The 144,179-nt window shown below is 44.9% G+C and overlaps 2 protein-coding genes across 2 annotated transcripts; one reads left to right on the top strand and one right to left on the bottom strand.

Annotated features, from left to right (window-relative positions):
• The first annotated feature begins 2,708 nt into the window (after positions 1–2,708).
• Positions 2,709–5,091, top strand: TMEM252 (transmembrane protein 252). Its single transcript, XM_083158327.1, has 2 exons — positions 2,709–3,221; positions 4,170–5,091. The coding sequence occupies exons 1-2, from the start codon at positions 2,941–2,943 to the stop codon at positions 4,444–4,446; spliced, it is 558 nt and encodes a 185-aa protein (XP_083014453.1). The 5' UTR covers positions 2,709–2,940; the 3' UTR covers positions 4,447–5,091.
• A 17,827-nt stretch (positions 5,092–22,918) lies between these two features.
• Positions 22,919–140,997, bottom strand: PGM5 (phosphoglucomutase 5). The gene is made up of 11 exons (XM_083186061.1): positions 140,274–140,997; positions 122,906–123,068; positions 118,733–118,879; positions 115,619–115,744; positions 112,660–112,850; positions 110,091–110,245; positions 76,597–76,712; positions 72,085–72,220; positions 69,714–69,897; positions 26,576–26,710; positions 22,919–23,870 (listed from the first exon to the last, which is right to left on the bottom strand). Exons 1-11 carry the CDS (start codon positions 140,529–140,531, stop codon positions 23,781–23,783), a joined length of 1,701 nt encoding a protein of 566 aa, XP_083042187.1. The 5' UTR covers positions 140,532–140,997; the 3' UTR covers positions 22,919–23,780.
• Positions 140,998–144,179: the final 3,182 nt, after the last annotated feature.

The following is a 144,179-nucleotide window of genomic DNA, read 5'->3' as shown; positions in this document are numbered from 1 at the left end:
TATAAGTGAATGATGTAAGTGCAGAAATAGCAGAAATTAAAACAATTAAGCGTACTAATACAAATAATATACAATAAGGAAATAATAAAGAAATTACATACATTATACAGAGGCAGATTTCCACAAGGCATCCTATCAGAATCATCTTTATTGGCCAGGTATACGAGGAATTTGCTTTGAATTGCTGTGCAACAGCCAGTTATGTACAGTTAAACAGTAACAGTACAGATATACATAACCCATACAGGTAAAGGTTAGATGTATCCTGGGGTTTTAGACGCAGGGAACATATATTCGCTGAGCTGCACAGTGTCTAGGCAGCCATCAGCTGCACCACTGGTCATTGCAACAGCCAGGAAGGTAACATTATAGGCAGATACAGTACAGTTATTGCACAGGGAACACACACCCACCAAGCTGCACAGCGCCTAGGCAGCCATCAGCGGCACCACTGGTCCCCGCAACAGCCAGGTAGGTGACAATACAAGCAGGTACAGTACAGTTATACATTGCTGTGCAGGGCACAAGACAGGGGAGACACGGGTGTACATGTGGCTGAGTGTACAGTTCCTATGCAGCTATTTGTAGCACTATCTTGCTCATGCTGCTCACAGCAGCAGAAGGGCTCAACAGGCCATCTTCCCTGGAGGCAGAGGGAGAGCCAGCGTGGGTGGTGATGGTGGTGGTGGTAGCAGAGGGGGTGGGGGAGAGTGAGTCCCTGAGGCCGGGGGAGAGTCAGGGGGGGGGGTCCGTGAGGCGGGGTCGAGGTGGTGTAGCCATACCACCTCCCTTTGGAGCTTACAGCTGGAGCTGGTACAGTCCCTGCTTCCTTTGCCTGCCTGCCTGCCTCTGGTCATCCTGTGCTAGGGGCTCTCAGCGCTTGCTGTCTGTCTCTGCATCACTGTCCATCTCCAGCCTGGTTGCCCTGCTCCTTCCCTCTTCCAGGAGGGGGCTCACAGACAGGCCGATGGTGCTACCTCTGCCCTCTCCCTCACCTCCTCCACCACGCTGCATGCTGCTCCAGAGGCCGGAGATGTTGGAGCTCCATGGATGGGGGATCAGAGCTCCACGTGCATGCGACCATCCCCAGCCTCCACCAGAAGTAAGCCGGAACTTTGGGGGTTATTTTGGTTCACTCTGTTTGACAAATTCCTTCTTAGAAGGACAAAACCATGTGCACTGCAGGTGGGGCAGATGCTACTTGTGCAGAGAGAATTAGATTTGGGTGGGGTTTTACTAATAACTAGTAAATAAAGCAGCCAGTTTTTTTCCAGCACAGAAACAAGTTAACTCACCCAAATCTAACTCTCTCTGCACATGTTACATCTGCCCCCCTGCAGTGTACATGGTTTTGTCCATCTAAGAAGCAATTTGTCAGAAAGAGTGAACCAGAATAATCCCCTATTTGCCTACCTAGGGCCCTATGAGCCCCATAAAGATACCCTGGTCTTCTAAAATGTCCCCAGAGGAGTATTGTGCAACTACCACGTGATATTATGAGATCACATGGACCTGCCCACACTCCCAAAGATCCTTTGATGATCTTTGATAGGATAAAAAAATGTTTGGACACACAAAATGGTCTCATCCACTGTATGTGGGCAGTCAGTTTACAAAGTTTAAATGTGATACAGGTATTAAGCCTACTTCCAAAAGACTGAGACCCTGATACAGATTTATATGCAATGCTGATGTTCACGTAGCTGAGCATTTATTGATAGACTGTGCACATGTTAAGGTGCGTACACACGGTTTGATTCCGTTTTCGATTCGATTTCTATTAGATATGGACCATTCGACCTGCTCTGAAGTTTGTTCTACTCCTTTTCAATTCCCACTACTTTCTATTCCATTTTCCATTCATTCAATTTGCTGTTAGATTTATTATTAGATCAACACTGGCATCAGGCAGGAGATGGACATTGAATCAAATGCTGCAGTGAACACATTAGATTTCCATTATATAGTCCTGGCTGCCAAGACAATTTTTCTATTCGATTTACACATTTGGAACGAATCTGCATCAAATGTAGAAAAAACTTTTGATGCCCATTTGATTTTCTATTCGATTTTGCTTCTATAAGAAAAATCGAATAGAAAAATAGTGCATATCTCAGCATGTGTATGCTCTTTTACAGTACTCTATGTATGCCGGCTGCAATCAGCAGAAAAAATCTAGTGCTATGGATTCTCGGAGACAGAGGGCCCCAAACCAATATCTTGCCAGGGCCCCATGAGGTCTAAATCCGCCTCTGACATACTGTACAGGACTGATGTTGTAAGACTTGGATAATATCCCATACAGTATGTGACCTTGTAAGATTGGCACCTCTGCATCTGACCGGCCTCACATAAATGCAAGCTTTATATTTTTTACATACATACATTATAAAACATTATAATTGTGGTGACTATTCATAATTTCAGCCTTGTTGTTGTTTCTATTGGGTTTCCAGCTGTGCAATGATTAAATACTGCATTTTCACTATACGTCATTAATAAAGGATAATGTAAAGCTATAGACATATAGATTTATACCTTAATACATGACACTAGTAATGAGTACACGAGAACCACTTGAATAAAAATGTATTTGCATTACATATATAATTGCATTTCTATGAAACTCACTTTGAAATTCCCTACTTAGAATGCATGCACACATACAACACATATAACACAGTGTATCGCACTACATAACAGAAGTTGTGTAACATTTATATAGAACTTGGGAATTTGTATCTGTTAGCCATTAAATCGCTTTTTAAAAGCTAACTGAAGTTGATATCACATCTAATACTACCCGTAGATGGTTAATGAGTGTTATTTGTGTGACTCCTATCAATTATTGTCCAAAGTGCACTTTTCATCACAACATATAAAGCTGCTGGTTGTCAGTGATCTGTAGTTTGTCTGGACAGGCACTCCCAGCTTTCAATCATGCAGATGAAGAAGGGCATTTATACATTGTTCCGCTTCTCCTTTCTAGTCATTGGCTTCTTCCTGGTGTGCCTAGGAGCTTTCTACGTATCTTCAAGCTACTCTAATAAATCTCAGAATGAGACCATAGTGGCGTACACTCTTATGCCCTTAGGATTTGTCCTTCTCCTGGTTGGAATTTTTTGGAGCACATATCATGAGGCCAATCACAAAAGTTTGTTCCAAAATGTAATCAGGCGAATTCACAATCAACAACAAGTGCACATTGAGACAATAGACAGGTATGTTACTCAGACTCTGATTAGACTGTGATTGATTTAATCTGTCATTGCAGCCTCGAATAGTGTTTCCCAACTCCAGTGCGCAGGATACACTAGCAGTGCGTGTTTTCCAGGTCTTTGAACAGAACTACGAGTGAAATTATAATAACTGTACCTGTAGATATTTTACTATATGTTATATTAATGTATGGGGGTACATTTACTAAGATGGGAATTCTATTTAAGATGGGATGTTGTCCATAGCTATTTATCAGATGCTTCCTAGTATGTTCTAGAAGGTGCTAAATAAATAAGAAGTAGAATCTCATTGGTTGCTATCGGCAACATCTCATCTTCTATAGAAGTCCCATCTTAGTAAATTTACCCCATAGAGTATGGAAAATGTGATGTTAGAAGTCTTGAGGACTGGGGTTGACGAACGCTGGCCTAGAATACGTATAGTGTTTTAATCTTACAATATTGTGCAGTGATACATTCCTAGAATAGAAAACAAGGTCTTTCCCACAGAAATGAACAAAATGCAAGGGACTGTGGGTAGAAAAATAACATATTATTGTCCTTCTTTCTTTGGAGTGCTTCTAAATGACATTTCCAAAGTGCAGTTTAGAAATAAATTATGGATTGGCTGTTTTTAAGCATCCCCAACATGCAATGCTTTCACAATTTACTCATTTGAATGTCTGTGTGATCATTATTTCACCTGCATGTAGTCAAGAATATCCCGAAAACAAGTCATTCAGGAGTACTTGAAGTTTAACAAAAATGATTGTATGTAATAAAAATTAAAAGAAAATCAGCAAACAATAGCTAACATACGTCAGCATTCTATAGAATTCAGAAACAGAAAGTTGAAAATCTTTGAAATATGGAAACTGTTTATTGTTGTTTATTCATTTGTTTACATTTATTTGATCGTCCATGACTATATTACCTTTTTTGTGTTTTCAGGCCAGATTACTACCCTCCATCGTATGACAGTGTAATTCGTGATATCTCTCTGCATTTAAACACAAGCTGCCAAATCACGGTGTGTGAGGAGAGCTTCAACATCCCCCCTCCACTGTACTCTGAGAATGTCATGGATGTTGTGGATGAAACCTATATGTGTGAGGATCCTCCGCCTTCCTACGAAGTTTCAGTAGGTGCAACCACCGCTGTCTCAGGATCCAGCTCGGAAGGGCAGCAAGAGACTGAAAATATATCTCCTTTGGAGACAAATGCCTGATATTCAAATATCAAACTGTGTACAGCATGACAGATAAGGATACAGGTCAACAGCTGAGCAAAATCATTTTCTGGTGTTAGTGAATCTCACAACCCACACTGTGAGCTGTAGCAAGTCTGCAGAATGACAGCAAACAGAACTCTGCCTGTATGAGAGACGTGTGACCTGTAAAGCAGATTGTTTACACATTATATTGATCTGCAATATTTACAGATGTGCAACATTGGCTTTCCAGATGTATATAGGACCTTCTGAGGGCAGCTTGTTAATAGCAGCCAGTGTACACATAAGGACATGGATGGTTTGTAAGCTTTGTAGCGCTGCTGGTAGCATTACAAAGCTGTATATATAGTTAGAAGTGGATACTTACATGTCAAAAGTATTAGGACAACAGATTGGGGTTTGAAGTCTTGGCCCATTATTAAATCATGACAAAACCTCAATGACATGTTAACGTGTGAGATGTACAATGTATTGTGTTTTCTGCCTTACATTACAGAAAAGTGTTATTGATAGTCTGCCCCTTATGTTCATCTAATTTGTATACTATGTATGCTTTGTTTTGAGGGTATGTCTTTTGTCTTTGCAATAGCGGATATGTACAGTATGTGGTATTTGTGTTTTTATTATTGTTTGAATATGTTTGTTAAAATAAATATTTAATAAAAATTTTGGTTATTTTTCATTTCTATGTTAAATTTAATCTCTCTTCATTTGATTTTTTATCAGTGAATAAGGTGATGGTTTAAGGAGAATGTAAAGGTGCCCATACACGTGCGATGGGCACCGTGCATTTGTGCTAGATCGGATCGCATGAACATGATGCAATGAGATGCAACCTAGTACAAAAAGTATGTGTAGCACATACTACTTTTGCTGTGCGAGGTGATGGGCGCGGGAGCGTGCATCACACTTGTTAAATTGTACCGTGTATGGGCACCTTAACAGTAGCATGAAAGTATAGAACACATATTTCTGGCCATTAAGTACTGCGGTAATAATGATATAATATTCGGATCAAATACCGGACATATTTTACATATGGCAGGCATAGGCGAATCTAGAATTATGGTAATGGGTGGTCCCAAATCTAGACATAACAGTAGGGGGACCTTAGCGCGGCGCAGCCGCGCGTCAAAAAGGGGCGTGGCCTCATGGGAAGGAGGCGTGTCATCACAAAAAGGGGTGTGGTGTTACACTTTAGACCATACACAGTAATGCCCATAACACATTTTAGCAAACTCTGTAATACCCATTACACATAAAGCCACACGCCGTAATGCCACTTACACATAATGCCACACACCATAATGCCCATTACACATTGTGCCACACATCATGATGCCCATTACATTCTATATAACAAACAGTTATGCCCATTACATATTTGCCACATAATTGCTGCTTACCTACGTGCTCATTGCTAGGGGGTTCTTGCTTGATGGCACCATAGTACCCATTACACATGATTCCGCACACCATAGTACCCATTACACATGATGCCGCACACCATAGTACCCATTACACATGATGCCGCGCACCATAGTACCCATTACACATGATGCTGCACACATAATGTCCCTTACACATGATGCAGTACACATAATGCCGCTTACACATGATGCTGCACACCATAATGCCCCTTACACATTAAGCCACACATTATGCATAATGCCCCCACATACCGCTACTTAAGCAATGCCCCCAAAAGTGCCACTTACTGTAAATTTTTATATGAGCCTTCGCTGCTGCTGCAGGGAGAGAGGGAGAGCGGTGCAGCTGCTTCTATGGGGAGAGGAGCAGAGCGCAGCGCAGAGCACGCTCACACTCCCCTCCTGGTGTCCCCTCTATCCGAATGGACATTTGAAATATTGTGCGCGCTGTTGTTGTGCATGATGTCGGGGGAGCACGCCGGGCGCCGGCACCACATGATTAAAGGGGGGGAGGCTGAGGTGAAAGCGGGAAGAAGAATTGGAGTGGAAGCTTCAGGGGTGACAGTCATTGACAGCTGGGCAGAGAGCAGGGGGCTGCCCGGCTGTATTCAGAGCACTGCAGATCACGGCTGTTTAAAATAATACCCCTTTCACAACAGAAAATGCAGGGATTTACCCGGGAATATGATCCCAGGATCATGCAGGGACATTCCCAGGCTGACACCTTATACACCAGCCTAGTCCCTGCATTTTCTGGTGTGAGGGGGAGAGACAACCACTTCCCTCTCCCTACCCCCCTTTAACCAACCAGCTATATCTTCAGAACCAACTGACCCATTTACATGAGACCAGTATCATATTGAAGAACTTTTGAGTTGGCTTCGAAAGATTTTGGTCCCATGAAACTGGGCTGTTTGGTTACAGAGAAATCTGCCCTCAAAGAACATAAACAGTCATGAAATTACATTTAAGAAATTAAAAAAAAAAAAACGGTTTAACCTCAATATCCCTGGAACCAATTAACCCATATGGATTCAGCCTGGTATCAGATTGAAGGCCCAGCAATTTGGGTTTGACTGAGATCAACCTCGAGCTTCAGTGATGCCGAAGGGGGAACTGGCAGCCGTTGAACTGGGTGGGGGTTGGAATTAGCGGGTCCCATGTTATCCTATAGGGAAAATGTTCCAACTTTGCCTGGTCGTATCTCGGGTTCCAAGGGGGCTAGAGACACGGGGCTGGGCTCGTTGGAAAGACCCATCCCTCAGCTACAAAATGGGCTAATGGGTGGTCCTGTGCCCCCCCGGACCACCCCCTAGATTCGCCTATGATGGCAGGTTAGTAAATTTGGAATCACCATTTGAGTAAATGGTGATTCATATTCATATTCTTTCAATGGCATATGCATTCATATTCCCAAATACGAATATGTGGCACCCCAGGGGGTACCCCTTTTATTCCTGTACCCCCAGATTGTTAACATTGCAGCCAATGCTGCCAGAACAGGTCCTTTCCCCTGTCAGCAGGGCTGCGAGGGGTTAACAGAGTCAGCTAGTCCCAGCTCCCCTGCACATGTGACAGGAAGCTGGGAGGTCAGAGGGGATCCCAGCAGCAGTGTGTGAGAGAGGACATGTGGAGAGAGGGAAAAGCTTTGTGAAGAAGCTCTGCAACAACCCCAGTGTCAGAGAGAAGAGGACAGTGCTGCCTAAAGACAGAGGGAACAAGTGCACTGAGGCATGTGAAAGGAAGATAAAGGAGGTTGCTGTCCCAAGTATGAGCAGAAGGAAGAGATAGAGAGAGCACACTGCAGCACCCAGAAGAGGGGCCAGACAGCATGCAGCAGTATAGCCAGAGATTCATGTGGCAGAAGCCAGCAACACCCAAGGTACTGATTCAGTCCCCCTGAGACAGCATCTGCACCCTTGTAAGGGGATATCAGGAAATAGAGCCACCTCATAGACTCCCACTACAAAGGCTAGTACCCTATTGAGCTCTACAGACAGGACAATGTCTGCCTAACCCCAGTAAAAGGATATAGAAGCAGGGCAGAGAAGTGCCTGCTAGATTCACCCTGTCCAGGACAGCTCTATATTGAGGCTACCCCTGCAGCCTGTTTTATAGTTACAAACAGGAGGTTACCCCTGAGCCGGGAATCTGCCTGCCCCTCAGTGAGGATTGTTTTTGTCATTCACCCTTCCCTGTGAATCATAAATAAGTGTGCACACTATCATAGGGACATACCCTTATATGCTTGAGGACCTGTCGACGAGGGACCATTGGTTTGAGCCAGAGACTGGTATTCTGTGGCAGTGTATGTTAATTGATTTGTTAGAGTATATTTAGATTTTTGAATCATTTAAATTGATGGCTGAAGTAGAGAGTGATTATTGTTTGATTTTATGCTTTACTATAAATGCCTGTTTATTGAGTATTTGTTACATCGTTTGCAACTTATTGAAATATTGCAGCGGCCAGTCAGTGTAGTGGTAAATAAAATTTACTGTCGCTGCTAATTGTGGTACTGTTGCTTTTGTGGGTCCTCCTTGGGTTATGCCATTCCCTGCCACAGGTTCATCCAAGAAGAGGCCGTGAAGATCTGAAGCCGGCAAGTCCAGAGTCCAGGTGCTCATCACACCACCCCGCGGCAGTGAGGCTGTCACACTTGGCGTCATACCGAACAGGATCGGACATGGAAGTGCATAAAGGCAACCCCACCACATATGACCAGTCCATCAGTGAAATGTCTGTCGCACTGGATGGAATCATCAAGATGATGACGGAGATGAGGAAAACCCTAGCTGACCAGAGAATAGAACAGGAGGAATATGAGCATAGAAGATGGCGACGCGAATGCGACAGAAGGCGCAGACAGCAGTGGAATCCCCCATTGAGGTCAGAACGACTACCCTCTGACCGAGTCATTGTATGCCCACAGACTGCGAGAAGACACGTGAGAGGAGGTCCACCGGCAGTGTTTCAGAACGGTGTGATACAGTCAAGGGATAGACCGCGAACCGGCCCAAGAAGAATGTCAGGTCGTGTCCTGTGGTTCAACGTACCACGCGGGTATGGCTTCATTCAACGCACAGATACCGGGCGAAGCGTGTATGTGCATTACACCGCCATTCAGCATGCCGACCCTGAACACAACTTCCGGAGCCTGAGAAATGGCGAAGCCGTAGAGTTTGAACTGGTGAACGGGAGGAGAGGCACCAAGGCCGCCAACGTGACCGGTCCAAATGGAATCCAGGTGCACAGCAACAGACACGTTCCAGAGCAACATTGGCGCAGCCCGCACCATAAAGAGCCTCCACAGTACCATCAGCAAGGCTACCAGCACAACAGGACAACAAATGGCAAGAGTGACAGATTTACCGCCAACCCTCCTGCACCGGAACAGATGCCCCGCCCACCGGAACCTGACGTCACGAGGCAACGTGAACCGCTGAGAGAAAGCGAGAAACCGTTTGTGCTGAGTGAGGCAGTCCACCAGAACTGCCAAGAAGTGACCAGGCCTCACCTTCCCCCTGAGCCTACGCGGGAGTGCATACCCAGGATGAACAATGCCGACTACCGGGTGGCAAACCTAAGGCAGACAAATGCCAGGGTGATCGACCTGCAGAGAAGCCCTGAGATGGTGGTCCACATGGCTGCGACACAGACAGTGGAGCCATCAGAAGAAGAACGAGCAGAACCAGCTATGCCACCACCCGAACCCAAGGCTGAGATAGAAACGCTGAAGAGAGATAAGAAGGCCGAGACCTGTTCCATCAATGGGAAGCCTATAACGAACAGAGAATATACAACCATATCAGGAGAAGAATTTGCCTTCAGGGTCCAGCAGGCGATACTGAGATCTAAGAAGCAAGACCGAGAGGCGAGATGTGCTTAGAGCCGATCGCACACCATGAGAGTGGGCACCATCCATGGACGACAGTGACGCACCTGGACCGCAGAGGGATGGGAGTCCTGTGGCGGAGGGATGGTTGACCCAGGGAGCCCACATTGGATAATCAGGTGACAGAGAGGTAGCGATGTATATTTGTTGAATGTGTGTATGTTCACCGTTTTCTGTTGTCATTCAAATAGTTTGTCATGGACATTGAAAGACTTTACTCAGGATTTAATGCCCCTGGTTGGTTGCCTGGGGACAGGCAAGTTTCTAGCATGGAGGTATGTGGCACCCCAGGGGGTACCCCTTTTATTCCTGTACCCCCAGATTGTTAACATTGCAGCCAATGCTGCCAGAACAGGTCCTTTCCCCTGTCAGCAGGGCTGCGAGGGGTTAACAGAGTCAGCTAGTCCCAGCTCCCCTGCACATGTGACAGGAAGCTGGGAGGTCAGAGGGGATCCCAGCAGCAGTGTGTGAGAGAGGACATGTGGAGAGAGGGAAAAGCTTTGTGAAGAAGCTCTGCAACAACCCCAGTGTCAGAGAGAAGAGGACAGTGCTGCCTAAAGACAGAGGGAACAAGTGCACTGAGGCATGTGAAAGGAAGATAAAGGAGGTTGCTGTCCCAAGTATGAGCAGAAGGAAGAGATAGAGAGAGCACACTGCAGCACCCAGAAGAGGGGCCAGACAGCATGCAGCAGTATAGCCAGAGATTCATGTGGCAGAAGCCAGCAACACCCAAGGTACTGATTCAGTCCCCCTGAGACAGCATCTGCACCCTTGTAAGGGGATATCAGGAAATAGAGCCACCTCATAGACTCCCACTACAAAGGCTAGTACCCTATTGAGCTCTACAGACAGGACAATGTCTGCCTAACCCCAGTAAAAGGATATAGAAGCAGGGCAGAGAAGTGCCTGCTAGATTCACCCTGTCCAGGACAGCTCTATATTGAGGCTACCCCTGCAGCCTGTTTTATAGTTACAAACAGGAGGTTACCCCTGAGCCGGGAATCTGCCTGCCCCTCAGTGAGGATTGTTTTTGTCATTCACCCTTCCCTGTGAATCATAAATAAGTGTGCACACTATCATAGGGACATACCCTTATATGCTTGAGGACCTGTCGACGAGGGACCATTGGTTTGAGCCAGAGACTGGTATTCTGTGGCAGTGTATGTTAATTGATTTGTTAGAGTATATTTAGATTTTTGAATCATTTAAATTGATGGCTGAAGTAGAGAGTGATTATTGTTTGATTTTATGCTTTACTATAAATGCCTGTTTATTGAGTATTTGTTACATCGTTTGCAACTTATTGAAATATTGCAGCGGCCAGTCAGTGTAGTGGTAAATAAAATTTACTGTCGCTGCTAATTGTGGTACTGTTGCTTTTGTGGGTCCTCCTTGGGTTATGCCATTCCCTGCCACAGGTTCATCCAAGAAGAGGCCGTGAAGATCTGAAGCCGGCAAGTCCAGAGTCCAGGTGCTCATCACACCACCCCGCGGCAGTGAGGCTGTCACAAATACACCTGTGTAAAGAATACAAATCCCTGTATACTGGCCTTAGGAAATTCTGAAATACGAATTTATGGCCATATACGGGTAGGAAAGGCTATGAATATAGCCATTCTTAGCCATTCATATTTTATTAAATTTCCCCCAATGTATGAATTATAAGGTAATCCTTTCCTGCAAGACTACACCCCTTAAAGCAAGGCCACGCCCTTTTTTTTTTTTTTTGCACATTTCATTTTTTCAGACTAAAATTTAGAACTGGGGTTACCCATTATTAACTTTCTAGTTTCAGCCATGGCTGGCATTTGGGGTAGAAATCTGTCATTTTGTGGGTGTGCCTGAAAAAATGCAGGCGTACCCAGGTGTTCTTGATTAGGGTCTGTGACATCAGGGCTGACCACTCCCAGCCTGTCTCAGTCGCAGATTAGTGAAAGCCGTAAGGTGCTGATTCGGGACGTGCGTTTTAAGCTTAAATAGCATCGATAAAAAGCAAGTACAAAAAGTATGGGCAGCACATACTTTTTGTACTGTGCGATGAGATGCCGCGGGAGCGCGCATCTCATAGCACACATCGCGGCGCCAGAATCGGTACCTCTACGGGCACCTTAAGACCTACTCACATTTGCACAGACAGCAAAGTCTCTTCGATGTTTCGGGAATTATAAAGTGGAGAGTGATAAACTACCAGCCAATCAGCTCCTGACTGCATTGCTTCAGGCACTTTTTGAAACTTAGTACATCTGGCCTTCTGTCTGGGTGGCGGATTCCCCATCACAGTCCACTGCGAATTCACTGATTAGCAATCCATGCTGAATTAGGCCCTATCTCTGGTTTGATAAAGCAGCCTCAGAATAGATATTGCACACAACTCTGTGAGGGAAATTTACTAAGATGGGAATTAGACTTCACGGGTGACATTCTATGGAATGTGCTAAATGCGCGGTTTTTTTATCGCACCACTTAGCCCTTTTTAAAATCGCAAGATTGGCCCGTTTTTTGCATATTTAATGAGATGCAAAAAAGGGGCCAAATAGTGCGAATAGGTGCGAGGTGGTGCGATGTCTTTAGTCCTGAAAATGTGCGATTTTCATGTCTGAAAATCACACGTTTGCAGGAAAGCGCAAATAAAAAAAAAAAAAACGAGCGCGGGGTCCCCCGCCAGAGCATAACCAGCCCCGGGCTCATTGAGCTGGTGCTGGTGACATAAAATCAGGGTCCCCGACAAATAGGGGTCCCCTTGATTTAATGAAACCAGCACCAGGCTCAAGGTCCGGCGCTGGTTCCCAAAATACGGGGGACAAAATGACTAGGGGTCCCCCGTATTTTAAGAACCAGCACCGGACCCAACCAGCCAGCAGGGTAATGCCACAGCCGGGGGACACTTATTATATAAGGTCCCGCGGCCAAAGCATTATCCCCGTGGCTGGTCAGCATGGGCAGGGGTCCTGGGGAAGTGGGGACCCCCCCAATGAAGGGGTCCCCCCCCCTCCAGGACTTACCAGCCCATGCTGAAAGTCCGGGGCTGTCCCCGATGCCCCTGGGCGGTGGGCATCGGGCTGATGGAAAGTGTAAAAAAAAGAAGATAAACTATTGTTTTGTACTGGCGAACTATGAGTCCCAGCAAGCCTACCCCGCATGCTGGGACTTGGAGAACCACAAGTCCCAGCATGCGGGGCTTTAAAGGGCCCGCTGGCACTTGTCGTTCTACAGTACAAAAAATAGTGAAATAAAACACACTGACACCCTGAAAAATAAAAGTTTAATACACACATAACACACACACTCATACTTACCTACCTTGAGCCCGTAGGTCGGTCCCTGGATCCTGGGTCCGGGCTCCGGGGCTCCAGGGCTGAAGAGTCTGGTTCTGGGGCCTTGGTCCTGGTTCGGGGCTGGTCCTGGGGTTCCGGGGCTCCAGGGCTGAAGAGTCCGGTTCCGGAAAAAAATCGCAAAAGTCTATTTATCACAACCCATAGAATGTCAACCATCATGTGATGTTGCTATGGGCAACCAATCAGAATCTACTTCCTATTTATTTAGCACCTTCTAGAAGATAGTAGACAGAATCTGATTGGTTGCCCCTGTGTTTTCAAAGTCTGCCCTGAGTGTAGTGTGTACGTTTTTCCTAATAAAGTCTACTTGTGCGTTAATTAACCTATCTATACATATAGCGTTTGACAGCTTTTCTGACACATTAACATCCAATATTTCTGCTATATATACAGTAGCAATAAGATGCATTTTGTACATATCTTTTAATATTCAGTTGAAAGACGAACAGTCTGATATCCTCCTGTAATACTTTTTAACACAATTAGAAATAATTGCTCCCTCAAACAACAGCCTGTTGAACCACTTATTTGAGGTTGAAACGGGTGGCCATTACCCTTGTAGAGAATGGTGTGTTCCCTGGAAATCTACAAAGCAATCAGTACAGTTTAGTATTTGGTTTGATTGTAGAACCAGGACACAGTGGCAGAGCTACCACCTCGAACTGCCAAGCAAAGCTGTATTATTCGGAGGCCCCTGTACTGCTCTCAGCAGATTTATCCTAGATGCACAGGGAAGCCACTCACTGGACAATTACTTACGAGACTGAGGCCCTTATTCTGATTGATGCGTACTTTTCCGCATACTTTCGGATAGCGTCTTTACGGCGTCTGCGCATGCGTGGAGAACGCCACGCGCATGTGCCACGCATTGACTCCGTACCTGTTCGTGCAAATCCCGTACAAAACTGTGCCCCGCAATCAGTCTTGAAATATGGGCGTATTATGGGCGTCATGCGGAATGAGACATGGGCGTAGTTTCAAAGTGGAAAAACTGGGAGGAAACATGGGCGGACACGGGGGAGTACACTTATGTTGGGGGGCGTACATTCGGATAGCACTCCGAATGCACGCGACCAAAACCGATAGAAATGTGCGGTGTCCATAAGTCAAGTATTGCTTTGCGGAAACCACTCGGTCTTGCGGTAGCCGAACGGAACGCCTAATGACTACAAGCATTAACACCTGAACCCAATACAATCGACTCCTTTACTCATTACTCACTAATAGGACGCTTGTCAGTGCTTTAATTGAAACCATTGCACTTCAATTGCTGTAAGGGTTAATGTGTGCAATGCATGTGTTAGGCATGCTTGTAAGGATATATTGGCATCTAATTGATTCCAATTCCAAACAGGCATTTTTGTATGAGGATAGGTAATTGAATAAGTGGGTCATGTGATGTATTGCAGAATAGACATAATAGTTTGTAGTTTGGCGTAAATACACCGCTTCCGTGCGGAAGCACCGCTTGCCATCCGTTTGGATGCGGGATTCCCGTGCATACTCTGTAATACCGTGCAGAATCGGAGTGTTTCACCCGCACACGTATGGTTTGTATTTCGTCCGTAAACACGCCCTGTTCTTAAAGAGTGAGTCCGTCCGAATGCGGAGGACACGTGGGCGTTTCTACGGACGATGGCCGCACGCGGCAGCACACCGTGGCGTGCGGACCGCACCGTAAGAATTCGGGAATATCCGCACCGATCAGAATAAGGGCCCGAGTTAGCATTGGCAGGCCTTCCCTCACGTTTTGTCATGGGCCAGGTGATGCTGTGCTTCACCCCTGCCAGAAGCAGATGCTAAGCAGTACAAGAGATCCTTACATGTTGTTTCTGACATAAAGCAGTCATTTATCTCACATCAAGCTGCACATTTTAAAACTGAAAGAGTAGAAACCAGTTCTATCACCTGGTCAAGGTGCAAACTCTACAGTATATAAAGCTAGCATGTCCAAACTATGATCCTCCAGCTGTTGTTAAACTACAAGTCCCATCATGCCTTGCCACTGTTTTGCTATTTGGGAATACTAAAACTATGGCAAGGCATGCTGGGATGTGTAGTTTTACAACAGCAGGAGCGCCACAATGTTGGACATGCCTGATATAAAGCATCTAGGCTGTCAGTGCAGAATCACTATAGGGATACGGTTGCTAGGTCAATCACTAATGGTCGACAGGGCTTAGGTCGGCACATGAAATAAGTTAACATGGCTAAGGTCAACATGGTTGGAAGGTAGACGTGGCTAAGGTTGACAGGGTTGGAAGGTTGACACAAGCATTAGGTCGATAATGGGAAGGTCAACAGTCAAAAGGATCACAGGGGCCCCATCAATATGCTATTGTGGAGTCCGCAAAGTTCTAGCTACAACCAGCGACAGGGACCATGCACAAAGAGTTTATGGAGCCCTTGGCTGATGTCATTATATGGGGTGTGGCCTAGCAGGACAGCAACCATAGTAACATCACTCCACTGCATCCTCGGAGATACTGGGCAGCCCCTGGGGCTAGTGTCTTCAATGCCGACTCCTTCTCTGTGACAGGAGTCAGTTGCTGAATAAAAATGTCCCACTGCAGCACCTGGGTCTGGTCACCAGAAGAGAGTCAGCATCTTGGTGTGAGCCCCTCTGAGTGTGACATCTGGGGGTGACCTGTACCCCCTTTGTGATGTCTGTGGCTATGTCTCTCTGTGGGGGAGGAGCGCTTTTCTCTTGGCACTTTATGATCAAGTCTTGTGGTCATCTTATGTTAGGGGTTTAACATGTCCATATGAGTGACTGGTTTAGATGTTCCTGCCCAGGTAGTTATTGTGAAATCCTATTTATATATGCAAATGTACTTTTCTTTTAATTACATAACATCTCAATGTTTTTCTTTGATTGTGTTCTAGCTAGCTATCTATGAATAATAAAGATGCTATTAAATAGTTTCAAGAGCACTTCCAATACAGTGAATGACCCTTTAATGACTTTATAAAGATAACATAGAACAAAATACTTGTATTTATTGACACAATATCACAGTTGAATGTCTCTTACCACCTGTTACAGTACTAATCTAAATGACTGCAGGCACAGTGGTTATAAAGTGTATCCTTGAAGCATAAACTCCCCCTAGTGAAGCAAACATAATGCATGGAGTTTAATGGAGAGTGAACAATAAGAAAAACCTGTGAAAATTATAGGACAGTCTAGAACAGGGGTGGCCAAACCGGTCCTCAAGATCTACCAACGGTCCACGGTTTCCAAATCACCTAGCTGGTGCACAGCTGTAGTCATTACTAACTGTCACATTTTCAAACATGCTGCATTCATTCCTACTATAGATCCACAGGCTACTTGAAAAACATGAACTGTTGGTAGATCTTAAGGACCGGTTTGGCCACCCCTGGTCTAGAACTTACCCTGTGCTGTAACAATAGCACTCCCACTTACCATCATGGGCGGATTCAGGGGGGGGGGGGGTGTGCACCCAGGCACATGGCCCATCTGTTATTTCTGACATAGCTCATTTTGTAGCTGAGGACCGGGGCTTTCCAATGAGCCTGGACCCTCGTTGCTAGCCCCCGGAAACTGGAGATACCGCAGAGCAAAGCTGGAACGGTTTCCCCATAGGATAACATAGGACCCGCTAATTTCGACCCCCACCGCTTGTGATTGATCTCATTCAAACCCAAATCCAGGGCCTTCAATCTGATACCAAGCCATATGGATCAATTGGTTCTGGAGATATTGTAATTTCATGGCTGTTCATGTTCTTTGAAGGCAAATTTCTCTGGAACCAAACAACACAGTTTCACGGGATCAAAATCATTGGAAGCCCACTCAAAATGTATTCAATATGATATTGGACTCATGTAAATGGGTCAGTTGGTTCCGAAATTATAGCCAATGAAATAATATAGCGGGTTAAGGGGGGGGGGTCTCTCTCCCCTCACACCAGAAAATGCAGGGACTGGGCTGGTGTAAAAGGGGCCAACCCAAGAATGTCAATGGCTGTCACTTCTGCCCAGCGTCAGCTGTCCCCCAGTTACCAGGAGCATGTATTCATGTAATCCCACATGGCAAAAAGGCTGGAAACCCTGGCAATGAGCGTGGAACCCTCCACAATGAGCATGTAGGTAAGCACTATTTATGTAGATCATTTTTAGGGATACAGTCATTAGGTCGACAAGCATTGGGTCGACACCACTAGGTCGACATGCAGCAAGGTCAACATGGGTTAAAGTCGACATGGGTCTAGGTCGACGTGACATTAGGTCAACACAAGCATTAGTTCAACACGGGCTAGGTGGACAGTCAAAAAGGTCGACATGGGTTTTTTCACTGTTTTTTGAGCCGACATGTGGTATTTCATGCCCTACCATCCACTAGGGCGTGGTGGAAGAATAAAATAGCGTGTCAAGCGTAGAGAGGCACCGTGCCCAAAGCATTTTTAATAGGCATTATGGTGTTTGGCATAATACGTAATGAACATTATGATGTGTGGCTTAACATGTCATGGGCATTATGGTGTACATTTTTAATGTGCACCTTTGGCGAGCAATGTCCCTGTTTATAAGGCATATTGTGAATTTTGGCTCTATCCGTGTAGCATTATGTGAATTTTGGCTCAATCCGTGTTGCATTATGTGAATTTTGGCTCAATCCATGTGGCATTATTTGGATTTTGGCACAATCCATGTGGCATTATGTGAATTTTGGCTCATACCATTTGGCATCATGTGTAAGGGGCAAGTATAATGGGGTCTAGTATTTTGTTGCATAATGTGTAGAAGATGTATATGGTGTGGTACACTACACTCAAGGACACGCCCCCTTTTGAGTGGCCACAACCCCTTTTCCGGAGCACGCCTTAGGCACACGCATAACTGCATCCTTCAATTTTGTTGCCAAAGTGGGCCTGTGTACTTTAAAGCCAGAGCCTATCTTTAATCCCATTCCTGCTCTCTCTTTCTCTTCTCCACTCTCTTGCCACTCTCTTATCATGTACACTGGCACCACTAACACCCCCCCCCTCCCCCTCCCAAACCCTCGCCTATCATGGTGCGCCCCCCCCCCCCCCTGTCATTTTCTCCTGGATCTGCCCCTGCTTATAGTGGGTACATCATTATTTTCAAGAGGACTCAGTAACAAACAAAATTAATATTCTTCATACACCGCAATTTCCGACGGGAGTAATAGCAGCGGGCGCTAGGTCAATGCGACTTTAAAAGCAGTTGGGCTCGTTTTGCAGAGAACGGCCGTGGATTATCTCGATGATCTATGGGCGTTTCTCACAGCCACGCCGCCTTTTCTGCACTTAGCAGGTAGGACATTGAATCCTGCCAGCCGAGATGCTGTCGAGCAGGTCCAGAACAGGACCAGGTCATGACTGTTGGACCAGCCTGACAGTCGTGACCCAGGATTGAATACCGCCCTTAATGTCGTATTCCCAGATTGCATTGTGAGAACAATTTGCATTTGCTTCAGAAATTCAACATATTCTATAAAAATAAGTTGTGTCTCTTATTTGCAAATCAAAATGATAGGTGTAGTAAGCCAATTGGAGAAACAGTGAAAAAACTTTGGAAATCTAACTATGAACCAAGGTAAATATGGAGTAGAGTGGTATTGTTACTCCTCTGCTATGTAGGAGTAACAATAAAGTAGTCAGGGTGCAGTCATGGTGCTGCTGCATTGTACTCCGATGAATCACTACTATATGTGTGCACTTCTCCCGCCACTCCAGAAAAGGTGGAGCTCAGCTCTGCTCCTCCCCAGAGAAGAACTGTGTTATGGAGGTCATTCTGGTCACATCTACAGCCAACCAAATGCCGCCCGCCACCAGCACGAAGGTCTGCCCGCTGCACGCATGCATGCAAATTAATGTTTTGCATAAACATCCATTTGCATCTTGCATGCAGGGCAGAGATCATTCGATGGTCGCTGACCATCTAATGATTTCTACAGAGCTCGCAAATCTAATTCACTCTCTAGTGACTAAGATTTGCTGCACACGGGAATAGGGCGGGCAGCTGATATCTTGTGACATCAGCTGCCCGCCCCCGGCACCCCGTGTCACGGACAAATTACCATGGGAGCACCCAGGTTTTTCATGGGGACACTCATGAAATGCCTGACATTACCATGGGCGCGACTCATGTCCGCCACACCCCGCCCACACTGCTCAGTGAGAACAGGCTGGCGTCTGTTCACAAAAGGACCCTCCACATGCGCATAAATGATGGTGCAGCCAGGGCATTGTATCAAGGCCCATGGCAGTGATGGGGCCCAAAGCTGGCAGCATTATCATCCGCAGAATCACAGACTGAACAGCCACTGTGCTGCACTGTGAGCACATGTGGGCCCATTCACTAATGAGGAAGGGGAAAAGAGGAGGGAGACCACATCCCCTTCCTGCCCCTCCGGTCATCACTCCTCTTCTTCTCTGCATCTCTGGCTGCGAGTGGAATGGAATTGCAGCCACAGTGCTTCCTGGCAAAGCAGCTACTTCTGAAAGCACCCTCTGAGGTGCACCGCCGCTACACAAAGAGTGTCGGCTAGCTTCTAGAGTAGCCAAGTGTAGCTTCCCCTGCAGCTTCCGCTCCAGTTCTTCTCCACACTTCCTTCCTCCTCTCTTGCAGGAGTAGCAGCCCGCCCCCAGTTTAACTATGTGGTACCGGCATCCATGGCAAAACAAGCGCGCAAAATATTTGAAATGTCCACTAGACAGGACACCAGGAGGGCAGCAGGAGCATGCTCTGTACTGCGCTCTCCTCCTCTCCCTATTGAAGCAGCTGCACTGCTCTCCGTCTCTCCCTGCAGCAGCAGCGAAAGCTGGGCAGGCCCTCATATAAAAATTTACAGTAAGTGGCACTTTTGGGGGCATTGCTTAAGGGACACTACTAGTGGCAGTATGCATATACGGTGTGCAGCATCATGTGTAATGGGTACCGCACACCATAGTACACATTACACATGAAGCAGCACACCATAGTACACATTACTCATGTGTACTATGGTGTGCGGAATCATGTGTAATGTGTACTATGGTGTGCGGTATCATGTGTAATGTGTACTATGGTGTGCGGTATCATGTGTAATGTGTACTATGGTGTGCAGAATTATGTGTAATGTGTACTATGGTGTGCGGAATCCTGTGTAATGTGTACTATGGTGTGCGGTATCATGTGTAATGTGCACTATGGTGTGCAGAATCATGTGTAATGTGTACTATGGTGTGCAGAATTATGTGTAATGTGTACTATGGTGTGCGGAATCCTGTGTAATGTGTACTATGGTGTGCGGTATCATGTGTAATGTGTACTATGGTGTGCAGAATCATGTGTAATGTGCACTATGGTGTGCAGAATTATGTGTAATGTGTACTATGGTGTGCGGAATCCTGTGTAATGTGTACTATGGTGTGCGGTATCATGTGTAATGTGTACTATGGTGTGCAGAATCATGTGTAATGTGTACTATGGTGTGCGGTATCATGTGTAATGTGTACTATGGTGTGCAGAATCATGTGTAATGTGTACTATGGTGTGCGGAATCCTGTGTAATGTGTACTATGGTGTGCAGAATCATGTGTAATGTGCACTATGGTGTGCAGTATCATGTGTAATGGGTACAATGGTCTGTGGCATCATGTGTATTGAGTACTATGGTGTGCGGCATCATGTGTAATGGGTACTATGGTGTGCGGCATCATGTGTAAGGGGTCTACTATTATGTTTCATAATGTATATAAGGGGTATATGGTGTGATACATTACACTCAAGGACACCCCCTTTTGAGTGGTCAAGACCCCTATGAGTAGCCATGCCCCCTTTTCTGGAGTGTGGCCCTCAAATATTTATTGGAAGTGTTAAGCGGCCCCCCAGTTGAAATTGCCCACCCCTGTGGTAACTTGACGTGAATGTGACGGCAACAAATACAACAGGATTCAGTACCATAGCAGAAGCATGAATAACATTAGTAGGTGCAGCATAGGAACGCTGATGCAGTCTATGAAAGCACAGAACTTAGTAGCAAATGGAGCAGTGTAGCACACTGATGGAGTATTGATTAGATGAACAACAGATGAAAGACTGGCAATTAGTACAGTGTGAGAACACTGATGGAGTCGTGACAGTTATAACAGCAAAAACGATGTAGGTGCAGTGTAAGAACACAAATGGAGTCCAGATAACAATAACTGGAAAGGTATTGGGGGTATGGTGCAGTGCAAGAACACTGATGGAGTCCAGATTATAATACAGACACTGGAGATGCAACGTGGAGAAACACCAAGGTGTTCTGACCATTGGAGACTTGACGAAATGCCGAAGGAGTTTGGTCAAAGATAATATGCAGGAATAACTGAAGAATTTGGGATGAGAACTAACGATGGTGGTACTGATAGAGCTGACGATCACCGATGGAGTTGGAGAGTCGCCAACGATGCAGGAGAATCACTGACGGTGGAAACCGATGATGAATGCAGAAGAAGCTGAAGTATCACCAATGATGCTGAAGAACAATCGATGGTGAATACAAATGGTATAGCGTCGATGGAGTTAAAGAATTACCGATGGTGCTTGTAAGTCACCGATATTGTAACATCGATGGAGCCAGGGGAGCTGCACACTTAGAGTAATCAGGTTCTGGAGCAGGAAGAAAAGCTCTGGAGAACGGCACCTGGAAGCAGCTAAGGAGACACAGAGATAGAGCACCATACAGGTAGCACGATCTGATCAGTAGCACTGGCAACTGGCTTTACTTACCCAGCACCTATATAGCAACAGAGGAGTGGAGATTGGCTGGGCAATTAGCACTGCTGAGAGCCTCACAGGATAGGCTGGGAAATACCATGTGACCAGGAAGAACATGGCTGCGCTAATGGCAGCATGTTCTGGAATGCAGTGACAGTCTTGCTAAACACTTGGAAGGTAAATATACCTGTCTTAAATCTCTGGCCGTGACAGTCAAAGAGCAAGCAGAGTGGACTATACATCATTTATAGAAAGACGCCTATGGCTGGTTTGTAGTCTACTGCACTGGGCACATTTATTTAAGGGAAACAAATATATATTTGAAAAGCTCAGGTTACATAATGTTGATGCATTCAATGAATTTGTAAACACAATACAGTGTGAAAATTAAAAATAAAACACATAGCACTGTAGAGGCAATAGGGTAGGGAAGGAAGAACGCAATGTGATTAGGAGTATATAACAAGCACTGTATGGGCGGATGGATGGATGCAGAGGCAGAACTACCATTGTTGCAGCAGGTGCATTGCAGTATTAAAGGGCCCACTACTCCCATCAACTGTCGTGTGGCATTTTGTGAATTTGGGTTGAAGTGGAGGAGGTGGGCCCAAATTATAGTTTTGCACCTGGGCCAAACACTCACAAGTGCCGCCATGGTATGTATGTATGAATGCTTGCATAGCATTTACTGCTTGTAAACTTTCTTATTAGTAATGCAAAACTTCTCAGACCTAAATGTGTAGTTGTGATTTAGCTTTCCCATGAATGTATGTATACTCTCTCCCCAACTAGCAGGATCATAGTCCCTTTAACAGCCTTGCTCAATCAGTTTTCACTTTTGTGTCTGGAAAATATAGCTCATGAAGGTATATGCACTAACTACGCTAGTAGCAGATTTATCTACTTATTATGGTTTAAACATCACAGGAACAAGCTTTTCATTGGTGTAGGGCGATTTATTTGTCTTTTCACATTGAATAGGGTTGCTCGCTTTTGGAGAGCAAAATGCTCCGTCCAAGGCGAACAAAGCACAAGTTCTCCACAAAACACGGAGAACTTTTCTCATTGAATACTGCCCTTAAGTATAAAACTTCACACCTCATAGAATGACTTACTAATAAACAGTATGCAATGTGAAGATGCCATTTACCTATAACAAGCTGTAGTCAGGTAAATGTTGACTTCTATTGGCATCTTCACATTCAGAATAATAGCTGTAAATCCATGCAATGATTATAGTAAGCATTGAATCTCAATGACGATATTGATTTTGGGAAAAAAATGATGTTGGAGTAGTTAGAACACGTTGCACAGTGTACTTGTTTTAGTTGTCTACACAACACAGTGCAATGCTCCATGACTACCCCTTTCTAGGAACCCCAGTTACTAACACCTGAAATAGCATTTCGTATGTTCCGCGTGTGAAGAAATGCCTCTTCCATGAAGTTTTAAAAAAGCCTTTTCCCTTTTTGGTTTAGATGCACTGTGTGTCAAACAATTTAACTGAAAATAGCGTAACTGTGATTTATCTGGTATAATAATTAGATACATTAATATGTATATACTGTGTTCTTATTTTCATCCACTAACAAGAGACATAACTTTTTAGTTTATTTAAATCCACAATGCTACAAGTTGTATGACAGTGAATAAATGTGTCTTAAAAAATCACAAAAAGACAGGACACATGCTCTTGCCCCATCCAAGGTAATCTTATCTTTGTGTCTATGTTACATATTGCCATACATTGGACAAGTGATAATGTAATAGCTACTGTCTTGATTTGCTTTGTTTTTCAATACACTGTGTCATTTCTTCTGAGAAAAAAGCATATCCGGGAAAAATAAAGGCATTGATTATTTGAAGATAGAATACGCTCTCACTCTCTCTCTCTCTCTCTCTCTCATACACTCTTTGGCCCAATGTGATGTCAGCTCAGGTGATAACAGTGGGTCCTTTACGTCCAGTCCTCTCATGAATCTGTGAAAGCTTCAAAGCGATGGCTACGAGAGGGCCCAGTACTGCCTATAGAAAGAGGAGACTGGAATTAGCTAGACATGTAACACTCTACAGCACTTCTAGATCCAATTCAAATAAAAGCCAGATAATTTTAAGACCACTTACAACAGTTTTAGGATGCAAGTTGTATTCAAAGCACAATTCTTTTTATCATATTTTTCTGCACCAGAAAACTATACAACACATGCTTAACAAATAACCGATTGTCAATTGTCTACTGTATGACTTAAATGAGGAGTGAAATGAGATAGGAAGTGCCGCATGAGAGGGGGGGGGGGGGGGGGGGGAAGAATGTTGGTTGTTCAAAAGTGAATTCTACTAAATTTAAAATCCAAGTTGCTATATGTAATAGTAATGTAAAAGTGTCTATACCACTGATAAACCTGAAGCATGTGGAACTGGCATAGCCTGATAACCATCCCTTTAAGTGCCTGTAATACTGATTACACTGATTCAATTACTGCAATCTTTTTCAAATAATAAAAACGGCCTGGTTGTTTGATTCTGGACAGTTTTCATTATCACGCTATTCAATTACAGTTCTTTTTTATCAGCTAAAAAAGGACCCAAAATCGTGCAATAATACATGGGATCTGATCATCTTGTCATCCATCCATGCTAAATCAGGTCGTTGGTCATTTACACCCTTTTTACACTGAGCCAAGAATGCAGGTTATTGCGTTATTGTGCAGGTATATGTAACCAATATCTCTAAATTCTATTATCATGTAGTGTTCAAGATTGGTTAGTAATACCATTCAGTGAGCTGGGGAATGTCTTTTTTACTTACTCAGTATTAATCCCCCCTCTCATGCACCTGAGTGGTATTGCTGAACTAATTGAGCATCTACCACTATCCATATGTATGCTATTGCTGGGGTAAGCTGGTGCTACCTGTGTACTAGCTCTGTGTGAAAGGCAGATCCATATCATTCCTAAAAGGCTGCTAATTGGCTGTTTCAGGAGCACGTGGATATGATTTCTCTAAGCATCCTGTGTGAATTGTGACATTCCAGGACTCGGTGGCAGTGTGAAAAGGCAATAGATGAAGCCCTATCTCTGACCAGTGTTCAGTATCCTAGGGTGGACAAGAGCCAGAGCCTGGGCTTCAGTGTGAGAGGGATTTTGCCCAGCTGTTGGTAGCACACACATACAGGAAAAAATAACTCTTAAGGGTCCAAGGTGTCCATTTATAAAGCTGTTATATTGGGCAGCATTATTTTCAAAACTAAGGTCATGGGTTGGATTCCCACAATACCTAACAGTATGGAGTCAGTAAATTCTCCCCAAATTTGTGTGGGTTTCCTTCCACACTCTAATTGTGAGTATGTAGTTGGCCAAGTGGTTCTTATCTTCAGTCAAATATGTTTATAACCACTTTCTCTGAAATTATGGGCAGAGTAATATGTTACCACTGCTGTCTCCTATTCAACAACAGGAATAACACAGATACATCACTGTTTATCTTGTGGTCCTTGTATTTTCACATACAAAAAAAGAAAGAACAAGACTCTATAGACATTCTATTTACATTATATTTTAAAGTATATTGATAAAAGTTATATTTTAACTGCTTCATTTTGAATAAGAAGTGCCCTAGAACAAGTCTTTCTCTTCTCCTTTTTTGTATGCAGAATAATGTCTTCCTGACTCTTGGGTGCACCACCACCACGTGATCTCTGCCTGATACAAGAGGAATATTTAATTATGTTGGTCCCTACAATTATATTAACCTACAGTGGTGGCTCGTACCTTTTGGCAGGAGAGGGGCTGCCTCTGGCTGCGATGCAGGCACCACTCCCTGCCGCAGCCGCTGCTCCTCCCGGTCCCCACCTCAGATGCTGCTTTCCCGGCGCCTGTCATCAAACCTCTCTACTGCGCATGCGGCCAGCTTCAATGGGATGTTTCGGCAACAGCCCATAGAAGAGTAATCACGATCTTGGTGCCTGTATAATACAGAAGACAGGCACCAGGACCGGCGCATGTGCAGTACCGACGTAGGTACTACGTATGTGCAATCCCCAGGTTTTAGAGGCTTATGCTTGGCAGCCCAGGGAACACCTCCCAATGGGACTGCCTTGGTGACTGGCAGGTTGGACTTCCAATAGGAAGTGGCAGATTTTATGTTAACCTATATAGACTCTTTCCCTGAACTTTACCAGTTTATTACACCTCATAGCATTTCACAGAGGCCATTTGCTGAGTGTGTTATACTGTCAGAGAAGTAAAGAAAATCTTGCAGAGTTTTTGCTGGGGTCCTAAACCAGCCATGTATTGGTAAATTGCATTGCTGCTAATGTCTGTACTGCCACAATAAGCATGTGATTTAGATAAACTGACCCCCTAATATTATATGGGCGTGGATTAAAAGGCTTATAGTCAACAGTTAATAGGTCAACCACTATTGGTCGACAGGAAATAAGTTGAAACAACAAAAGGTCGACACCAGCAAAAGGTTGTCATGTAAATGGTTGACACAGGAAAAGGCAGACAGGTTTTTGATGGGTTTTCATTGTCTATGTTGACATTTGTCGACATGAGCACCGTATTAGTATCTGTACTTTGTAGACATGTGCATAAGGCCCATAGACAAGGGCAATAATGTAATCTATCTGTCTGTCATACATTACCTTTAATGGTATGGCTTGTAGATGATGCCGCTTTATACCATATTTTGCCAGTTTTCAAACAGAAAAAGGAGATCCAATTACCTGAGGCTCTTTATTGTATTTGCTTGGATCCTTTTCATAACTTTCTGCATAAATTCGTAGCGTGGTCCCTGCAGTACCTGAGGCACTTAGTCGGAAAATGATTCTTGATGCATCTGCAAATATAATCCGGAGTCCCTGCGGAAATACAAGGCAGAAATGTAACATTATTTACTCCAGATAATGGTGTGTCTAATAAAGACAGGCTAACAATAATGCATATACTGAGCATATCAACAGGCAATGCTGGTCGTCAATGCATTACATCTAAAGAACAGTCATCCATCGTATATTACTTGGTCTTATTCACAATAGACAGATACAACTGAATATTACTCCATTAAAACTAGTGAGAAACAAATGGAGCTATGTCCCCACCCGTCAGTGCCAGTAGCTGACATGTGTAGATGATGTAGAGAGAAAAATGCAGAGGGGGACAGAGATGAGAGAATGACAGACAAGGGGGGTAGGAAGGAGAGAGATGTGGGGTGAGGTAGATACCGAGATAGAAAAGTGGGGCTGCAACTTTGATACATTGAGTGCGCATCTGCCAAACCACTGAGATGTGTGTAAACATTTGCTTTACGCACATCTCCAAATCTGACCCTTAATAGAGATCATAGCCACTCCCCTATAGTTTTATCTTGAGCACCCACCAGCAAAAACATAAATCGGCACCTATGAGCGGCATTAATAGCAATGATTTGTATTATTGTTAATGTTGTGTATGTATATTAAGCTATTTGTTTTGTAAAACAACAAAAGTCAATAACTATAAAACAGCAACAAATCTTTCAATTTCATTTAGGATCCCCAAAACTTTTTAAAATTTGTTGTGTAATTGTATAAGTGTCCTGTCCCCTGCTGCAACTGTCTTTATTTACTATGTACTTTTCCTAAATTGCCTTGTGCTGTAATTCGATAATAAACGATAATAATAATATAGTTGAGGTAGTGTAATGACTCACAGTCTGAGTTCCGCAGAAGCAGCCACTAAGTTTTCTCAGAGTGGTGATAAGTAAATGCCTGTCCATCTTATTTTTATAATAGTTAAACTTACATAGCTATTGAGTTCCTTGGAAACAATACTGAATGACTTATCAACACAGTAGGAGGAAAGGCAGTTAAAAGTGAGCGTAATACACATTTTCTGGCTCTAAAAAGTAAATGTGGCTACATTTACATCTCTCTAAAGAGAAAGCCATGGCAAAGACTGGCATTAGCTCAATTTCATTAGGGACTTTTCTATTAAAGTGCCTAGGAGAAGAGATGTTATTAATTAGAAAAAAAACGGAATAAATGCAAGTAATATCTATTATTCTGTAAAACAATACAGTGGTATTATTTCAGTTATGTTGATTTAAAAAAAGTGAATTTGCACTTTAGGATAGAGATGTAGCTAAAGGTGTGTACACACGGGGGCGATAATTGCAAATATCGCTGGAAATATGGTCGCTGAGTGACCATATTGCCTGCGATGGGAGTGTGGACCGGCGATATATCGCCGGGTGAGCACTCCTATTTTTACCCCCGAAGTGATCGCTGGTTGCAGGAACATGCTCCTGCGACCAGCTGATTTCCACTGCCAGGCTCCCCCGGCAGTTTCTTTTTCAGCAGCGACCATCTCTGGTCGCTGATGAACAGGAGACACAGAGCAATATATTGCTCAGCAATATATTGCTGAGCAACATATCTCCCCTGTGTGTACGCAGCTTTACAGTACATTCATACACAACCATATGTTAGCTGAACCAGTATTCATAAGAATTCAGCATTACAATTCTAATTTCAGAAACAGACCCACTGCCTTAGCTATATTTCTTATGTACAGTACAGCCTCGATTGCCTTGAACTCTAGTTCAGCACTAAAACATTAAGGGGTCAGTTTGGCTTTCAAAAAAAAGCAACCACTGTTTTGCTACTGTATATAAAAACATTTCTGATGTTGACTTATTCCACTTCATAATACAACTTTATTAACTTCTGACACAACTCCCTAAAACAATGTAATGTAATAGAAAATGAATGTCAATAGTTATAATTGACACTAGGTGGCACTTTGTCATTTCTATTGAATTTTGTAAGGAGAATTATATATATAATTTCATGTAGGCGGCACTCAGAAAATGCATATCACATATAGAAGTAATACTTCAACATTTCAAGCTTTTTATTCACCTTGATATCTGGATAAAAACAGTTACATCCACATACATTATAAAGTATTCCCCACGCTGTTTATTTGAATATTGGAGACAACTGTGCTGCGTAATATTAATTGGTATTATTTTGTGACCACGCCCCTTCCCCTTGAAGCCACTCCCCTATAGTTTTGGCTTGAGCACCCACCAGCAAAAACATAAATCGGCACCTATGAGCTGCATTAATAGCAATGATTTGTATTATTGTTAATGTTGTGTATGTATATTAAGCTATTTGTTTTGGAAAACAACAAAAGTCAATAACTATAAAACAGCAACAAATCTTTCAATTTAATTTATACCCCTTTCACACTGCACTTGTAAAACGGTATATTGCTGTTTTTTTCACATGTCAACACGTTTAAGGCTGCAGTGCGAAAGTGCCAGAGTTGATTTACCGGTTAAAGATAACCGGTATTTCAAAACGTTTAAAAAGCAGAGTCCTACACGTTTCAGAGCCGGTTTTTTATGCAGTGAGAATGGCTCTGAAACGGTATTTAGAAAAAAACAACATATTACAGACCTGTGATAGGCTGTTCCCTGCATTCTGCCTTGAAACGTGTTGAGGGAATTAAAACGGGTTGATTGATGTGAATGGTATTTAAATGGTATTTAAAACGGTAATCTACTGCAATGTCAAGGCTCAGACCCGTTTTAAATACCTTTTAAAATACCATTTTTAAAACATTTAGGCAGTGTGAAAATGGTATTAGGATCCCAAAACTTTTTAAAATTTGTTGTCCAGTGTAATTGTATAAGTGTCCTGTCCCCTGCTACATCTGTCTTTATTTACTATTTACTTTTCCTAAATTGCCTTGTGCTGTAATTCGATATTAAACGATAATAATAATATAGTTGAGGTAGTGTAATGACTCACAGTCTGAGTTCCGCAGAAGCAGCCACTGTAGTTTTGATAGTGGTGATAAGTAAATGCCTGGCCATCTTATTTTTATAATAGTTAAACTTACATAGCTACTGAGTTCCTTGGAAACAATACTGAATGACTTATCAACACAGTAGGAGGAAAGGCAGTTAAAAGTGAGTGTAATACACATTTTCTGGCTCTAAAAAGTAAATGTTGCTACATCTAAAGAGAAAGCCATGGCAAAGACTGGCATTAGCTCAATTTCATTAGGGACTTTTCTATTAAAGTGCCTAGGAGAAGAGATGTTATTAATTAGCAAAGAAAACGGAATAAATGCAAGTAATATCTATTATTCTGTAAAACAATGCAGTGGTATTATTTCAGTCATGTTGATTTAAAAAAGTGAATTTGCACTTTAGGATAGAGATGTAGAAACATAGAAACATAGAATTTGACGGCAGATAAGAACCACTTGGCCCATCTAGTCTGCCCCTTTTTTTAAACATGTTACCTCAAACCATATTTGATCCTTATTTTTTTGTAAGAATATCAATATGCTTATCCCAAGCATGTTTAAATTGTACTACTGTATTTGCGTCTACCACCTCTGTTGGGAGGCTATTCCACTTATCTACTACTCTTTCTGTGAAAAAATTCTTCCTCGCATTTCCCCTGAATCTTCCTCCCTCTAGTTTCAGTGCATGTCCTCGTGTTCTGTTGCTCCTCTTCCTGTGAAGAATGTCTCCCACCTGTACCTTGTTAAAGCCCTTGATATATTTGAAAGTTTCTATCATGTCCCCCCTTTCCCTTCTCTGCTCTAAAGTATACATATTAAGATCTTTTAGTCTTTCCTGGTAAGTTTTGTGATGTAGGCCATGCACCATTTTAGTTGCTCTTCTTTGTACAGTCTCTAATGTATTTATATCCTTCTGGAGATATGGCCTCCAGAACTGAACACAATACTCTAGGTGAGGTCGTACCAATGACCTATACAGTGGCATTATTACTTCTTTCTTTCTACTGCTGATACCTCTCCCTATGCAACCAAGCATCTGACTTGCCTTCTTCATTGCTTTGTTACATTGCCTACCTGCTTTTAAGTCCCCTGAAATAGTGACACCTAGATCCCTCTCTTCCTCAGTAGTTTCCATTATAGTGCCATTTATACTATATTGAGTCTTTGGATTTCTGAGACCCAAGTGCATGATTTTGCATTTTTTGGCATTAAACTGTAGTTGCCATTCTCTTGACCATTTCTCTAATCTGCCTAGATCCTCAATCATTTGTTTTACCCCTCCTGGTGTGTCTACCCTGTTGCATACCTTTGTGTCATCTGCAAAAAGGCACATTTTACCCTCAATTCCATTTGCAATATCACCAATAAAGATATTAAAAAGCACCGGTCCAAGTACTGATCCCTGGGGTACTCCACTTGTAACCTTTCCCTCCTTTGACTGTACTCCGTTTACTACAACTCTCTGTTTTCTGTCCTGCAACCACGCTCTTATCCATTCAACTATCTTAGAATCCAATCCCAAGCTTTCAAGTTTATTTAACAGTCTGCGATGTGGGACAGTGTCAAAAGCTTTACTAAAGTCTAGATAAGCTACATCTACAGCCCCACCTTGATCAATTACTTTAGTCACCCAGTCAAAAAAGTCAATAAGATTTGTTTGACATGATCTTCCCCCAGTAAACCCATGCTGTTTTGGATCCTGTAAATTGCTGGTTTTGAGATATTCTACAACTCTTTGTTTTAAGAGTGTTTCCATCAATTTCCCTACTACTGATGTAAGGCTCACTGGTCGATAGTTGCTTACCTCTTCCTTGCTTCCACTTTTTTTGCTTCCACTTTTGTAGCTAAAGGTGCGTACACACGGGGGCGATTATTGCAAATATCGCTGGAAATTCCTCGCGATGGTAGTGTGCACCGGCGATGGTAGTGTGCACCGGTGATATATCGCCTGGTTCGAGCTCCCGTTTTTTCCCCTGTAGTGATCGCTGGTCACAGGAACATGCTCCTGCGACCAGCTGTTTTCCACTGCCAGGCTCCCCCGGCAGTTTCTTTTTCATCAGCGACCATCTCTGGTCGCTGATGAACAGGAGACACAGAGCAATATATTGCTCAGCAATATATTGCTAGCAAGGCGGGTGAGCAGGACAGCGACAGGGGTCAGGAGCGGTGGGCGGAACCAGGGTCTGCGGCGCCGTCACAACAACCAGGCTCGGTGAGCAGGACGGGGGCAGAGGGCGGGAGTGGTGGGCAGAAGCAGGGACTGCAGCACCATCACAACAACCAGGCCGGCTGAGCATGACGGGGGAAAGGGGGCGGGAGTGGGGGGCGGGAGTGGGGTGCTGGAGCAGCGGCCATGGCGCTGTTGGGAGGGACCCCCAATGCACAGCCCCACCGCACACACTTCCAGTAAGGGTTCCTGCTGCATTGCTGTTTCTGTTTGGAGTTACCCAAAGGCCCATGGGAGTGGCTGTCACAGCTAGGCATGCATGGCAGCTCCTCCTTCACCATTTCACAAACACTGTATAATGAGCTGCTGCACATGTACAGGGCAGGTGAGCATGATGGGTACAGGGGGAGGCAGCATGGGGAGGGAGCAGGGGGAGAGAGGCCGGGTCAGCAGCTGTTCATCTTTTAGCCATCATTGCTCAGCGCATACACACTGAGCGATGTTCGTTAGGCATGCTGGTTTTAAAAGCAGATTAACCACTTTCCTAATGATGATAAGGGAGCGCGCATCATCGCTAGTCGGGGATCGCTGGCCCATACACACTAAAAGATGGGCCTTTAGCTACATTTGAACACAAATCTAAAACAAAGACTCATTAATTGGATTATAATAAGACCATTTATACAAGTATTTTGCCGGTACTTTGGACTAATCATGGGGGCAGATTGGGCCACTGGGAGCAAATGAAAGCTCCTATTGGGCCAGCTCAGGGTCGTACCCTGCACTCCACTCAGTGGATAATACAGACCCCTTTCTCTCTGGAAAGTCAGTTCAGAAGTGCCATGATTAGAGATCAGTTCTGATCGTGCTGTGTTCGGAGCCCCTGCACATGTGCAGCAGCTCACTATACAGTGTTTGTGAAATGGTGAAGGAGGAGCTGCCATGCATGCCTAGCTGTGACAGCCGCTCCCATGGGCCTTTGGGTAACTCCAAACAGAAACAGCAATGCAGCAGGAACCCGTACGGGAAGTGTGTGCGGTGGAGCCGTGCATTGGGGGTCCCTCCGGGAGATGTTGAAAATGTTGGGATGTATGCTGCCCAGAGGCAATAGAGTCGCATGCCTCCTGGCTCCAAGCCCTGCATGGGCACCTGCAGGTACAGCAGCACCTGTGCGTTACACAGTGGGATCCAAATGTGACCAGCTGCTATGGGGCTCAGAGCTGAGAGGAGCCCACCTTTCCTATGGAAGTAACATGTGCTATATACGTTTTTACCATTGGATGTTACAGAGGAGCCCTTACAAACTCTTGCTGTGGGGCCTACAACCATCTAGTTAAACCACTGGCTGCATAGTTAATTGGCTCTATCCCTGGAGCTGTGCTAACAGCTGCAATAGGGAACAGCACCTACAGCTGCTACTGGACTGTGAGATGGGACCCGCCGGTGAAGCTGAGTCTGCTTGCTACAGAAGGCTGAATGTCATGAGTCTGACGTTAACCCACACAGTGGACTTGGATCCATGCCAATTAACTGTGGGTTTCAGACATTTTTTTTGCCTTCGTGCCACTGGCATTAACTTGCTTCTCTGTACAGAATCGCAGTTGCAAATGTATTAGTAATCAAAAATAAATCAGAGCCAAAATCCACATGCAATGCCAACATTCTGGCAGATTTCTGACTAGTCGTTAGTGAAAAGTTCCAAAAGTTCCCTATGGCACAAGTGTTACACAGAGTGTATACAATCAAGACAGAAAGCATCAGAAATGTGGAACAGTGATAAATATTCCTTGTGACTGGGAGGTGGCTTGAAATGATCACAAACATGGTCTATTTAGTGAGCATGTTATGTTAGCGTCACAGGAAGGGCTGGTGTAAGGATTCTAGGCAACCCAGGAAAAACTTCAATCCAGAGTAGAAGTTCTACAGCGGCCACCTGTATATTAAGTACAACAAGGATGTCTTCAGCCTCCCAGATCTCAGCGCCCTGGGATGCTGTTTAAAGCTGGCTAATGGTACAGCATGTCAATGCAAGACTGCAAGTAGCTGTACTCACATAGACAAGCACAGGAAACCATGATCGGATGGAGAAAATGAAAAGGGACTATCTGATACATAAGAACCCTTCAGCCTTTTTTGTATTGCATTCTCAACATGTGCTGGTTTGATACTACAGTATACAGCTGATAACAGAAAAGTATCAATTTACAAAATGAATCTGTCTCCGAATATAGTGTTATCTGAACAAAAGGGCGAGGTCAGCACAAGTGCGTGAAGTGTAGATTTTTAGCATAGTGTTGGGTAAATCCTTTGCAAGAGATGAGCAAGCCAGGAATGTGTTAGGAGACAACTGTCCTTGTCACTGACAGGGGGAGGATCAACCAAAGTGTGTTACTGTGTGGGCTAGAACACAGGGCATACAATTAACAATTCCGTTACTGAAAATTTAATGATGCTGAAGTATATATTCCTTAATGCAACAGCATGACATTATTTTTAAACAAATCATGAAAGAGCTACATAATTCCCCATATCTAATACACATACTGTAGATCTATTTGATCACACCCTGCATGTGATAGGGGCAGTATGTTTTGCAGAGTATATGCAATCTTATATACTGTACATCTTACCATGGGAGTCTTGTAAGCATATTTACTAAAGTGTAGGTTTACAAAGCGGAGATGTTGCCCATAGCAACCAAACAGATTCTAGCTATCATTTTTTTAGAAAGTGCTAGATAAATTATAAGTTTCTATGGGCAACATCTCCATTTTTATAAGCCCTCAGTTTACTAAATATACCCCTTAGTATAGTCCTCAAGGCACGCTTAGAGGTAAATATACTAAAGCGTCTAAAACTAAAAGAGGCGATGTTGCCAATAGCAACAAATCCGATTTCTCGATTGTATCTTAAAAAATAATAGACAGAATCTGACTGGTTGTTATGGGCAACATCACCTCTTTTCATTTTTAGTAGCTTTAGTAAATTTACCTCTGACAGTCCAGGTTTTAAAGATAATCTACTAGAGCACCAATGACTTAAGCTCCACACGTTGTTAACAACGATTTATGTCTACAGAACTCACAGGGCTCTGCTCCAAGGAGCTTGCAGTCTAGAGGGAAAGATTCAATTCAAGTAGAGAACTGAAATTGAGAAGCTTTGATTTCTATATACATCACTGTGTCTTTTTTTCCTCACTCCCACAGCAAGTCCTTTATTTCCTAACTTTTTTTTTTTAGGAATAAGTACCTGGACTTTTCTAAAGCCCTGGCAGTACCCCCCCCCCCCCTTTCAGTGTCTTCCTCCAGTGGCGCACGCAGGGGGGGGGGGGGGGTTTTGAGTACCCATAAACACCTCCACCAGGAGTCTAAGGCCCCTAGGCTGAAAGCTGAGGGTCCCCTCTTTCCATGGGAACAAGAATTAAAAAAATCGGCCCTTGGGAACCGGAGATATCTGACTTCAAAGCAGTGGTCCCCATCCAAGCCTCTTAATTGCTCTTCCCAGTCATATATTTCCGGTTCTGTCTGACTTAGAGTTTTTCCTAAATATATTCCAAAAGCTAGGACTCTCTCCCTTTGATGGACACTAGTAGCTTGTCTCTACTGTTCCCAGAACCAGAGATATTAGCCTTCCAGCAGCTGGTTACTGCTCCAGCTCCACACACCTGGTAATTCCATTAAAATCTAAGAAATCTATTTCCAGGAACTGGAGATATCTGCAATCAAGCAAGCTGTCCTCTACCACCCTGGAAGTTATGTATCAGGGCCACTTTATTCAGTGGTTGATATAATACCCCCTACCACCCGCAGGACATCAAAGCTTCCCCCACCCCTACCGCTGGAGGATCGGTAGGGGCCCCAATACATTGCTACACCCAGGGGTCTACACTGCTGTTGTATGTATATATATATATTTTTATTATTATTATTATTATTATTATTTATGTACATTTGGTCTATCTATAATACTTTAACTGACCCGGCATATACTGGGTCACCTAAGTGTCCATCTCCGTGCTTTGCTCCGCCCCTCTGGAAACCCCCTTCTGAAAATCCTGCATTTGCCCCTGTTCCTCAGCACCAGGAGCCGGCTCAATATGTATACATGTGTGTGTGTGCATGCATGTGTATTTGTGGAAATGTGTTTGACCCCCAGTGTGTGTGACCCTCCCGTGCAGTGTCATCCCCCTCTCCCGCAGCATTAGGCAACGCTGCCTTAGGGTCTGTGTCTGTCTGCGTGGTAAACTAAGGGGTCAATTTACTAAGATGGGAGTTCTATTGAAGATGGGATGTTTCCCATAGCAACCATTTTCAAAATTCCATCTTCAATAGAACTCCCATCTTAGTAAATTTACCCCGAACTGTGTTTGTCAACCATAATTGCTTTAGCTCAACAGAGATTTCTAAAAAGAAACAATGAATTGTAACTAGCAGCAAAACTAAGAAAACATGTACTGTATGCTGAAAAGGTACTTAATTTGCTAAATAAATAAATGAAATAAAATGTAACATATGCAATGTCCTCCCACCGGCCATGACAGGGCATACACTGCCTGATGCAGCCAGTGTGTAAGAGGGACATGATCAACAATCCAGCATGCCCGACTAATTGCTGTTTTCGGATTGGTCACTTGCATGCACGCTGAGATTATCTGCTTGATCCACTGACAATCATAGCATGTATGCCCAGCATTGGACTTGAATATGGGTGACTTGCTTACAAATATCAGTACTTGTGTAGTTTCACGGCGGCACTTCCCAGCAGATGGTATGCAAATCGTATGCAAATCACATGCAATATTTGCATCCAATTTGCATACTATTCGATCCGCGATGCAATTTAGCACATCCCCACTATCCACATCAGCCCGAAGCGTGGCAAGCGCGTCCTCCAGACCTGTTTATACCCCCACTACCCATGTTGGCGTGGAGTTGATTTTACAAAGTGTGGCGAGTGCAGCGAGCCACCGAGCGCAGCGAAAAATGATCCCGAAGCATGGCGAGCCCCACGAGGGGCTGCAGAATACATGTCATCTAATCCGTGTCCCCTCACGGGGCTCGTTTTACGCTGCACTTGCCACGCTTCAGGCTCGGTAGCTCGCAGCGCTCGCCACACTTTATAAAATCAACTCCACGCCGTCATGGATAGTGGGGATATGAACAGGTCTCAAGGCCGCGTACCGCGTCCCCTCGCGGGGCTAGCAGCACTCGCCACACTTTGGGCTGAAGTGAATAGTGGGGGTGTGCAAAATCGCATCGTGGATCGAATCATATGCAAATCGTATGTGATATTTGCATATGATTTGCATGCTATTTGCATATGATGCGATTCGTAGGGAAGTGCCGCCATGAAACTACACAAATACCATAATACCATAGTGTGTTGCCCTTTAATCAGGGCCAGATTAAAAATGGGGCTGATGGAGCTGCAGCTCCTGGCATCCACATAATAATAGGCCCATCATGATGATCACTAGTTGGCCACATGGATGGTTATAAATCATAAGTATTAGAATTGTATCTCTATTTTCTGTACAAAATGATTAAATGTTTGCACTATTTTATATATAGGGAGACATTGGAGATTATAGTGTATAATAGAGTTCTACATGCCTACATGGCATTGGCCCTGCCCTGTCAACATTGTTGGCCCTGCTCCTTTCATGAGACAATCTTATCGGTGCACTTTGGATGGCTATTGATTAGAATTCTATAGCTGCCACCCAAAGGTGATTCATTTTTTTTAAAATATCGATGGTAAACAGATGGTTTCCCATCGATGGTAAACAGATGGTTTCCCATCGATGGATCCTCATCATTAATAGACATGAGTGTTTATTCATTCTTGCCGAGTGCTGCAGCTGCTGTGCAGGACTACTATGCTGTCAGCTAGCAGCCCTGTGCTGGATGGACTGGCCCGCCTTGCTGACTTGACAGGCTAGTTTCAGTATCAGCCACCTAATAGAGTGTGCAGTAAGGGATGTGCAACTGTTCTGTACATGTGAAATCTTTGATAGATAATATAAGTGTACTGGAAGTGTATGCCAACATAGTGTACTACGATTGATGGCTAAAAGCACTATCACTTTCAATGGCAACCACTGATGGAGACCAAACCAATGGGCATCCCTACTTTGCAATCAAACCTGAACTGCAGCATCCATGCATCCTGCTCTCTCCCCTTTGTCAGCTCAGAGAGGCAACTCTTGCCATTCCAACCGTTTACCAAGGCACACCATATTATTAGTGAGGCCAGACTCCCCTGTCTTAAATGTTCCCAGCCCATTAATCCAATGCTAATCAACATTATTCTCCACCATCCATGACGTTGAATAGCTAAGAAGGGGCTGTAGCTTCAAGATTTTGGAGTATAGTTTGAACAGATCTGGTTGCATCATATTGTGTAGCCTTAAATGTTCAGTAATGTTGGGAAATATACTAGTAGTAATAATTACTTTTTCTAAATTAATTTACATATAAACATTGTATTTGAATAAATAATTAAGTAGGTGAGACACCAGAGAAAAATAATTAACCTTAAAACCAGCTAAATAACTATACAAGCATGTAAATTATATATAGACTATAATCTCTCACAGGCAGGCCCATCCTCCCTCTTGTTCACCCGCTTGTTGTCACCTTGTACTATCATTGCCTCCAAAGTGCTCACACTGAGTATGTGAATCTGATCCTTTCAGTCTGCCATTCCCATACTGAGTCAATTTAAACTGATAATTACTTTCACCTAGTTGTCTATATAACTCAATATTTGATTTATTTTCCCCATAGTAATGTTTGTTTACTTATACTGAACTAGTATTTTAGACCTGCTGCCTGCCAGGGTGCTAGGTAGTTCTAAAAACATTTTCCCTAAACAAGTGCTGTGACTCATTCTCTAACTCAGTGGTTCCCAAACTGTGTGCCGTGGCTCCCTGGGGTGCCTTGGAACACTTGCAGGGGTGCCCTGGGCTGGTGGTCCAGGACCTATTCAAATTAATTATGGTTAATTATTTATGTGAAACCAGTGTTGATGGCTGCTAATAATAAAATATGTACACACAGAAGCAAATCCTGTCTTTAACACATAACTAACCCTGGGAATCGCATATAAACCCAATCTAATACATTTTTGTGCGGTCTAGGGGTGCCGTGAAAAAAATTTTGATACCCTTAGGGTGCCGTGATTCAAAAAAGATTGAGAACAACTGCTCTAACTGTTGACTCCCAGATACTAATTTCTCACTGCCAGCCTGGAAATGGCTTTGATGTGTTAGATACAGGTCTGATTTACGATCTTAAAGTAGCAAAGGGAACAACTTTGTATTGTAATATGTAAAAAAGTAGACCAAAAATTTAACAGCAAAATCCATATCATGTTCTGGATCAAAAATGTCATTGGGACCAATCCCAACATTTAACTGCAGCAATAAATCAAAAGAAAATGGCTTTTAGGTAAGCTTTCATCACCTCTTTATCCATACATTTCCTTCAACCAATCCCACAGACACACCTTCAGGAAAAACAGGGAGACAGTTAGTCAGAGAGGGGTTCACATCTTCGAAAAACAACCTCATGTAATGATCAGACAAAAAAAACATCAGATAACCCTGGAAATTGCTATGGCACTAAACTATGCTTTGACATTCCAAACCCATGGTGAATATTAAATATACCAGTTCCCAGAACAGCTTCAATTGAAATTGACAAGAAGTATCAGCTATATTAATTTCATTTAAAATAATTAATTAGGTTTCAAACAATGGATACATACCTTAGAAGTGAAAGAATGGGTGAATAGAAAGCTGAAACATTATTTAACAACCACAATAATTTGATTGCAACAATATAAAATCATCCAATAAGCAGGAAAGTCTTCTCACCAAAAGCTCAGCTGCAACTATGTTTTACAGTAATAGCTTAAGAAATAACATACATGTTGTAAGCCACAATGAACCCATAGTTGAGGTCAACATCCAACAACCACTTGTCATAGAAATAGATGCCAAATCTGCCAGCCCTGTCTGTATCTATTTACAGTCAAATCTAAATTTAATCCCCTAGAGCCATCCCAATAGATGAAGTGTTAATTTGTCTCAAAAATACATTCCATAAACCCAAAGCTTCTCAGTCAGTCAGATTAAGCGTTTAGGGCCTGTATGCTCTGTTGTTATACTATATATACCCCAGAAAAGACGATAACTCAGGATTCTACAAACAATATATGATTTGCCTGTTGGGGACTACATTTGTCAAAACTTTATAAGCAGAGACTTATGTAGGGTTTTTGATCCAAAAGGCAAATTGTAAATTGCCCATTATACTACACAGTAGTGGTACCCATTATACACATTATGCCACAACATGGTGGTACCCATTACACACAATATGCACTAAGTGGCTATTACATGTATTGTGTCCAGTCCCTCTATTGCAAACACACTGCCACACAATCCAAACTGTACCCTTACATACTGCTGCCAATACCATGGATGTCAGCTCCCATATCTGCACTATGACTAACCATGCCAACCACTTAGCAGTCGGAAGAGGGGGAGAAAGTGTGAGCCGACACATCTACTAATATCTGTGAGAGACTGCCCTCCATGTACACCCACACTTATACAGTAGCATGTTCCTGATCCCATTAATACAACTACTAGCACATATACTGTATTGCTGCTGATACTTGTGCTGTGCACCCCCAACAAGAAGCAGCTCTCATGTACAGTCTGGGAAAGGGTACCACTTGCAGTCCAGGTCGGTTGCCAGTGAGCAGCGCAGCAGAAAGACCCTTGTACTTCCGGGTGAGCAGAGGGCTTTGACAGGATAGTCTGGATATGCTGGGGACTGAGATGCTCTGCGCACTGAGGATACTAAGGGAACAAGGTGTCTATGTCGACCTATGTCGACCTATGTCAACATAGTGGTGGAAAAAAGCGAAAACGCCAGACATTTTCCATGTCGACATTTTAACCATGTCGACCTAATGCATATCAACCTTTCCAATGTGCCTACATGTTCACTGTTGACCAATAGTGGTCAACCTATAGTCTGTCAACCTTAATTGTGTTGACCCTATGACCCATACCACCTTTATAAAACCAATCTGAAATATGACAAGGGGTGCGTTCATTTCACAGGGGCAGCAAAACAGGAAATCCCAGAGTAGCGTGCTGGGAGATGTAGTTCCACTAGGTAGTGATGCTAAAGAAATCAGAACTCACAAAGGGGCCTGCTTGGAGATGTACAGTAGTGAAACTAGACAGTAGCTGCTGGGGAGACAGAAAGTCACAAGAAATTCACCATCTTTACCAACAGAGGAAACCACAAGACAATTGTGCACCATTACATAACAGTCAGGTTAGTAAACTAAATATACACCTTCACAATAGTCTAAACCAGTGGTAGCCAACTCCAGTCCACGAGAGCTACCAACAGTTCACATTTTCCAGAGAACCTAGCTGCTGCACTGGTGCACTCATTACTCACTGACACATTTTAAAAGATCCACAGGTGGAGCTAATTACTTCACTTGTGATTCTTTAAGGAGATCTGGAAAACATTAATTGTGGGTAGCTCTCGAGGACTGGAGTAGGCTACCCCAGGTCTAAACTCTTACAATTAGGGAGGAGTACACAGGAACAGAATTTGCAAGACACCAAGAGAAAAAAAAGAAAAGAAACAGTTCCTATAATGGGCATTTATGGACTGATACAAAATAATGATAATTTAATGCATGTTTATTCAAGAGATAATTTAATGCCTACCCTTTAAAAAAAATTGTCCAAAGTTTCAAACAGTGGTAAAGTGGGTGTGGTGTAGCTCATGTATTAGTTAGACACTGACAAAAGTAAGACATACATTAGTTTGACATTGACAAAAGTTAGACATGCATTAGTTAGACATTGACAAAAGTTAGACATGTATTAGACAGACACTGACAAAAGTAAGACATGCATTAGTTAGATGTTAACAAAAGTTAGGCATGCATTAGTTAGACACTGACAAAAGTTAGACATGCTAAATTAGTTTGACGTTAACAAAAGTTAAACATACATTAGTTAGACATTGACAAAAGTTAGACATGCAATAAACTTTAGCCATAAGATTTAGACCTTCAAGTTCTAAACAGATATTTTAAAACTTATAATGACTTTATAATGACTTTCTGCAATCTCCTTTTTTAATCTCATAATTCACAGATGCACCATTGGAATATTAAAAAATGATGGCCTACGGCTATACTGTATGTCCCTCCTTTGTTTAAAGGCAACAAACAAATTTGCAGAGTAGACTCGCTGAAATGTTATTCCATGCTGCTAGCCATCATTTTCTTCTTGTTTTCATGGAAGGTATATTACAGAAATGTAGGCTTAATGAGGAAGGATGAATAATCTCTGTAAAATACACCTCTCTTTTTATAAACCAACAAAACCAATCCACACTATAGTTAGTTGGCTTACTGCGGCAGATAAAACAGCTCCTGAATTCTGTGCAGAAAAGCCATTCTCAGTGGAGAAACCCACTAAGACAGTGGTTCCCAAACTGTGCGCCTTGGCTCCTTGGGGTGCCTCGGGACACTTGCAGGGGTGCCCCGGGTTGGTGGTCCAGGACCAATTCAAATGAATTATGATCAATTATTTATGGACAAAACCAGTGATTGGTTTTGACAATCATAAAATATGTGTACAAACAGATGCAAATCCTACCCTTTACCACATAACGGAATCTAAGAATTACATATAAACACAATCTACTTCCTTTTATATATATTTTTCTGAATTTTTGGGGGACCTAGGGATGCCCTGGAAAAATTCTGATACTCTAGGGTGCCGTGATTCAAAAAAGATTGGGAACCCCTGCACTAAGAGATAATTTTCACATAATTACATATATTTATCCCTAAGGCTATTCCAAAAATGACTAACTTTAAAGTTTGCATTGGTAAAGTGATGTATAGTGATATATGGAGTTGTAGGGCCTGTGGTAACTTCTGTTATGGTTAACAGGAGGTGGTAATTACTAATTATAAGGAAGTAAAATATTTTAGAATTTCATTCAATTATGTTTTAGCATACTTTTTTGCTTCATTATATATTGAGAAAAACAGTAAGCTTCTCAAATAGCTATATATTATTCTACCTGTGACAGTATACTGCCAATGTGGCGAGGAAGGTGCAGGGCTGATGCTGGGTGTATTTGTGAGCCGGGGAATGTTCGACAGAGGTATTTGCCAAAGTCATTGTATGAATAGATGCAACGATTATGTTTGTAAGTCACTAGAAGGGATGATCAATCTTTAACAATTTTTATCATAGAGAATGATATAATTGTATTAAAATATATCAAATAAATATATATTCTTAAATGACTAGTCATGTTAAAGGTTATCAAATGTATTATTTGTCTTCTCATTTTATACAAGTTCACATTAATCATGTATTATATCCTATCCTACAAATATATGATCAACTAAACATTTAACAATTGTAAGCATTAGTTCAAATGATGAAAACAGTTAAAAAGTATTATTTTTTATAAAACAAAAGATTATTTAAAAAGTGTTAAAACATTAAAGCTGATGACACGCTAGAGTGATGAGTCCCTGGCTAATATGACGGCCGCCGGGCCGACCTATCGTTACCTTGGTACAGATCAGAAAGATTTAATGAAGGACAGAACAATCCCTCATTCCGGGCCTTATTTTGGTTCATTCTTTCTGACAAAATCCTTCTTAGATGGGCAAAACCATGTGCACTGCAGGTGGGGCAGGTGTTACTTGTGCAGAGAGAATTAGATTTGGGTGGGGTTTTACTTCAAAGTGAGATCTATATTGCAGTGTAAAAATAAAGCAGTCAGTATTTTCCCTGCACAGAAACAAAATTACTCACCCAAATCTAATTCTCTCTGCACATGTTACATCTACCCCCCCTGCAGTGCACATGGTTTTGTCCATCTAAGAAGGATTTTGTCAGAAAGAATGAACCAAAATAAGGCCCTCCATAAAGTCCAGTTGGCTGTACAAAATGTCCAACTGGACGATATACCATGCAACCATGGAAGCGCACAGATTAAGCATAAACACTGCCAAATCTGGCCGATACTGTTTGTCATTCTGATTTGGCCTGAAACTATAGGCAAAAATCACATTGACTGTAACATGAACTGTGAATATGGAATGCCCGTAGTAACCCTGGAATGCATGTTGATTGGATAAGGAGTGATGGCTGATGGGAGAACAGCAAATCATTGCTTGCTAATATAGGTAGGCATTTGAAAGCAATGTAAAGGGTAGAGGCAAATTTAGGGGTCAGGTCGCCCCTAGGCACAACATTTTTGGCTGCCCCCACCCCTATTTTTACATAATCATTAAGTTAAAAGTCCTAATGCTCCATACACACAGAGCGATTTGTTCAATGAGCATCCTGATTTCATCAGCAACCAGCAATGGTCGCTGATGAAAATGGAGGCACTCACTCCGAAAAAATGAGACTCCCAGGAGCATCCAGTGGAGCTTAGGGTTAGGCTGAGATAGAGGAGGTTGGGGTTTAGGCTGCAGCAGGAAAGGGTTCGGCTACCGAAGGGAAATGTTAGGCTGCAGCAGGACAGGCTTAGGGGTAGGCAGGGGGGGAGGGGGTTGTATAGGAGGAATAGGGGTAGGCTTCCACAGCTGGCTGTTAGAGTTAGGCTGCAGCAAGGAAGGATTAAGGTAAGGCTCTTGGAGGGGAAGGGATAGACTGTGGGAGAAGAAAGTAAGGACTAGGGAGCAGCAGGGGAGGGTTGGGGTCAGGCTGTGGTTGGGGGATGGCTGGGGTTTAGGGTGCCGCAGGGGAGTGTTGGGGTCAGGTTGTGGGTGGGTGATGGTTGAGGTTTAGGGTGCCACAGGGGAGGGTTGGGTTCATGCTGTGGGTCGGAGATGGTTGGGTATTAGCCTCCTCTTCATCTACCCCCAGCAGTACAGCATGCCTCATATACTCTTTTTCTCTCCCTCCCCCCCCCCCCCCCCCCCCCTTTGTAGTCACAGGGGAAGCCTCTCTGTACATCCAGCAGCCTCCTAATCACCCTCTCCTTCTCTTGCCATCGCGGCGCCCAGTGCAGTAATGCATCACAGCACTGCAGCATAGCCAGACCACCCCCCACTCACTTGGGCTATTGCTTGTGGCCTGCATTCGGGGGAGCATGTTGTCGGAGCCTGTTATGTCCATGCAGTGATAATCGGTAATAGAGACTGTGGCCAGTGCTGTCAGTGAAGTGCCATGGGCGCCGTAGACAGCGCCGGTCTCTGTGAAGAAAATGCAGACAGGAGAGGGCGAGCCTCGCATTTACAAGCCGCAAGGTTAGCTTGTCCGTCGCAGAGCGGAAGGAGTCGGGTGTCATCAAACTCCTGTCATGCTGCTGCAGCTGCTCTGTATCTAGCAGCTGCAGCAAGAGAAGGCTAATCTGTATAAAACTCCACAGGTGCTACAGCAGTAGAAATAAAATAAAAAAAAATGCCTGAAAATAATGGGCGGGGGGCTTGGGGCAGGCTGCCTATCCAGATCGCTTAGAAATGAAGCACAAATCAATCCCTGTGTACAGGCCATAGCGATGGCCTGTGTGTGTGGGGGCAATCTAGACAGCTGGAAGTTCAAGGGAAATTGCCTAGCTTCATCGCTTAGCACAGATCGCCAAGCACACATGTGTATGCCCCATTAGGAAAATACCCGTTGAGTGGCGATAAGACCCTGCCCTGTGAGATCTTCACCTTTAACAAGCTGTATTTCTCTTAAAGCTAGTTGTACTTACTGTTCCCCGGATTCCCCCAGGTCTGACACTCCAGATAATAGAATCTTTAGAAAGTAAAAGATAAAAAAATGGCATGTCCAAATACTATGTATTAAAACTGGACAAGGTTGAGACAGTAGCAAACAGAATAGGGGTGGGCAATAAGTGGCCATCCAGCTACTGTTGAACTACACATTCCTGCATGTACTGCCACCATTTTAGCAGGTGTGGTACAGCTCACATACAATGTCTAGTTAGTCAGATAGTCAATAGGTCAACACCAAAAGTTAGACATGCATTAGTAAGAAGTTGATAACAGAAGTTGGTATTAGTCCAACAGTGACAAAAGTAATGATTCAAAAAATATCAGCATGGAAAATCAATATGTGCACATGGACACTGTATAAGTGTACTTTGTCCCCTAACATGGCTCACACTTCGGCGCAGTGCCTAACTGCGCTTGGCACACTATTCGATTCTTCCTCTATGCCAACTGGGATGTTAAAGTATGAGCAAGTCAGTTGGAAAAAAAAAAACGGTAATTTGACGGGATATTGAGTGCATTGGTATTTCTAACTAATGCATGTCTACCTTTTGTCAATGTCTAACTATTGCATGTCTAACTTCTGTCAATGTCTAACTAATGCATGTCTAACTTCTGTCAATGTCTAACTAATGCATGTCTAACTTCTGACAGTGTCTAATGCATGTCTAACTTTTGACAATGTCTAACTAATGCATGTCTAACGTCTGTCAGTATCTAACAAATGCATGTCTAACTTCTGTCAATGTCTAACTAATGCATGCCTAACTTCTTTCAATATCTAACTAATGCATGTCTAACTTCTGACAGTGTCTAATGCATGCCTAACTTTTGACAATGTCTAACTAATGCATGTCTAACTTCGGTACTCTTTACCTAGCACGGCGCCCATCGCGGGCATCGCGGCCATCGCATGCACTAAAAAACGGGTGCGACGCGATGCCCGCGATTTCCCATAGGGAACAATGTTAAAAGTGTTATTGGACGCGATTTGAGTGTTCAGTGCCTCAATGCCCGCGATTTTTCCATAGGAAACAATGTTAAATGGGCCACAGAGCCCAAATAGTCCCCCTGAAGTCTGAAATGGCCCCCCCACAATTGTTAACGCCACCCCACGATCAACGTGAACCCGAAGCGTGGCGAGCGCAGCGAGCCCGCGAGGGGCGGCGGTACGCGTCCTCCGACCTTTTCATACCCCCACTATCCACGTCGGCGTGGAGTTGAGAATAGAATAGTGTGGCGAGCGCAGCAAGCCACCGAGCCACGAAGCAGGTAAACGCGTCCCTTCGCGGGCTTCACAGGTATCCGCGTCCCCTCGCGGGGCTCGCTGCGCTCGCCACGCTTCGGGCTCGGTGGCTCGCTGCGCTCGCCACACTATTCTATTCTCAACTCCACGCCGACTTGGATAGTGGGGGTATGAAAAGGTCGGAGGACGCGTACCGCCGCCCCTCGCGGGCTCGCCACGCTTCGGGTTCACGTTGATCGTGGGGTGGCGTTAACAATTGTGGGGGCCATTTCAGACTATTAGGGCTCTGTGGCCCATTTAACATTGTTTCCTATGGAAAAATCGCGGGCATTGAGGCATTGAACACTAAAATCGCGTCCAATCACACTTTTAACATTGTTCCCTATGGGAAATCGCGGGCATCGCGTTGCACCCGTTTTTTTAGTGCATGCGATGGCCGCGATGCCCGCGATTTTTTACCCCCGATGACCGCGATGGACATCGTGGGCGCCGTTCTAGGTAAAGAGTACCCTAACTTCTGTCAGTCTCTAACAAATGCATGTCTAACTTTTGGTGTCGACCTATTGTTTGGTGTCTGACTAGTCATTGTCTATCAGCTTTATGTAACCCATTTTAGCATCCCCTCATAGCAAAGGCAGATATACTGCCATTCTTTCAGTATTAGCAGAAAAATAAGCAATGGTTTCATTTGGGAGAGTGGCCAGTGAACAGTACTGTAGTTTATTTTTGTTCATGGTATTGTAATTAAGACCATATAAAATGGTACATAAGTGCAAGTGTGTAGGATACCTGTATTATAAGAGAGGAAAGTTATTATCAGCTAACTGTCTAATTCTGCCCATACACGGCGATGCGTTCTAGTTCAAAAAGTACCTGCAGTACATACTTTTTGGACTGTACGATGTGATGTTTGCAGGAGTGCGCATTGCACCGGCAGCCAGGGCAGATCCAGGAGAAAATGACAGGGGGGGCACCATGATAAAAGAGGGTTTAGGTGGGGGAGGGGCGGTGTTAGTGGTGCCAGTGTACATGCAAGAGAGTGTGGCAGAGAGAGGGTGGGAATGGGATTAAAAATAGGCCCTGGCATTTAAAATACGCAGGCCCACCATGGAGACAATAGTGAAGGATGTAGTTGTACGCTCTGGAAAAGGGGGTGTGGCCACTCAACAGGGGGCGTGTCCTTGAGTGTAGTGTACAACACCATTTACAACTTCTACACATTATGCAACAAAATACTAGACCCCATTATACTTGCCCCTTACACATGATGCCAAATGGAATGAGCCAAAATTCACATAATGCCACATGGATTGAGCCAAATTTTAATAATGCCACATGGATTGTGTCAAAAATCACATAATGCCACACGGATTGAGCCAAAATTCACATAATGCCAAATGTATTGAGCCAAAATTCACATAATGCCACATGGATTGAGACAAAATTCACATAATGCCACATGGATTGCACCAAAATTCACATAATGCCACATGGATTGAGCCAGAATTCACATAATGCCACACAGATTATGCCAAAATTCACAATACGCTTCATAAACAGGGACATTGTCCACCAAAGGCGCGCATTAAACATTTACACCATAATATCCATTACACGTTAAGTTACACGCAATTATGTCCATTATGTATTATGCCAAACACCATAAGTGCTGCTTATCTACATGCTCATTGCCAAGGGTTTCATGCTCATTGCCAGAGGTTCCATGCTCGTTGCCATGTGGGATTACATGTTTATTGCCAAGGGGGAATACATGCTCGCGGTAAATGGGGACAGCCGCCGCCAGGACTGCAGGTCCCGGCTATTTGAAATAATACCCCTTTCACACCAGAAAATGCATTCCCAGGTTGGCCCCTTTTACACCAGCCTAGTCCCTGCATTTTCTGGCGTGAGGGGGAGAGAAAACCACCCCTCCCCCCCTTTAACCAGTTATCTCATTTAACCGGCTATATCTTCGGAACCAACTGACCCATTTACATGAGACAAGTATCATATTGAAGAACTTTTGAGTGGACTTTGAATGATTTTGGTCCAGTGAAACTGGAACGTTTGGTTCCAGAGTAATCTGCCCTCAAAAACATGAATAGCCATGAAATTACATTTCAAAAATAATAAAATCGGTTTACACGCAATATCTCTGGAATCGATTGACCGATATGGACCAGTCTGATCTTATTGAAGGCCCAGCGATTTGGAATTGAATGAACCACAAGCTTCTGTGATGCCAGGGGGGGAACTGGCAGCCGTTGGAACCAGGTGGGGGTTGGAATTAATGGGTCCCATATTATCCTATGGGGAAAAACGTTACAGCTTTGCCAGGCGATATCTCCGGTTCCCACGGGGATGGGCTCTTTGGAAAGCCCTGGTCCTCAGCTACAAAATGAATGACAGGGGGGGCACGTGCCCGGGTGCCCCCCCTGAATCTGCCAATGCCGGCAGCCCAAAACGCGAGAGCTACCAACAGTTCACATTTTACAGAGAACCTAGCTGCTGCACTGGTGCACTCATTACTCACTGACACATTTAAAAGATCCACAGGTGGAGCTAATTACTTCACTTGTGATTCTTTAAGGAGATCTGGAAAACATTAATTGTGGGTAGCTCTCGAGGACTGGAGTAGGCTACCCCAGGTCTAACTCTTACAATTAGGGAGGAGTACACAGGAACAGAATTTGCAAGACACCAAGAGAAAAAAAAAGAAAAGAAACAGTTCCTATAATGGGCATTTATGGACTGATACAAAATAATGATAATTTAATGCATGTTTATTCAAGAGATAATTTAATGCCTACCCTTTAAAAAAAAATTGTCCAAAGTTTCAAACAGTGGTAAAGTGGGTGTGGTGTAGCTCATGTATTAGTTAGACACTGACAAAAGTAAGACATACATTAGTTTGACATTGACAAAAGTTAGACATGCATTAGTTAGACATTGACAAAAGTTAGACATGTATTAGACAGACACTGACAAAAGTAAGACATGCATTAGTTAGATGTTAACAAAAGTTAGGCATGCATTAGTTAGACACTGACAAAAGTTAGACATGCTAAATTAGTTTGACGTTAACAAAAGTTAAACATACATTAGTTAGACATTGACAAAAGTTAGACATGCAATAAACTTTAGCCATAAGATTTAGACCTTCAAGTTCTAAACAGATATTTTAAAACTTATAATGACTTTATAATGACTTTCTGCAATCTCCTTTTTTAATCTCATAATTCACAGATGCACCATTGGAATATTAAAAAATGATGGCCTACGGCTATACTGTATGTCCCTCCTTTGTTTAAAGGCAACAAACAAATTTTGCAGAGTAGACTCGCTGAAATGTTATTCCATGCTGCTAGCCATCATTTTCTTCTTGTTTTCATGGAAGGTATATTACAGAAATGTAGGCTTAATGAGGAAGGATGAATAATCTCTGTAAAATACACCTCTCTTTTTATAAACCAACAAAACCAATCCACACTATAGTTAGTTGGCTTACTGCGGCAGATAAAACAGCTCCTGAATTCTGTGCAGAAAAGCCATTCTCAGTGGAGAAACCCACTAAGACAGTGGTTCCCAAACTGTGCGCCTTGGCTCCTTGGGGTGCCTCGGGACACTTGCAGGGGTGCCCCGGGTTGGTGGTCCAGGACCAATTCTAATGAATTATGATCAATTATTTATGGACAAAACCAGTGATTGGTTTTGACAATCATAAAATATGTGTACAAACAGATGCAAATCCTACCCTTTACCACATAACGGAATCTAAGAATTACATATAAACACAATCTACTTCCTTTTATATATATTTTTCTGAATTTTTGGGGGACCTAGGGATGCCCTGGAAAAATTCTGATACTCTAGGGTGCCGTGATTCAAAAAAGATTGGGAACCCCTGCACTAAGAGATAATTTTCACATAATTACATATATTTATCCCTAAGGCTATTCCAAAAATGACTAACTTTAAAGTTTGCATTGGTAAAGTGATATATGGAGTTGTAGGGCCTGTGGTAACTTCTGTTATGGTTAACAGGAGGTGGTAATTACTAATTATAAGGAAGTAAAATATTTTAGAATTTCATTCAATTATGTTTTAGCATACTTTTTTGCTTCATTATATATTGAGAAAAACAGTAAGCTTCTCAAATAGCTATATATTATTCTACCTGTGACAGTATACTGCCAATGTGGCGAGGAAGGTGCAGGGCTGATGCTGGGTGTATTTGTGAGCCGGGGAATGTTCGACAGAGGTATTTGCCAAAGTCATTGTATGAATAGATGCAACGATTATGTTTGTAAGTCACTAGAAGGGATGATCAATCTTTAACAATTTTTTATCATAGAGAATGATATAATTGTATTAAAATATATCAAATAAATATATATTCTTAAATGACTAGTCATGTTAAAGGTTATCAAATGTATTATTTGTCTTCTCATTTTATACAAGTTCACATTAATCATGTATTATATCCTATCCTACAAATATATGATCAACTAAACATTTAACAATTGTAAGCATTAGTTCAAATGATGAAAACAGTTAAAAAGTATTATTTTTTATAAAACAAAAGATTATTTAAAAAGTGTTAAAACATTAAAGCTGATGACACGCTAGAGTGATGAGTCCCTGGCTAATATGACGGCCGCCGGGCCGACCTATCGTTACCTTGGTACAGATCAGAAAGATTTAATGAAGGACAGAACAATCCCTCATTCCGGGCCTTATTTTGGTTCATTCTTTCTGACAAAATCCTTCTTAGATGGGCAAAACCATGTGCACTGCAGGTGGGGCAGGTGTTACTTGTGCAGAGAGAATTAGATTTGGGTGGGGTTTTACTTCAAAGTGAGATCTATATTGCAGTGTAAAAATAAAGCAGTCAGTATTTTCCCTGCACAGAAACAAAATTACTCACCCAAATCTAATTCTCTCTGCACATGTTACATCTACCCCCCCTGCAGTGCACATGGTTTTGTCCATCTAAGAAGGATTTTGTCAGAAAGAATGAACCAAAATAAGGCCCTCCATAAAGTCCAGTTGGCTGTACAAAATGTCCAACTGGACGATATACCATGCAACCATGGAAGCGCACAGATTAAGCATAAACACTGCCAAATCTGGCCGATACTGTTTGTCATTCTGATTTGGCCTGAAACTATAGGCAAAAATCACATTGACTGTAACATGAACTGTGAATATGGAATGCCCGTAGTAACCCTGGAATGCATGTTGATTGGATAAGGAGTGATGGCTGATGGGAGAACAGCAAATCATTGCTTGCTAATATAGGTAGGCATTTGAAAGCAATGTAAAGGGTAGAGGCAAATTTAGGGGTCAGGTCGCCCCTAGGCACAACATTTTTGGCTGCCCCCACCCCTATTTTTACATAATCATTAAGTTAAAAGTCCTAATGCTCCATACACACAGAGCGATTTGTTCAATGAGCATCCTGATTTCATCAGCAACCAGCAATGGTCGCTGATGAAAATGGAGGCACTCACTCCGAAAAAATGAGACTCCCAGGAGCATCCAGTGGAGCTTAGGGTTAGGCTGAGATAGAGGAGGTTGGGGTTTAGGCTGCAGCAGGAAAGGGTTCGGCTACCGAAGGGAAATGTTAGGCTGCAGCAGGACAGGCTTAGGGGTAGGCAGGGGGGGAGGGGGTTGTATAGGAGGAATAGGGGTAGGCTTCCACAGCTGGCTGTTAGAGTTAGGCTGCAGCAAGGAAGGATTAAGGTAAGGCTCTTGGAGGGGAAGGGATAGACTGTGGGAGAAGAAAGTAAGGACTAGGGAGCAGCAGGGGAGGGTTGGGGTCAGGCTGTGGTTGGGGGATGGCTGGGGTTTAGGGTGCCGCAGGGGAGTGTTGGGGTCAGGTTGTGGGTGGGTGATGGTTGAGGTTTAGGGTGCCACAGGGGAGGGTTGGGTTCATGCTGTGGGTCGGAGATGGTTGGGTATTAGCCTCCTCTTCATCTACCCCCAGCAGTACAGCATGCCTCATATACTCTTTTTCTCTCCCTCCCCCCCCCCCCCCCCCTTTGTAGTCACAGGGGAAGCCTCTCTGTACATCCAGCAGCCTCCTAATCACCCTCTCCTTCTCTTGCCATCGCGGCGCCCAGTGCAGTAATGCATCACAGCACTGCAGCATAGCCAGACCACCCCCCACTCACTTGGGCTATTGCTTGTGGCCTGCATTCGGGGGAGCATGTTGTCGGAGCCTGTTATGTCCATGCAGTGATAATCGGTAATAGAGACTGTGGCCAGTGCTGTCAGTGAAGTGCCATGGGCGCCGTAGACAGCGCCGGTCTCTGTGAAGAAAATGCAGACAGGAGAGGGCGAGCCTCGCATTTACAAGCCGCAAGGTTAGCTTGTCCGTCGCAGAGCGGAAGGAGTCGGGTGTCATCAGACTCCTGTCATGCTGCTGCAGCTGCTCTGTATCTAGCAGCTGCAGCAAGAGAAGGCTAATCTGTATAAAACTCCACAGGTGCTACAGCAGTAGAAATAAAATAAAAAAAAATGCCTGAAAATAATGGGCGGGGGGCTTGGGGCAGGCTGCCTATCCAGATCGCTTAGAAATGAAGCACAAATCAATCCCTGTGTACAGGCCATAGCGATGGCCTGTGTGTGTGGGGGCAATCTAGACAGCTGGAAGTTCAAGGGAAATTGCCTAGCTTCATCGCTTAGCACAGATCGCCAAGCACACATGTGTATGCCCCATTAGGAAAATACCCGTTAAGTGGCGATAAGACCCTGCCCTGTGAGATCTTCACCTTTAACAAGCTGTATTTCTCTTAAAGCTAGTTGTACTTACTGTTCCCCGGATTCCCCCAGGTCTGACACTCCAGATAATAGAATCTTTAGAAAGTAAAAGATAAAAAAATGGCATGTCCAAATACTATGTATTAAAACTGGACAAGGTTGAGACAGTAGCAAACAGAATAGGGGTGGGCAATAAGTGGCCATCCAGCTACTGTTGAACTACACATTCCTGCATGTACTGCCACCATTTTAGCAGGTGTGGTACAGCTCACATACAATGTCTAGTTAGTCAGATAGTCAATAGGTCAACACCAAAAGTTAGACATGCATTAGTAAGAAGTTGATAACAGAAGTTGGTATTAGTCCAACAGTGACAAAAGTAATGATTCAAAAAATATCAGCATGGAAAATCAATATGTGCACATGGACACTGTATAAGTGTACTTTGTCCCCTAACATGGCTCACACTTCGGCGCAGTGCCTAACTGCGCTTGGCACACTATTCGATTCTTCCTCTATGCCAACTGGGATGTTAAAGTATGAGCAAGTCAGTTGGAAAAAAAAAAACGGTAATTTGACGGGATATTGAGTGCATTGGTATTTCTAACTAATGCATGTCTACCTTTTGTCAATGTCTAACTATTGCATGTCTAACTTCTGTCAATGTCTAACTAATGCATGTCTAACTTCTGTCAATGTCTAACTAATGCATGTCTAACTTCTGACAGTGTCTAATGCATGTCTAACTTTTGACAATGTCTAACTAATGCATGTCTAACGTCTGTCAGTATCTAACAAATGCATGTCTAACTTCTGTCAATGTCTAACTAATGCATGCCTAACTTCTTTCAATATCTAACTAATGCATGTCTAACTTCTGACAGTGTCTAATGCATGCCTAACTTTTGACAATGTCTAACTAATGCATGTCTAACTTCGGTACTCTTTACCTAGCACGGCGCCCATCGCGGGCATCGCGGCCATCGCATGCACTAAAAAACGGGTGCGACGCGATGCCCGCGATTTCCCATAGGGAACAATGTTAAAAGTGTTATTGGACGCGATTTGAGTGTTCAGTGCCTCAATGCCCGCGATTTTTCCATAGGAAACAATGTTAAATGGGCCACAGAGCCCAAATAGTCCCCCTGAAGTCTGAAATGGCCCCCCCACAATTGTTAACGCCACCCCACGATCAACGTGAACCCGAAGCGTGGCGAGCGCAGCGAGCCCGCGAGGGGCGGCGGTACGCGTCCTCCGACCTTTTCATACCCCCACTATCCACGTCGGCGTGGAGTTGAGAATAGAATAGTGTGGCGAGCGCAGCAAGCCACCGAGCCACGAAGCAGGTAAACGCGTCCCTTCGCGGGCTTCACAGGTATCCGCGTCCCCTCGCGGGGCTCGCTGCGCTCGCCACGCTTCGGGCTCGGTGGCTCGCTGCGCTCGCCACACTATTCTATTCTCAACTCCACGCCGACTTGGATAGTGGGGGTATGAAAAGGTCGGAGGACGCGTACCGCCGCCCCTCGCGGGCTCGCCACGCTTCGGGTTCACGTTGATCGTGGGGTGGCGTTAACAATTGTGGGGGCCATTTCAGACTATTAGGGCTCTGTGGCCCATTTAACATTGTTTCCTATGGAAAAATCGCGGGCATTGAGGCATTGAACACTAAAATCGCGTCCAATCACACTTTTAACATTGATCCCTATGGGAAATCGCGGGCATCGCGTTGCACCCGTTTTTTTAGTGCATGCGATGGCCGCGATGCCCGCGATTTTTTACCCCCGATGACCGCGATGGACATCGTGGGCGCCGTTCTAGGTAAAGAGTACCCTAACTTCTGTCAGTCTCTAACAAATGCATGTCTAACTTTTGGTGTCGACCTATTGTTTGGTGTCTGACTAGTCATTGTCTATCAGCTTTATGTAACCCATTTTAGCATCCCCTCATAGCAAAGGCAGATATACTGCCATTCTTTCAGTATTAGCAGAAAAATAAGCAATGGTTTCATTTGGGAGAGTGGCCAGTGAACAGTACTGTAGTTTATTTTTGTTCATGGTATTGTAATTAAGACCATATAAAATGGTACATAAGTGCAAGTGTGTAGGATACCTGTATTATAAGAGAGGAAAGTTATTATCAGCTAACTGTCTAATTCTGCCCATACACGGCGATGCGTTCTAGTTCAAAAAGTACCTGCAGTACATACTTTTTGGACTGTACGATGTGATGTTTGCAGGAGTGCGCATTGCACCGGCAGCCAGGGGCAGATCCAGGAGAAAATGACAGGGGGGGCACCATGATAAAAGAGGGTTTAGGTGGGGGAGGGGCGGTGTTAGTGGTGCCAGTGTACATGCAAGAGAGTGTGGCAGAGAGAGGGTGGGAATGGGATTAAAAATAGGCCCTGGCATTTAAAATACGCAGGCCCACCATGGAGACAATAGTGAAGGATGTAGTTGTACGCTCTGGAAAAGGGGGTGTGGCCACTCAACAGGGGGCGTGTCCTTGAGTGTAGTGTACAACACCATTTACAACTTCTACACATTATGCAACAAAATACTAGACCCCATTATACTTGCCCCTTACACATGATGCCAAATGGAATGAGCCAAAATTCACATAATGCCACATGGATTGAGCCAAATTTTAATAATGCCACATGGATTGTGTCAAAAATCACATAATGCCACACGGATTGAGCCAAAATTCACATAATGCCAAATGTATTGAGCCAAAATTCACATAATGCCACATGGATTGAGCCAAAATTCACATAATGCCACACAGACTGAGACAAAATTCACATAATGCCACACGGATTGAGACAAAATTCACATAATGCCACATGGATTGCACCAAAATTCACATAATGCCACATGGATTGAGCCAGAATTCACATAATGCCACACAGATTATGCCAAAATTCACAATACGCTTCATAAACAGGGACATTGTCCACCAAAGGCGCGCATTAAACATTTACAACATAATATCCATTACACGTTAAGTTACACGCAATTATGTCCATTATGTATTATGCCAAACACCATAAGTGCTGCTTATCTACATGCTCATTGCCAAGGGTTTCATGCTCATTGCCAGAGGTTCCATGCTCGTTGCCATGTGGGATTACATGTTTATTGCCAAGGGGGAATACATGCTCGCGGTAAATGGGGACAGCCGCCGCCAGGACTGCAGGTCCCGGCTATTTGAAATAATACCCCTTTCACACCAGAAAATGCATTCCCAGGTTGGCCCCTTTTACACCAGCCTAGTCCCTGCATTTTCTGGCGTGAGGGGGAGAGAAAACCACCCCTCCCCCCCTTTAACCAGTTATCTCATTTAACCGGCTATATCTTCGGAACCAACTGACCCATTTACATGAGACAAGTATCATATTGAAGAACTTTTGAGTGGACTTTGAATGATTTTGGTCCAGTGAAACTGGAACGTTTGGTTCCAGAGTAATCTGCCCTCAAAAACATGAATAGCCATGAAATTACATTTCAAAAATAATAAAATCGGTTTACACGCAATATCTCTGGAATCGATTGACCGATATGGACCAGTCTGATCTTATTGAAGGCCCAGCGATTTGGAATTGAATGAACCACAAGCTTCTGTGATGCCAGGGGGGGAACTGGCAGCCGTTGGAACCAGGTGGGGGTTGGAATTAATGGGTCCCATATTATCCTATGGGGAAAAACGTTACAGCTTTGCCAGGCGATATCTCCGTTTCCCACGGGGATGGGCTCTTTGGAAAGCCCTGGTCCTCAGCTACAAAATGAATGACAGGGGGGGGCACGTGCCCGGGTGCCCCCCCTGAATCTGCCAATGCCGGCAGCCCAAAACGCGAGAGCTACCAACAGTTCACATTTTACAGAGAACCTAGCTGCTGCACTGGTGCACTCATTACTCACTGACACATTTTAAAAGATCCACAGGTGGAGCTAATTACTTCACTTGTGATTCTTTAAGGAGATCTGGAAAACATTAATTGTGGGTAGCTCTCGAGGACTGGAGTAGGCTACCCCAGGTCTAAACTCTTACAATTAGGGAGGAGTACACAGGAACAGAATTTGCAAGACACCAAGAGAAAAAAAAGAAAAGAAACAGTTCCTATAATGGGCATTTATGGACTGATACAAAATAATGATAATTTAATGCATGTTTATTCAAGAGATAATTTAATGCCTACCCTTTAAAAAAAATTGTCCAAAGTTTCAAACAGTGGTAAAGTGGGTGTGGTGTAGCTCATGTATTAGTTAGACACTGACAAAAGTAAGACATACATTAGTTTGACATTGACAAAAGTTAGACATGCATTAGTTAGACATTGACAAAAGTTAGACATGTATTAGACAGACACTGACAAAAGTAAGACATGCATTAGTTAGATGTTAACAAAAGTTAGGCATGCATTAGTTAGACACTGACAAAAGTTAGACATGCTAAATTAGTTTGACGTTAACAAAAGTTAAACATACATTAGTTAGACATTGACAAAAGTTAGACATGCAATAAACTTTAGCCATAAGATTTAGACCTTCAAGTTCTAAACAGATATTTTAAAACTTATAATGACTTTATAATGACTTTCTGCAATCTCCTTTTTTAATCTCATAATTCACAGATGCACCATTGGAATATTAAAAAATGATGGCCTACGGCTATACTGTATGTCCCTCCTTTGTTTAAAGGCAACAAACAAATTTTGCAGAGTAGACTCGCTGAAATGTTATTCCATGCTGCTAGCCATCATTTTCTTCTTGTTTTCATGGAAGGTATATTACAGAAATGTAGGCTTAATGAGGAAGGATGAATAATCTCTGTAAAATACACCTCTCTTTTTATAAACCAACAAAACCAATCCACACTATAGTTAGTTGGCTTACTGCGGCAGATAAAACAGCTCCTGAATTCTGTGCAGAAAAGCCATTCTCAGTGGAGAAACCCACTAAGACAGTGGTTCCCAAACTGTGCGCCTTGGCTCCTTGGGGTGCCTCGGGACACTTGCAGGGGTGCCCCGGGTTGGTGGTCCAGGACCAATTCAAATGAATTATGATCAATTATTTATGGACAAAACCAGTGATTGGTTTTGACAATCATAAAATATGTGTACAAACAGATGCAAATCCTACCCTTTACCACATAACGGAATCTAAGAATTACATATAAACACAATCTACTTCCTTTTATATATATTTTTCTGAATTTTTGGGGGACCTAGGGATGCCCTGGAAAAATTCTGATACTCTAGGGTGCCGTGATTCAAAAAAGATTGGGAACCCCTGCACTAAGAGATAATTTTCACATAATTACATATATTTATCCCTAAGGCTATTCCAAAAATGACTAACTTTAAAGTTTGCATTGGTAAAGTGATGTATAGTGATATATGGAGTTGTAGGGCCTGTGGTAACTTCTGTTATGGTTAACAGGAGGTGGTAATTACTAATTATAAGGAAGTAAAATATTTTAGAATTTCATTCAATTATGTTTTAGCATACTTTTTTGCTTCATTATATATTGAGAAAAACAGTAAGCTTCTCAAATAGCTATATATTATTCTACCTGTGACAGTATACTGCCAATGTGGCGAGGAAGGTGCAGGGCTGATGCTGGGTGTATTTGTGAGCCGGGGAATGTTCGACAGAGGTATTTGCCAAAGTCATTGTATGAATAGATGCAACGATTATGTTTGTAAGTCACTAGAAGGGATGATCAATCTTTAACAATTTTTATCATAGAGAATGATATAATTGTATTAAAATATATCAAATAAATATATATTCTTAAATGACTAGTCATGTTAAAGGTTATCAAATGTATTATTTGTCTTCTCATTTTATACAAGTTCACATTAATCATGTATTATATCCTATCCTACAAATATATGATCAACTAAACATTTAACAATTGTAAGCATTAGTTCAAATGATGAAAACAGTTAAAAAGTATTATTTTTTATAAAACAAAAGATTATTTAAAAAGTGTTAAAACATTAAAGCTGATGACACGCTAGAGTGATGAGTCCCTGGCTAATATGACGGCCGCCGGGCCGACCTATCGTTACCTTGGTACAGATCAGAAAGATTTAATGAAGGACAGAACAATCCCTCATTCCGGGCCTTATTTTGGTTCATTCTTTCTGACAAAATCCTTCTTAGATGGGCAAAACCATGTGCACTGCAGGTGGGGCAGGTGTTACTTGTGCAGAGAGAATTAGATTTGGGTGGGGTTTTACTTCAAAGTGAGATCTATATTGCAGTGTAAAAATAAAGCAGTCAGTATTTTCCCTGCACAGAAACAAAATTACTCACCCAAATCTAATTCTCTCTGCACATGTTACATCTACCCCCCCTGCAGTGCACATGGTTTTGTCCATCTAAGAAGGATTTTGTCAGAAAGAATGAACCAAAATAAGGCCCTCCATAAAGTCCAGTTGGCTGTACAAAATGTCCAACTGGACGATATACCATGCAACCATGGAAGCGCACAGATTAAGCATAAACACTGCCAAATCTGGCCGATACTGTTTGTCATTCTGATTTGGCCTGAAACTATAGGCAAAAATCACATTGACTGTAACATGAACTGTGAATATGGAATGCCCGTAGTAACCCTGGAATGCATGTTGATTGGATAAGGAGTGATGGCTGATGGGAGAACGGCAAATCATTGCTTGCTAATATAGGTAGGCATTTGAAAGCAATGTAAAGGGTAGAGGCAAATTTAGGGGTCAGGTCGCCCCTAGGCACAACATTTTTGGCTGCCCCCACCCCTATTTTTACATAATCATTAAGTTAAAAGTCCTAATGCTCCATACACACAGAGCGATTTGTTCAATGAGCATCCTGATTTCATCAGCAACCAGCAATGGTCGCTGATGAAAATGGAGGCACTCACTCCGAAAAAATGAGACTCCCAGGAGCATCCAGTGGAGCTTAGGGTTAGGCTGAGATAGAGGAGGTTGGGGTTTAGGCTGCAGCAGGAAAGGGTTCGGCTACCGAAGGGAAATGTTAGGCTGCAGCAGGACAGGCTTAGGGGTAGGCAGGGGGGGAGGGGGTTGTATAGGAGGAATAGGGGTAGGCTTCCACAGCTGGCTGTTAGAGTTAGGCTGCAGCAAGGAAGGATTAAGGTAAGGCTCTTGGAGGGGAAGGGATAGACTGTGGGAGAAGAAAGTAAGGACTAGGGAGCAGCAGGGGAGGGTTGGGGTCAGGCTGTGGTTGGGGGATGGCTGGGGTTTAGGGTGCCGCAGGGGAGTGTTGGGGTCAGGTTGTGGGTGGGTGATGGTTGAGGTTTAGGGTGCCACAGGGGAGGGTTGGGTTCATGCTGTGGGTCGGAGATGGTTGGGTATTAGCCTCCTCTTCATCTACCCCCAGCAGTACAGCATGCCTCATATACTCTTTTTCTCTCCCTCCCCCCCCCCCCTACCCTTTGTAGTCACAGGGGAAGCCTCTCTGTACATCCAGCAGCCTCCTAATCACCCTCTCCTTCTCTTGCCATCGCGGCGCCCAGTGCAGTAATGCATCACAGCACTGCAGCATAGCCAGACCACCCCCCACTCACTTGGGCTATTGCTTGTGGCCTGCATTCGGGGGAGCATGTTGTCGGAGCCTGTTATGTCCATGCAGTGATAATCGGTAATAGAGACTGTGGCCAGTGCTGTCAGTGAAGTGCCATGGGCGCCGTAGACAGCGCCGGTCTCTGTGAAGAAAATGCAGACAGGAGAGGGCGAGCCTCGCATTTACAAGCCGCAAGGTTAGCTTGTCCGTCGCAGAGCGGAAGGAGTCGGGTGTCATCAGACTCCTGTCATGCTGCTGCAGCTGCTCTGTATCTAGCAGCTGCAGCAAGAGAAGGCTAATCTGTATAAAACTCCACAGGTGCTACAGCAGTAGAAATAAAATAAAAAAAAATGCCTGAAAATAATGGGCGGGGGGCTTGGGGCAGGCTGCCTATCCAGATCGCTTAGAAATGAAGCACAAATCAATCCCTGTGTACAGGCCATAGCGATGGCCTGTGTGTGTGGGGGCAATCTAGACAGCTGGAAGTTCAAGGGAAATTGCCTAGCTTCATCGCTTAGCACAGATCGCCAAGCACACATGTGTATGCCCCATTAGGAAAATACCCGTTGAGTGGCGATAAGACCCTGCCCTGTGAGATCTTCACCTTTAACAAGCTGTATTTCTCTTAAAGCTAGTTGTACTTACTGTTCCCCGGATTCCCCCAGGTCTGACACTCCAGATAATAGAATCTTTAGAAAGTAAAAGATAAAAAAATGGCATGTCCAAATACTATGTATTAAAACTGGACAAGGTTGAGACAGTAGCAAACAGAATAGGGGTGGGCAATAAGTGGCCATCCAGCTACTGTTGAACTACACATTCCTGCATGTACTGCCACCATTTTAGCAGGTGTGGTACAGCTCACATACAATGTCTAGTTAGTCAGATAGTCAATAGGTCAACACCAAAAGTTAGACATGCATTAGTAAGAAGTTGATAACAGAAGTTGGTATTAGTCCAACAGTGACAAAAGTAATGATTCAAAAAATATCAGCATGGAAAATCAATATGTGCACATGGACACTGTATAAGTGTACTTTGTCCCCTAACATGGCTCACACTTCGGCGCAGTGCCTAACTGCGCTTGGCACACTATTCGATTCTCCCTCTATGCCAACTGGGATGTTAAAGTATGAGCAAGTCAGTTGGAAAAAAAAAAACGGTAATTTGACGGGATATTGAGTGCATTGGTATTTCTAACTAATGCATGTCTACCTTTTGTCAATGTCTAACTATTGCATGTCTAACTTCTGTCAATGTCTAACTAATGCATGTCTAACTTCTGTCAATGTCTAACTAATGCATGTCTAACTTCTGACAGTGTCTAATGCATGTCTAACTTTTGACAATGTCTAACTAATGCATGTCTAACTTCTGTCAGTATCTAACAAATGCATGTCTAACTTCTGTCAATGTCTAACTAATGCATGCCTAACTTCTTTCAATATCTAACTAATGCATGTCTAACTTCTGACAGTGTCTAATGCATGCCTAACTTTTGACAATGTCTAACTAATGCATGTCTAACTTCGGTACTCTTTACCTAGCACGGCGCCCATCGCGGGCATCGCGGCCATCGCATGCACTAAAAAACGGGTGCGACTCGATGCCCGCGATTTCCCATAGGGAACAATGTTAAAAGTGTTATTGGACGCGATTTGAGTGTTCAGTGCCTCAATGCCCGCGATTTTTCCATAGGAAACAATGTTAAATGGGCCACAGAGCCCAAATAGTCCCCCTGAAGTCTGAAATGGCCCCCCCACAATTGTTAACGCCACCCCACGATCAACGTGAACCCGAAGCGTGGCGAGCGCAGCGAGCCCGCGAGGGGCGGCGGTACGCGTCCTCCGACCTTTTCATACCCCCACTATCCACGTCGGCGTGGAGTTGAGAATAGAATAGTGTGGCGAGCGCAGCAAGCCACCGAGCCACGAAGCAGGTAAACGCGTCCCTTCGCGGGCTTCACAGGTATCCGCGTCCCCTCGCGGGGCTCGCTGCGCTCGCCACGCTTCGGATAGTGGGGGTATGAAAATGTCGGAGGACGCGTACCGCCGCCCCTCGCGGGCTCGCCACGCTTCGGGTTCACGTTGATCGTGGGGTGGCGTTAACAATTGTGGGGGCCATTTCAGACTATTAGGGCTCTGTGGCCCATTTAACATTGTTTCCTATGGAAAAATCGCGGGCATTGAGGCATTGAACACTAAAATCGCGTCCAATCACACTTTTAACATTGATCCCTATGGGAAATCGCGGGCATCGCGTTGCACCCGTTTTTTAAGTGCATGCGATGGCCGCGATGCCCGCGATTTTTTACCCCCGATGACCGCGATGGACATCGTGGGCGCCGTTCTAGGTAAAGAGTACCCTAACTTCTGTCAGTCTCTAACAAATGCATGTCTAACTTTTGACAATGTCTAACTAATGCATGTCTAACTTCTGTCAGTATCTAACAAATGCATGTCTAACTTTTGGTGTCGACCTATTGTTTGGTGTCTGACTAGTCATTGTCTATCAGCTTTATGTAACCCATTTTAGCATCCCCTCATAGCAAAGGCAGATATACTGCCATTCTTTCAGTATTAGCAGAAAAATAAGCAATGGTTTCATTTGGGAGAGTGGCCAGTGAACAGTACTGTAGTTTATTTTTGTTCATGGTATTGTAATTAAGACCATATAAAATGGTACATAAGTGCAAGTGTGTAGGATACCTGTATTATAAGAGAGGAAAGTTATTATCAGCTAACTGTCTAATTCTGCCCATACACGGCGATGCGTTCTAGTTCAAAAAGTACCTGCAGTACATACTTTTTGGACTGTACGATGTGATGTTTGCAGGAGTGCGCATTGCACCGGCAGCCAGGGGCAGATCCAGGAGAAAATGACAGGGGGGGCACCATGATAAAAGAGGGTTTAGGTGGGGGAGGGGCGGTGTTAGTGGTGCCAGTGTACATGCAAGAGAGTGTGGCAGAGAGAGGGTGGGAATGGGATTAAAAATAGGCCCTGGCATTTAAAATACGCAGGCCCACCATGGAGACAATAGTGAAGGATGTAGTTGTACGCTCTGGAAAAGGGGGTGTGGCCACTCAACAGGGGGCGTGTCCTTGAGTGTAGTGTACAACACCATTTACAACTTCTACACATTATGCAACAAAATACTAGACCCCATTATACTTGCCCCTTACACATGATGCCAAATGGAATGAGCCAAAATTCACATAATGCCACATGGATTGAGCCAAATTTTAATAATGCCACATGGATTGTGTCAAAAATCACATAATGCCACACGGATTGAGCCAAAATTCACATAATGCCAAATGTATTGAGCCAAAATTCACATAATGCCACATGGATTGAGCCAAAATTCACATAATGCCACACAGACTGAGACAAAATTCACATAATGCCACACGGATTGAGACAAAATTCACATAATGCCACATGGATTGCACCAAAATTCACATAATGCCACATGGATTGAGCCAGAATTCACATAATGCCACACAGATTATGCCAAAATTCACAATACGCTTCATAAACAGGGACATTGTCCACCAAAGGCGCGCATTAAACATTTACACCATAATGTCCATTACACGTTAAGTTACACGCAATTATGTCCATTATGTATTATGCCAAACACCATAAGTGCTGCTTATCTACATGCTCATTGCCAAGGGTTTCATGCTCATTGCCAGAGGTTCCATGCTCGTTGCCATGTGGGATTACATGTTTATTGCCAAGGGGGAATACATGCTCGCGGTAAATGGGGACAGCCGCCGCCAGGGCTGCAGGTCCCGGCTATTTGAAATAATACCCCTTTCACACCAGAAAATGCATTCCCAGGTTGGCCCCTTTTACACCAGCCTAGTCCCTGCATTTTCTGGCGTGAGGGGGAGAGAAAACCACCCCTCCCCCCCTTTAACCAGTTATCTCATTTAACCGGCTATATCTTCGGAACCAACTGACCCATTTACATGAGACAAGTATCATATTGAAGAACTTTTGAGTGGACTTTGAATGATTTTGGTCCAGTGAAACTGGAACGTTTGGTTCCAGAGTAATCTGCCCTCAAAAACATGAATAGCCATGAAATTACATTTCAAAAATAATAAAATCGGTTTACACGCAATATCTCTGGAATCGATTGACCGATATGGACCAGTCTGATCTTATTGAAGGCCCAGCGATTTGGAATTGAATGAACCACAAGCTTCTGTGATGCCAGGGGGGGAACTGGCAGCTGTTGGAACCAGGTGGGGGTTGGAATTAATGGGTCCCATATTATCCTATGGGGAAAAACGTTACAGCTTTGCCAGGCGATATCTCCGGTTCCCACGGGGATGGGCTCTTTGGAAAGCCCTGGTCCTCAGCTACAAAATGAATGACAGGGGTGGGCACGTGCCCGGGTGCCCCCCCTGAATCTGCCAATGCCGGCAGCCCAAAACGCACCGTGTATGGGCACCATAAGGAGGGCTTCCCCCCCGGGCAAGCCCCCAATTTCCTCCAATTATATAATTTTGGTAAAATAAGCCAGTACATAGAGACAAGAAACTACAATCAAATTACAATATAGGCTGTTAGACTTAAATATAACATTTTTATCAGTTTAGATAGCAGTTTAGACATAATCAGTGCAGAAAATGCAAATAGATCAGGTAGATAATGATATGCTTAATTCTGACACGACCTTTTGGTCAAGGAAAGTATTTATAAACCTGCCCACACACAAACAGGCGCTTACACCAAAGGCGATATGAACAGCTGATACACTGTACAGTATTCCTAAAAGGATGGAGAGCCTGAACACCACAGCTGAGAATAAGTGAGGAACGGACATACTAAAGGCACGTTAGACCAGGGTTGCCTACTTTTAGGCTGTCCTCTCCGGGAGAGCACAACCAGCTAGAAGAGGCAGGGGGCGGGAGCGGTGACCGTGATGCAAAAGGGGCGGAGTCAACACATTGAGACAAGTTTAGGGCTGTGGCCATTGCGATCGCATCATCATGGCCACACATCCCCCCCGCTGTGAAATATGGATATTACAGGCATTACACAGCAGGGGGGCCGGGCTGGTCTAACATGCCAGAGATGGTCACTGATGAAAGGAGAAGCCACATGGGGAAAGAGCTGATTGCCAGGGGAAGCTGCTGGTTGCAGGAGCATGCAACCAGCGACCTGCAACCAGCGACCACACCAGTGCTGGCCATGGGAGCGCGCTCCCGTACAAACAGGGATATGGTCACTCAGCGTCCATATCCCCTGCGATAATGGCTGAAATCATACCGTGTGTACGGGGCTTTAGACTCTCCTGCTAAACAAAGGCTTGTCTGGAATGCGGAAATCATTCACTGGTATTTACTCCTGAAGAAGATGTATTCCCTAGCTATACCAAATCTCTGGAAACAATCAGGAATAAGAACTGCAGTGATGTATAATCACTTCCATAAATACAAGCCAAGACCCTCCAGAAGCAAAATAACAAGACCAGAAACGCAATGTTTATATTTCACAAAGGATTTAATAATATATACTAAGAACTGGACACGTGCAGGTTTGTCCCCCAGGCAGGGGTCAGTTTCCACTGACTAATATTTGCGAGCCCTGGAGAAATAATTAGATGGTCGGCAATCAGCGAATGGTTTCTCCAGCAGCGGGCACAAGCAAGGGGATGTATTTTCATAACACATCCCCTTGCATGGTAGCGAGGGCATATGGCGGCAGGGGGGTGGCGATTCTGCGCTACAACTGCTCGGTAAACTGCAAGATTCGCAGCTTAATGAGCAGATCAGAATGAGGGCCATTGTGTAATGTATAGCCAGCTTTAGAGTGAAACACTGAATTTGTAACTTGTACAAGACATGTCATATGTTATCTATATGTCAGGATGGTTACATCTGAAAACACTTATTTCCTGTGATTGGAAATGATTTGTCTTTGCAGAAAATTGTATTGATTAACTGGTACTTATTTCCTAGCACGGCGCCCTTCTCATTGATTGTATGCCTTAAGTGTAAGGTACTTAAGGCATACAATCAATGCGATGGACCCGATTTTCTGTCAATCACCTGCTAATTTGCCGGTGAAAGAGAAAATCGCGTTGATCGCGTCCATCGCGGCCCATTATAATGGGCCGCGATGCGACCGACGTGATCAACGCAATTTTACATAGGGGACAATGGGAAATGGGCCAATATGGCCAATTTCTCATTGAGTATGGTTATAAAGTATGGTTAATGCCCCCCCATTGTTACCGCCACCCCACTATTGACGTCAACCTGAGCGCAGCGAGCCCGCGAGGGGCGGCGGTACGCGTCCTCCGACCTTTTCATACCCCCACTATCCACGTCGGCGTGGAGTTGATTTTATAAAGTGTGGCGAGCGCAGCGAGCCACCTAGCCCGAAGCATGGCGAGCGCAGCGAGCCCCGCGAGGGGACGCGTATACCTGTGAAGTTATGCGCGTCCCCTCGCCACACTTCGGGTTGGCGTCAATAGTGGGGTGGCGTTAACATTGGGGGGACATTTAAAACATGAGGGGGGTTTTCTATTAAAATGGGTGGTTTTGGGGCTTTTTACATTAAAATCAATGTAAAATCGGGTCTCAGGGACCATTTTACATTGATTCCATGCGATTTGGTTGGCATGCGATGCGATCGACGCGATTTTTCCGACCCGATCAATACAATCAAAATCGCGGGCGCCGTGCTAGGAAATAAGTACCGATTAACTTTCAGAGTACCTTTGGTTGTATATGTGTCAACTTGTTTTTTGGTTTTCTTTGCATTGCTGTTGGTGGCAGCTTTGTACAGTACTCGCTAATATTTGGGCATTATCTTTCAGAAATAAAGTTATAAACTGATCATATTGTAGGGCTGGGCTAAAACTAACCAAGGGCCTAAAGTGTATACTCACATGCCTACGTAGCTGTGATTGCATGTGAAGCAGCCGCCCAGAAAAGAATATAGATGTCCACCAGAGCCATCATAAAGTCATCAGCAAATGTGTTCACATACACAGCATCAATGTAATAGAAAGTAACATTGATTTCTTAGTCTTGGCAGAATGCTTTTCTGCAAACATAGGGGGTTATTCTGGTTTGATCCGTCCTCCGTGCGCACAAGCGTAGGACTGATTGTTTGTGCGCATGTACATTTCTGCGCACGTGCATGCACTGGGTGTGTGTGGCCATAGAGAACGGATTGTTTGCCAGGCGCACGCACCCAAGACTGCGGGCGAGGGGTGTAGGGGCGTTGGGCGGCAGCCCGGGGTTTGCCCATGGAAACGCCCAGCGTTTCATGGGTGTTCCCACGCAAATCGGGTGCGGTGGGCAGGGGGGTCAGCTGAATTCACCGGATGTCAGCTGCCCACCCCGTTCCTGTCGAGTGTGCATGTTCCTGTTGAGAGTCACTTTCAGGGACCATCAAATGATGTGGGTGTTGCCCCATAGGACCGAATGGATGTTTTGACAAAACCCATTCGCAGCCATGCGGGTGAGCCCTTGCGTGCGGGGATGGTGGTGGCGGCAGTCCTGCGAGCAGCGAGCGGAGTTTAGTACACACGCAATGCTACCAAATTCACAGCATTGCATGTGGACCACAATAAGGTCCATGATCACAGCTGAAGGCAGATACATGACCAAAAACGGCCTAACACAGCTGCGTTTTTGCCACCACTCCGATAACCCCCCTTAAAACAGTCCCTTCCTGTCAATCTCAATTCTCACTAGAAGTGGCATTGCTAAGGTACTATCCTGACATGTGCACAGTGCGATCGCAGCACATGGGCAGCCCACAGATAATCACTTAAGTATAGTAATCATTGGCACTGTGTACAAACATGAGTTAGGTTCGAGTGTCTGGTGTGTTATGAATGGAAAATGTCATATGGTACATCTGGTATAATGCACAATATGCTACAGTGGGTATAGGGGAGCACAGGTACATGGACTTCTCACTTGCCAATGATTTTTAAACTACTTTTTAAACACATTCAGCAGAAAAGCAGCACTTTCATTGCAGATACAAATCACTCAGAAATGCTGATGGCTAATTCTCTGATGAAAAAGTAGCATTTGTAGGCAGCAGAAAAGCTACTTCTAAAACCGTGGTAGATGCTTTTCAAAATACAGATATGACACCGCATAGATGTACCCTCCCTAGGGTTACCACCTCATCCCTTTAATTCTGGACACATATTTATTACACAGGTTCTGTGGCTGGCTGACTTCAAGACTCCATTTCATCTGGTTTTGAACCTGTGTAATTAATATGTGTCCATAATTAAAGGGATGAGGTGGTAACCCTAACCCTCCCCGATATAGACATATTGGGTAGGGTGGTGGAGGAACTGTTTTAGGGGGGATGGGAAGGAAGAACGGCTTATAAATGTGGCCACACAAAACACCCCTGCTAACAGCATCTCTGATGTGCCTGCATGCTCATTACATAAAAGTATAGGCGGGAGGTTAAAACATTTATTATTGGATTCCAAATGATGTCCATGTTTCTACCTGTTTCTTTGCCACTGTTCCATCCACCGGATCCACATACTCAAAACTGTCTGTTTTCTCCACACTGTACACATGGCTTCCAACAGCAAACTGCTGACTACTGAATGTCTTCTCTGTTATGGTAGCCTCCAGATCCTTCATTATAAAAAATGCCGTCCTGGGTTCCAGACCATCATAGTCAAACCTGTTACAGACGGGAATAATATGCCATGTGCAGGTAAATACATATAAATGTCACTATTACATAAGTACTAATTATACAGCATGCTAAGCCCAGGTAGATGTTAAATACACCACCCATACACAGCTTATATTCTAATATTCTAATTCTGAGGTCATAATACCGACCCCGTCATCTCGATAATGGAAATCTCGACGGCAGCCTAACACCCCACGCAGCCTGAGCCTAACCCTCCTCCCCGCTAGTGTATAACCCCAACCCTCACACCCCGCTGCCTAAACCTAACCCCTCTGCATCACAGCCTGACTCTAACCACCCCTTGTGGGTGCCTAAATCTAACCCCCCCCCCCCCCCTCTTCCCTCCCCACAGCCTAACCAACAATCCGCCCCACTCCCTCCAGGGGAGCTGAGATTGGAAATTTGGGTACTACTTACCTGAGTTCGGTCCATCTGCTAAACAGGACATGGTCGCCCTGTGTGGTTGCCTGTGTTCTCTGTTTAGCTTTGGGAAGGGTGTGTGTGTGGGGGGGGGGGGGGTATTGTGCACTCAAGAGGAAGTCTCTCCCCATAGGTGCCGACTGCTGTGGGAGAGGCTTTGCCTCCTGCAGATCACTTTCACCCTCCACCATAATTTACACCACTACCTCTACATGCGCTACGTACTTGTCACTGGCCAGAATTACCCACTATATCTTCAATACACTTCTCTGTGCATGTGCCTGAAATAACAACTGCAGCTCTTTAAAGACACAAGCAGGACACCTGTCAGTGTGACTTAGGCTCATGTACCCATAGCAAAATCAGGCTCCACTATGTCTGACATTGGCAGTGTGTCCACCTCTGAATAAGAGCCACTGTTGGCTGTTATGTTATGATCTTACTACACGTAATAACCATAATATCCCTATGTTATACATGCACTAAAAATCTAGTGTATCACTATGGGGGAATTAAATAGGGAGGGAAACATTTGTTGTAGATAAATCCATTATTCCAGATAAATAAGAAAAGTTATGATTTCAGCGTGTGATTTATTTGAATATATTAGATAATCTTACATTTATATAGGTCTTTATTTGGAGATTTATGACAATCCTTTTGTATTACATGACCTACACATTTATCTACAGTGTAACTAATGTACATATCAGATTCCTGCAGTATCCAGCTTACAGAGTTCCTAGAATATCAAATTCTTCCCTAAGCAAATACTTTACTATTTTCTGAGGGTTTCATATGAACTTTTAATTTATAAACAGCTCCACCAAAGGTCCCCTCCATTAAATGGGTAAAGCAACAAATGGGGGAGCTGATGTTGTGCTGAATGTATGCCCCAGAATTTAGCAGAGATGTACCCATTTCCATTGCCGGTACACTTATGTATGAAGAGGAGTATCTGAACTGTAATGGAGATTTCCCATCTTGGCAAAGTACATTGAACTATAAAGTAATTAAAAATACTTTGCACTGATGATGAATAGTAAACTAGGCATACAACGTAATGTAGAGTGACAAATGTACTAAGAATTGTAGAATGGAGAGCAAACTATCAACCAACCAGCTTCTTACTGTCATTTTTCAAACCCAGGGGCAGATGTATTATAGCGGCGCTTAACGCGCCGCTGTAATACTTCCTGCTTCGCCTCATTAGCGAGGCGAAGCAGGAAGGGACATCGACAAGATGTATTTATCATCTTGTCTGCCGAAGCGGGGGAGCATTAACTCCCCCCTCTGGTGATGTCCCCTCCTGGAGATAGCGCATCAGTTTACACTGATGCGCTGTCTCCTGTCCTCCGGCCGGCTCGACTGGGCATGTGCGGGATCTCGCTGCTCACGCGAGATCCCCAGCGGAGCCCACAGCTAACAGCACGGACATGGCTGTTTCTGCTGTTTAGATAGGGCTTCGCCAGCCTGATGTTGGCGAAGCCAAAAGCGTCAGCGGGCGGAACGGTCATACATTCGGCCTGCTATCATTTAGATAGCAGCGCCGACATAGCGCCCTTGTCCTGTACCACGTCCTGGCTCCTTCATACATGGGGAGAAGCAGTATAGTGCACATAACGTGCGCTGATACCCATTCTTCCCCATAACGACCCCTCATACATCTGCCCCCCAGTCTGTAATATGGCAGTTTCTTTTGAAAGCAAACATTAATTTATTGAAAAGCAAATTGGGCTGCAAGCTGCTTACCTGCAATAAAAGTGACGCCCAAACTTAGTCCAATGATCCTGTACAATCTCTTCTACACCTTGCTTACGAGCTGCCAAAATTGAAAGCCAGACTAAGACAGCCCAAAGCCCATCCTTTTCTCTCAGGTGATCTGAACCTGAAAGGAGGAAAACAGAAGAAAAGTGAAGCATTCAAATAACTATGGTATCCCCCTGCCTGCGAGGCCTAGCTCCGAAGGCAGGCACTGGGAGTCCCGGGACATGACACAGCCATTGCCAACCACCCCAAAAACGCCACCATTGTCCAGACCGCACCCACCCAACACCCTGTCAATGACCCCCATCCTCACCTAAATTGCAGTTGCATTTTCGAGAATGTGACTTCAGTTCAAGCATTTTCACATGTGTGCTGTGGCATGCGCAGAATTGCTAAAATCAGCAAAACGCGATTTAACCGATTCAGTAATCAGTGTTGAATTAGGCCCATTATCCATTATATATTACATTCAAAAATGTGTAATCTATAGCAATGTATTCAAATAACGTAAGGCCAAAATGTTTCTGGAATGCCGAGACATAACTGCATGAGATGCACAGACTGTGGATGATGTCACAGCTCCCAGGCCTCTTGCTCAGCTCTAAAGTTGGAAGCGTGCATCATGACTAACACATGTCAGACATTCTCCATGTGCTCCAACAGAAATGGAAGACTTTAAAAAAAAAAAAAAGAATTCAGCTCCAAGACACACTGCCAAAAAACTGTTCTGGGAAAGTCTGTATAAGCGTTTCAGTACTGTCTGGCCTTTTATAGCAGAAGAATTGCTTTTATTTACAAGCCAGAGCAAAAATGTAATGCTGTAAGAAGCGGTGCTGTTTTGCCTCATACTGTAGGCGTGCTGCTGGCTTTTATCTTAAAAGTGAAATAGTAATATTTATATGTGAGCTCAATCTGTTACTTATCGTATTATCAAAATATGTTATCAAGATGATAATGGAAAATAACACGGTATTTACATAGAAATATGTAATTCGGTATTAGTGGTGAGGGTTTCGGAGTGATATTGGAGGTCCCATTGGTGGCTCTGCCATTCCTGCCAGACTCAGATCACCTTGCAAGCCAAATGTTATCTTCCCATATAAGGCACAGAGCCGCAGGATCCAAGCATTGGGACAGCTTCAAGAGGCATCTCTGTGATTCGAGTGCTGTGTCTCAGGATCACCATAGCGACCGGTGTAGCACTCAGATGGGCTATCGCACCTGGTCAGGTGTGTGCAGGAAGTCTGCATTTAACTATTTTGTAAAATGGACCCAGTTACTGCCCCAAGACACTACGGGGGAATTCTACTTCACACAGAATGTTGCTATAGTCAACCAATCAGAATATACTTCGGTACTTGTTTCCTATCTGGGCGCCCGCTAAGTTAATTGCGCACCATGCTATTCTCCATAGAGAAATCTGATCGCATCGCATCGTACACATACACGATATTGAACGATGCGATGCGATCCGATTCGATTTCCCATAGGAATCAATGTTAAATGGATCAATTTACCCAAATCAGCATATGGAAGAATGGTAAATGGGCCAGAAACCCCAAAAAAACCCACAGAGCAGTGGAACGTCCCCCCAAAAGTAGTTGACGCCACCCCGCCATCAACGTGAACCCGAAGCGTGGCGAGCGCAGCGAGCCCGCGAGGGGCAGCGGTACGCGTCCTCCGACCTTTTCATGCCCTACTATCCACTAGGGCGTGGAGTGAGAATAGAATAGTGTGGCGAGCGCAGCGAGCCACCGAGCCCGAAGCGTGGCGAGCGCAGCGAGCCCCGCGAGGGGACGCGGATACCTTCACAGGTAAACGCGTCCCTTCGCGGGCTTCCCAGGTGTCCGCGTCGCCATGGACACCTGGGAAGCCCGCGAGGGGACGCGTATAACTGTGAAGGTATCCGCGTCCCCTCGCGGGGCTCGCTGCGCTCGCCACGCTTCGGGCTCGGTGGCTCGCTGCGCTCGCCACACTATTCTATTCTCACTCCACGCCCTAGTGGATAGTAGGGCATGAAAAGGTCGGAGGACGCGTACCGCCGCCCCCTCGCGGGCTCGCTGCACTCGCCACGCTTCGGGTTCACGTTGATGGCGGGGTGGCGTCAACTACTTTTGGGGGGACATTTCAATGTTCAGGGGTGTTTTTGGCCCATTTACTATTGTTCCTATGATAATTTCGCTAAATTGAGCCATTTCACATTGTTTCCTATGGGAAATCGAATCGGATCGCATCGCATCGCATCGTTCAATATCGTGTATGTGTACGATGCGATGAGATCCGATTTCATTACGGTGCCGTACGTAGAAAACCTGGGCGCCCAGATAGGAAACAAGTACCTATACTTCTTATTTATTTAGCACCTTCTAGAAGATAATAGATATTATCTGATTGGTTGCCCAAAGCAACATCCCATGTGAAATAGAACTGCAGCAGGGGAACGCCCATCGTTTTATGGACGTCCCCATGAAAATGCTGGGTGTTCCCGTGGGAATGAAGGCGGATCGATGCCTGCTCGGATCAGGCGGCTGACGTCACATGACATTAGCATATGCCCCCTTTTCGGCCATCTCCGGCAGAAATAAAAGTCAGTTCAGACTGACTTTTATTACCAAAGGGGAGAAAAATTATTCGAAGATCGGCGACCCTCGAATGATCTCTCTTCCCATTGGCTGCATGCGAGGGGATGCACAGGCAGTGGGGGCAGACATTTGGCGTGGCGGCAGTTGGTGCTGACCTGTTCGCTAGGCTGCGAGTATATGCAGCCTAGCAAACAGGTCTGAATCAGTCCCTAAATCTAAAAGAGCCCCAATTGCAGTGCAACTTGTTTTTTCCCATTTTGAGGACAAAACTGTCCTGCAATCAGGTCTGAACACTGATACATGAAATGGGAAAATATGCAATAGGCTTTTAAGGTCATAAATCTTACACAAAGTCCTCATCTTGGGAAACTATTTTCTCCCATTGGGGCATTCAGCCAGTGATTACCTCAGGAAATTAAGGGGAAATACCGAAGTGCTTAAAAAAATGAACTGGATGTCCCATCATGACAAGCTGTGCTACATCTCTGTGCGGGATGTGCAAAATATCTGCTAAACATGCCAGCGATGCTCACATTTGTTACATAAATTCAAATAAAAAAATGTGTAAAAAAAGCTTATATTTCCTATTTAAGGCAAACATTACGGCAAATGTTTGCTTGCCAATTTTCCTATCTATTTTGACAAATTCACTTGGCACGCATAGGGTTAAACATGTTCTTTACTTTCTTTCAGATGAATAGCATTGGCATCAGATACAAGATGCCGTAATAAGAAACCACATTTTAGGACCAGAATATATTGCAAATGTTTTGTGAACATCAGCAGATGGTTTACATACAAATCCCATGGGAGAGGGGATGGCACATGTGCAGGACCCTTCTGTGTCTGGGTGGCGTCAGGGACAATGCTACAATACAAGGCTTGTCATCCCTGGGTTTTTGCATTCATAACCCAGGGTCTGTATTGTCGGGTGCACACTTGCTGGACCTGGAAGCGGCGTTAGGACAATCAGACTAGAGGCCTGATTCAGACCTGTTCGCAGCCTAGCAAACAGGAAAACGCCACCTGCTGGCATGTGAGGGGATTTGTATGCGTACACATCCCCTCGCATGCGGCTGGCTGGATGAAAAATCATTCGATGGTATTGATTTTTCCTCCATTCGTGGATAAAAGGAAGTCTATACTTACTTTTATCCTGGACGGAGATCACCAAAAAGGGGAGGATGCTGACGTCAGCCTCCCGCCCCATGCAGGCATCGACCCTCTGTTTCCCAGGGGAACGCCCAACATTTTTATGGGCATTCCCCTGTTATCGCCCCCTGACCTGTGAAACTCACTGAAGCCATTCGCTCCGAGGGTTTTCGTATTCACAGAACCCAAATATCGGGGAATGGGCCGAACTCATACAAATAGGCCTGAATCGGCCCTAAGTGAACTTCGGCTTATTCAGCTGGCCGAGGGCTGTGACCATCCAGACCAATGGAGATCCAATGCTGTATCTTCAGTCTGCACATACTGGGAGGAGGTGTCTCCTACAGATGCCTTCTGCTTTAATACTAGCAGTACGGTATTACACAGCCACTGCCCTGTTGCTGGGCAATACAGTACATATTACAGTCAGGCTCAATGTGAGATGGACTGATATTTCAGTTTTCAGCATTTGCAACATAATTAAACAGTGTTTTGCTCTTGTTTCTGGTCAGATTATTATTATGAGCAAGCTTTAAAAAAAAAAGTTTAATTACCACAATAAAAGGACTATTCTTCATTAAATATTTACAGGATATACTCCAAAATCAGAAGCCCACCACAGACAGGTGTATGCCGGTCACACCATGGACATGGCGAGCAGTTAAGCTTAAAACAAAAGCAGGATCAACTTCAAGTAATGCCAATTGCACAACCAAACCTGAGCAATGCCAGGTACCTCAGCTAGTATATAAATATATTTTACCTGTGCCAAAACTCTCTTCTCCACAGAGTGAACATCGCCCCGAGTCCATTAGGTTTGCAAAATATTTCCAGCCAGTAGGCGTTTCATAGACAGGAACTTTCATTGATTTGGCAACTCTACAATGTAAATGTCAGAAATGGCACAAAGAAAGTCAACATTCATTCATTCATACATTATACTGTTATTTAAAATGATCACACTTTTGTTTACCTAATCTTGGACAAAATGTAGACGGTGAACATTGGGCCTAATTCATGTTGTTTGCTGCTTAGCAAGCAGCTTAATGCCGCCTGCCCCCCAGGAGACTGCCTACCCCCTGCGCTGCCAAATATTCTGACATGCAAGGGGATGTACGCAAACACATCCCCTCGCATGTGGCCGAAAGTGGAGAGATATCATGTCATCGATCAACGAATGATTTCTCTCCCCTTCGGAAATAAAAGTTAGTCTGAATTTACTTTTATTTTCAACGTAGTCCGCCGAAGGCGGGGTGGACACTAAGGGCCTTATTTTGGTTCACTCTTTCTGACAAAATCCTTCTTAGATGGACAAAACCATGTGCACTGCAGGGGGGCAGATGTAAAATGTGCAGAGAGAATTAGATTTGGGTGAGTTATTTTGTTTCTGTGCAGGGAAAATACTGGCTGCTTTATTTTTACACTGCAATATAGATCTCACTTTGAAGTAAAACCCCACCCAAATCTAATTATATCTGCACAAGTTACATCTTCCCCTACCTGCAGTGCACATGGGCCCTTATTCTGGTCTGTGCGGCCGGAGCCGCATACGTTGCTCCGGCCGCACAAACCAATCCCCGCCTACAATACGGATCGCCACGGCCGTCCGTACGCGGACGGCTGGCGATCCGCATGAAAATGGTGGGGCGTACGCCTCCACCATGGTGGGAGCTGCCCCCTGCATTCGATGGTCGGCGACCATCGAAGGCAGGGCCGCACGCTCCAGCAGCTCCCGCAAGCTTAGACCACACGGACAATCGTCCGTGTGAAAGCTTGTATGGGGGCGGAGAGCTGACATCCGGCGATGTCAGCTTTCCGCCCCCATCACTGGCGTCATAGCCTCATTACCATGCATACGCCCCGCGTTTGCATGGGAACGCCCATGAAACGCTGGGCGTATTCATAGGTAAATGAGGCTATTAAGCCCCTCACGCCCCTATACGCCCCCTTTGCGGCGTATAAAATTTTTGTGCGGCGATTTCCCCTGCACATGCGCAGAGTGACCTCTGCGCATGTGCAGAGCGAAAACATCGGCGGTACGGCCGCACGCGGGCCGTACCGCCCAGATCAGAATAAGGGCCATGGTTTTGCCCATCTAAGAAGGATTTTGTCAGAAAGAGTGAACTAAAATAAGGCCCTAAACGTCATGTGCCGTCAGCCGCCTGCCCCAGCAGACATAAGTCCGTCTGCGTTCCCAGGGAAACAGCAGGTGTTTATATGGGGATGCCCATTAAATGCATGAGCAAATCCCGACCATAGGTGCTGGGGCCGGATTCCAATGGCACCGAATCAGCCACATTATTACAGGCAAATGCAAACCAAAAACCAATTCTAGCAGTCCAAACTTTTTACCTTGGAGTACCATATTAGGAACATTACTTAAACAATTTTTCTCCTGGCATTTAGCCCCCAAGCAATTAGGTAAGGTGTTTTATTCTGATGTACTGTAACATGCACCATAAAGACATCACACCTGCTCAGTATGATTATGTCCCTAGAGGACTGGCTCCCACATGCGGCCCTCAAGTCACCCCGATAGTAAAGATTTTAGGGCTATCAAAGCTTCTGCACAGATGGTAGTCAAACTAAATGAGGTACTAATTAAGTCACCTGTGCCTAAGCATGGACTGGTGCAGTGCCTTGAGGACAGTGTTTGGAAACCATTGACCTAGAGACATTGGAGGTAATTCAGACCTGATAGCACAGCCATGAATTTGCAGCGGCCAGTATTCAGTTAAACCGCCGCCTTGCTAAAGTGAAATTGTAAATGAATAATTAAAGTGAAATGCTCTGTGAATTAATGTGACTGGTGTGTAAATGGATGTGTATGGCTAAACAACTATTTGCAGAAGAGCGAATACGTCCAAAACCCATCGTAACAGGCTCATCATTGAATGATTTTAACAATGGCACAAGTCATCTCAGGTTGAGAGTAGCCAGAACCATACTCAGGGGGACATTTTCTTTGTAGAAAATAGCTGTATTCGTATGCAGAAATACACCTATTGTTTACACATTTGTATTTTCGGGATTTACTATCCCGAACATACGCCAATTCGTATTCGTATTGATGGCACATTTGTATTTACAAATACGAATGGATATACCATTGATAGAATATGACAGGAATCACCATTTAAAAGAATGGTGATTCCTAATTTACTAAGCGTAATTTAGAATACGCCTGCTAATTAGCGGTAAATGGCCACTAATTGCCGGTCAAATAAGCCAGGAAAATATACTTCATTTTCCTGGCGTATTTGGCTTTAATGACATGGATCAGTCAGATCCGTGCAGGTTGCCGTGTGTAAAAAAAAAAAGAAAAATAAATACATTTAAAAAACGGCGTGGGGTCCCCCCCCCCCCCACGGCCGCAACCAGCACCAGACTTAAAGAGCCGGGCCTGGTTTAAAAAAAGCAGGAAACAATTTGCGTAGGCCTCCGCTGATTTTTTAAAACCAGCCCCAGACCCAGGCCTGGTTCCCAAAATAAATAGGGTCCCCCGTATTTTAAGAACCAGCCCCAGGCCCAACCAGCCAGCAGGGTAATATCACAGCCATGGAACACTTATTATATAAGGTCCCACGGCCAAAACATTAACCCTACCGATCAGTTAGCTTGGGCAGGGGTCCTGGGGGAGTGGGGACCCCCCCCCCAACGAAGGGGTGCCCCCCCTCCAGAACTTACCTGCCCAGGCTGAAGCCTGGTGTTGTTCCCGGTACCCCTGGACTGTGGGTACCGGGCTGATTCAAGTGTAAAAATGAGAATATACCATTGGGCTTCTCACTGTTCGCAATGGTCTGGGTGTTCAGTTTATTTTTTTGCCAAGTACGCTGGACTACTTCAGGAGTGAAGAGGACCAGGTCCACAGGTCCCCCTATGATTTCTTTGGACACCGGACCCCAGGACACCAGACCCCAGGACACCAGTCCCCAGGACCGATGGGCTCAAGATAGTTAAGTATCAGTATGTATGGGCTATATGTATTAAAGTTTTATTTTTCTAGTGTCAGGGTGCTTTTATTTAGCTATTGGTTTTGCTGTGGAACTAATAGTCCCAGAAAGCCCATTAATGGGCCGCATGTTGGGACTTGTGGTTCTCCAAGTCCCAGTATGCATTCCAGGCTTGCTGGGACTCATAGTTTCACAGCAAAACCCAATGGTTTATTGTAATATTTACACTTGAATCAGCCCGTACCCACACTGCAGCCTGCACGGATCTGACTTATCCATGCAGACTGCCTATACGAATTCGTATTAGCGGCCGTATATACAGCCGCTAATACGAATTAATACGAATTCGGGGATTACAAAGCAGTCATATTTGACTGCTTTGTAAATTCCCCTCCGGAATACGAATTTGCATACGGCTAAAACAGCTGTATGCATTCGTATTCATTCGTATTAAGAATACAAATACTAATAATCGTATTCGTATTCTTAGTAAATTTCCCCCCTCAGTGTTTTCCTAGGAACGCATGCATTTTTCAAAGCACTCCCACCACTCCCACTAAATGGCCGTTTTCCACCCCCAGATGCCTAATTCCTGTGAATCACCTTGTGAACAGCGTGCATATAGAAAAAGTAATAATAATTATAATTTTATTTATATAGCGCTGTTTTTCCAATAGGACTCAAGGTGCTTATTGGATAGAATGAATGTATTACAGTACAGGAACAATGAAGTAGAAGAACTTCATTGCAGGATGGCCTCACGCATGTGGACTATGGGCTGCACACATGTGCAGTCTATCGATCACTCTCTGTGCTATCAGGTCTGCATTACCCCCTTTGTTGCTGCTACTCTCTCCTCCATGCCACACTAGGGCATAGGTTCACTTGTCTACTCCAGAAGGTGCATCACACACAAGAAAATAAAATAATTTATCTATACATTAAACCATGATATCTGATGACTATGTTTGTCTCAGAGGGGGGACTGTACACGCATAGAGAGCAGTGGTGTAGCTAGGTGCCACGGTGCCCGGAGCAAGGGCATGTTTCGCGCCCCCCATTTGTTGTAGTCGGGGCTATTGCGCAATGAAAAGGGTATGCGGCCTAACATTATGCCACACACCGTAATGCCCATTGCACATTTTAGTGAACTTTTTAATACCCATTACACATAAAGCCACATGAAATGCCAATTACACATAAGGCCACACATGATGCCCATTACATACTATATAACAGACCGTAATGCCCATTACACAGGGGCTTTATGCTCAATGCCAAGGGGGACTGAAATAGCTCGTTGGCAAGGGGGACTGAAATAGCTTGTTGCCAAGGGGGACTGAAATAGCTCGGTGCCACGGGGACTAATATTGCTTGTTGCCAAGGGGGACTAATATTGCTCGTTGCCAAGGGGGGACTAATATTGCCTGTTGCCAAGTGGGACTAATATTGCCCGTTGCCTAATATTGCCCGTTGACTAATATTGCCTGTTGCCAAGTGGGACTAATATTGCCTGTTGCCCTCCATGCCCGCCTGCTCCCCGCCCGCTCCCTGCTCTCTCTGGCTGAGCTGCCCCTGTCCGCAGATATTTTCACTTAAGTCTCCAGGCTGAACTGCTAGCCAATAGACGCTTGCGGTCCAGCAGCCATCAATGCTGCTTCTGATAGGCTGCTGGACCGCAAGCGCCTATTGGCTAGTGGTCCAGCAGCAGACTTAATAGCAGAGGACTGGGCAGCTGAGCGAAGCCGGGCAGAGCAGGGAACAGGCGGGGGGAGAGAGCAGCCTCCCTACGCCCCAGATAGAGAGGTGTGCTAAGCTATTTTGCTAAGCTATTTAGGGTAGGTGATTTCCCTGTGTCCAGATCGTCCATGGAGAGCACATACACATGCAGTGATTTGTGCTGAGCGATTTTGCTAGGCAATTTTGCATAAGCAAAAAAAAAGGCAGGGTAGTGGTTCAGAATGAGAGATCTCGATCACTATCGCTCATTCTGTACACACAGAGAGATTTGCAGTCGCTTGCTAAGCAATTTGAATAGATTTTGACTGCATGCACTGACTTAGCAGGAGATAGTTAATTGCTCGTGGTACACACACAGAGCAATCTGGGCTTACTTTCTAAGCAATCTAGTCATATTGATTAGAAAAGAGCACAAAATTGCTCCGTGTGTATACCCCTTTATGCTTGGAATAACTGTTAGTTTTAAATAACAACAGGGTAGGGACAAGGTAGAATTGTGGTAGTGATTGTGCTACAAACAGTAACGGGGAGCACTAACACAAGAAATATACTGTACAGTTACTGTTCCAGGCTGCCCTTAAGACGCTGTGGAGAGCTCCATTTCTGCACTGTGAATCCCTTGAGCTACCTGTTGCCTTTACTTAGCACATAAGGCTGCCTACGGCCAAAACAGCTATTTGGAGTGGAAAGAGAGCTAAAAATTACCCGCTATCCTCGCAGCTCATATTTTGCCAACATCACTGGCTGCCAAAACCACTTGTCCTCCCACGCAATAAAAAAGTAATTAAAAAAACATTACTTAGGAACTGAACTGAACACTTGGGAACGGTCTCGTACATGTTTGATGCGTTCCTTCGAGTTTTAAAAACAAGTTTTACAAAGTGACAAAAAGTTTTATTATTCTTCTGAAAACTGGTACAAAATACAGTCTATATATATATATATATATATATATATATATATATATATATATATATATATATATACGTACTACTAAGGAACATATACAGTACATAATTCATTGTACAGTTTTGGGGAATTGTGTGGTGCTGCTTTTTTTAAAGCGTCAATTATTAACATTGCAAAATGAAACTTTGCAGTGTAAATGATTGCCACTTTAAAAAAAAACCTGGAGATTTCTTATCAAATCTTTCACTTTCTGATTCTCTCATCCTATTAAATTTCACCTCAGACCTCCGAAATATGCAAATATAGTACTGGCATCTGTCTTGTTGCAAAACAGAACTTACATTTATTGTTTTTTTTTTAAAACACGTTTTATTGTAGAGGTCACAATTTGACATGGTTATATCAAGGCGATAATACAGTCCTTGTTTGACAACAAAACACCGCGCAGGGTGACCAATATTTTCAATTTTACCAAGAAACAATATCTGTAAACATACATAAACATAAAAAAGTAAACAGTACAAGGGAAAGGTATGGGGAAGGATAGGTAATGGGACAGCTATGTCTGTATTTCATGAGAGGCGTAAGGGTGGCTATAACTTGTGGTTTTGTATGTTTAGAGTTTTCCTAGACTAGAACCTCTTCCAAAGGATCAAACAGTGTTTAATTGGCAGACCAGGAACCATGAGGTATTTTCGTATAAGCGTAATATTTGTGATTGGGTGACACTAGGCAAGGTTTCAATGTATGGCCCCCATTTTTTATAAAATCTCATCACCCCGGACTCAATGTCTGGTATTGTGGCTTGCCTTTCCATATAAAGGCTGTTTAACAGTGTATTCTTCGTCTCCAATATAGATGGTGTGGTTTTTTTTATCCAGTGCTTCATCACTAATTTCTTTGCTATGCCTAGTATCATTGTTATTACTAGTAGCAAGGTTTTCTTTTTCCCCCCCAATCCCATTCCCCCATTTCCAGCAACAAACAGGCCGTGGGGTTTTTCGTTAGTGTCAAGTGGAAGGTGCAGTTTATAAATGCAAACAGCTTGTTCCAGTATGTAGCAATTTTGCTGCACTGCCAAAGGTTGTGGAAAAAGGTGGCCCTTCTTTGTCCACACTTAACACAGGAGTCAAGTTTTCCAGGTAGCATGTGTGCCCTTTGTACCGGGGCTACGTATGCTCTGTTCAAAACCTTCCAGTGTACCTCCTGGAGGGCCGCTGAATGAAGGTATTTCATAGTCTGCTGGCAGTGCTTCAAAACCTTCCCACAATCTGGGAGCGCAGGTATATCTGACTTCCACGCTGACATAGATCTCATCCACTTTTTCTCCCCTTCCGTGACTCTTGCCTCTGCATAGTAGTACCTTAGCCTATACGTCCCAGTTTGGGCCAATACCATGATGTTATGAATTGGATCTCTGTCTCCTCCCTCCGGGCCAGCCGGAAGCAGGGACTGGATCATATGTCTTACTTGCAAGAACATGAAGAAGTGGTTCTGTGTTAAACTAAATTTATCTTTCAGATCCGCGAAGGACTGAAGGGGGCCTCCCGGATCATATACATCCCTGATCGCCGCCAGACCTGCTTTCTTCCAGATCAAGAACTGGGGATTATCCAATCCTGGGGTGAACCCTGGGTTGCCCCAGAGTGTTATATGCCGTGAGACCCGGGGGGATCTCCTCAATGCTTTATTTGTGTGTAGCCATGCTTTATATGTGTCCCTGAATAAAATATTATCCAGTATGTCTTTTCTAATCATGTTTTTGGGGGAATGAATTAGTGCTGCTGGGGAGTACGGGGCAAACAGGGCTTCTTCAATAGCTTGGTTAGTGAATGTGGAATGTTGCCAAAACCAGTCCGATATATACCTAAAGCAGACTGCTCTGCTAAAGATTGCAGGATCAGGAATATTAAGTCCTACCTCGGATCTAGGTAGTTGTAGCTTTGAATATGCCACTTTAGGCTTTTTATCCGCCCATAGGAACTTCGAAAAGACCTTCTGTACTATGGAGCAGTCATGTCTGGTGAGGGATAAGGGTATCATTTGGAGCAAATAGGATAACTTGGGAAATGCTATACTCTTGATGACCGCTGCCCTGCCCTGCCCTGCCGCTGCAAATTGGGCTAGGGGAGATCCTGGGGTGGGAGGGTCTTTAGGTCCCGTGAGAATCATTAACTCGGATTTGTTATAATTGACCTTGAATCCAGAGAAGGACCCAAATCTCTCAATGATAGATATTATTTCTGGTATGGCCGCCTCTGGATTCGATGTGAACACCAGCATGTCGTCGGCAAAGAGCGCCAATTTGGCCTCTTCTCTTCCGACTCTAATTCCTTTGTAAGTGGCCGATGATCTTAGGGCTATGGCCAAAGGCTCCAGGGCCAGGGCGAATAGCAATGGAGACAGTGGGCATCCCTGTCGAGTGCCTCTTTGTGTGTGAAAGGGTTGGGAGAGAAACCCATTGTTAAGTATTTGGGTGGCAGGTTCTGTGTATAGCGTTTGGAGTAAGGCGGTGAATCGTGGGGGGGCCCTGAATCTATGCAGTGTTTCCAGGACGTGGTCCCAGGTGATCAAATCAAAGGCTTTTTCCGCATCCAGGGAGAGAACTACATTCTGATCCCTGGATGGGTGGGCCCTGAGCCACTCCATAACTGCTAACAGCTTGCGTATGTTTACAACAGACTGGCGCCCCCACACAAACCCCGACTGATCTGGATGTACTAAATGTGGGAGTGTCATTTTGAGCCTATCGGACATCACCTTAGTGAGTAACTTATAATCTGTATTTAACAGGGAAATCGGTCGATACGAGCTAGGGTCCTCGGAATCTCTTCCTGGTTTGGGGAGGAGTCGGATAATTGCTGAGTTAAAATATTTAGGGAGGGCCTCACCAGACATGACTGCGTTAAACGTTGCCGCCAATGGGGAAGCTAATTTGGATGCCAGAATCTTATAGTATTCATTGGCGAATCCATCTGGGCCTGGGGATTTCCCATTTTTAAGCCCCGCTATTGTGGCCTGGATCTCCTCCGGGGTAATAGGTAAGGTTAGGGACTCCCTTTGAGCATCGGTAAAGCTAGGTAAATTAAGGTTGGCCCAAAAATCGTTTTTAGCTGTGCTGTCTATCACAGGGGAGGAGTAAAGAGCTGAATAGAATCGTTGGAACACTTCCGCTATGTCAGCGTTAGTTTTCCTCAATTCTCCCATGGGATCTCTGACGGCTCTTATATTAGGAGGGCGCCTACCAGCTAGTAAGTGTGTTAATAACTTTCCTGCTTTGTTACCGAACCGGTGGAATTTGCTATTTTTGAGGAAGCTAAATTTCTTCTCTAGGCCCGTCAGAATATTGTCAAAGTTCATCTTGTCCCTATGATAATTAGCTTTATTGGGCGCTGTAGGGTTATTTTTAAAGGTGACATATGAGGCCGTCAGGTGGGCTTGGGCTTCTAGATAACTTTTGTTTAGGTCTTTGTCTCTTTTGCTACAATAAGACATAATGTTTCCCCTCAGCACAGCCTTAGAGGACTGCCAGAATAGCAGAGGGTTTGTTGTTTCTAGCTCTGCATGTGTATGCTTGAAGTCCATCCAGGCCGCCTCCAACATGGATCTGAACTGGATGGAGTTCGCCAGGTATGCCGGGAAGCGCCATTGGCGGATCGGGCCCTTGTCGACCTGGGCAGCAAGCTGAACCCAACACAATGCATGGTCAGAAAGGCTAATTGTCTCTATCTTAGTCTCTGTCACCCTGGGGAACATGTGTCTGGGAATCAATATGTAGTCTATCCTGGAAAGAGTACCATGTGCAGCAGAGAGGCACGTATAGTCCCTCTCCACTGGGTAACATGTCCTCCAGGAGTCTACCAACTGGTACCGGTCGCACAGAGAGGCGATGGTATCATCAGATTGGCGTTTACGTTTAGGCAGAGTAGTATTCCTATCTAATGTGTGGGAAGCTACAACATTGAAATCTCCCCCCAGAATCAGGGAATGGATCTGTAATGAGTCTAGTTTAGCGATCAGGGATGCATAGAACTCACTTGGGTTTGCATTAGGAGCATATATGTTACAAATTGAATATGGGATGTCGTGTATAAGGACATTTACAATCACATACCTCCCCCCTTCATCGACTTCAGTCGACGTCACCTTGTAGTCAATAGCACTTCTTATGAGGATCACCATCCCCGTGATTTAGAGTTGAAGGAGGCCGAAGCCATCACCGACCATTTCAACATGTTGAGCTTCAAGGTTTCACGGGGGACGAGGTGAGTCTCCTGAAGGAGCGCTATGTCCAAAGACATCTTGTTCAGATATGTGAGCACCTTCCTGCGTTTGGCAGGGGTGTTAAATCCGCCCACATTCAACGAGCCTATCTTGAGCCTCATCATTTCAAACTGTAGCTATACATTCAAAGCGGGGTCCTATACCTGGGAGTAGACACAAAAGGGGAAGGTGAACATACAGGGGAAAAACAACATATAAAAATAAACAAAAACATAACACATAAATCAGTACCTCCTCCTGCTGTGCCGTAGCAGGCATGGAGGGAAGAACTAAAACTACTTCTATCAGAACTTTAACATACACCATCCTCCTATCTAGCGGACTCCTCCTATCTAGCGGACTCCCCTAGTTAAATCCCCCCCTCCCCCCCCCCCCCCGCTCCCCATCCACCCAAAACCTAACAAACATAGGAAAACGTATAGTTCAGCCAGTTCCATGGGTTTAGAGGTCGCATGAAATAATCTGTCCCACCCCAAGAGAACTTCCGTAACCAAGAGCCCCAATTCTGGTTACCCAATAGCTATGGTCTATATATACTAGGCTATGGCCCAAACCCTGGTATTTTGCCCCCTTTTATTTTTATAGTTAGCCCCGCCAACCTTGGTTACAAAAACCTCTCAACTTGTATCTATACCCAGGGTCAGTCCAGGAATGCGATGGGGGCATTACTTGCTGCAATAGGACAAATGTCGCCCCAAGGGCCTTTTTTCAATTGCCCCGCAATGGAGTACATACTATACCCAAACAGGTCATTCTGCCTGATCAGAGGTGTCTTGACGATCTGGATCAGCGTCCGCTGCCCGAGCCTGGTCGGCCAGGTAGCCTTCAGCATCAGCCGCTGTTGTGAAATCTCTCGTCTTATCTCCGTCAAAGAGCCTCAGATGAGCTGGATAGAGCAAGGCAAATTTCTTCTTGGCATTGAACAGCTTCGTGCATATCGGTGCGAATTCCTTCCTAGCCCTCGTCACTTCCGCGGAGTAGTCTTGGAAGATAAATATCTTGGCATCATTCCACTTTAAGTCTCGATGTCTTCTGGATGCTGACCAAATTGCCTCTTTATGTAAGTAGTTCAGGCATCGGAATATCACTACTCTGGGCCTGTTACCCTTAGTGGTGCGGGTTGGGCCTAGTCGGTGGGCCCTCTCAACCACCATATCTTTACATTGATCTGCAATCTGGAGCATTTCGGGCAGAGAAATTTGGAGAAATTTGTACAGGTCAGTGCCTCTAATGTCCTCGTCCAGGCCCACAATCCTTAGGTTGTTTCTCCTGGACCTGTTTTCCAGATCGTCAATCTTGTTTTGCAAGTCGTAACAGGTTTGTTGAAGACTGGAAGAGGAGTTTTTAAGTGTGGCCACATCATGGAAGAGCTCTCCCACTCTGTTATCAGTGGCATGTTGCATGGTGGCCACCTGTTTCAATTGTGCTGTTACATCCTTTATGGCTGTGTTAAATTTGGCCGCTTGTGCTTCCATAAGGGGCCCCATGGTTTCCTGTATGGCCTTCACTACTTCAGAGTATGTGACAGGCGGTCCTTCAGGGGTTTCAGATGACTGGGAAAACAGAACTTGGGACGCTGTGTCACTTTGTTTAGGATGTGATGCGGCCATCTTGGATCTGGACTGTGACTGTGATCTTGTGGTAGATTTTGATCTCTGTTCCTCTTGTCTGTGTTTCTGTGATCCCCTCGGCATCTGTGGGGAGAGGAACCTGTCCATCCACTGCCCAGGGTTCAGCAGGAATCAAATATGCCCAGTATTGGCTGTTCACTGTGGGGCGGTAGGGTGACTGATTTTGCTTGCAGATGTGGGATTTCTGGGGTGCCCCGCTGTGTCCTATCTGCCAGCTCTATGTAATTCTGTCTCAGCAGGGTCAGAGGCTGTCTGCCTCCCCCGCTGCTGATTGGGGTGGCTGCTTTCGCTCCTTCACCCGTGCCCCTGTCTGTGAGGATCCCCTGTCAAGGGTAGAGGGAGCAGGGAGGCTCCAATGCAATATTATAATGTAGCGTGGCACAGGGAGAGCGGCAGGCTAGGCAGCGCTAGTGTGTCTGAGCAAAGATGGCTGCCGCGTCTATGGGTGCGTGGGCTCAGCCGGCGGTGTGCAGTGTGACAAGGCACAACTCACGGGTACTGCCGGTGCGGAGGTGGAGGAAGGTGCCGGCGGTCGCTCAGCATCGGCACCGCTCAGCTTTCTCCCCCTTCAGGCGCCGATGCTGCGTACCGTCTGTCCGGCGCGGCTTGCGGTGACGGGCAGGCCTCCCTCCCTCGTGGCTCCGTGCTGTGTGATCGTGGGCGCGCCGATCAGTGCTCCTTCAGACCTGGGCACAGCGGGGCATGTCTTCAGCGTTGGGGCTTCACCCTGACGCTTCCAGGGTCATCTAGGGGAGCTTGGGGGGCGGCAAACACTGAGGGTACAGCGGAGGTCCCACTAGCTGCGGCCGCTCACATCAGGACCGGAAGCGGAAGTCACATTTATTGTTAATGACTGAAATACTGTATCTGTTTTTTTTATTCTTCTTTGAAATACTCAATGTAACTGAATTACTTTTTTATGCACATTCAATAATCTTCTTCTATTATGGGCTTTGAAGTTTTTGTATACATTCAGGAAGTCAACAACTTAGTTCATAATGCCGACATGTCCATTGAAAAAATGCTGACATGTTAAAAAATTTAAAATGATGCATGTCTACAATATGGGGGTATGATTCATTGGGGTTCATTCGTTCGGATGGGAATTCGCATCCTTGCGAGTGACCCAGATTCCGCCTTGCGAATGGTGGTTCGCCAGACCACCATTCGCAAGGTGCGTACATTCACACTGGTTTTACATAAACATCCATTTGCAGCCTGCGGGGGAACACCCACATCATTAGATGGTCGCCGACCATCGAATAATGTGGAATATACACGCATATGTAGGGTTGCTCTGAGCAACCTTACATATGCATGTACGCTCCGGGGGCGGGAGGAGTGGGCGGGCAGCTGACATCCGGTGATGTCAGCTGCCTGCCCCCCTGCATGTCCTTCACAGCTCCATTAGCATAAGAATGCCCATGAAATGCTGGGCGTTCCCATATGCTAATGGACCAGCCCTCCACCGTCCATTCACAAGCATGGCTGCGTGCACCCAGCGACCAGTTTGGTCGCCGTGGATGCACGCACCAAGCGAATGCACATGTGCAGAAATGCGCAATGCAAAAACATCAGCCCCGTACGAACACACGCAGGTGTGCGAACAGACCAGAATAAAGTCATATGAACATAACAGCATTAGTTTTAGGGTTATCCTGTGGTTAGGGTTAACCATTTATGAATCCTTGTCTATTTAAATGGACTGTAATGTGATATACAGTAGTTCTTTTGCATGTTCTGGTCAGAATAGTTAGGATACTAAGTCATAAGCCTCACCAAAACCAGCATGGAGACACTAGGGTGACCAACTCATCCCTTTAATCCGGGACACATATTAATTACACAGGTTCTGTGGCTGACTCCATTTCACCTGGTTTTAAACTGCCACAGAACCTGTGTAATTAATATGTGTCCCGGTTTAAAGGGATGAGTTGGTCACCCAAGGAGACACTGCAACAAACAATGCAGCTAGAACATACTCATACTCAGGTAGCCAGGCATGCATTGTGGGATGCGTGGTGCGGCATATGGAGGTGTGCTGGTGGGAGCGAGGCCTGTCTGTGAAATCACATTCCACCCTCTCTACACATTGCTAAGATTACAGGCACTGTGGGCTATGATGATGCAGTTCAGCGCAAATCGCTTCTTTGGGCCCTTCTGACAGTGGTTATGTTTTGGGTGGTGTCAACCATGCGGGAGACTCGCCCACTCTTCCTGGGGGCCGGGAGAACCACCTAATTTTTGGGAGCCTCCTGGATGATATGGGAGGGTACACAAGACAGAACACAAATGGCGGCTGCAGCAGCCCCCCACGGTCACGGGACTTCAGAAATAGAAAAAAGGTCTAAACTCAAGGGTTACCTTACTTTTAAACAAGAAAGCAGTGAAGTAAGTGGGAACAGAAAATGTCTTTTATTGGGTTTGAACTGCATGTTTACCTTAGAGTCTAAGCTACGAAAAGCGGTTTATTTTGCCTGTGGGCTTTTCATGTTAAGATCACAATGACAAATTCTGCAGACTTCATATTTTTCTTCAAACATCTGCATGACAACGAAAACAATTATTTTGTGGCATTGTTTTGTTGTGGTTATTGTCAGAACAGCTGTGCTCTGCTATACCTACTTGAGCTATTATGTTATTTCACCAGCATGTTACGCCCCATGAATCTTATTCCCGCAAGGGTCTTACAATAAATAAAACCACATGTTTCAAATTAAAAACAATTTCCTCTCATTTAGAAACTTCCTTTCAATTTGCTGTTCTGTTTTGGTTAGATTAAGGGTAAATGACACAAAGTATGACAATGAAATTAAATAAAACCATGTAGAAACTATTCAAGATATTCATGGCCTGTGGGCCTGATTCAGACCGGAATGCAAGGCTGCGATTTGGCAGCGGCCAGCATTCAGTTAAGCCACTGCCCCACTAGAGTGAAATCCTGCCTCACGAATCAATATGCACTCTGTGCATTTTGATTAGGGATGCCAATCCCGGGGCATTTTTTCAATCCCGGAAAAATGCTCAATCCCGGGATTCCCGGGATTGGCATCCCTAGGTGTCAAGCGTGTCTCATATACCAACCCCACACCGGCCGACCCGCACATTTACTTACATTAGCGGGCGGCCGGCCGGGAGTGGATTTGGAGGTGCACGGTGCCTCCAGGCTCCTTCTTAGCAGAATGCGCAGCAGCCGGAGAACAAAGAGGCAGGCCGGAAAGAAGGCAGCGGCCGGGCAGAGGAGCAGGGGTGGGCGGGCAGTTGGAGAGTGGAAGGGGGCGGGCACAGGAGAAGGCTGCGTCAGAGTGGGCGGTGTGGCCTGCGCAGCGCGACCTCTACTGTCATGCTACGCAGGCGGCATGCAGGGGTCAGGATTCGGGAACAGCCGGGCGAGTGCTCAGACGCTGCCCGGCATTAGACTGCGCATGCGCAGTCTAATCCCGAAATCTCGGGATTGGATACACCAATTTGGATTGGATTGAAATCCCTGACTTTTTGAGGCCAAATACCGGGATCCCGCCGATCCCGGGATTAGCCACTCTAATTTGGATGTGTACATGTTCGCAGCTGTGCACAGGGACGGGGGGGGGGGGGCGTGCGTTAGGCGGGGCGGTGATAAACTGCTCACTGGGCTCCAAACACTCCCAGCCCAGCGAGCAGGTGTGAATCAGGCTCTAGACTGGAAGCTGCTAAGGAACTGTTGCTTATAATTAGCAGTTATTGTAGGTCCAAATATGCACGGAATCATTCCCACTTTAATGATATCTAACTGTCCATATAACTTGTTCCATGTAGGAGCATCTTAAAATGCAATAAGCTATAAAACCTTAGAGAAAATTGGATATAGAAAAGACAAGTTTGCACCTACTTCTACATGTTCAAATGGTAGTTAATAAATCCTAGTGGGAGAAGGACGTTTGCTGACAACCATGTGACATGAAATGCCAGGGGTTGGGGGGCTCGTACTGCCACTATCCACGCCACCATCTACTGTCTTTAGTAAACAAGATGGCAAGTGAAAAGGAGTGATCCTGCGGTTGGCAGGTCAACACTAATAGTTTCAGCAGTCAAAAGGTCAACAGCTATTGGTCGACACCTGAAAAAGGTCAACACGGTCAAAGGTCGACACATGCAACATGAAAACATCAAAAAAGGTTCTTTCACACTTTACCTCCAAGTAGACATAGAGTTAGATTATAACAGTGCCCAAAGCATGGCAAGTGAAGTGAGCCTCGTGAGAAGACATGGTACATTTATACGGTGTCTATGTCGACAGACACCCAAAAGTGAAAACCCCACATTTTTTTTCACGTCAACCTTTCCCATGTCAACATTTTGGCCTGTTGACCAATAGTGGTTGACCTATTAACTTATTAGTGCTGACCTTATGACCCTTACCCAGGTGAATATGTGTATCAGTCACTGCCTGCATTAAGTACAAGGATGCTGATTTCAGAAACATCTTCACAAAACATGAGTGCATGATGTAATGATTTCTGCTTATCACAGTGACATCACAGTGACATCACATTGTTACTGTCTATTCTGCATTTTGAGGTTTTACTTCTGTTTTAGATTAGAGGACATCTCAGCCTGCTAAATCTTTCAAACATCAGTTTAATGGTACAAACCACTGAACTACTACAGTCTATTTTTATTGTCTTGGTTCCATAAATAAATTTAACTTGGCAATGCACCTGTTCTGAAATTAGTTTTAATAATCCAGACCATGACCTGATCATCAGAAATTAATATTCTTTGCATTACATAGACCTCTTTTGCTCTTTCTGTTGATATTATAGGTGTAAAGAATGCACATTTGTAAGTATTCAGTCTACAGTGTAACTGCTCAGCCTTTATTATTTATTTATTATTAACAGTTTCAGAATATTTGAACAGTCACATCAGTCCCTGTCCCAATGGAGCTTACACTCTATATGAACATGCGCACACCTACATGCTAGGGTTAATTTGTTGGGAGCCAATTAGCCAACCAGTATAATTTTGGATTGTGGGAGGAAACCGGAGTACCCGGAGGAAACGCACGCAAGTACAGGGTGAATATAAAAACTCTGCACAGTTAGGGCCATGGTGGGAATCGAACCCATGACCTCAGCGCTGTGAGGCAGTAATGCTAACCTTTACACCATCCGTGCTGCCCAACACCATCTTTATATACCTGGAAATGCAGAACATGTAACCAAGGAAATGGCAAAGCAGCCAAACAGGATGTGAACGCAGTTTGAGTCCCCTCGCATGCACACTGTGGCAAATGTGCATGTGGAAAGTGCAGAAATTGCTGAATAGCGACAGGTAGTGAATCAGGCCCAGTATTCTGTATCAATTCATGAATGGTCTCAGCTTTATTGTTTCTCTTTTTCTTTAACAGCCAAAGAGATTAAGAAAAATTGACCCTTATATGGTGAGGTGTGTTTAGTAATAACAGAAGATCTTTATTACTTTATGATGTGGGGAGAGAAAGAATTTACAGCAAAGCTGATTCAAGGCCAGAGGACACAGCAACTAGATCTTTATACAGAGCATAGTATACGTTTGTTTAATATATTTAGTACAAAGCAATGAATTCACTGCATTTCAGACGTAAGTGGTTATTTATTATTTGATCAATGGAATCAATTTGATCAAATTTCTTTTTGCAGCATTTTGAATTGCCTACGGATGCCCATCCGAGTGAAGAGGTTGTTATTATAATAATAATTATTACTTATATACCTAGCACCATTCATTTACACAACACTGTACAGAGAATATTTGCCATTCATATCAGTCCTTGTCCAACTGGAGGCTGGGACAGGGACTGACTCCATGATACACATGCACACTAGGGCTAAGTGCTCCGTGTGTATCAGTTGTATCAGTTACCCAGAACGTCTGCTTCCTGTAGACTCCCTACTACCCGCTGGAGAATATCCAGTTACGATGTTTCTTTTCTGGTATCTGCCAAGTAGGCCATCCTAAGTTGCCGGTTAGGCTTTATTCAGTTATCCTTTTGGTTATTCGTTTCAAGCCAAGAAGGCGTCCAGTTTTGTTTCTGCTGCATCCAAGTAGTTACAATCCGAGTTAAGGATCGCTTCCGTCTGACCGCTCAGTCTTCCAGAGACTTTCAGTTGTCAGCCCAAAAGCTGAATCAATCATCGAACTAGCTTGCTGTGTCTGCCACCTCCTTCTGCCACATCTAGGATCTCAGGGATACTCCTTTCGGAGGACTTTAACCTGCTGGGCAGACACAGCCAAGTCCTAACTCCCTTGCGGACGTTGATGGTGAATGCCGCTGTCCAGGTAGACTCCTTGCCTCCGTACAGGAGTTCAGCCAACATCCCTGAGGTTCCCACATATGCGAAGGCAATAAATAAGACCCGCTACACTCTACCCAGTCAGCCTGTGCCTGAACAGCCATCGGAGGTGGATCTACGCTGTCAGCATGCTGATTGGTGGATGGGTGGAGCTATCAACCAATCTGAATGCTGACAGCCATTGGCTGTAAGAAGATGTGGAGAGATGGTGAAGGACTGCAGGAGGAGTGTGTTATGAGGGCTGGGACATGTACATAGGTCATCTGTAAAAGATATCCCACACCTCAAACACTTCACTCCATGTAAATAGGCATAGTGCTCTCCGTCAGGCTCTTAGTTTGTTATTTTTCTCCATTTTATTTTGTAGAAGCATCTGTATAAGATCTGTGCAGACTTGATACAAAGTGCCAGGTGTGAGATCCCTTGAGACACTGCTTTACTGTATATTCCTCGAGAGAAATTAAATTATTGGTTTTTCAATTTTTTTTATCTTAGATAATTCACAGCTCAGTGTCAAATAATGTAATGGAAAATGAATTAATGCATCACAGGAGAATCTGTTCTATTCCAAACAGTAGACTCCACAAGTTACTATATCATTCTGTTGCTTTTACATACAAGTTATTACTGTAGCCAGAATATGACTTCATTGGAAATTCTTGTAATAAACTCCCGATGTGTGTATTCTCAACTCAGTTTTGTTCCCTTTTGTTGTAAGGCAGGCATGGCAAAACTATGGCCCTCCAGCTGTTGTGAAACTACAAGCCCCATCATGCCTTACTGCAGTTTTGCTATTAGAGAATGCTAAAACTACGGCAGGGCATGCTGGGATGTGTAGGTTCACAACAGCTCCAGGGCCACAGTTTGGCCATGCCTGTTGTAAGGTAACGTATTAAAAATCTGTACGATAACTCATGAAAGTAGTGTCATGGTATTTTCTAATAAATAAAACCGCAAAGCACCACCATGAGCCTACTAGATATACTGTAGGAGCGCTTACAGCTCAAGTAAGACTTATTGGGATTAGTCACGGACAGAGCTAATGTGTGGTTTCTTTGGGATTCAAATTTAAATACCATAAAAGACAAAGAATCTCGGCAATAACATCATCGTCACGGAGCGCCAGTGATTGCTACTGTAGATGTCACATAATAAAGACAACAAATTACTTGCTTTGGCATTTATGAGACAGTTAAAAAATAAGCACAGCCATAAAAAGAGGTAACGAAGGCTAACCATACAGAAGTACACAGTCTAGATATAAACCTAAATTCAGATGCAGTGGTAATAATTTGGGAGTAGGCACAATGTACTTATAATATATATTTTTTAATGACTGTATTTGTCTACCGAGCACAAATAATGCAGAACACATATGTTCAACTTTTCCAAGTCAGATTACTGGGTACTTGCGTATTTTGGCGGCGCCCCCGATGTCCGTCGTACGACGAACAGATCGCATCGCATCGCATGCCATGCACCCGATGGCATGCGATGCGATGCGACGCGATTTTGACCCCCTATACGACCAAAAATCGTATAAGCACCCTAAAGGGTGCTTTTGAGCACCCAAATGGGTGCTAACAATGTTAAATGCACCCCCACGCCACCCCCCACTATAAACGTGAACCCGAAGCGTGGCGAGCGCAGCGAGCCCGCGAGGGGCGGCGGTACGCGTCCTACGACCTTTTCATACCCCCACTATCCACGTCGGCGTGGAGTTGAGAATAGAATAGTGTGGCGAGCGCAGCGAGCCACCGAGCCCGAAGCGTGGCGAGCGTAGCGAGCCCCACGAGGGGACGCGGATACCTTCACAGTTATACGTGTCCCCTCGCGGGCTTCACAGGTGTCCGTGGCGACGCGGACACCTGTGAAGCCCGCGAGGGGACGCGTTTACCTGTGAAGGTATCCGCGTCACCTCGCGGGGCTCGCTGCGCTCCGCACGCTTCGGGCTCGGTGGCTCGCTGCGCTCGCCACACTATTCTATTCTTAACTCTACCCCGACGTGGATAGTGGGGGTATGAAAAGGTCGTAGGACGCGTACCGCGCCGCCCCTCGTGGGCTCGCTGCGCTCGCCACGCTTCGGGTTCACGTTTATAGTGGGGGGTGGCGTGGGGGTGCATTTAACATTGTAAGCACCCATTTGGGTGCTTAACATAGTATAAGCACCCATTAGGGTGCTTATACAATGTTTAATCGCATCGCATCGCATCCTATGGCATCGTATGCCATGTACAATGGCATACAATTTCAAAATTGTATGCCATCGTGCACTATCGTACGATATTGCGTCGCATCGCATACCATTGTATGTGTTATGGTATGCGATGCGATGGGCGCCGCCAAAATACACAAGTACCAATTACTGCTCTTTATTTTGCAGGCTTGGGGTCAGTTACACAAATATACAGTATATGTCGGCAAAAGTAAAAACGGCAGCCCCATAACTTATTAAAACGTTTCCTTTTTTTCTTCTACAGTACTGCTTGTCTTACGGTAGCATCACTTTGTCCTAACTCTGTAATAGGACACCGGGGCCACAGTAAGATACTTAACATTATGATTGTTTCTTAATATTCTATGATGCAGCTGTCCACAGCCCCTCTGGAGAATAACCAAACCCCTAAACAAGGGCCCTTATCACTGCAGTCCCTGGCTGGCCCTTCATGCCCCAGTATGGCCAAGATAATTTCAGCAGACTTTTTGACAGGTAGTTCTGTTAAAGTAACAGACTCCCTCATGAGACTAAGGGGGGTATTCAGACGTGCCGCCGCCGTCTTTAGCGACAGCATTGATGCGGGATCACTTTAGAAGCGTGATTATTACAACCTGATGAATTGTATAAAAAAAACCAAGAGTTAATTGAATGTAGACCACAACTTTATGAAATGCCCATCTCCTCACAAGAGCAACAGGGTGCTACTACACACAACACACTTCTCAGAATGGAAGTAAAGCTAGTGCATGAACTGGTGCATGAAGTAAATCAAAACTAATATAGTACAATCAAGCTTCACAGAAACAGGTGTAACACAACGCCATTGTATGGTTCCCCTCAAAATGGCTTCTAACATCCCCCCTTTCTCATAACTCAAAGTAATCCATTCCTCCAGCTTGGAATAACATGACTTGTGTGCTCATTTTCTTATTCCAGCAGCTTGATGGAAATACTTTTAATTTATTTTTCTCTGAATGGTAGCCTTAACTAAATAGTATAGTCATTGGTGTTGTTTGCATTGCTTTAAAGTTATTTAAAAAAAAAAATACTCCTAAACCAGTGGTTCCCAAATGTTATTAAATCATGGTGCCCTAGAGTATCAGTATTATTTTCATCCCACCCCTAGGCCAAAAGTGTCTTATTGAGATATTCAGATAAACATATTTAAATTGTGTTTACATGTCCTCCTTGGGGTTAGATGTGTGGTGAGGGACATGATTTGCTTCTTTTTTTCCCACATATTTTAGGATTGAAAGTTACAAATAGTTGTTTTGCCTGTTATAGTGAACATAAATTATTTGAATTGGTCCTGGACTACCAACCCAAGGCACCCCTGTAAGTGTCCTGAGGCACCCCTGGGTGCCACGGCACACAGTTTGGGAACCACTGTCTTAAACAGTATTACTACTTTACAACCAAGCACAAAAGCTTTTCCATAGCCATAGGTAATATCAATTTCCAACTTTAAACTGGCTTCTTTTGAAAAAGTTGAAAAAAGAAAAACGTTCTGTTGAATTGGCATAAATTTGGACATATCTGAACAGATGCTCAAGCGAAACACTAGGGTTTTGTAGTACCATCTTTATTCATTCAATATTTTAGGTAGAAGCCTAGTGTCACGGCCGCGGTTAGGACGCGCCGCTCACCTGTTCATCTCCGGCGGCGGGGCCTGCGGGCCATCCGTCTGGGTGCAGGGCGGGGAGCGCGGAATCTAGATCTTCCGGCCGCGACCATCCTTCTGGGGCCTGCGGCACACGCGTCCAACATGAGAACTAGTCAAAGTTGTTTGTCCTCAGTCCGGGCGCCGCCATGTTGTTGTAGCCAGCCAATGGTTCAGAGCTCCAGTTCAACTCCTCCAATCAAGATCTGCCCTGGGGGATAAAGCAGAGCCCTCTGGGGCATACAAGCGCCAGTACTTTGTTGTCAATCCCTGTGGAGGAAGCTTCAGCCTGTGCTCCTGTCCTTGCCCTGTGATATCCCTGATCCCTGTCTTCGTTTCCTGCAGTTCAACACCTGATACCTGGATACTTGCATTTGTATTCTGCTCCCAGCCCTTACAGCGTCACACCTGTTTCCTGGACTTTGCAAATTGCATTCTGCCTCCAGCCCTTTCAGGTTTGCTACAGTCTCTCAAGCCCTGCGTGTCTGTTGACACATCTCCACTCCTGCTGTCGACCAGCTGCACCTGCTGCCAGCTCTGCGTGTCTGTTGACACATCTCCACTCCTGCTGTCGACCAGCTGCACCTGCTGCCAGCCCCGCGTGTCTGTCGACACATCTCCACTCCTGCTGTCGACCAGCTGCACCTGCTGCCAGCTCTGCGTGTCTGTTGACACATCTCCACTCCTGCTGTCGACCAGCTGCCCCTGCTGCCAGCCCCGCGTGTCTGTTGACACATCTCCACTCCTGCTGTCGACCAGCTGCACCTGCTGTCAGCCCTGCGTGTCTGTTGACACATCTTCACTCCTGCTGTCGATCCGCTGCACCTGCTGCCAGCCCTGCGTGCCTGTTGATGCATCTCCACTCCTGCTGTCAACCAGTTGCACCTGCTGCCAGCCCTGCGTGCCACATCTCCACTCCCGCTGTCGGTCCGCTGCACCTGTCGTCAGTCCTGCGTGTCTGTTGACACACCATCACGTCTGCCTGTGGTCCAGTTGCACCTACTGCCAGTTTTCCGTGCCTGCGGACGCCTCACCATCCTGCTGTCTGCCTCCGCACCTACTGCCAGTCTTCCGTGCCTGCTGACGTCTCACCATCCTGCCGTCTGCCTCCGCACCTACTGCCAGTCTTCCGTGCCTGATGACGCCTCACCATCTTGCTGTCTGCATCCGCACCTACTGCCAGTCTTCTGTGCCTGCTGACGCCTCACCAGCCTGCTGTATGCATTCGCATCTACTGCCAGCCCTCCGTGCCCGCTGACGCTTCTCCATCCTGCTGTCTGCATCTGCACCTGCTGTCAGTCCTTCAGCCCGCTGACGCGGTTCCACCCTGCTGTCGGCACCCGCGTCTACTGCCAGTCATCGGAGGTCGCTGACTTCCGTCTCCTACTGCCCATTGCCGTCTGCTCCCACAGTCAGTCATTGTTTCCCCAGTAAGCTAACAGAGACTCTGGGATCAATCCCATCATTCTGGACTCTCAGTTGTTACCCAGGTATTCCACTGGGCTTTCTGATCTACAGTTTCATTTATGGTCTTGCCTTCTCATGTTGGTGCTACAATAAAGAGTTATATCAAACCTGCTATTCTCCAGTCTCCTTCAAGCCGCAAACACCCAACCTCCAGGCCTCAGACAGATCCACAAGGTACCCCTAGCGTGACAGTAAGTACTGGCCCAATGGATCCGTCCGCCAGCCAGGAGTTCTTTCAAAATGTGGTCGCTCGGCTGCGAGCACTGGAGGAATCCCAGCAGCAAGTGACTCAAGCACTCCAAGGCATATCTCAAAGGCAAGCCTCAAATCCCCCGTCACAGACTGTCTCCCCGTCTTTACGATTGTCTACCCCTTCTAAGTATAATGGTACCCCTCGTACCTGCCGGGGGTTTATCAATCAATGTGAAGTACATTTTTCCCTGCAACCAATGAACTTTCCTTCTGATCGGGTTAAAGTGGCTTACATTGTCTCTTTATTATCAGATTCTGCATTGGACTGGGTCTCCCCACTCTGGGAAAGAAATGATCCTCTGCTCTCCAAGTACTCCGACTTTATTTCTCAATTCAGAAAAAATTTTGACGAACCGGGACGAGTATCCTCTGCCGCTTCAGAAATCCTGCGGATTCGTCAAGGCTCCCGCTCCGTTTCTCAATATGTTATCCACTTTCAAACTGTGGCATCTGAACTGAAATGGAATGAGGAGGCTCTAATTTCCACTTTCTTGGCAGGATTATCTGAATGCATGAAAGACGAGTTAGCCACCCGAGATCTTCCTACCTCGCTGGGTGAGGTCATATCGCTCTGCAATAGGTTGGACCTTCGTTTTCATGAGCGTCAGCTAGAGAGATCCCGGCAAGAGCGAGGCAAGTCTATTTCCGTTTCTCCTCGCCTAGGGTCTACTCCTTCCCCAAATTCTTCTGATGAGCCTATGCAGATCAATCATACTCGCCTAACTCCCGAAGAACGCCAAAGAAGACGGCGACAGAATTTATGCTTGTATTGTGGGGAATCTGGTCATCTGTTAGCCAAATGTACCCGTCGTCCGTTAAACTCCCGGTCCTAGTTGGTTGCGGAGAGGCCAACCTAGGACGAGTAGAAACTTCTCCAATCATGTCTGACTCTTTGCTGACCATACAGGTGGTGTTACCCAACGGGTCACTCGCAGTATCTGCTCTACTGGACTCTGGGGCGGCCGCCAATTTCATTTCAGCCCAGTTTGTGTCCTATCATGGCCTGGACTCTCAGAAACTTTCGCAGCCACTCCAGTTATCTGCCGTAGATGGGAGTCTTATTCCTCAAGCCTCCATTACTCATCGGACGCTGCCCATCAAGATTCAAGTTGGAGCATTGCATCAGGAAGAATTATCTTTTTTCATTATTCCAAAAGCGAACCACCCTGTAGTGTTGGGGTTTCCTTGGCTCCAGCAGCATTCTCCGAAAATCAATTGGAGTACTATGGAGGTCCTGTCTTGGGGTACGAACTGTCGTCATACCTGCCTTCCCGAATTAGTGCGCATCCAGTCCACCTCGCCTACGTCTTCTGATCTTCCTCCTCAAGCCTATCAAGCCTTCTCCGACGTCTTCTGTAAAGGTTCAGCCGACAAATTACCTCCGCATCGGCGCTGGGATTGTCCCATCGACCTTATTCCAGGTAAAATGCCTCCAAAGAGCCGAACCTATCCACTCTCTCTGCCAGAGACGGAATCCATGTCCCAGTATATTAAAGAGAACTTATTAAAAGGCTTCATCCGGCCTTCCACGTCTCCAGCAGGAGCCGGATTCTTTTTCGTTAAAAAGAAAGATGGAGGTCTGAGGCCCTGTATTGATTATAGGGGACTGAATAACATTACAGTCAAAAATAAGTACCCGTTACCCTTGGTGACTGAGTTGTTTGACCGAATCAAAGGGGCTAAAGTCTTCACTAAATTGGATCTCAGAGGAGCCTATAACCTTATCCGTATCCGAGCAGGCGATGAGTGGAAGACAGCTTTTAATACTAGAGACGGTCACTACGAGTACCTTGTTATGCCGTTTGGTCTCAGCAATGCTCCAGCAGTATTCCAAAAATTCATGAATGAATTATTCCGTGATTTACTGTATTATTCCGTGGTTGTTTATCTCGATGACATTCTTATTTTTTCTCAGAATATTCCGGAACACCGTCAGCACGTGAAGGAAGTGTTACAGCGACTACGATCCAACCAGCTATACTGTAAATTGGAGAAATGTGAATTTGAGAAATCTTCAGTTCCTTTTCTGGGTTACATCATTTCAGGTACCGGGTTAAGCATGGATCCTTCTAAAGTGCAAGCAGTCCTTGATTGGCCACAACCTCATACCCTAAAGGCGGTTCAACGCTTCATTGGCTTTTCCAATTATTATAGGAAATTCATCAAAAATTTTTCTTCCATCATTTGTCCCATCACAGCGTTGACTCACAAAGGAGCCAATCCTGCCAAGTGGTCTCCCGAAGCGGTGGCAGCATTTCAACAACTAAAAAGTGTATTTACTTCAGCTCCAATTCTTCTGCAGCCTGATTGTTCTCGCCCGTTTATCCTGGAGGTAGATGCCTCTTCTGTTGGGGTTGGAGCTGTACTTTCACAGAAGTCTGAGGACGGCCACCTACACCCATGTGGGTTCTTCTCCAGGAAGTTTTTGCTAGCCGAGATGAACTACCCCATTGGTGAACAAGAATTACTAGCCATTAAATTGGCCTTTGAAGAATGGCGGTACCTGTTGGAGGGGGCTAAGTTTCCTATATCCGTTATCACGGACCACAAAAATTTGTTATATTTACAGAACGCCCAGTGTCTGAACCCCAGATTAGCCCGATGGGCCTTATTCTTTACGAGATTCGAGTTTGTGTTATCTTTCCGTCCTGGGTCTCAAAATGGCAAAGCGGACGCACTCTCCAGATCTTTCACGTCCTCCGCAGAAGATCGTACCATAAGCCCAGTTTTAAGCCCCACAGTGTTTGCCAAGACTACTGTGGTATCCATTCCTAGAGGAAAGACTTTTGTTGATACTGGACTCAGATCATCTTTGCTACAGTGGGCACACTCCTCTCGTTTTTCTGGTCACTGCGGTATAAAGAAAACTTTAGAATTCATTAAAAGAGCATACTGGTGGCCGTCCATGAGGAAAGATGTCACTGACTTCATAGCTTCCTGTACCCAGTGTTCTCATCACAAATCTTCTCGTCAAGCACCAGCTGGCCTTCTTCAACCATTATCCATACCTGAGTCACCCTGGTCACACATATCGATGGACTTTGTCACCGATCTGCCTCTGTCACAAGGGTTCAACACGATCTGGGTCGTCATCGACCGTTTCTCCAAGATGGCACATTTCGTCCCACTAAAGGGCCTTCCGTCTGCTCCTAAATTGGCTCAAATATTTATAGCTGAAATATTCCGTCTACATGGTCTTCCGAAAGAAATTGTATCTGACAGAGGGGTACAATTTGTATCAAAGTTTTGGAGAGCGTTGTGTAGTGCGTTACAGGTAAAGCTGAACTTTTCCTCATCTTATCATCCGCAATCCAATGGCCAAACAGAAAGAGTAAATCAAGATTTGGAGGCCTTTTTACGTCTGTATCTGTCCTCCTCGCAAGACAATTGGAAGGAGCTTCTGCCTTGGGCCGAATTTACACATAACAACTCTTATCATTCCTCCACCGAAAAGACTCCCTTCTTCATTGTATATGGCCGTAACCCACGTGTTCCAGAATTCCAAAATCTTCCTATTTTTGACATACCAGCAGTTAACTCGTCTGTCCGGTTTTTCTCAAGCATCTGGAGGAATGTTCATGCTTCGTTAGAGAAAGCCTCCCAACGTTACAAGAAATTCTCTGATCGACACAGACGGGCAGCCCCGAAACTCCAGGTAGGAGACAGAGTTTGGCTCTCCACCAAAAATATTAGACTCAAAGTTCCGTCTATGAAGTTTGCACCTCGATTCATTGGGCCATATACAGTAATTACTGTGATCTCTCCGTTGGCTTATAAATTACAGTTGCCACGTTCTCTGAAAATTTCTAATACATTCCACATCTCTTTATTAAGACCATTGATATTAAATCGATTCCAGAATAAAGTACCCAAATCTCCTCAGCCTCAAGCTCATCATGATGTTGCTTTTGAAATTAAAAAAATTGTGGACTCTAAAGTTCGTTCAGGGCAAGTCCAGTATCTGGTAGACTGGAAAGGCTTCGGTCCAGAGGAACGATCCTGGGTGGATGCTGCTCGCGTCGATGCTCCCACTTTGGTCCGTAAGTTTCATCAACAATATCCAAGAAAACCATGGAAGTGTCCAGAGTCCACTTCAAAAGGGGGGGGGTGCTGTCACGGCCGCGGTTAGGACGCGCCGCTCACCTGTTCATCTCCGGCGGCGGGGCCTGCGGGCCATCCGTCTGGGTGCAGGGCGGGGAGCGCGGCATCTAGATCTTCCGGCCGCGACCATCCTTCTGGGGCCTGCGGCACACTCGTCCAACATGAGAACTAGTCAAGGTTGTTTGTCCTCAGTCCGGGCGCCGCCATGTTGTTGTAGCCAGCCAATGGTTCAGAGCTCCAGTTCAACTCCTCCAATCAAGATCTGCCCTGGGGGATAAAGCAGAGCCCTCTGGGGCATACAAGCGCCAGTACTTTGTTGTCAATCCCTGTGGAGGAAGCTTCAGCCTGTGCTCCTGTCCTTGCCCTGTGATATCCCTGATCCCTGTCTTCGTTTCCTGCAGTTCAACACCTGATACCTGGATACCTGCATTTGCATTCTGCTCCCAGCCCTTACAGCGTCACACCTGTTTCCTGGACTTTGCAAATTGCATTCTGCCTCCAGCCCTTTCAGGTTTGCTACAGTCTCTCAAGCCCTGCGTGTCTGTTGACACATCTCCACTCCTGCTGTCGACCAGCTGCACCTGCTGCCAGCTCTGCGTGTCTGTTGACACATCTCCACTCCTGCTGTCGACCAGCTGCACCTGCTGCCAGCCCCGCGTGTCTGTCGACACATCTCCACTCCTGCTGTCGACCAGCTGCACCTGCTGCCAGCTCTGCGTGTCTGTTGACACATCTCCACTCCTGCTGTCGACCAGCTGCACCTGCTGCCAGCCCCGCGTGTCTGTTGACACATCTCCACTCCTGCTGTCGACCAGCTGCACCTGCTGTCAGCCCTGCGTGTCTGTTGACACATCTTCACTCCTGCTGTCGATCCGCTGCACCTGCTGCCAGCCCTGCGTGCCTGTTGATGCATCTCCACTCCTGCTGTCAACCAGTTGCACCTGCTGCCAGCCCTGCGTGCCACATCTCCACTCCCGCTGTCGGTCCGCTGCACCTGTCGTCAGTCCTGCGTGTCCGTTGACACACCATCACGTCTGCCTGTGGTCCAGTTGCACCTACTGCCAGTCTTCCGTGCCTGCGGACGCCTCACCATCCTGCTGTCTGCCTCCGCACCTACTGCCAGTCTTCCGTGCCTGCTGACGTCTCACCATCCTGCCGTCTGCCTCCGCACCTACTGCCAGTCTTCCGTGCCTGATGACGCCTCACCATCTTGCTGTCTGCATCCGCACCTACTGCCAGTCTTCTGTGCCTGCTGACGCCTCACCAGCCTGCTGTATGCATTCGCATCTACTGCCAGCCCTCCGTGCCCGCTGACGCTTCTCCATCCTGCTGTCTGCATCTGCACCTGCTGTCAGTCCTTCAGCCCGCTGACGCGGTTCCACCCTGCTGTCGGCACCCGCGTCTACTGCCAGTCATCGGAGGTCGCTGACTTCCGTCTCCTACTGCCCATTGCCGTCTGCTCCCACAGTCAGTCATTGTTTCCCCAGTAAGCTAACAGAGACTCTGGGATCAATCCCATCATTCTGGACTCTCAGTTGTTACCCAGGTATTCCACTGGGCTTTCTGATCTATAGTTTCATTTATGGTCTTGCCTTCTCATGTTGGTGCTACAATAAAGAGTTATATCAAACCTGCTATTCTCCAGTCTCCTTCAAGCCGCAAACACCCAACCTCCAGGCCTCAGACAGATCCACAAGGTACCCCTAGCGTGACACCTAGGAAGGAAATGCAGCTGTCCATTTATGGTCTATCTATGTGCTGTGTCATATGCGTTTTTTATCGAGGTTTTTTTTTCTTTAATTGTTTTATAAAATCTTCAAGTGTCATCTCTGGGCAGCTGTCAGTTATATTTGCCTTTTATATAAAGACCAGAGAGTACACATAGTTTGGGGAAATGGATGAATACACAGTAAAACCAATAAGTGTCCCATTGTGGTGTATTCTCTTAATAACAAATGTTTGGTTCTTACCAGAAAATATTAAGTATCACTCCAATATCTGAAGGAGGGGCTGCAACAGATACCTCGAATATCTGCTGTGGTCCCTCAATTTCCCTCTGCTACAGTATATAGAATGCAATGCTGTCAGATTTACTATCTGAAGATGGCATTTGCCAACTTCGTAAAATCTAGATCCTCCCGAACTCTGCCCAACAATGGCCGCCGCACATGTGTGGTCAAGAGACCATACTTGCGCGGGAGTACCAATAGTGGGTTAATGAGGTCTCACCTCAAAGCACATTGCAGGGAAAGGCTATTTTTGGAGCCCCTGTACCTTCATATGGTTTTTCATACATCCTTGCGGTATTATCACATACTGAAATGTGATTGTCGGTTCTAATATGACGCCAGAACAATAAAAATGGGATTATTGATAAATGGGCTCTTAATTAATGTACTGGCATTTTAGTTTTGCTATATAACACATTCCACATGTGTTTAAGCATAGCACATATGGGAACAGCCCAATTACATTTTTTATCGCATTTTCATATGTTTATTAATGTTTTAAAAGCTCAATATAAATAAGAATTCTATTTGTATACTGTAGAATTTTTCTCCAATAGAACTGAAGGTACTTTTCAGTTGAGAATAACAGCACATAATAATGCACAGTGAAGAAAATACCACATAGGTAGTACAGTACAACATACAGATGTGTCCACATACATCTTGGTTTTACTGCGCCATGTATGGCACAATTTGGCACACCTTGGACTCTGCAAAAGTCACGCTTTGTGATTTTTCTAAAAATTTCCACCTTTCATCTATTACTTTATACGTATTCTACTGCTGCAAACAATTTTCAGAATCCACCCACTTGCTACATTTGGAAAAACAGCTAAGCCGTGTTTTACATATTGTGACAAATTGAGGGAAAAAGCCAAGATGTATGTGTATGAGGTAATACAAGAGATACTGTGGGGTAAATTTACAATGTGATGTTGCTATGGGCAACCAATCAGAATCTACTTCTTATTTATTTAGCATCCTCAAGAACAGGGGTTCTCAAACGGTCCTCAGGACTCCACACAGTTCACGTTTTACAGGTCACCCGACAGGTGCACAGGTGCATTCATTACTCACTGACACATTTAAAAGATCTACAGGTGGAGCTAATTATTTCACTTGTGATTCTGTGAGGAGACCTGCAAAACATGCACTGTGTGGGGTCCTGAGGACCGACTTTGAAAACCTGTGATCTAGAAGATAGTAGACAGGATCTGATTGGTTTCCCATAGCAACATCACATGGGAAGTAGAATACACATCTTGGTAAATTTCCCCCTGTTTGTGTGAACAGCAGGCCTAAATGATGTGGAATTGTTTTGTATAAGATATGACAATTTTCAAAATATCCGTGCCTACATTTCTCTAAATAATTCTGAAGTTCTACCATGCTCCCACCTACAAGGTCTTGAAAATGCAATTTTGCTTTGTTATAGCCTTGCCACCACTGCACAATAAATTGAAATATAGCATTAAGCAGCAGGTGGCCACTTGCCCCACTTGCAAGCTGAACCTCCACAGTACAAAACCCTTTATTGACTTGTAACAGAATCCCCTAAAAGGCCCAGTTGCAGAAAGTCCTTGCTTTTTGTAACACTATATATATTTTTTAAGCATTTTATTAGTTTTGCCTGTGCTCTTCTATGGAAAATTATAGACTGACTGTTGTCATTTTAAACATACAATAAATCAATGTGGCAGGCTATAAGTCACCTGCAATTATCCTTTAGTCTTCGGTTGTTTTTTGATTTGATATTTGATATTTGATTGATCTCAGTGTCATGTGACTACTTTGGTAATAACAGTCACATGGCACATGATATACAGTAGTAAGCAGAAGAGCTTTGGAATGCCTAGCTGTTTTCACTGCAACATCCTTTCCCTCCTATTCCCTCATCTGCTATCACATAGCATGCTAAAAGTATGAAAATATTTATCTTTGTCTGGCAGCCATATTTTATTTACCTCCACAGAAGTTTTGAAAAGGAGTTAAGAGATGCGTGTTTGAGGTACTTAAACCTGCTATTTAAAACAAGGACACAAAACAAGCCTTTGGTGTAGTATTGCTGCTTTAAAATTATCCTAAAAAACTCCACTCTGCGACAGAGTACAATAGAATTCTAATCCAAGCCAAGGACCTCTTGTGACATTATTTCTGTGGATGTTGGAACACATTGAAGCAGATGTTTCCTGTCAGCAGCTGATTTATTATCATGTGCACAAGTGTATTCTGCATATTTCAAATACCCATTATTTCATTAGATGACCTTTAAAACATGTTATCTAAATTATCCTTCCATTCCATGTTCCATTTGTTAGAACACTGTTCTCATCCGGAGTAAAGGAGTGCAGCCTGTCGGCCCATAAATCGCACAATACAGGCTGCTAAGGTGGTTCCATTCCACAATTAAAGCGTCTGTAATCGCTCCAAACTGAAATCCTTAATTTCAATTAACAAAAGAAAAAGTATGCCACGCAAGCACTTTAATCAGTTGAGTACAGGGGCAGATTGGCCCACAGGGGCACCACTCCAGTTCCTGCTGGGCTGGTCCCATTGTCCCCTCAGAGGCCTGTCTCACCCCTCCACAGTGCTGGCTGCAGTGATTGGAGCTCAGCTGCGATAAAGTAGCGTTTGTAAATGCACAGGGCACAGATGCCATAACTGATATTGTTTGTACAGTAGGGTGACCAACTCATCCCTTTAAGCCGGGACACATCTTAATTACACAGGTTCTGTGGCTGGCTTTCACCTAGTTTTAAACTGCCACACCTCAAGACTTCATTTCACCTGGTTTTAAACTGCCACAGAACCTGTGTAATTAATGTGTCCCGGATTAAAGGGATGAGTTGGTCACCCTAATGTACAGCTGCTCGGTGGGCAGAGCTATATTTTAGCACACTATAGATAAATTGAATAGCTAATTACCGCTGCTAATGTGATAACCCCACCCCCCACCCCCACCAGCCCCTTCTGCGCATGTCCAATAAAGGCTGCGGAAGAAGAAAAGCCATGCCACCTGCAAAAAAAAAGGCTAGATGTACTGTGTATCCTCCCCCCACCCCCTTCCCTCACCCCCTGCATTGTGAAGTCGGAGGGCAGATTGGCAGTCATGAAGGCTAACGTACAGCCCTGTCACTCTCCGGGCTTCAGAGGTTTAGCTATACTCCAGTAGCGCACTCAGGGGGGTTTCCCAGCCCTCAGTTCCCCACCTCTGATGCAGCAAATGTTTTAAGTCTTACTGAATTAGTCTCCGCCCACTCACTTGTTGTCGGGGGGGGGGGGGGGGGGTGTCTTCAGAAATCGATGATGCATGAGGTGGCAACCCTAAGCTACATGGGTGTAATTGGTAGGTAAAGGGGGATTTACAATTACCATGTTTTCTGTAGGTATATAAATGGAATTTTTTTATACCCAGGATAGGATCATGTATTTATTGTTATCAAAACGTGTTTCTTCCCTTTTTTTTACACATAATCCCGCTGCCAAAATGAAGATAACTAGCAAGGTACTGTACAGTACATGATAAAAAAAATTATTTCAAAGGCAGCAGTCTGGTAGTAATACAATTCAGTTGCTATATCAATAAATCTTCCATATTACCTTTCATAGTGCTTGCTTTCTTTTTTTGTCGATAGTTTCTAAATAATATGTATTCTAAAATAACTCCATCTTGTTTTATTCTTTTGCGACAGTAACGGCAATACACACTGTTCACTTACTTGTCTATGGCTGTACTTGTGGGCATACTCCTTCCAAAACCTCGAACTCCCATTTGACGAAAATAAGGCACACAGGAAAGATTGGCGGCAATAACTGCCAAGGAATCCGAGGGGTTAACAAAGAAACCATTCTGTCCTAAAATCATGTATCTGTCCTGAAACAAAGGCAGAGCTTTAATCATTTTATACTCAAGCATGTATCTAACTTTAAGTGTCTACTAAATCACTGTCTGAAAAAGATGAATTACAAGTCAAGTAACTTGTGAACTTTATTATGTGATGTTTACACATTATCCCAAATATAATTGGTATAAAGTCATTGTTAGTATGAGTTGTGTCTATATGGTTCTTGTAATTGTTAATAACGAGTGTAGATCAGGGTTACCTACCCTCCTGAAATGGCCAGGAGGCTCCCGAAAATCAAGTCCCCCTCCCGGCCATCCGGAAAGGTGGGCAACCCTACCGGATTCTGGGGGACCCCCACCCTGCCCCCCCCAATCGCGATGCTTACCCCCCAACTTCAGCAATTAAATGCCACAATCTGCAGGTCTCAGAGTAGGGGGTGGAGCTAAAATGACGCAATTGCATCATTTTAGCCCCGCCCCCTCAAAGGAGATCTGTGAATTAGGTTATTTACCTCATGGGGCAGGGCTTAATGATGTCACGCTCAGGCCCCACCCCTGAGCTGCTGCTAAAAGTCTGGTAAAGTCAGTAACCTTGGTGTAGATGTTGGTGTGTACATTCATACCTAGTACCATTTTGTTCACTATGTTTCATTCCTAGGTGGGATTATGGGTGTGACAACATTACACATTATTAATATTATTATTATCATCATTTATTTATATAGCGCCACAATGGATCCACAGCACCCAGTTATAGAGTTTATAAACAAGTAAACCAAAACAAGAACATTGACTTACATTTCCTGTATTTTCGGGGGGAATCAACCCTGCATAAAACCAAGGGATTAGATACCATGGAAGAAAGTATGGAGATGGTTTAGGTAAAAGAAGGAAGTGCACATGAGGGAAGAGGGCCCTGCTCATGAGAGCTTACATCAGTGGTCGCCCACAAATTTTCTCCACCACCAACTGCTTCAAGCAACTGCCTCAGCGGCGTGGCATGCAATGTATTTTAAGAGCTGCGTCAATGCTGTTCTCATTGTTGTTTTGCAGAGCAGCCCTATCCCAAACCCTTTTTATGAATAAAAAGTGATGGAACCGTTTTACTGTATGTACAGTATATATCAGTACCAAATTACTGACTTCCCCCAGGCACCAGAAATCCTAGTTTCGGCCCTGTCATAACATCATCTAGCCCAGTTGAGACTGACTTCTATTTGCAAAGGCAGTAACAATCATTTAATGGTCTTGACCATCAAATGATTTCTCCTGCAGCGGTGGCATGCGAGGGGATGTGTCTCTGTTACACATCCAAATGGTGGCAGGGAGGGGAAGGGATTTGGTGGGGCGGTGACACAGGTGCTGCGAAGCTGCTTACTGAGCTGCTTAGGATCACCTGAATTGAATTAAATTGGTGATTTGAATTGGTGATTCAATGTGTTATAATATGAATAGGATGAATACACAATGTGGCATATAATGTGAATTAGCAACAATCACTGAAACTGAATGTGAATTGGGACATTCAAGTTTGTATGTACAGGTTTAGAGTCCCTTATCTGAAATGCTCAGGACTACGAGCATTTTGATAAGGAATTATTCCGTATTTTTTACATATTCACCTGGTCCCCGGGCGGTCCTCTAATGGTCCCCCGACATCCACAGTGTTCCATGGTGTCCACAACGACCATTGGATTCTTCTTGAGTGGCATCCCCAGTCCCAAGGATGCATGCAATGCATCCTTGAGACCGGGGATGCCACTGAAGAGGAGTCTAATAGCCGATGTGGACACCAGGGGGCGAGGTGAGTATAAATAAAAGAGGAGGGGGTGGGTGGTTGGGGGGTGAACACCCCCCCCCCCCCCCACACAAAAAAAAATATTTAGAAAACCTACAGCTTTTGGAATATTTTGGTCTTGGGATACCCTACCTGTAAGGTGACCTGAGGGCATGCAGTGAGGCATTAAATGTGTAATGTGAAAAATATTCTAAATAATTTTTGTACCAGAGAAAATGTACAGAAATAAGCATTTGTTTTCCTTTTCTGTAATTTAGTATTACATTTGTTATATAAATTTAAACAAACAAAAAATGTTGTGTAAAAAGAGATCATATTTCCTATATAAGGTAAACATTACCGGTCATTATGATGAATAACAATCTGTGCTTGGCAATTTTCACACCAATTTTGGCAAAATCACCTTGGCACTCCAAGGGTTAAACCTGCTAAGATTGATCACACATTATATCCTATCCCTGCATGTAACAGTAATAGGCTATATCTAATTATTTTCTTTTGTTTTTGTGTGGTCATGTATAGTATCCCCCTCTGAAACTACTGTACAACCCAAAATAGTCCAGCACTGTCAGTAGCAAATAGTTCTCCATGGAAGAGAACATGTTGGCAGAGAAAGCTGAAGGCTTCGGATACATGACATACTTACTCCATCAGCATCAAATGCGGCTCCAAATCCATGCTCTCCTGCTTTCATGGCTTCCAGGAGACCACTGGCGTATGTTAGGTTGGGGTCGGGATACTGCCCGCCAAAATCTTCCAGGGGTACACAATTCACGGCAGAATTGGCTGGGGCTCCTAACTCATCGCAGAGAATTCGACGGACATAAGGACCCATCACTGAAAAACAGATGATGCAGCATACTTATGTAAGCAGTTCAGAGCCAGAGGCTTTCAACAGAATCCTATTTTCTATAAGGTGTTGACTAAGGGTCAAATGTATCTTTTATGCTCTTTCATGTATAATGTTTGCATGGTGTTTGTTGAAATACACTTATACCCATTTCACACCGTACCTCAGACCCAAATAATTGCCGTTTTTCTGGAGTTGCTTATATAACCCGGGTCGACCAACCCAGCAATTTAACCCAGGTTATAAGAAGGTTTAAACCCGGGTCGCCTTCTGTATAATGGGTGAGTCAGGTTAAATGTGAAAGCGCCAGAGCCAGGTCAGACCCGGGATCAAAATCCTGAGTCCGACCTGGCTTTACAATCTGAAAGGAGCATAAGAGGCCAATTGATCACCATCAGCATCCTCAGATCTCAGATGTGGATGTGCTATCCGCAATCTCATAATTTATTATATTGCACAAATGCATCAATTATTGCATGCAAGCAAGCTCTGTCCCTGCGATGCCATTCCGCGATGCCAGGGATTGGTGATCGGAGCTCCTGAAGATCAGCCTTTCTGCAGGGGTCCCTGCTGCTGCCACCTCCGATGCTGCATCACATTACTGCAACGGTGGTCACAGGAGTAGCATGGAGCATCAAACACATGCAGCCCTCACCACAGCACTGATCACCGGTCCCTTTGTAGGTGAGCATGGAGCAGCAGGGAGCCCCGATATATGCTTAATATATGCTGCTACATCATTAAGAATATGATCCAGTGACATTTTGCAAATTAAAAAACAAAATCTGACCAAAAAATAAATACTATATAAATTTCTTAGGTACTTATGTAGTATCTGGGCTGCCGATTTTTTGATTGTATGCCTTAAGTTAAGGCATACAATCAGATGCGATGCGATGCGATATCGCATCGCATCGCATCCGATATCGGATGCGATATCGGATGCGATGACCCGATTTTTCCATAGGAATCAATGTTAAAATGATTCCTATGGAAAAATGGGTCCTTTTCATACCCCTACTATCCAAGTGGGCATGGAGTTGGATATAAACCTGTGGCGAGCGTAGCGAGCCACCGAGCCCGAAGCGTGGCGAGCGAAGCGAGCCCCGCGAGGGGACGGTATTCGTCCCCTCGCGGGGCTCGCTTCGCTCGCCACGCTTCGGGCTCGGTGGCTCGCTACGCTCGCCACAGGTTTATATCCAACTCCATGCCCACTTGGATAGTAGGGGTATGAAAAGGACCCATTTTTCCCATTGAATTCCATGTTAAAATGGACTCCATTTTAACATTGATTCCTATGGAAAAATCGGGTCATCGCATCGCATCGCATCGCATCGAATCGCATGGTCGCATGCGATGCGATGCGATCTCCCGATCCGACCCGATTTAGAAATCGGCAGCCCAGATACTACATAAGTACCATTTCTTAATAGCTACTTGAATTGTTTATCTTTGTTGTATATGGAAATGTATTTCTATATTTTACTTAGAAACCGTTAGCAAGTTTTGCAGCTGGCCAGAAAAGAATTAAGATGCCCATCGCAACTGAATAAACATTAGTGGACTCCTCTAGCATCCTCAAAAACGGTCTGCTGCTAGAGGGGTAAGTAGTGGGGTTGGAGGCGGTCTTTATTTTAAGGGGGCGGGGAAGTCAAAATTTTCGGCGGGGTAGTGCCCAAATAATAGTTACGCCACTGAACCCACCATGGAACACTGCAGATTCCCATGGTAGGACATGGGACAGTCCCAAAAGAATGGGACTTTTTCAGTGAAAAACAGGACAGTTGGAAGGTAAAGATCAGCTCTATTTCCTGCTCCTCACTAGGCTCCCACAAGCTTAGCCCACAGGATTTGGGCAGTCAGTGACTGAAAATGACCCTCAGTAATGAAAATGACCCTCAAAAAATGGCTGCCCCCTTACAGCAGACACTTTTTGAGGATGCTAGAGGAGGTCGATGCCTCCTCTAGCATCCTCAAAAAGTGTCTGCTGGAGGGGGGCAGCCATTTTTTGAGGGTCATTTCATTAACAAGCCTACCGGGTGGAGAGCCGGGACCGCAGATAAGAGACAAGTAGATCTGCGGGTCCCGGCAAAGAGTGGCAAATAGAGGGGCATGGTTGGTCCCGGACCCCAGCAGCAGTGTAGCGCATGATAGCCCTGCTGACAACCGACGCCCACACTTAATCAGCGCCTCCCCACGACCAAGGGGTCTGCGGAGCTATTGTAATGCCACTGGGTGGGGGGCCATTTGGAAGCCCCCCTTGCTATCCACTGCTCTGCTGAGAAGATCTGCAATTAATTCAGTAAGACAGAGGGGCATATCTTGGCTCTATCGGGAAAATAGGGGCATGGCCCAGAGTGAGTACCACATGCGCCTTCGATGCACGCAAGTGTCCCTGCTCCGCTGCCTACAATATTGGGACATATGGCTGAGCTGCTGTGGAGACTGAACTCCTCTACCTTCCAATCTTATGCTAATGCCGCTACAATGTATTTTCAATAGTGCACATCAGTGCGTCTGAAATAGCCAGGTATGAGTGCCTGCAGCTGCTGCAATCATGCTTTGTGCATTTCTCGCACCGTTGAATCTTTAACCAGTTCTATGCTATATGGAGATACTCTGTCTGATTATAGCCTCCAATGTGAGAAATTCAGTGTCTACAGTATTCACACAACTACTATTTACATTACATTCACGTCTGATTAGTAGCATTGTGTCTGAATCTGTACTGCATCGTCTATACGAGTTGACTTACCTCCATTCATGGCATCAATCCTTATTTTCAGTTGCTCGGGTCCAGTAAGTAAGCATTTAATAGCATTAAAGTCAAAAATCGTCCTGAGCAAATTGAGGTAAACATCCACCGAGTCCACTACTTCAACTACAAAACAATGTAAGACAACAACAGGAAACAATATTCATTTTAGCATGTAAAGACAAGAGTACATTATTACACACTCATTACAAATACACATTGTATTAGAGAGCTGTCTTCATCCTGGGAGAGCAGCGGTGCATCTACAGAGGCGCTTAGAATCTCTACATGATGAAAACGATACAGCAGCAGTGGGCGTCCCTGTGCTCAGCTTAGCTTTTGCCCATATTAGAAAATTATCCCAATTGCGGATGGCAAAAGATAGTAATCACAAGAACAACCACATTTGATTTAGGCCCAGTGGGTTTTGTTCAAAGAGAAATTGTGTCAGTACTCACCTTAGGCTACAGGTTGATGCAAGATACCTAGTAGCTCTCACACTCTATAAAGACACTGTGGAATTATTTTCCAAATCTGCCAATTATTATCTTTTTGTGCTGATAATTGTATGGCCATAGCCAAGCTGCAATCATCAGTTGAGCATGAACAATCTTCCTGTGTGCCCAACAGATGTGACAATATCTGCTTTGAACCGACAGTGCATATACTCAGGGTTAAATTTGAAGATGGGAATTCTCTTCAATAGAACTCCCATCTTAGTACACCCCAGAGAGGCCAATTATCTGATAGTGTAAAGCTGGCCATACATCTACAGATCGATTGTCAGATTGGGCTGGCTGGAACAAAAACCTGGTAATATCAGTTTTCCAGCATTTCAAAGCAAATGGTCAACTGTCATTTGCTCTCATCCATTACCAGGATTTTGTTCCAACCAGCCAGATCTGACAATCGATCTGTAGATGTATGGCCAGCTTTATGCAATCTCAGGCAATTGGTCTGTCAGAGGGTGAGTTCAGTCGGTACTTGTGTAGTTTCACGGCGCCAGTATGGCGCCATGCGTCTGAGTCCCCTTGCAGGGCTCGCTTCGCTCGCCCACGCTGCGGGCTCGGTGGCTCGCTACGCTCGCCACACTATTTAAAATCAACTCCATGCCAACATGGATAGTGAAGGTATGAACTATCCATGTTGGCATGGAGTTAAGTTACTTTTTTTAACATAGTTTGTGGCGAGTGTAGAACCCGGAAGTAGCACGGCGCCATGAAACTACATAAGTACCGTTCAGTCTCACAGTGTATGGCCAGCATACATGTGCTGATACTGCTTTTAAAGACTTTTCCCTGTTTCTGGAACTAATTCTAGGAATGAAGAATGAAAGAAAAAGAAAATGTTCCAGGACTATGTGATCCAGTTTTCTAGCCCCCAAAATACCTGGGAATATAATCATCATTATTCAAAACACATTGGGCGAAATTTACTAAGATGTGAATTCGGTACTTATGTAATATCTGGGCTCCCGTTTTTCTTATGAGACCGCATCCCCCCGCGGGGTTCGCTGCGCTCGCCACGCTTCGGGCACACTATATAAAATCAACTCCATGCGTAGTTGGATAGTAGGGGTATGAAAAAATGGGGTGCATTTAACATGGGAGCCCAGATAATACATAAGTACCGTGAATTCTACTTCACATGTGATGTTGCTATGGGCAACCAATCAGATCCTAGCAGAAGAAGAGCAAACTTGTCGGCGCTGGATTTGTTGTCACAGTATAATTGATAGTTGTCTCAGTCAGGATTCAATGTATATGTGGAATGAAATACAATAAATCAGAGGAGGTACTACACTATAAAAATAGTACAAATGTCTCCCAGGAGTGATTGAGGACTTTGATGTGAGCTGTCTTCCTGTCTATGCGGTCATTGGCCAATGTGACCGTTTTTTCAGGTGATTGTTTTACTCATTGTTTTTATATACATTTTTATCTTATGGTTTATTAAACATTTTTTAGACTACGAATGAGACCAGTGTTTTTCCTTCCTCCCTCAATGTATACCACTGTTTGTGGGAACTGAGATGAGGTGCTGAAAGGATCAGAGGTCTCTCCTAACAAAGATACCATTATATGCTTCCAACAACACTTTGCCTTAGTGAGTACGGTACGCACCCAAGCAAGTGTCATCTTTGATCTGGTACTAAGAGCTTTATTACACTAAGTGGTGACCCCTAAAAAGAAACCGTTACGTGCTTGACCTTACCTCCTATGAGAGTGAGTATGGTACGCACCCCTCATTAAATATACTGTTTACTGTTGGGTCCCATTCAGCACGTGGTGATTCGTATGATTGACCATTGAAAGATACCTTTATAGGTGCATTATTCTTTACCTTTCTGTGAGTTGGGTACGGACCCCTATTCTAAAAGTCACTGGGAGACATTTGTACTATTTTTATAGTGTAGTACCTCCTCTGATTTATTGTATTTCATTCCACATATACATTGAATCCTAACTGAGACAACTATCAATTATACTGTGACAACAAATCCAGCGCCGACAAGTTTGCTCTTCTTCTGCTAAGTCTGACCAGTAGGGACGTCGATTGTGGTCCCTCTTTCAACTTGTGGCTGCAAGGATTGGCTGCGCCTTGGGACTATTTCACTCTTTGTCCTTTTTTTAACCAATCAGCTCCTGTCTACTATCTTCTAGAGGATGCTAAATAAATAAGAAGTAGATTCTGATTGGTTGCCCATAGCAACATCACATGTGACGTAGAATACACATCTTAGTAAATTTTCCCCATTGTGGTGTAGGTGGGGTGGGCAGTCAGATGGTACTCATCTTCTCAGCACAGGTCACAATATCCGGTCCTCCATTTAGCCTATCATGTTCAACGAGTTCAACAGAAATTGGGTTGGACAAGCAGGGGGTGCAAAGATCAGATACCTGGAACTGAAAATTGCCTTGGAAAAAAATGTGTTTAAAACTGTCAGCATTATGTTGTGTTACAGCAATAGAGAGAGTGTGCCAGTTTAATTGTGTCATGTGGAACCAGGACAGTTTGGGTGATGCGCCTTGGGATTATACAGTTATTGTAAATTTCTCTTTTATGATAATTGTACAGACTCAAACTGTACAATACCAGCAAACTCTTCAGTACCTCTAAATGGCTTGAACTTATTCTCCAAGTCAAAGTCCTGCCTTCCAACTCTTGAGAGGTCAATACGCAGGTCCGGACAAATGGCATATTCCTCAATAGTTTTACTGATCTGAAAAATTTTATCTGTGACAGCATCCAGAGCAGGACCTGAATAATAAAATGGAAAACAAAACAATAAATCAGATATTGTGACAAGGATCACAAACACGGGGACTCAGATGAAGGGTTTTGGTATTTATTTTGTACAGCAAGTAACAGCATAGCAGGTTCAATCGACATTCTGTCAGTATTAAAGGCAGTAGCATACAGGCAGGCTCAGCATAGCAGACCCTTGAAAGGCTCCAATGGTCCCTATGATAAAACATAGGCTATCACTTGGGTAGCTATTTCAACATCAAGAGCAAGGTGACTCTGCCCTGGAAACCCTTATATCAGGAAATCCAAGGCGCTGCTGACTATATACCTGCAATACTGCTACTGCTACCAAAACCTGGTCTGGATCCTCCACATTACTTTCATATATCTGCAGCATAGGTTATGCGCCCCAAAAGCAAGACAGAGCAAAGAACAGATGTACATTATAATCTAACAGCTACTGTAATTACACAGTTTGACAAGATTGTATGGCAGATGGTAACAGAAAGCAACATATAAACATATAACATCTCTATCCAGGCTTACAATGTAGTGTTTGCAACGATATTCTGATGATTTATTGAACTGAAGATACATGATGGTAACCTTTATATATTTGTGAACATTGGATATTTAAAGAGCAGTAATTTCACTATAATATAGGATGAGTATTCCTTATCCAAATATACGTTATCCAAATGATTCAGAAAACCATACATTCCAGAAAGTGGGAGAGGGGTTCATACAAAGACGTTCCATTAAAGCAATTTCTTACTCTTTTCTATACCATACGGGGGTGAATTACTAAAAGCTCCTATCATTTCTCTATTGCATTCTAGAAATCGACAAACAAAATCTTATTGGTTGCTATGCTATGCTATTACCTCTTTTCATATTTAAAAGCTTTAGCCGCGATAAGGGGACACGCGCGCGTCGCCTTACAATGGGACTTCCCCCGGGTCCCCGCCGCCTCGCCGAGTGTCGCCCCGGGTCCCCGCCGCCTTGCCGCCCCCCCCCCCTCTAACCCTGTCCATCTCCCTGAAGCGGAGATGGACAGAGTTCTCATCCCCCCGCCGACGGTAAACTGAGACGCGCGTGCGTGTGAGACGCAAGCGCGTCTCATTCAGATGGGACGCCTCTCCGCCAGATTCTGGCGCAGCACCAGCAAAGAAGAGACCCGCTCCATCTGTACATTTACCCTAAGGTTTTAGTTCTGCCTAGAGAATGTGCATGGGTGCATGGGGTAACCAGGAGAATGGCATACCTCCCAACATGACCCATTCCAAGATGCTCTGTTCCTGGACTTCCATGCCAGTAGTAGTTGCAGAGTTGCAAGGCTGCAGCACAGTCCAAAATTCAGATAGGGGAGCCCCACCAACTGCCAGCAAAACACCACAGTCCGGGACTCACTGTCAGGTGTGGCTCCCCTATTTTCATTTTGGACAGTGGTACAGGCCCACTGCTGCAATTGCAACAGGCATGGAAGTGCAGGAGCAGAACATTTTGTCCTTCCTGGAATGGGTCATGTTGGGAGGAATGGAAAGATGTTGACAACATGATCAACTCAGGATGTTCCATGCACAATAATGCCAACTGCAATATGGCAACATCTCCCTCCATGGGAGACTAAAGCAAAGCCTGTGCAGTTTGCAGTTGCAGTGGAGGTTTGGAACTCCAGATGTTCACGGTTCCACAGGTAGGTACAACTAGAAATCATCAATGAATGTGAGTAAAGATTTAAAACTCTCATCCGCCCATTGCTCTGGACACCGAGTAGGCCAGAGTCTCCTTGTGAATTAGCTGAGTGATAGAGCATAGTAGATTGTGTTCTACCACAGCCTACTGAACCTTCACACTTTAGTGCTTAGAGATTTATTTCAACCTATATGTTTAACTACTAGAAGAAACAGCAAACACTGTTGCTCAATCCTCCATACAGTACATGCCTGGGTTTCCTGCAGTGGTATACCTGGTATATTTGTGCAATGCGGGTAGCACTCACCGGACAGATCAAATACACAGACACAAAAGTCTGCTACACGATCAATGCTTCGGTTATATTAAGCTTTGTCATAAACTGAAACGTTGATCATGAAGGATTGCACATATATCCAAGGGTGTTGTAGTGTGTGTATATATATATATGGTACTTGTTTCCTAGAACGGCCACAATCGCGGGCATCATGTACCTTAAAGTTAAGGTACACGATGCCCGCGATGGACCCGATTTCCTTTGTCCTCCGACCTTTTCATTCCCCTACTATCCACGTCGGCGTGGAGTTGAGAATATAAAGTGTGGCGAGCGCAGCGAGCCACCGAGCCCGAAGCGTGGCGAGCGGACGCGTATACCTGTGAAGTTATACGCATCCCCTTGCGGGGCTCGCTGCGCTCGCCACGCTTTGGGCTCGGTGGCTCGCTGCGCTCGCCACACTTTATATTCTCAACTCCACGCCGACGTGGATAGTAGGGGTATGAAAATGTCGGAAGACGCGCACCGCCATCCCTCGCGGGCTCGCTGCGCTCACCAGGCTTCGGGTTGGCAGCAATCGTAGGGTGGCGTTGAGGGTGTAAAATTGGGGGGCTGGGGAATATTTTACATTGAATCCAATGTAAAATAGGGTCCCAGGGACCCTATTCACATTTGATTCAATGGAAAAATCGAGTCGATCGCGTCGGTCGCATCGCATGCGATTTGGTCGCATGCGATGCGACCGACGTGAATTTTCTGACACGACCACCCCGATGCAAACAAGGCATTACAAGTAGTGTTCCCTCTAAGCTTCTTTTGCAGGGTGCCACACCCTGCCCGTTTTTAAAACCTCAAAATGCACCCTGATCTATTTTTTTGTGGGCCACTGTGCACCCTTACGCTGCCCCCCCACCGTGCTGACATGCCACTGAGAACTTTCGGTGTGTGCCATCATGTGTAATGGGTATTACAGTGTATGCCATCATGTGTAATGGGCATTATGTATGTATTTTGTGTAAGAGGCTAGTGTGTGCCGTAATGTGCAATTGTAATTATATGACAGAATATGTTATGGGCACAGCAAAGTATGACAATGTTTAAAGGGTGTAATCCTAGTGCAGTGTGCAATTTTTGTGTATATTTTTATTGTTTCCAATGTAAATTTCTAATATAAAATGTGTCCTCCTGATTGAAAGGGGATAAGGTCATTGGGTCTACACCAAGTTGTTTGACAGTTATTAGCTCGACACCATTAGGTTGACATGGAGATACTGTAGGTCAACATGGTTCTAGGTCAACATGGGTCAACGTTGACATGGGTTTAGGGCGACAGGTCATTAGTTCGACACAAGCATTAGGTCGACAGTGTCTACGTCGACAGTGAAATGGTCGACATGGGGGTTTTCACTGTTTTTTGAGCCGACATGTACCGACAGGTGGTATTTCATGCCCTACCATCCAATAAGGCGTGATGGCAGAATAAAATAGTGCCAGAAGCATCGCGAGCGAAGCGAGTGATGCCAGGGGGGATGCGGTGCACTGCAAACTGTGTCCATGTCGACTGTGTCGACATTCGGGGTAAAAACTGTGGAAAACCCCATGTCAACCTTTTGACTATCTACCTAGACACGGCCGACTTAATGCTTTTGTCGACCTATTGACCTGTCGACCTAGAACTATGTCGACCTAATGGTGTCGACCTAATGACTGTCGACCAACTTGCTGTAGACCAAACGATCCCAACCCATTGAAAGTGCCCTGCCCGGTGGTCAGCACCCTGCCCTAAAAAAACCTAGAGTGAAAGAAATATTATTATACTTATAGTACACAATTCAAATTCTGACTTTCACCTGTAATTGAATAATTTTGTACACAAACAGTAGCCACCTTTGCTATAGGTAAATCATAAAAAATTGTGCAAAAAGTATCAAGAGCAATACAGGCATTTAAATCACTCCTTATCTAGAAACTAATTTTAATAAAGTGAGTAAGAGAATATTTATCAATAAAACTGGGAATTAGTACATATTGGGAATTTTTTTTTAATGCAATTAAAATAAGTATTTTACCTCCATTAGCAACATTGAACTTTATCCCAAAATCTCCCCCAGGACCTCCAGGATTGTGGCTAGCTGTTAAAACAATTCCTCCAATTGCTTTGATCTTTCTGATGATGCAGGAAACAGCAGGTGTGGACAACAATCCATTCTGGCCAACCACCAACCGGCCAATCTGGGTACAACCAGGAAACAAAGTAACATGAACACATTCTGTATTGTGTAGGGCTGAATTGTAGCAAAGTAATGGGGCATACACACAGGGGGATTTGAGCTTGGTTTCTAAGTGATCTGGTTTATAAATTAAGCACAAATCACTCAGTGTGTATGCCCTATAGCAATGGTTATGCGTGGTCCCGTGCGTCGCTATCGCCAGGCTAAATCATTAAAGCCTGCAGTATAAATCATCTCTAGTGTTCTTCTCACCAGAGAACAGTGGCTGTGCCAGATCGCTTAGCACACATCACTGGAGTATCGCATGTGTGCAAACGACGTGTGCTAAGTGACCAGTACATCGCTCAGCACGGAGACTCCATCGTCTCATGTGTATAGGACATAACAGCTAGAAACTAGAACAGATATGAACCCTTTGAGTGTCAACATGTCTGTGAGAGATGCGCAAAATATCCGCTAAAAATGCCAGCGTCGCTCACATTTGTTATATAAATTCAAATAAATGAATATGTGTAAAAACAGATCATATTTCCTATATAAGGTAAACATTACAGGTCATTATGATGAATATAAATGTTTGCTTGGGGTAATTTTCACACCAATTTTGACAAATTAATTTGGCACTCAAAGGGTTAAGCTATAAACTACAAATTTGGATTGTTAAATCATTTGCATTTACCTTTTAAAAATAAAACCTTCCAATAGATTTGGTTCATGGGGTCAACACAAAGGTCAACTTGAAAATGTTGACACATGCAAAGGTTGACATGAGTTTTTATTTTTAATAGGCTGTCATGCACCCCCAATTGGTGTATTGCATACCCTTGCATGGTTTGCTTCGCTCACCAGGCTTTGAGCAAGGTGCCTTGCTCTACTACACAGTGTGCCGCAGCAATTGGCACACGTCACTGTAGTAACATGTGGCAGCACGGATGGTGTAGTGGTTAGCATTACTGCCTCACAGCACTGAGGTCATGGGTTCGGTCCCCACCATGGCTCTAACTGTGTGGAGTTTTTATATTCACCCTGTGCTTGCGTGGGTTTACTCCTGGTACTCTGGTTTCCTCCCACAATCCAAAAATATACAGATAGGTTAATTGACTTCGAACAACATTAACCCTAGAAGGTCTGTGTGTGCGTGTACATGTGGTAGGGAATATAGACTGTAAGCTCAGGGACTGATGTGAATGTTCAACTATTCTCTGTAAATATGTATGCGCTATAAAAGAAACTAATAATAAATATTACACGTGGATGAAAAATTTAGAAAAACCTATGTTTTCAATTTTCTGTGTCAAAAATGATCAAATCAACTGATTGACCATGTTGACCAAGAGTGGTCGACCAACTGACTGTCAACTTAATAACTGTGTTGATGTAAAGTCTATTGACCCAACAGTTATCATTTTCAAAAGATTTCGATATTGCAAAAATTTGGTTACATTACTTGATTTAAGTAGACTTAGTAGAGTTTAAACCTTAAAGCCATGATACCAAAATACACAACTACATTAGTATTTTTTTTAAAAGTTACATTTGTATTGTTTAACAATGCCAAAGTTTGTCACATAATAAACAAAACCATACAAGGATTCAACATGTCTACAGTCATAAATTCAAACACACTTGATGTTGTGTCCTTTAGCTCTATTGCATTGTATTGCATATACAGTAGATCTGCCGGTGCCGGATGATGCTCTGACAGTCGTTTTTCTGACAGTCAGTAGATCAACATCAGAATCCCGACTGTTAAATGCCCGACAGTCGGAATCCCAACTGACAGGGGCTATTCTCCCTTGCGGGGGGCCATTAACACCATAGAGGGAGGAAAAAACCTGTGGCGAGAGCAGCGAGCCACCAAGCCCGCTGCCAGCCACCAAGCCCGCTGTGAGTGCAGAAAGTCTGCAAGGGGCATCTTAGCGCTCACCACCCTGTTGGAGAACCAGCCGTCAGGATTCCAATGTTGGTATACTGACCGCTGGAATCCCGACTGTCGGAGCGTTGTACCACACCCAGCTCTGCAGTGCTTCAATTTGCACAAAAACAGTAGCATTTGTAATGCAGTTCTGTCTAAAAGCACCTCCTCCTGAGTCCCTCATCAGCATCACAGAAGTGATGTGTCACATTATGCGAATGAGCCCGTCTACACTGTATGCAGCACTGACTGTGCATGGCATATATATATATATACATTGGTACAGTGGTTCTCAAAGTCGGTCCTCAGGACCCCACACAGTTGATGTTTTCCATGTCACCTAGCTGGGCATGGGTGTTTCACCGGGATACATATGGATGACCGGCAGTGAGAATACTGATGTTGGCATCCCAAAGGAGGGTATACCAACAGAGAATAGCTAATTATACTTCACCTTTTTCTCTCTGCCCTCCAACCCTAACTAACTCTCACTCTATGCAGCCTATTCTCCCCCCAGTAGCCTGAACCTAACCCTCCTCGCTAGTGCCTGACTCTAACCCCTGTACCCTGCCTCCTCAACCTAACCCCCCAAAACCTGACCCTAAGCCTTCCTGCTAATGGCAAAATCGAATCCCCATAGGCTGCCTGCTAAACATAACCCCCCACTCCCTGCTGCCTAAACCTAACCTTCCCTGTGAGTGCCTAACCCCTGTGCCCTGCCGCCTAAACCTAACCCCCCCAAAACCTGACCCTAAACCTCCCCGATAGTGCCTATCTCTAACTCCCGTACCCTGCCGCCCAAACCAAACCCCCAAAACCTGACCCTAAGCCTTCCCGCTAATGAATAAATCTAATCACCATAGGCTGCTGACTAAACCTAACACCTTTGGGACCTTGATAAAGACTCGAACGGAGTTGAAACGCATTGGTCGGCGAAGGGAGTACCAGGAGAAGAGGGGAGACAGAGGACCGGAGCATTGAGGGAGTCTGGTGGAGTGTTTTGCCCCGGGACAAACCATGTGCGCTATTCGAACTGCCACACCAGTTCCATCTGCTCTGGTAACACTGACAGCCCCTGGCAGTCGGGATTCCAGGTTAGGCATCCTTATTGTTGTCAGGATTACGGCTCTGGTCTCTGGGGTCAGTATAGTGAATGCTGGCAACCTGAAGGTCAGGATGCTAAATGTGTTTTGACACTGTCGGATCTCAAAGATCCACAGGTGATGTGGAAAATATGAACTGTGCTGGGTCCTTAAGACAGAATTTGAGAACCATTGCAGTAATAATACATAAATATACATATTTCACCATTAATGAATTACTTATTAAAAATGATTTATGAATTATGTACATAAAAAAAACAAATAAATCCAATATATTTGGCTTATTTGACTATTTCAAGCTAAAGAGGAAAGTACACCGTCTATAGCTGTGTACACACTAGATGACGTGGGTTCTCAGCGGTATACGCAGCATTAGCAAGTGCATACAAACTTGCTGATGCCAGTCGTGATGGAACGTCAATGGGGGCCATGCTGCATCATGCTCCCCACTAGCGATGTCTCCCAGTGTCTCTACACGTAGTGGCAATGGAGGATGTCCCTGACAATATGCAGGAGGGCACAGTGTCAGCTAAATAAATCCATGGCCAAAGGTTTTGAGCATGACACAAACGTTAATTTTCACAAAGTCTGCTGCTTCAGTTTTTATAATGGCAATTTGTATATACTGCAGAATGTCATGAAGATCAGATGAGTTGCAATTAATTGCAAAGTCCCTTTGAAATGACAATGAACTTAATCCCAAAAACAAAATTTCAGCACTGCCACAAAGCACCATCATGTCAGTGATTCTCTCGTTAACACAGGTAAGAGTGTTGACGAGGACATGGTTGGAGACCACGCAGCCATTCTGACTGAATTAGAATAACAGCCTGGAAGCTTTAAAAAGGACGGTTGTGCTTGAAATCATTGTTCTTCCTCTGTTAATCATGGTTACATGCAATAATACACATGCAGTCATCATTGCTTTGCACAAAAAGTGTTTCACAGGCAAGGATATTGGGGGTTCAGACCTGATTGCAAAGCTTCTTTTTTCTCAGATGGACAAAACCATGTCGCACTGCGGGTGGGGCAGATGTAACATGTGCCTAGAGTTAGATTTGGATGGGGGTGTTGTAACTGAAATCTTAAACCCCTATACACTATGCGATTTTGGATCGACTATGACAGATCAGGTGAAATCGACCTAAATCCCATGTGTATGACATTCGATCCGATGCATGGTCCCTTGCGCATGGGAACAGATCCCGAGGTCAGACCTATCCATCTGACCTCCGACTCCCGCCACACACACACTCGCATGTGAAAGGATGACATATGAAAGGACCACATGTAATGTATCACATGTGATCTTGCTGCCCGGAAGGCTCTCGAGCGTCTCAAAAGGATCGAATGGCCATACACTGCTGCGATGCATTGCAGTAGTCTATGACCACCTTAAATAGCAGTGTAAAAATTAAGCAGACAGTATTTATCCTGCACAGAAACAAAATAACTCACCTAAATCTAACTCTCTCTGCACGTTACATCTGCCACACCTGCAGTGCAGCATGGTACAGAGCGGGGGAAAGGTGACGTCACTGACCAACATCAGTGCCACTAGAACTGGCTATCGTACTGTAGCACCAGTAGAGATAGTTTTTGGGGTGCTTCCAAGCTTTTGGTCCTCAAGTTGCGCGGAAACCAGCCCAGACTTTTAGCAGAAGTCCTTGTTTTATTTTCAAGGTAGACGTTCTTGTTATTATATCTTTCATTCTGCTAATTTTCATAATCAATACTAATCTTGCGCTTAACACACCCTTGCTACTTTGAGAAAATGTAATATTATTATTATTATTATTATTATTATTATTATTATTATATAATGCTTTTCTCCAAAAGGTCTTACAGAGCCAGGAAATAAAAACGTACATACAGGGCTGCCATCTTGTGTGCATTACAATAGTTACAGTGTCTAAATACAAAAATGAAAACACAAAGTACACAAAACAACAGTCCAAAGTTCTGCAATGTTCCTTCTACCCATGAAAGTACCAGGTGAGGTAAGCATCCTGGGCATACTACAAAGGTTACAATGGGTGAGATAAACAATATGTCGAGATACTGTATAAAGAGAGAGCACAAACATCCAGTGACCTGAGACACAAGCTGGGTCGGAGCAGAGGAAATTGAATATTAGAGAAAATTAAAAAGCCATTCTCTCACCATCGGTTTAGACAAGGTACTGTAGCTCTTTGAGGAAGAACATGCATCCCCTGCAGTTTCTGCAGTGCTGCTGCGTGAAGGCTCTGAAGCCACAATGATGAGAACAGTCAGCCTACAGACAGGGTGGCTGAGTATTTCAAAGGCCAAAGGAAGATTGTTCTGGGCAGAATCGAGAACCTGAATATCCATGTGTGGCAGGAGATACATGGCTTTCTCTAGTGCAGGTGCTCCCAAGCTATTTTTCTCTGGAACCCTATCTGATAATAAAATAATTTGCAGGACCCCAGAGCCATGTCCCTATATGTTTCTAATGCAGCATACACAGGGGGTGACTGAAGCCCAGTGCTAAGTGTTATAGGGTACCACAAATCACTGACACACAATTTCTACTACATGCGGTATAAATCTAGACAGGTTATGGTGATGCGCGAGAACCATGCATCGTGTCACTGGGGGCTATACACACGGAGCAAACTGTGCTTAATTTCTAAGTGATCTAGTCAGATCACTTAGAAAAAGCCCTGGAATCGCCCCATGTGTATGCCTCATAAGTTTTAGCAGTTTTGGAGCATGCTAGAAAAAAGGGGTGTGGCCTCATCTCCTGTTTATGTCATGCCCAGAGCATGGCAGAAAAAAGGGTGTGACCTTATCTCCTGTTTATGTCATGCTAGTAGCATGCAAGCCTACCGAGAGCAGCTGGAAATGACCCCCGTCCCTCTCTACTGTAAATACATACTGCTGCATGCATGTGAGCAGAATCTATTCAGCACTTCTCTGTACAGTGTTTTGGGATATAAAGTTAGGTCCGTATATATTTGGACAGAATTTCTCAAACGTTTCCTATGTAAGCCACCACAATGGATCTGAAATTAAACAATGGAGATACAATATAATTACAGAGCACAAAAATCCAGGGCCCTGAGTACAGTTGGAGTTGGGTCGGAGCAGAGAAAATTAAAAAGCCATTCTCTCAGCATTGGTTTAGATTAGGTACCATTTTGAGGAAGAACATGCATCCCCTGTAGTCTCATGTCTCTATGTTCCTGTGGTGGGCAAGGGGGGAATGTTTACTGCACGTCCGCACCAACCCAGATGCTGCATCTGGACCTGTTCAAACCATTTATAATATTTAAAAAAAATGGGAAGGAATAAAGTTAATTAATTAGGGAAATAAAGGACAAAATCTGGTTAACATTATCATATTCCCTGTAGATTAATAAATATGGAATGCTATATTCTGCAGCTGTTTAGCACATGGAAACAACCATACTGACCCTTGAAGGTTGCAAATATGTTGGTAAATATTGTCATGGTCGGCAGAATCATGCAGCAGATGTGCTTGGCAGGAAAAAATGAGCGTGTTCCTGTAGGTCTTTGTTTGTGCTGAACTGGATGCATTCCCATGGGTCTGTATTTGAGTGTGCCTATGCAGTCAAATAAAACTTAGTCACTTACTTTGTTGGGCAGGGACAAATTCTCTCTATGGGAGATATGCCATTAGTAATTTGGAAGAGATGGTCTCCAATAACTGTGAGTGCATGGGATTGTAGAGGAAACATCAGGAGAGCTATTTACACTTTATATGGAATTCAACTGGGGAGATATCAGATGGAAAATATTTAGGAAAACTTGTAAACAGAAGCTGTTTTGTCAGTATTTTAGGCAATGTGCAGTGGGGGGCGGGGCTACAATGACGCAATCCACATAATTTGCTCCCATGGACCCCCCTGATTGCCCGCATTCCGGGAGGGTAGGCAACCATGCGTCTATATTGCAGAGTAATAATAAAAACTCCAAACATTTCTGGGCTATATGCAAAAGCAGCCAGCATTTACCCTGAATGCACCCCTTGCAATGCAACATGGTTTGGTCCAGGTTATAGGTTACTTGCTTTTTTAAGACCCTATACACTACTGCATGAGATCACATGCATACAGATGTAGCCCCTGTCATCCTTGGTCGGGGCTCGCCAGACCCTCCCCTCTGGCGAGCGCTGGCGGACAGGGGCTACACGCGCGTCCCAGTCTCTCGACGGCGGAGCTCTGCTTAAGGGAGACAGGCAGGGTTAGGGGGGGGGGTCGAGGCGGCGAGGGGGACCGGCAGCAGGGACCTGGGGCAAGCTCCAGGATCACATACAATACACCGGGATTTAGGTGCTATTCTGTCTGAAATGGGTGTAAGTAATTACAGTAGAAATGGGACACTGCTAGAGCAAAATGCCCACCCAGGATCAGCACAGAAGCGATGTCTACACAGACAAATGAATCAACAAAGAAACATATCATACTACAGGAATAGTGCAATATACACTCCAAAACAATACCAGATTAACACTAATACAGGCATTGGAAAAAAACACTTTGGTAAAGCATACCTCCCAACTGTCCTGATTACAGCATCGCTGTTTGGAGACTGTTACACTATCCCTCCCACAGGTGTTAATGTCCTGCCAAAGGGGGGGTGGGGGCAGTTGGGGGGAGCCAGAGATCATGTGCCTGCATACGGCATCTCTTCAGTGAGGAGACCAAGGGCTGCCCAGTCGCTAAGAGAGCACTGGGCACACCCCTAAAATGATAAAACAATTCGGGCTGCAGCACTAGACCCTGCCCCCTTTACACAATGCCCCATCCACTTTCCCCTTAGCCCCTCCCCCTTTTCGAAGCCCGATTTGTCAATTTGAAAAGTTAGGAGGTATGATAATGGGAAATAAATACTCAACAAGGGGTGCAAGTATTGTGAAAAAGGGTATATTCAAACCCATTTTGCATTATTTTACTAACACCTGAATGCAGTTTTGGGGAAAATTGCTCCAACCCCTTAAATTTGCCATTTTTTCACATTGCAGGGAGCCCTGTAATATTAACGCAAGCTTCAGCTGGTAAATTGCAGTGCTCAAATGCAAATCCCCTACACAGGCACAGAAAGCAGTGCAGGGACAGGGCCAGTGTGATAAGCTATGTGCATCTGCCCCAAAGACCGGCAGCGGTGTAAGAGCCGATCCCCAGGTGACGAGTACGAATCAGCAGTGGTGGGAAAGTCACAACCCGGGAAAGCGGGGTTGTTGATATGGAGAGGGTGTAGCAGCACATACACAGCACAGCATTGGGGTTTTTTATTCAAGGAAATACCCTGCTAATGCTACGGAGATCCATTGCAGTAACAGAGCTTTATCACAAGCTCTGTCCCAGCATGTGATAATTAATTCATCCGTGTAAATTATCACATTGGGAGTTAGGCCGATAATCCAATAACACCCACACAAGAATATGCAAATCATAGTATATATACAGAACAAGTACCCAAGCCCAACTGGAGTAAAGAGGTTGGACAATGTCAACCATTAACTGTTTATGAAAAGATGCTGCTTATAGACTTCAGCAATACACCCTGGATTGCTAGCCGCCGCCATTCATCTGCTGGTATTACCAGCAGAGTGGATGACTTTTCATAGGGTCCAGCTATGGAAATCCATCCACCCCCGCGAAAATCGCTTAGTGTGTGATTTTCAGCTCAGTCACCATCATCGCTGTGCCTACATGCTGGGCAAAAATGGCCAGTGTGTATGCACCTTTATGATCTTATCACATATGCACATATGATCTGAAGATGTTACTAACAACCAGTATGATGGGAGTTGCAGATCTTACCATAAATCTTATGTGAAATTACACACATAGGGGGAAATTTACCAAAATGGATTCGTAAAAAATAGTTGTATTCGTAGGCAGAAATACACCTATTTTTTCACATTTGTATTTTCGGGATTTACAATCCCGAAAATACAACAATTCGTATTCCTAATGATGGGACATTCATATTTGTATTTACAAATACGAATGTCTACACCATCGATAGGATACGACAGAAATCACCATTCAAAATAATGGTGGTTCCTGATTTACTAAGCAGCCGTACTGATAATACGGCTGCTAATTGGTGGAAAACAGGCACCAAATTACGACAGGAAAATACACCTTGATGTTCCTGTCGTATTTGCTTTAAGCCTGCACGGATCAGTCAGATCCGTGCAGGCTTTAGTGTAAAAAAATAGAAAAATTAAATAAATAAAAAAAAAAAAACGCTTGGGGTCCCCCCCACAGCTGTAACCAGCACCAGGCTGAAGGAGCCGGGGCCGGTAATTAAAAATCAGAGAACCCGACAAATAGGGGTTCCCCGATTTTTAACAACCAGCCCCAGGCTCCAGGTCCGGGGCTGGTTCCCAAAATACGGGGGACAAAATGACAAGGGGTCCCCCGTATTTTAAGAACCAGCCCCAGGCCAAACCAGCCAGCAGGGTAATGTCACAGCCGGGGCACACTTATTATATAAGGTCCCGCGGCCAAAGCATTAACCCCCTTACCGGTCAGCCTGGCCAGGGGCCCTGGGGGAGTGGGGACCCCCCCCAATGAAGGGGTCCCCCCCCTCCAGGACTTACCTGACCAGGCTGAAGCCTGGTGCTGTCCCCGGTGACCCTGGGCTGTGGTCACCGGGCTGATTAAAGTGTAAAAAAAAGAATAAACTATTGTCTCATACTGGGGAACTATGAGTCCCAGCAAGCCTCCCCCGCAAGCTGGGACTTGGAGAACCACAAGTCCCAGCCTGCGGGGCATTAAAGGGCCCGCTGGCACTTGTAGTTCCACAGTATTAAAAATAGTAAAATAAAACACACTGACACACACTTAAAATAAAACTTTAATACATCCAAATCCCATACATACTAATACTTACCTATCTTCATCCCGTAGGTAGCCCTGGTCCTGATGTCCTGGTCTTCTGGTCCTGTGTCGTCTTCTGGCTCCATGTCAACCGTCGCTGTCGCCGTTGCCGTCCGGGTCCGACGAAATCCATGGAGGAAGCTGTGGAAGGAAACCATACTCACCTGTCCCAGGGCGACGTAGTCCAGGGGGTCTTGGCAAAAAAACAAACCGAGAAGCTGAACCGGACGAACAGCTGAGCCGCACGGTACTGTGTGTACATTGTGCGGCTCCGCCCTCGAATGCCGCTATTGGCCGCCTTGCGGCCTAGCGGCCAATCAGGAGCTGCTAGGCCGCAAGGCGGTCAATAGCGGCATTCGGGGGCGGAGCCGCACGATGTACACAGAGTACCGTGCGGCTCAGCTGTTCGTCTGGTTCGGCTTCTCGGTTTGTTTTTTTGCCAAGACCCCCTGGACTACGTCGCCCTGGGACAGGTGAGTATGGTTTCCTTCCACAGCTTCCTCCATGGATTTCGTCGGACCCGGACGGCAACGGCGACAGCGACGGTCGACATGGAGCCAGAAGACGACACAGGACCAGAAGACCAGGACATCAGGACCAGGGCTACCTACGGGATGAAGATAGGTAAGTATTAGTATGTATGGGCTTTGGATGTATTAAAGTTTTATTTTAAGTGTGTGTCAGTGTGTTTTATTTTACTATTTTTAATACTGTGGAACTACAAGTGCCAGCGGGCCCTTTAATGCCCCCGCAGGCTGGGACTTGTGGTTCTCCAAGTCCCAGCTTGCGGGGAAGGCTTGCTGGGACTCATAGTTCCCCAGTATTAGACAATAGTTTATTCTTTTTTTTACACTTTAATCAGCCCGGTGACCACAGCCCAGGGTCACCGGGGACAGCACCAGGCTTCAGCCTGGTCAGGTAAGTCCTGGAGGGGGGGGGACCCCTTCATTGGGGGGGTCCCCACTCCCCCAGGGCCCCTGGCCAGGCTGACCGGTCAGGGGGTTAATGCTTTGGCCGAGGGACCTTATATCATAAGTGTCATCCGGCTGTGACATTACCCTGCTGGCTGGTTTGGCCTGGGGCTGGTTCTTAAAATACGGGGATCCCTAGTCATTTTGTCCCCCGTATTTTGGGAACCAGCCCCGGACCTGGAGCCTGGGGCTGGTTGTTAAAAATCGGGGAACCCCTATTTGTCGGGTTCCCTGATTTTTAATTACCGGCCCCGGTTCTTTCAGCCTGGTGCTGGTTACAGCTGTGGAGGGGACCCCATGCCGTTTTTTTTTATTTATTTATTTAATTTTCTATTTTTTTTTCACCTTGCAGCCTGCACGGATCTGACTGATCCGTGCAGACTGCCTCTACTAATTCGTATTAGCGGCCGTATATACGGCCAGCTAATACGAATGGTTACACCATCGGAGGGTTACAAAGCAGTCGTATCTGACTGCTTTGTACATTCCCCTCCGGAACACGACTTTGCATACGACTGAAACAGTCGTATGCAGTCGTAGGGGAAATACTAATACGAAAAACTAGGTTTTTCATATTGGTAAATTTCCCCCATAAGATCTATCGTGTGTCTGGGAAGCTGCTGGGGAGTTCAAGGAAAATTGTGTCTGAAATCTTAAAAATTCCAAATGGTCCGGCTGTATGGCCACCTTAATGGGGCCTACACACGGAACAATTTTTTGGTAATTTTCTAAGCAATCTGACAGGATTTGACTAGATCACTTAGAAACTGACCCAAAATTGCTGCGTATGTAGGGGTCATATAGCTACAGCGATGCATGGCACGTGCGGTATGCATGCCATATAAATCTAATCTTCGCCGTGAGCAGTGACAGATCACACAGCGCAGGTGCAGTGTTGTGTTTTGAGCTATCTGTGCTGAGCGATCTGTGCTTAACTAGATCGCTCAGCACAATGCTCTCATTGCCCTGTGTGTCGGCCCCATTTGTCACTTGCCAAATGATATAATACCGTGCCTCCAATGGTATATACAGATGGGCAACCCCCATTATAAATTAATACATATAATAAAACTGTAAGGGTTGTGGGCCAGATGCACTAAGCTTCAAAAGTGATAAAATGAAGAGTGATAAACAACCAACCAATTAGCTGCTAACTGCCATGGCCCAGAGTGGGTTTGAAAAATGTCAGGCAGGAGCTGATTGGTTGATTGTTTATCACTCTCCATTTTATCACTTTTGAGGCTTAGTGCATCTTAGAGCATTTTTTGAGAAATATACTTCTAGGGACTGTGAGCAAGAATGCGGTAAAAACCCCGTTATGGGCTCCTTAACGCGACCCACGCTGCCCAGAACGGACCCCCGCCGCCTCGTGTCTACACCCCCCCTTTCCCCTCACCTGCTGTGTCTAGGCAGCAGAGCACTGTTCTGCCTGGACCTGTGACCTCCTCCCTGCACTGTATCCTCTTCCGGGTGCAGGGAGGAGGAGGAGAGGCCAGCTGGCAGCAGCCCCGGGTAATGTAGGGAGGGGGGAGCCGCCGAGACCCGCAGCACATCGCCGGCAAGATCGCAAAGGACAGCTCTTAACGCAAGAGCTGTCCTTTGCCATAATTATCGCATATGTTACAGCATATGCAATAATTAGGTGTGCGGCAGCCGGCGATGTGCGGCGGACAGAAAGCGCGGATGTTATAGCATCCTGCCCTGTTCATGCATTATGGAGACCACAAAAAAAAATTTTTTTTGTCCGTTTGTTCATTCTAGCATCACGCAAAAACTACTGGATGAATTTGGATCAAGTATTTACTATTATATAGCATAGTGACCTAGAAACAAAGGTATGCATTATCTTAGTGGGACATAATGGAGAGGAACAACAAAAGACAAATCAGATGCTTTACACTCATTGGCCCTCATTCAGATCTGATCCCAGTACAAATTGCAGTGCAAAAATAATTCAGCCAGTATTTACCCTGCACAGAAACAAAATAACTCCCCACAAATCGAACGCTCTCTATACATGTTACATCTGCCCCACCTGCAGTGCACATGGTTTTGCCCATTTTGAGAACAAATTTGTACTGCAATCAGATTCGGACAGTGGCAGTACGGACGGTGTAATGGTTAGCATTACTGCCTCACAGCGCTGAGGTCATGGGTTCAATTCCCACCATGGCCCTAACTGTGCGGAGTTTGTATATTCTCCCCGTACTTGCGTGGGTTTCCTCCAGGTACTCCGGTTTCCTCCCACAATCCAAAAATATACTGGTAGGCTAATTGGATCCAAAGAAAATTAACCCTAGAATGAATGCGTGTACATGTGGTAGGGAATATAGATTGTAAGCTCCACTGGGGCAGGGACTGATGTGAATGTTCAAATATTCTCTGTAAAGCGCTGCGGAATCTGTGTGCGCTATATAAGAAACTGCTAATAAATAAATAAATAAATAAATAAGGGCCATTGTGTACTTACTACTGAGCAGTAACAAACCCACGCGATCAAAGTCACGGACAAACGCTAGTCAATAGTATAATTGCTGATCCAGTAGCTGAAATGGGAAAATCTATTGTATATCCTTCTATGGATGTTGCGCACAGCTGGTTTTAACTGCATTTAATGACTCTGCATTGTTGTGGTTACATATTTGCAGCTGCCAAATGACATGTTCCCTCTGCATATGCACTGAACAGTCTGCATCCCTGGGAGACAGAACCAGCCTTTACTACACACCCACTAGTTCCTTCCCTCCCTTAGTAATAATAAAATATCCGGAAATGGATGAGCTTTGTTCTTCTTTGTTTAATTATAAAATTGTGCAAAACCTGCCATGTATGGCCAACATTCAACCTCTCAAACACAGCTGTCAAATAGACTGCCAGTTTTTTATATGCCTGAAGAAAGGGTATACGGTCCCTACATCTACAATGTCTAGGAGGTCGACAGTCGCTAGGTCCAGACCTCTATATGGGCGACATACCATAAATTGGCATAGACAGAAGCTTAAGGTTGACATGGACATGGTCGACACTCAAAAGGTCTACACATGTTTTTCACATTTTTTTGGGTGTAGACGGACTTGGTTCATACAGTGAGAATATGTGTGCCGCGTGCAGCGAAACACTGTGCCTGAAGCATGGTGAGTGCAACGAGTCCACTTATGGTATGTCGACCATTTCCAGGTGTTGACCTAGACATTGCCGACCCACTATACTGTAATCATACAAAGTAATACAGCTAAAAAGACACAAGTAATGACATGAAATAGGCTTTAGAAGGCACTAGTGCTGTCTTCCCCAGCATCCCTATCAGCACAAGCCTCTATTCTGATTTAAAGATCAGTAGGCATTATTGATCCTTGCTCTGGGAAAGTTGCATCCAGATTACAGTATGATGGTAAAGAAAGATTAACTTGCAGAGTTTTGATAGAAACTTTCATTTGCACAGACCTAGCTACAGTATATTGCATGGGCATAACAAGCCAGACAGATATTTTATACTACGCAGGATCATCAATTTAGAATAACATTAACTTGAAATAGCCTAAGATTATGGGGTTGTGACTATTTTCCCTTTGCGGAAAGGACCCGGATTTGACGTGAGGTGAGGCGTTGCCTGTAATTTAGGTTGGTGTAGGTCATTTTCTTTTATTTCAGCTGCAGTGAACACTCATTACGTTTTGGGCACGGTGGCTCGTTTCGCCCGCCACAGGTTTATATTCCCCCTCCAGGTAGACGGACCCAATGCATGATGGAAAAGGTCCTATCTTCTACCAAGATCATAGCAGGGATGCTTATTTATTTATTAACAGTTTCTTTGACTTTCTGTCTGCTCTCTCTGGGAGACATCAGCCAGCTCTGTGCAGCAGGGAGCAGGGCCAGCAGGTTTGATGTAGCAGAAGGGGGGGGCTGATGGGGGTCACTATTGGATGAGGTGCAGGGGGCACTCGCAATTACGTCATCGGGAGCAAGGGGCTTAGAGCCGCGATGACATAATTCAGCATGCATCAATCATCTGGTGCCCTCGGATTGCCCTAAGTGGATGGCCAAAGAGTTCTGATTTCTGAGGAATTTCAGCCCTCTGCTGACCAGTTTGAGTCTGATTGTTATTATGACAGAGGCACCCAATGCTGCTCCATGCTATAACATCAGCCCTCGGTGTGCTTCAGTCCAGTTCTGGTTATTAGAACACCTGAGAGGTCTTAATCTGGATAGCACAGTACTCAAACTGTCTATCTATTAAATGCCTAAATTCTGTCCATGAACCTGGTTCAGACCCGCTCACTGGGCAAATACCGAGCGCCCACGAATGTGCACAGTAGTATGTAGTGTTTTTTGCTGTTGTTTTCATGGGGGAAAACAACACAAGCTCTTTGAAAACATACACCACATAGATAGTGCCTTGGATGAACTTATGACCGCAGTACAGGGAGTAATGCTAACCACACCACAATTACCAACATTTACATGCACCCAATCTGGCTCAGTCAGCTTTGCCAGGGCAGTAACCTCCCTTGCTCACTTAAAGTGCCCATAAACTAGGGTGATTTTGGACGATGCTGACGTATCGAACCGATAAATCAAGGTATTTTACAATTGGATCAGAGCCGGAGATCGTATGGCCTGCACTATAGAATTATTGTATCCGCAGCCCCAATATATTGCATGCAAAAAGACCACATACGATATAAAGTGCGTGACCCAGCCGCCGGAGAACTGTCGGGTCACTTGCTAGGGTATCACATGTGATGCTAGCACAAGTGTATGGGGGCCTTTACCCCAGCAGTTCCCCACTGTTGTCATATTTTTACTTCCACACATCATCTAAAAGGAATAAAAAGGGAAGACTGAAAGACGGGATGCTGGCGAACAGAATACTGGTGCCAACATTGCGAAAAGGGAATCCTGACAGGAGCCAATAAGTATTCTCATTTCCCCCTGCCCCCTACTTGCTGGTGGCTAACCCTAACCTATCTTACCCACAACCCTGCGGCCTAACCCTAAGTCCCCTGCTAGTGCCTAAACCTAAACCTACCCCCACCCTCCCCCAGCCTAACGCTAACTCCCCGAGCACACTTACATTCACTTACATGCGTTGCGAAGCCCATAGGCTTCTATTGGGGAATCGCAACCACCCCCCCCCCCCCCACCCCCCCAGAGAAAACATGGCATGTAGGTTTTCCTGCATACCAAAATTGTGTGGGGGACAATGAGTTTTTTTCCCTGAGGGGAATACTTTGTGATTGGGGGAGTGTGGCACTCCAAACTTTCTTTCACAGGGTGCTAGTAGACCTGTATGAAGAGGGGCAGAAACAGAGGTGAAAGGGGTGTAGGGGCATATTTAAAAATGATTGTGTTTCACACCTGGTAATTCTAATTTCTTATGTCCGCTATTTGTGGCAGTAACAAATTCCCATGTAATCAAATGTACACTAATACCCCTTTCACACCGCACAAATAACCGGGGGTCCAGCAATGCTGCATTCCCACCCAGGTTAAAAGAAGGGTTTTCCCAGGGATGCTGGGCAGTGTAAATAGATAACACGGGTTGAGCAACCCGGGTCCTGTTTACATTATAGGGATGACGTGCCACTGCTCCGCCGCATATTTCGCTCCACCCTCCTGCTGCTGCGGGGCTCCGCCACCTTCTCCCTGCACCCGGAAGGTGCTAGGAAGGAGTAGGTCCTAGTTCTGGCAGCACAGTGGGAGGCTGCACAGAAAACAGGTGAGGTGGGACTGGCAGGGGACCATGCGGGGCGGCAGGGATCCATGTGGGGTGTCGGAAGTCGCAATAAGAACCCCATAGCCGGGTTACCATTGCGGTAACCTGACATGCGGGCTTTACTGCGTACAAAAATGCGGTAAAAACACAGATAATTGGGTTTTTACTGCATATTTGCTTTAGTGCATCAAGCCCAATGTCTAAATGTCAATAACATATACCTACACCAGCCTACATTTTCCTATATTATGATGGTTTTAGTAAATTCCATGACTGACATAAAATATACTGCAATGAATAATTAAAATTGTGCAGCAAATTGCAGAAATATGCAATCATTAAAATAAATAAATATATATACATATATACATGCATAGTTATCAACGATGTCACAATGCATATAGTAAGACTTCTACCTGTAAAATTAAACATAAAGAAGATCAAATGAACAACACTTTAAACCTTGTGTAAGTAATTACTATGTAATGAAGTAATTATTAAGTGTCAGCTCGTCAGTGTAAAGCAACAGAGCTGGCATCTATGCCAAAGTAAGCAATATGCAATTATGCAGGAACAGTGAGGTAGTAGGTATCTGCACCAGTGACAGACAGCGCCTGCCTTACCCCGTTGGCCGCTGCCATCTGTACAATGACCTCGGTGGCAGTCTTGCTGAAGTACCTGCCATCGCTGCCCACCACCATGGTGCAGCCTTGGCGGTCCCGCAGGTCTATGGAGGACAGCACACTCTGAATAAAGTTCTGCAAATAGTTCTTCTTGCTTTCAAACACGGCTGTCGGCTTTCTGAAGCCATTGCTCCCTGGTTTCTGGTCATCATATGGGACGGTCTGGACGGTAACAACGGGAATGGGGCTTCCCTCCATGGCTAGGCTTCCCTCCTAATGTCTCAATGCTCTCTTCTCTATATCAATATTGTAGCTGTTCTGCAATAACAAACCACAAGCAGAAAGTCGGGAAAGGGGTTATCCCAAGAGATAGGGGGGATTCAGCTCCTCCCTGGCTGTTGCTGTTGCTGCTGCTGCTGTACAGGACGCCTGACACTTGTTTCCTCTGAACTCGATATAGTACTGGAAATCTCTGTCTTCCAATGCATCAAGGGTTTCCTCCTGGTAGGATCTGTCAGTGCATTACACAATGAGAATGGATGCACTGCACAGCTATTAGGTTACTAGAGCGTTCCCTTTCTCTTCTGACTTTCTTCCTGAGGAGTCAGACCACACAGTGGGGAGCTTCTTACTGCAACTCCTCTGCAGTCTATCTCCTCTCACCCTATTCCACGGGTCACCCTCCCACCCGTTAATCATACGCCTGTACAATGCATAACAAATGCAAGTCTTTGAACAAGGACGTGGGTTTGCCAAAAAAACTGGGAGGGCTAAACCTTTGCAATCAACAGAAGCCTATGCCAAAAATAGCCCAATGAAAAAAAGGGAGCTGAGAATTGTTGTCCAGGCCGTGTAACTGGATGCAGTTTTGTGTGCTCTAACATTTGTTCAAGGGGATCAACTCCTGTCAGCCTTTGTGTAGCGCACATGTTATACACTAGAGTGCTGGAATTTTGTCTCATGTAGTCTGATACAAGACAATAACCTAAAAAAAAAAAGTTTGGGTACAGTATTTATGAAATCTAGGCATTAACCGCAACATTTGTTCATATCTGTTGAATAGTTTCAACACTTTTTCTGTTTAATTTAAAGGCTGATCCTGGGATATTTTCAGTTTATGGGTGGAAGTAAATATTGCCTACACTGCACCTCAACTCTAGGGGGGGGGGGGGATAAAGTATTTTGCGTAGCAGCAGCAATCACATGGCACCCAAAGGAGCAAGTCAAGTATTTATTTATTTAAACTCAAGTCACTATTCTCCAACTCTCTTTCAAATTAGCTTCACAGTCTCACACTTTCATAATTAAGGGGCCGAAGGTCAGGGTGTGTGCATGTGCATTTCTGCACACGTGCAAACCCTGACAGCGACCGGTGGCGGGAAGTTATACACTCGCCGGGCCGTTCGCAGTTGGGAGGGAGGGCCATGGCAGATGGGGGGGATGACAGTGTTGGACCATGATAACGCCCAGCGTTTTATGGGCATCCCCGTGAAAATGATGATCGTTCCCATGGGTATGTGTGCGGGCCAATGCCTGCCAGGGGCTTCGTCCCGACGCTCGCATATAAAAGTCAGTCAGTGACGTGCGGTGAGTTCAGTGGCAGGTGAGGCACTGGCTAGTATCAGAGCCAGAGTTTGCGGTGGTCATCTTGAATCTATCTATCTATCTATCTATCTATCTATCTATCTATCTATCTATCTGGCCCTCTGTGTGCAGGGCTGGATCAAGTCTATGAGGTGCCCGGGGCACTTAAAACAGAGGCCATCCTGCTAGCACCGGATCCCATGCTGGGCCTACTCCCCATGTGCAGGTTGTATATATATATATACCAATACATACAGTACCAACAGTTTGCACCTCAATTGGGCTTGCTTGCGTGTGGCCGAGGAAGGAGTGGGGGGTTGGGTTTAGGCACCAATGGGGGAACTTAGGGTTGGCTGTGGGCAGGGGGGTTAGGGTTAGGATTAGTATTGGGATATGGATGTTAGGTTTAGGCAGTAGAGGGGTGGGTTATTGTCAGGTTATAGGTGAGGATGGGTTAACTTGCTGAGCCCCTGATGAGATTCTCTTCTTCTGACCACTGGCATTCTGACTGCTGTGGTACAGTATCTTATGTACCATATATATATTCCCCTCTCAGACCAACTCATTATATCAACTCCTCATATCATCCCTAACCCCCAAACCTTAAATATTTAATGCTCCCCACTCACCCCCACTATATATATATATATATATATATATATATATATATATATAAAATAATTAGCTTTTCCCACTCCCTCCTTTTAAAATATAGTTAATGATTTCCCCATCATTAAACTGACCTCTCCTCAGCGGGAACAATGTCGGGCAGTGTCACACCAGTCTCCAGCGTCGCAAACACCTACTAGTTATCACCGGTGCCTGCAGCAGCAGTACAGGAGCAAGCAGCGCAGCGGTCCGTGGGTACATCCACAGGTGCCTTACCTCAGGACAAGTCTACTTTTCTTCCTCAGCAGCGCTGCTTGCTCCTGTACTGCTCTGCTCACACCGGTGATTACTAGAAGAAGAATCCGGCGCTCGCCCCCGAGTAAGTCCTCCTCACCTTAATGTACCAACAGTGCGCTGCTATACTCTTCAGCCGTGGATGCAGGGGGTGCCCAGGGTCCGGCGTTAGAAGTGGGTTTGCCGGTGCTCGCAGTGTCCAGGGAGCGCGGTTGCCGCGCACAGCGGTGGCATGAGAGCGGGGTGCTGTGAGCAGGTTTGCCAGCACCAGACAGGGTGCTACATCTGGGGTTGCTGGCGCTCAGCAGTTTCTTGGGAGTGGGTTGCTGGCACACAACGGGGTTCTGGGATGCACTGTGCTGCCATGTCGCTCTCTATGTGGCTGTTGTAATTGTCGGTCCTGAGTGGAGGTCCCGTTCGGCACGCCAGCTGTAGGTCTAGGTGGCTGGCAGGGAAACTCAACTGTCCTCCCGGGAAGAAGAAGGGGAGTGGGTAAGTGACTGCAGATTGTTCCTTGGTGGCTTGATGCTGCAGGAACATCTGATGCCCAATCACATCTGCCTCAGTGACAGGGGCGTGCTTTCATATAGGCATAATGCACGTCCCTGTCACTGAGGCATTGCTATAGGTGCCGCTTTTACAGCTTTTCTAATGAGCTTTTACTGCCCGATGCTCTGGCCCGCCCCCTACCCGTCCCCTCTTTCTGGGTCTTTTACATTGAGAGCCGGAGGCACTGCACTCAGTGCCTCCGAAACCAATATTAAAAGAAAATGCTGTAGTAAAAATTAGGTACTTGTGAGTTATCTGGGCGTCCGATTTTGGTACTAGATCGCATGCGATATCGTATGCGATATCGCATGCAAATCGCATGCAAATCGTAAGTACAAAATCGGGAGCCTCACAAGTACCGATTTGCTATTCATTTCATTACCCCACTATCCCCAAAGTGTGTCTATCAACGTGAACCCGAAGCGTGGCGAGCGCAGCGAGCCCGCGAGGGGCGGCGGTACGCGTCCTCCGACCTTTTCATGCCCTACTATCCACTAGGGCGTGGAGTGAGAATAGAATAGTGTGGCGAGCGCAGCGAGCCACCGAGCCCGAAGCGTGGCGAGCGCAGCGAGCCCCGCGAGGGGACGCGGACACCTTCACAGGTATCCGCGTGCCCTTGCGGGCTTCACAGGTGTCCGCGTCCCCTCGCGGGGCTCGCTGCGCTCGCCACGCTTCGGGCTCGGTGGCTCGCTGCGCTCGCCACACTATTCTATTCTCACTCCACGCCCTAGTGGATAGTAGGGCATGAAAAGGTCGGAGGACACGTACCGCCGCCCCTCGCGGGCTCGCTGCGCTCGCCACGCTTCGGGTTCACGTTGATAGACACACTTTGGGGATAGTGGGGTAATGAAATGAACAGCAAATCTTATG

This window comes from Crinia signifera, chromosome 1, assembly GCF_055691185.1.
Source record: "Crinia signifera chromosome 1, ASM5569118v1, whole genome shotgun sequence".
Taxonomy (NCBI): Eukaryota; Metazoa; Chordata; class Amphibia; order Anura; family Myobatrachidae; genus Crinia; species Crinia signifera.
Note: the sequence above shows the minus strand (reverse complement) of the source record. Positions and strands in the feature narration are given on the sequence as shown.

Bases quoted from the DNA above. Each gene is read 5' to 3' on its own strand.
- TMEM252 (XM_083158327.1), top strand. From the start codon at position 2,941: ATGCAGATGAAGAAGGGCATTTATACATTGTTCCGCTTCTCCTTTCTA. The intron at 3,222-4,169 runs GTATGTTACTCA...TTGTGTTTTCAG, and splicing joins CACATTGAGACAATAGACAG to GCCAGATTACTACCCTCCAT.
- PGM5 (XM_083186061.1), bottom strand. From the start codon at position 140,531: ATGGAGGGAAGCCCCATTCCCGTTGTTACCGTCCAGACCGTCCCATAT. The intron at 110,246-112,659 runs GTAAGTATGTCA...CCTTTGTTTCAG, and splicing joins CCGCATTTGATGCTGATGGA to GACAGATACATGATTTTAGG. The intron at 26,711-69,713 runs GTAGAAACATGG...GTATTTCCGCAG, and splicing joins GAACAGTGGCAAAGAAACAG to GGACTCCGGATTATATTTGC.